This window comes from Taudactylus pleione, unplaced genomic scaffold (assembly GCF_031769625.1).
Source record: "Taudactylus pleione unplaced genomic scaffold, aTauple2 ptg000296l, whole genome shotgun sequence".
In the NCBI taxonomy this organism is placed as follows: domain Eukaryota; kingdom Metazoa; phylum Chordata; class Amphibia; order Anura; family Myobatrachidae; genus Taudactylus; species Taudactylus pleione.
In genome coordinates, this window is record NW_028284698.1 from 2,075,315 (window position 1) to 2,219,493 (window position 144,179).

The 144,179-nt window shown below is 43.4% G+C and overlaps 1 protein-coding gene and 1 pseudogene across 1 annotated transcript; one reads left to right on the forward strand and one right to left on the reverse strand.

Annotated features, from left to right (window-relative positions):
- The first annotated feature begins 6,376 nt into the window (after positions 1-6,376).
- Positions 6,377-23,864, forward strand: LOC148511652 (uncharacterized; annotated as a pseudogene).
- Positions 23,865-28,107: 4,243 nt separating this feature from the next.
- Positions 28,108-117,701, reverse strand: RNF128 (ring finger protein 128). The gene is made up of 7 exons (XM_088482799.1): positions 117,171-117,701; positions 84,583-84,830; positions 61,608-61,679; positions 52,494-52,576; positions 39,535-39,631; positions 37,685-37,850; positions 28,108-31,320 (listed from the first exon to the last, which is right to left on the reverse strand). The coding sequence occupies exons 1-7, from the start codon at positions 117,604-117,606 to the stop codon at positions 31,199-31,201; spliced, it is 1,224 nt and encodes a 407-aa protein (XP_088338925.1). The 5' UTR covers positions 117,607-117,701; the 3' UTR covers positions 28,108-31,198.
- Between the last annotated feature and the right edge of the window lie 26,478 nt (positions 117,702-144,179).

Below are 144,179 nucleotides of genomic sequence, written 5' to 3' on the forward strand. Positions count from 1 at the left end.
ATGCTCAGTGGAGCCGGTCGGGACTGAGACACATCGCATCAACACTAGGCTGATGCGCTGTGTACTCAGGCAAGGATCCCTGGAGTGGGGAGTTCATACATCTCATCGTTAGTGCTTCCTGTTTCGCCTCGGTAAAGAGGCGTAGCAGGAAGCCTTATAACCAATACAGGGAAATTATACTAATGATCCCATTTGAATGTATATATCTGTTTTTTTAATATACCAGCTTCAAAGTGGGGTGAGGTGCAATCAGGGAGATTGTTTGGGTACTGAATGATTAGCAATTAGCATTTTCTAAATACGGTAGCTCTTATATGTTTTCTAAATAGCTCTTATATGTTCTTGTAATTTGAGATGTTTTTTGTTTTCCCATTATATTTGAGTCCCCATGGACACTGTAACATATAAACTACCCACATTGTCATACAATTCATTAAATCCTTTATAAGAAATTCTTAACAAACATTGGAATTTGCTATAATTGGACCCTGCCTTAAATATGCCTTAAATATGATTTTAGAAAAAAAAAACTCAAATTGTGATTAATAAAGCTAAAAACTTAAAAGGCCATTTAGCACCAAGTATGCTTCCGAAGGTGCCAAAGGCCAATCATTAATGGGTGTATAAAGACATGAGTTTGTAATAAGCATATTTAAAGTACCTTACATTCATGTGGCATGAATAATACTTTTAGCATTTTTGCTGGCTTTAATTATACCCAGGTTATTTTATTATTGCCTTAATAAAAGTTAAGGTAATAATTTGTTACCACGCTATTTGATAATGTGTGTCAGCAGCTCAGTTGGACATAAAGGTAATAATATAAAGATAAAAATGAGCGCTAGTGGTGAATTTTAAAACGCTTCATAATATATTAAAATAATGTTTTCAATGTTTATATTAATTTTAAGACTACAGTAATGGACGGGTCTGGGATGTTTCAGGTGCAGATGTTATTCTAAAGGTTAGTGAAAGTACACGGGTCCATGGGTACCTTACCCTCTCACTGTCCTTCCTGGTCCACCGACGAGTTGGTGATCTCTAGCCTTTCAGCCCTGATCCACAGTCGGAGTTGGCGCGTCTGGCTGATGATTACCACTCCATTGCTGGGTCCCCTGCACGCTGTACACTATGTAGTCCTGGCTGTCACCTGCTAAATCACGCTTGTTACCTGATAACGCGATGTGTTTTGGATATTATTTATAAACCTTACTTTTTATAAGAAGAAATGAAATAATTCACACCAATCCAACTCTAAAATAAATGACAATGTTTTACTTAAAAGCAAATCAATTCTACATGTATTATTGTATTATTGACAAAGCAGACTTATAACATAAAAAAACATTAGTTCAGCAGCAGTGACAAAATTATTATTTGCAATGCCTAGCATAGACTAACAAAGTGACAATCAGCCCTGTTTATACTTACAGCCCAGCACCCGCGACTCTCTCGACCAACGATCTCTCCTGCTCAACCCGACTGACCGACCCCTCCCCTATTTGATCAATCTTTTATACTTTTTCCCTCTCTGCTACTGACATATTCTAAAATGACAAATATTAATTAATTAAATATTCATGCTCACTAAACATTTCACTGATAATATGTTTTAATCATAACAAAACCTATAATTTCCTTTCTATTTTCTCAAAATACTGGTGACCGCTTATAGGCCAAGGCTATCCCGATTATCTCCCTTCTTGTTTATACGGATCTGGGACCTACTGTCTCCTAGTCTGTTCATATTCAACTAACCCTTTATTCTGTCTTGCTAGAGAAGAAATGGTTTTCATCAGTACTAATTTATACCTATTTCTGTAATAACATTTATACCTTTAGATTATACAATATTAACCAATAATAACTGTTGCTTCAGACACACACCTGTCTACTTTAGAGAGAGGGTAAACCTCCACAACTTACAACTAATATATATTCTGAATCATTTCTATATACTCTTAATTGCAATGAAAATAATAATGAAAGACATAAGCATGCATATATTTGTGAATTGCTGAAGGAATATGTACAGCCACATATTCCAGCGTTATCACCTGATGCGTTTCGTACCACTAAGGTACTTTGACAAGGATGACAACATGGCCTCGCAGTACAAAAATGCATGGAGAGCAAGCAAACCATCCCGGGACCTGCCAATTAGTCTTATAAAAGACTATATACATTGAAAACATTATTTTAATGTATTATAAAGAGTTTTAAAATTCACCTAGTAGTGCCTTACACTAGCACTCATTTTTATCTTAATAAAAGTTAAGCTTTGCTTTCTACTTGTGCACTACATTAATATGGGTTGGGTACACAATCCCAGAGCACACAATGCAGGTAAGTAAACTAACCTTTCCCCTAACCTACATTTCCTGCAGCCTAACCCACAGCTCTTGCAGCCTAACAGTAAAACACGGCCGTCGGGATTGTCGTACCAGGGTTCGGTATTGGTATTGCGACTGCAGACATTGTGTGCGCCGGTATCCCAACTACATCCCCATACTTCTTATTTTGTTATGGTTTCTTTACAGACTGCAAAGAAGACAAAATGTATTGAATTTGAACTGGTGCTGAATGTAATGACTTCTCCACTTCCGGACCTACCCCTCCGTCTATTATTATCATGTATATACGGCTTCTTCCACAAAATGCCTTTTAATCACTCAAATAGTCCCAGGATGATTCATGTTTTAAGTGCTATCTGAAGTTACAGGGACAATGCTTGTTTACACTGTCTGCCTCAGCTGATAATAGGGCAAGGTAGAAAGGAGAGGGCCTCAGGCACAAAATTAAAAAAAAAAGAATGATGTAATAGTGGATTGAACTCAAAACCACAGGTACAGTATATCCCAGTACTCAGAGGCAATTGGATCTGCTGAAAGTTAAAAAGAGCTAATGCCTCTCAACAGTAGAACACCGCAAATAAAAATAGTTTTTCTCTGCGCAGGAGGTTTCTTTGTAAAAAATTAACCATTTTAATCTGATTTAATCTAAACACAATTACAGAAAATCTCCAGATCCAGATGGAGACATGGGCCCTGGGACAGAAGGTTCAACCACAGGGGAAGATGCAGTGGGGTGTCGACGGAGAAGCCCAGAAGATCTGCATACCACACCTATTGATGCCAATCTGGTGCCACCAGGATCAAAGTGCCTCCCTGCAGCTTGAACTTGCGAAGAACCTGAAGAATCATTGAAATCAGAGGTAAGACATAAATCAGAGGGAAGGTCCAAGGAACTGTTAGGGCATCCACCAGGACAGCTTCCGGATATTTGGTGCGGGAGCAGTATCTCATGATTGTGACGAGATCCAGTAGGCCCCAATGGTGGACTAGTAGCTTGAAGACGTCTGGATGCAGTGCCCACTCGTCTGCGTGAATGTCCTGATGACTTAGGAAGTCCGCTTCGCAATTTTGAACTCCCAGGATGAAGACTGCAGACAGTGCTAGAAAATTACGTTTCGCCCAGTGAAGTATGCGGCCGACTTCCTGCATGGGTCCCTGACTTCGAGTGCCACCCTGGTGGTTGATGTAAGCTACCGCTGTGGCATTGTCTGACTGTACCTTCACCAGATGTCACTGCAGGAGGTGCTGTGCCTGATGCAGAGCCCTGTATACTGCGTGAAGTTCCAGGATGTTGATGGAAAGCTGGATCTCCTGACATGTCCAATGGCCCTGAAAGATTATATGACAAGTTACGGCCCCCACCACCGATGGCTTGCAACGGTGGTAAGATGGACCCAGTCCTGGATCCAAAAGGGGCGGCCTTTTGTCCAGATGGGAGCATTGGAGCCACCACAATAGGGATAGATGCACCTCCTGGGGAAGAATGAAAGTTTGAGCCTTGAGATTCTGGCGAGACTTGATCCATCATTGTAGAATGATTCTTTGGAGAGGCCGGGAATGGAATTGACCGTACTCCACCATGTTGAACGTTGAGACCAAAGGACCTCAGAATCTGCATGCACGAGTGTTAGGACACCCGATGCTGAATGGTTTGTAAGATCAACATCTTTTCCGGAGGGAGGAAGACTCTCTGAGCTCTGGAGTCCCAACAAGCATCTCCTGGGACAGAGAAAGCATGAATTTCTTCCAAATGATTATCCATCCATGTGGCTGCAGAAGCTCTACTGTCAGATGGATGTGATCTCTGAGAATTGTTGGAGATTGTGCCAAGAGAAGCAAATAGTCTAGGTACAGTAAAATTCTGATGCCTTTACGGTGCAGATGTGCTGCCATTACCGCCATGACCTTCATCAACACATATGGGGCCGTGGACAGACCAAAAGGTAATGCCTGAAACTGAAAGTTGACGGCTTGAATAGCAAACCTGAGTGAATGTTGGTAATTGGCACATATAAGGATATGCAAGTAGGCATCCTTTATATCCATCAAAGCCATAAAGTCCCCCCGGCTCCAATGCTAGAATGATGGACTGAAGGCACTCCATGCGGAACATTGGAATCCAAAGAAATTTGTTCAGGTATTTCAAATTGAGAATTGGTCGAAAGGAGCCATCCGTATTTTGAACCAGAAATAGACTGGTGTAAAAGCTTCACCCTCTCTGAAATGGAAGAAGAGGAATGATGACCCCTAAGGCCATGAAAGAGCAAATAGACTCCTCGAGAGCATCTGCCTTTTCTGGCTGCTTAGGAAGGCCGGTTGAATAGAACCGGGAGGCGGATGCTGTCAAAAGGTGAGAGCGTAGCCCTGAGACACGACGTCTCTGACCCAAGCATCTGTTATGGTCTGTGCCCACACTGCCGAAAAGTGAAGAAGCTGGCCTCCCACTCCATGGTCCACTGGCTTGGCAGCTGGATGTCTAGTGGACCAGGGTTGCTTACCTCTGGGCTTAGAGCTTTTAGAGGCAGAACCCTGGCTCTAGGGAAATGGTTAACATCAAGCTTTGCCCCGTGGATGAAAGGAGCAAGAAGCTGAAGTCCCAAGCCGATGCAAGGGCTGGATGAGCCAGTGCCCCTGCATTCACATAAATTGTTTTCAAGACAATTTTTTAATTTCCTACCTGTAGCATCTTTCAGAGATGCTGTGTTAGGAATAGGAAGGAGAGATGACCTAATAAGGTGAGTAATGTAGATATCCACTGGGGGAGGAGACACCACTTAGCTCTATCCACTGCTGGGAGAGGGTAGAAGGTAGCAATCCTCTTGGAAACTTGAAAGAGTCTACTACGATGAGTCCATGCCTCCCCCCAAGAGGTCATCTAGCTGTGCTGAAGACTGAAATTCCACCACTTCTTTTTATGTCTTTTAAAAACAGGTGCCTTGGATCTAGGAGGTTTCTCTGAGTCCTCCACTGGAAGAATAGAGTTCACAGCTCTGATAAGAGCCTCTACGTCTACTGGGGACAAAGCCTTTGGGACAGAAGACATCTCCACCTCTGAGGTAATGGAAGCACTAACCTCGCCATCTGAAGACATCTCTGAATCTGAACCTCCTGATAATGATATGGAGCTTTTGGGTGGGCCAGGCCTACGTCTAGGAGCCCTATCCTTTTCTAGCATTTGCTGAAAGGATGTGGACACCTGAGCCAAACCCTGAACTGACTGCAAAAGTCTCAACCCTGGGTGGCTCTGCCATGGGAAGTTGTGGCACAGGGATAGGCGGCACTTTTAACTGACATATGGTCTACAAACTGAATTATCTGAGTCGACTGTGACGCCCAAGCCGGTTCTTGACTAGAATCCATTGGTGCAACTGTTGCAGGGCCCCAAAGCAACTGACACACAGGCCAGTGTGTTATGGATCCTGAGGAGAAATTACATACTGAGATTCCCGGGTTTTTGGCCTGCCTTAGCCAAAATTCCTGGGTCTCACGTATGTCTGAAAGGCACCTACCCAGGAGTACGTTCCCGGTTAGTCGCCCCTGCAATTGACCAGGATATTTCTCAGAATTTAAGTCCCGGGAAGACAAACCTGTTCTAGTCTGAAGGGTGCAACCAGGGATTTTACTCCCAGTCTGAACCTCGCAGCTTCTGATTGACCAGCTATGGCTGCCTGCTGCATGATGAGGTCATCATCAACAGCAAAGAGATGCTGCTGACAGACATGCAAATGTTACAGGCAGGCCAGTGCATTATAGAGGAGAGGGGACAGGAGAGGAGTGGAATGCCAGTGGTGGTTTCAGAATATGTCTCATTGAAAGGAGGAGGAGGTCCTGAGCTCTTACATGTGAGGGGAGAGGAGGAAATAAAAGCTCAAATTACAGGCACTGTTAAGGATGCTATGATCTATGGCAACAATTCAAAGATCCTGTCCAGCAGGGGTATTGTGAAGACACAGCATCAAGTTCTTACACAAAAGTCCCTGAAGAAACAATATACAAAGGTCCATGACCGCAACCGCAGTGGTATGGGAAGGATGGAGTGGCCCTTATATGATTTCTGCAGTTCTGTTTTTGGGCATACAGCATTATGCAACCCCATTGCCCTATCTCCATCGAGTGATGCTAGCACACTGCAACAATGACAGGCACAAGTTCATCAACTTCTGAGTGTAGCCAGCATCATTGCAGGTGCTGTTTGATGATGATCCTGTTGACAAGTCATCTACCACCATCATCATGGAACCGCAGAGCCAGGGTTCAGAGTCTCAGCCACAGAACCAGGGAGATAGACCCACTCTATGCAGTAACAGTAAGTTCATCTCAATTAACTCTATGTATTGCAGTGTTAACCTATGTGATTTGCAGTTTATAGTAGGTTTTGTCTATAAAATGGTTTGAAACAGTGGTAAATATTGTGGCTATTCTTCACATATAACCATGACTTTAATGAAACTTTGTTCAATATTAAGCAAGAGTTATCTTGTTAGATGCAGGGTGCTTGAATGAAAGTGTTGCAGCGCTCAACTTGTGCTAGAGGACGATCACTGCATGCACGAAGACCTTGATAGTTGGGGTGTGCGCCAACCCCCATGTTTTGGTTTTGGGTCTATATCTCCTTCGTGTTTTGGATCTGGATTTGGTTTTGGCAAAACCGCCGGTGTTTTGATTTTGGATCTGTATTTTTTCTATAAAAAATCATAAAAAAGCTAAAATCGCATAATTTGGGCCTGTTTTTGTTCTTACAGTATTATTAATCTGAATAACATTTATTTCCAGTCATTTTTGGTGACTTTTGACCACCTCACAGCTCACAATATTGATTTCATCCAGTTTAGGCCAAAAGGTTGCATCCAACTAGTTGGCTGACTAAGCTAAGCGACAGCAGTGGATGGCACTAACATGTAGCAGTTCAGCTTCCAACATGGCACAGAGTGGTACTGCAGTGGTAGACAGGATGGCAGTTTAATAAACTATACAACCCCATAGGAAGTTTAAAAACCAAGAATGTTTTCATTAAGCAAGAACTACAGTGGGTCAGAGCCCAGAGGGACTTGGAATATGTTTACAGACTGAAGTCAGAGAAAGGACAGAAGGATTGATTAGTTTTTAATTTATTTATTTGAATGTTTTGAGTCTTAAAAAAAATTATGAGGGAAGATCAATGTAGGAACAAGTTCTTGAAAGACATCTTTGATCTGGAGGAGGTTTTTTATACATCTAATAGAAATGCGTTGGCCTTACTTGTGGATGTGCTGCTAGTACACACTATAAATAGACATTTACTTTGTGCTCAGGGAGGTTGTTAGGGATAATGGGAGCAAGACTTGCTGTTTACATCAGAGGAAAGCAGTCTGTAGCTCTGCAGCTGAACCAGAACTCCCAGCATCGGTGATGTTTACCGGGCCTACTGGAAGTTATTTGTCAACAACAGGTGGCATGCCCCAGTTTACCTCAGCCTGCTTTACGCATTGTTCGTAATTTCTGGACATATTTGGCACTCAGCAACCACAGGTAGAAGATTTCAGGTGCTGTGGCAGTTCAACCTCCAACATGACAAGAAACAAATAATGTTATTATTCAAGAGGCCTGAGGGAGTTGTAGTATGTATGTAGTTGAAGGCAGGGAAAGGAAGGGTGGATTAGTAGTAAATTTAATTCCAAAGCAAATTTATGAGGGGGGAGGGGAGGAGGCATTTACAAAAAAATAAAATCATTCACATGAGACCTTGCACCAGAAGAATCCTTTAGCGCTACACCTGCTGCAGCTCCTGGGAGTGGATCTTCATCCCAGTAGTAGTTTAAAAAAGCAATTGACTGTTAAACTAACCTTTGCAAGGGGGAGCAAGTATGACAGCAGTCAACCAGTTGCACAGCAGATCACTGACGCCATAACATCTATGCTGGTATTAGAGGTGCGTCCAATATCTGCCAATAATGCAGTTGGTTTTAGTTTTAGACAGTTAATTGAGGTCCTGTGTCCCCGCTGTCAAATCCCATCTAGATTCAACTTCACTAGAAAAGAAATTCCCAGCCTGTAAAGGCACATTAAAAAATGAATTAGTTTCCTCCAAAATGCCGTTGTACCCACTGTCCACTTAACCACAGATATGTGGACAAGCAGAACAGAGCAAATGCAAGATTACATGACTGTAACCACCCACTGGGTGGGTGCATTGCCTTCAGCAGCAGCATCTAAGAAACAGTGAAACCGGTGATACACAGAGTAGCCTGCCTCTGAATTTCTGCTAAGAGGCATATTGCTGACAAACTTTTAGAAAAACATGTAAATCATTGCAAAATGACTTACCTCCCTTTGACTCTCCTCAGGATTTGTAATTTCTGACAATACCACCAATATTGTGAGAGCATTATAGCTGGGTGAATTCCAACATGTCCTATGTTTTTCTCAGACAATCAACGTAGTAGTGCAATTTTTTTTTTTTTTTAAATGACAGGTCCGTGCAGGAAATGCTCTCCCTGGCCCGAAACATTTCTGGACATTTTCGCCATTCAGCAGGTGCATGTAGAAGATTGCAACACCTGCAAGAAATGTTGAATTTGCCCTGCCACAAGCTGAACCAAGAGCTAATTACAAGGTGGAACTCCACCCTTTATATGCTTCAGCAGATGGAGGAACAGCAAAAAGTCAGCTAAAGCTACACAATGAACTATGACATAGGAAAAGCAGATGGAATGCACCTTACTTAAGCTCAGTGGAAAATACTTTCCGAGATGTGAAAAGTGCTGAAATCCTTTGAAGTAGTCATCTGTGAAGTGAGTTCAGATACTGCCAGCTTGAGTTTGGCAATTCCCCTAATTAGACTTTTGGAAAAGCAACTTCATACACTGAAAGAGGAGCTGAAACGAAGCGATTCTGCAAAATACATTGGACTTGTAGATCAAGTCCTTTATTCGCTTCACCAGGAGCCAAGGGTTATCAGGACTTTCCAATCAGATCAATACATTTTGGTGACCATGCTCGCACCTAGGTTTAAGTCATACATCATTTCTTTCTTCCCAATGGACAAAGATCTGAAGTAATGCAAAGACCTGTTGGTAAGCAAATTGTCATGGCACGTAATGCAGCGATGGCTCCTCCTTCAGTTTCTCCAGCAAGTACAGCTGCCAAGGAAAAACTAAACTTTCCCAAAAGACCCACTGGTGATGCAGATGAGTCAAAACAACCAAGTTTCGACATCTGGTCGGGTCTAAAAGAATTGCCTACAATTAAAATTAATAAGACCTCTACTGTGACTCCATCTGATATGGTCACCATTCAAAGAATGGTTGAGGAGTATTTTTAATTATAGCATCCGAATAGGCATGTCAGACAGTCCGTTTGATTACTGACAGGAAAAAAAGGTAAATTGGTGGCACTTGCACAAATTGGCTTTGCTTTACTTGAGCTTCCCACCCTCCAGTGTGTACTCCAAAAGAGTTTTTAGCACAGCCGGGAATCTCGTCAGCAATCAGTGTAGGAGGCTCAAAATGTGGAAAAGATTATGTTCATCAAACAAATTCCATGAGGAAGACTTTTACCACCAATTACGTGCAAAAATTACAGAGGCACCAGTAATGGTGGATTCCAGTGGGGACAAATTAATATTGTGTGAAGAAAGATGATGTAGACACTGATGAGGGTGAGGAATCGGATGATGATGATGGTGACAACATCTTGCCTCTAAAGCCAGTTTGTGCACATAGAGATCATTGCCAGCAATGTCAACTGTCCATTGGTAGCTTGTCTTCTGGGGGCCCAAACAAACCAATAGCTTCATGATTGAGGATATTGTTGGTGGTGAAGATGGCAGGTGCTTGGATCTAGCAGAGAGAAGGGAGCTAGCTGACACTGGACTGGTTGTTGTTACTTTTTTAGCCAAAGCTTCTGAATTTTACAAAAACTTTTTGGATGGATGCTCTGCAGATGACTTAACAGGGAGGAGGTTCCAAGGTGTTTAAGATTCCTACCTCTACTTACTCTGGCTTTACAAAGGGTACAGATGGCTTGACAATTGTTGTCCGGATTTGGGTACATATAATTCCACACATAAGTGGCTTTTTTCGTCTTCTGCTCAGACATGACAATGGGCTTTTCCTTATCATGGGCAACTGTTTCTTCCACTGGTGCCTGATTTACACAACATCCTCATCAACATCATCATCCTTATTGGCGTCAGCTACACAAATATCCTCATCCTGGTGCACTTCCAAAGAAGCATCCTCAATTTCTATTTCAACATTGTCGAAGCTGAATAATTGGCTGAGACAAGTTCAGTTTAAGATTTAATCGCGACGACACCATCTTGCGACTGGCCGCAAGACGCCATTTTGCGAAATGGCCACCTAAGCGCCATTTTAGATAAACTCACACTTTAGTACATGTGGCGATAATACTATTAGCATCATGCGAATGCATCTGTGACCATCGCCATAAGTTACGGCGATTCACCAGAAGCCTATTTCATGACTTTACGTATTATAAAGGATATATTTCAGAAATGGCTTTACAGTATGTAAAAAAAATTGGATTGCATTAGATGAATAGAGCAAATGGCTACGTGACAACTAGCTTGTGTAGATAAGCTTCCTGGACAGTGTCTGCCCTCACTACAGGTGGTCTGGCTCGAATACACACCTTACATTAGCAAGCTTCCTGCAATGACATGACTTCAAAAAGACTAGAGTGTCATCTTAGGTCTGTCTCTTGTAGCTGGGCTATTTGCATTTCACACAAGAGACTGGGAGAATAAAGAGTTTTTTCTTTTGAAGCCTGGGATAGGTGGGGGGGGACTGCTGACAGAGTGGGCATGTGGAACTATCTGGCTCAGCATGTCACATTGCTAAGATGTTCACTTTGTGAGAGTTAAGTGCACCCTTCCTCATACACCCACTAATAAGTCTTTATATCAAACCCCGAATACTCACACATTACATATTCACACATAAGGTTTAATAAGCTTTAAAGTATATGATTTAAGTTGGTTCAGTTAGTTTAAATGCTGAGAAATAAAGATATTTGATAACTAAGGTTCTATACATGTTAAGACAGCCGTGTTTGGTTTCAAACTGATGCATACTCTTTCAACAGAATTCCGGTACTATCGGTGTGGAGATCGCATCATGCATTCCCAACTTATGGACCGCAGAGACTACAAGCAACAAAATGTATATTTTTAGGAACAACTGTTAGGATGCAGCATGGGGAGGCGGGAGGGAAAAGACCCTCAGTTGTTAGAGGCTGGGCAAGTCTATTTGAACCAGCCATGTTAAATGCACTGTAACATATGCTTCTCCCCTGGGAACCAATGGCATAAGCAAGAAACTTCTCTATTGTCCAGTCTATTCTGGTGGGGTATAAACATGTGTGCTCAAACACTGGGTCTTTAGTCTTCTTGCTGAATGCTGATTGACGGAGGTTTTCTTTCTGAAGGCCGGGATCTGCTCCAGAGGCGCTGCGTATGTATTCTGTACTTGGGTCTGTATAATTCCTTTGCGCTAAATTGTACACAGATCATAGCATGTAACTGACTGTACTTTTACTTGAATAATACTTTGTGCTTCGGAACCACATGTTCTGAGTCTGGAGTCTCTATTTATTGTATGACTGCGTACGCAAATTAGCGTCATCCTTAGAGGTTTACAGGAAGGATTTTAGAAGGTACAGGTAGGGGTATATAGAGGTTCATTTTAATATCGTTAAATTGGGGGCTCGTAGTGAAGTCACTTACCTGCTCACACGGTACATACAGCTATCGATATTTCAGCAAAGGGTGGAGTGGCCACATGCAGGGTTTGCCTGCAACCGCTTTGTGCTGGAAGATCGCTATCCATCTCCGTGTGAATCAAGGAAGCTGACTAGAATCCAGGGACAAGAGAGGAAAAAGTTTGTTTTCCTCTGTTGATAGAACCTTACGTTTAAAGGGGCGCCGCAGTACTGATTACGCGGCTAAGTCGCAGGTTTGCGCATAGCAAAGACGCACTTTTGTGTACGCAGCTAAAAAGTCATTATACGGTTATGTGGTAGTCGCATTATTGTGTATGCGGCTGGTCGCACAATAGCGTATACGCACTTCCGGTTCTGCTGCCACGTGTTTTAACAAAGCCGTTGAGGTTTACCTTTTTCAATTGTTACCAATATCTGGGTTAACGTTTATTTTTCTGCGCAGGAAAAAAAGTGTGTAACAGTGAATATTTGTTGGACAAAGTTAAGGGTATCGTATGATCCTTAAGGGCTAGGTGCAAGGGTTAGTCTAGCCGCTCGGTAAGTAGCTTTACCGTTCTATACACAGTAGCAGGTGTACATGTTGTCTTTGTTGTAGAGAGGTGCGTGGGAGTAGCCGACATATAAACTCTCATAGGTGTGGAAGTTGCCTTACGAAATCTTATCCGGGTGTGGAAGTTGACTTTTCAAATCTTATCCAGGTGTGTGGGCGCCGCCGACTTAAATCGTCCACAGGTAAGTAAAAGTATCTTGATTGTCTTTCACCAGTTTAAATCTTTATTGAAAAGCGTAGGAGTTGTCTCAGAATGGGAGCCGCGCAAACAGTAGAGATGTTAGACAATGATGTGCTGCTAATGGAGGCGCTGATCGGATCGGCCCGTCGTATCATGCATACTAAGTACGGTACTTATGCAATAAGGTATTGTGATTTATGGTTTTATATACGACGAGGAAGAGTGTTAGACCGTTTCCCAGAATTGGTAGTTTTGATAAAAATGTGATAGACAATGTCCGGGATCACATCAGTTTGATGCGCTCCCGAGAAAAAAAGGTTAAATATTTTGAATGTTTAAAACTGTGGCAGCATGAAGGGGATGCGTGGCTTAAAAATGTGCAAACGACGCAAACTAGCGTCGTGAGCACATTGCCAGAAAATACTTCCGCGGCGCTAAATTGCAATACGGGCGAACCGCAAAATGGCGCGCCCATGCGGCAAGGTAGCGTCGTGGAGAGTATTGCCAGCAGTTCACGCTCAACTCCCCCACCTTATGTGGATGGAGGTGCAAGTACAGTTACCAAAAATACCCATAAAAATGTTACAAGCAACTTGTACCCTCTCTTAAGCAACTATAAAGAAAATGTTCATGATGTGGATGATGAGCCTATTGTAATGTCTGCCATTTCTGAAGCTGTACAAATGATAGATGCTGCATCACCACAATCACGAGTGGTGCCGCCATCTCCATCGGTAACATCAAGGGAAGTGTTAATGCCCTCTGCACCCGTAGAGGAAGTTGTTCATACCATACGTAGCAGCAGCAGACTAAACCCCCAGCCAGGTAATCAGGTCAAAAGGTAGCAGCGCTACCGGTCTGCATCCCATTCGGACAATAACTGTTCCAAATGAAAATGCAGATGCAAACTGTATAGTGCCCACGAGGGAAGTAGTAATGCATTGTCCTTGGACAAGAGCAAAACTAAATTCCATCATAAATGATTTCCCCGATCCCAAAAAGGAATTAGCCAAATGTCAAAGATTTTTGAGAAATTTGGGTAGTTCACATGAACCCACTAATAAAGATTGGCATGTGGTGTTAAGGGCCTGTCTACCACGCAATACCGACGTGACAAAATTTATCACGGATTGTGTATTGGATGGTGACGTTCCCTTAACAGACCAAGTAAACCAAGGTAACATTTCCCGCATTGTAACTCAGTTGGGTATATATTTTCGGGTAGTAGTTAACTGGAACAAAATTTTCACCATTAAGCAGAAGGAGAGTGAACTGCATAAGATTATTGCGATTGGGCTCTGCAGGCTATCACCCAGTACACTGGGATAGAGGATATTAAAGATAGCACTCACCACAGGGGAATGATAGTCATGGTACTTGTGGACAGTCTGAAAGAGAGTTTAAAAACTCGGGTTCAGACCTCACAGCCTGGCTGGCGGGGACTCACAATAGATACCTCATAGAAACTGCCATTGAACATGATAAAAACTCCAAGAAGAGAGAAGCCCAGAGCGAAAAACTAATGGCTGTCAGTATACAAGCTCTGGAGGGAATGACTGTAACATCACAGCCAACAGACACACTTGCACACACACTCACATCTGAACAAGTATGTGCTCTCACTAACCCCACGCAACAACAAACACAACTCTATCCCACTAACCCGATGCAACCACAGGTCCCAGGCTACCCACCAACTTCTTATCCCCCACAATACCCTTACCCTCCCTATCCTTAGCCATATCCACCACCTTTACCCTCTGCGCAAACCTCACAACACCACATGTCTTCACCCGGTACACAAACATGTTTTAACTGTAAACAACCAGGACACTTAAGTAGAAACTGTACAGTAAAACGAGTAGGAACCCCACCTCAGGGAATACCTGGATATCCCCATAAGGGATATGCACAAAGGCCAGCAAATGTTCAGCAGGTACCAGCTCCAATTGTAGCCGTAAATGCTTTATTGGAGAATGGTAGCCAACGCTAGGGGTCAGGTCATACCTGTAGTCTACAGATAGTCAGGTTAACGGGAAGTACTAGGGAAGAACCAGTCATGATGGTTGATGTAGCTGGTACTGAATATGCTTTTCTTGTAGACACAGGGGCGACCAGGTCAGTGATAAAATCTCCCGTTAATTTGCAGGTGACCAACGTGACAGTACCAACAATGGGTGTAACAGGTAAAGTGGAACATTATCCTTAAACAAAGTCCACAGAGGTTACTATTGGGCCGTTGCATACCAGGCATCCTTTTCTCCTGGCTGCTGCGGCTCCGACTAACTAAGATGGGATGTGTTATATATTGCACCCCTGATGGTGTATTTTTAGATATCCCAGAGAGAATGGTATACGAGGTGCGGGATATGTTAGACACTCCTCAAAGGATAATGTATCACTCTACAGTTTTAAATGAAACTCCATCACAGGTAGATGAAATGTTGTCCCTAATTCCAGATTCCCTTTGGACGAAAGATGGACAGGACACTGGATTAATGGCAAACGTAAGCCCCGTAATGGCAAATTTAAAAAGCAGTAGGCAAGCTCCAAAAATTCCCCAATACCCGCTAAAACAGGAGGTAGAATTAGGGGGTTTTCCAATAATTGAGCGATTATTGCAACAGGGAATTTTAGTTTGTACAGCTAGTGTAGCCAACAGTCCCATCTTCCCGGTGAAGAAGAGTGGTGGGAGGGGTTATAGGCTGGTACAAGACCTTACTTGTGTTAATAAGGTAGTAGAGAGCCAATTCCCTGTAGTGCCAAATCCAGCTGTCATTTTGATGCAGATCCCACCAAATGCAACCCACTTCACTGTCATTGACCTCTGTTCTGCTTTCTTCTCTGTGCTTCTCCATCCTGACTGTCAGTATCTATTTGCATTTACATACAGAGGTTTACAATACACATGGACATGATTACCCCAAGGTTTCATTGAGACAGCCCCAGTATCTTCTCCCAGGCATTGCACGACTGTTTACAATCTTTTCAACCTGCCAATGGATCTGTTCTAATTCAATATGTGGATGACTTATTGCTATGTTCTGACTCGTTTATGACATGTTTGAATGATACTAAACTTTTGTTACTTCATCTCTCACAAACAAGGTGGCTAAGGACAAACTACAGCCGTGCCAATCCAGAGTAAAATATTTGGGACAATGCCTAACCCAGGGGTTACGACATCTTACAACAGATAGAATCCAGGCCATACAGAACATGACACTGCCGCAGAATCAACAGCAAATTCGTACCTTCTTGGGAATGTGTTAATACTGTAGAATGTGGATCCCAGGTTTTTCTATTTTGGCCTTACCTTTACAGGAATTAGTCTCTTCCTCAAAGCCCGATTGTGTCATACACACAGAGGAATCAGAGCAGGCTTTCCTTAATCTTAAGGATAGTCTGACGAAAGCTCCTGCATTGGGAATACCCGAATATGTAATGATCAGAAATTTCTTGCGTTCAGGTTGTTTGAATGATCGGTGGGAGGGTCCATACCAGGTGCTGCTGACGAGTACTACATCTTTGAAGGTGGCCGAGAGAGATACCTGGGTCCATTCCACTCACTGCAAAAAGGTCAATCAACCGGTGGAGAAACAAGTCGGAGACAAAGCTGATAGCGTGGACCTGTCGATCGCGAGCTTGTTTCGGGAGGATTGAACAGGTTGTAGTGAGATACCTGAACTGAGAGAAATTTGCAGATCTTGTTGTGACAATGGACAGGCTTGCTGTGTTCATTTTCATATTCTCTTTTAGAGTGTTCACCATCCTGGTCAGTCCGGGGATATCCAGTGTCTGTGATGGGGGACCGATTGAGGAAACGGGAGCTGATGGCAGTGCTGATGGAGTGGAGTCAGGAGGAGTGCAATGCCAATCAGGGGAGTGTCTGACCAATCTTCATACTGTTATTGTTAAGAGAGCTGTCATTCCGGATACTCGGGGAAGGTGTGGAGGTTTATCGTCTGAAGATTCCTGTATTTGTGAGCTTTGTGGGTCCCTAGTTGATGAGAACTGTATCCGACGGTGCCAACCTAAATATAATCCATACTGGGGTGGGTATCCTCTAGAGGATTATCATGGCATGGTAGGCAAAGTGTTCAATCAAACTGATTGCTGGGTGTGTTCACATGTGCCACAGGGACAGCATAACGTAGGGTTGGTGCCATTTCTGCTAAATACCACGGAAATTTTAGAATTGCAAAAAGGGAAAACCTTGGATGGAAAATTTCTCTCATCCAAACCACCTCATTTCAAACTCCATCAATTCCAAGTAGATAGATCACTTTTGTGCTTAAACATAACCAACCCCAATAGACCCGGGAGTTGGGAAGTGACGGGGAATAATCAGACGATGACCTTCTCACAAAGAGCTGATAATGAGTCCATAAACCATGATCTGTTACGCTCCATTAAGTCTGGTGGGAAACATTTTAGGTATCGGTATACATTGAGTTCCACCAAAGAAATTATTGGTAAGGTGCCAAATGGTTATTGTGCTAAAATAATACAGCCAGAAACTTGCATGTACCAGATGGAAGACCCAGAAATACGATTGTTTGCAAGGGAAATGTGCTTAATGATAATGATGCATACCATTCCTTATGTTCTCCCTGATAATGTATATTTCATCTGTGGAAGAAAAGCGTATAAATGGCTCTCCCCAAGTTCCGAAGGTTTGTGTTACCTGGGAAGAGTAGTCCCAGAAGTTATGACCCTCACACATGTTGAAATGCTGGGTATACATAAAAACACACCGTCACCATATCTTCACACACAATATGAACACAGAGGCAAAAGAAATATGATACCTGGTGATGTACATAAAGCCACTCAGTTAATCAGTGAGACAACTGGCTTTCAAGTTTTAGTCGCATTGGATCCCACCAGGATCGCTCGGGGTACATTAAATTTTATATATATTCAGGAACTTGCTAAATTGATAGATAATATCACCGAGATGTACGATGACACATTCAGGTACACAGGGAGAGAATTGCAAGCGTACAAGAAAGAACTGGTGCAACACAGGCTAGTGTTGAACTACTTAACTGCTGTTACTGGAGGGTATTGCGTAATGTTAGCCACCCAATTTGGAGTAAAATGTTGCACCTATGTCACCAATGATACCAGCGACCCTAAGGAGGTGATAGACTGGAAGATGGATGAAATTCTGCAGCTAAAGTGGGAATTTCGTAAGAACCATAACGCTTCAGTGGCTGAAGTAGGGGAGAAGATAGAAGGATGGGTTTCATGGCTGAACCCAGTGAATTGGTTCTCAGGCCTAGGGGAATGGGTCCAGGAAGTGATCGCCAGCATAGGCAAATTCTTAATCCTTATACTGATTGTCATCATAATAATTGGCATATGTGTCCGGTGTGTTCCTATTGTATTTATGTGTGGAAAATGTAAAAACAGAGTAAAACGTAAGAATGAAACTATGATGGTGGTCAGTAATGACAATATGTATACCGAGGTAAATAGAGAACTGCATTACAACCCTGAACTAGGAAATACTATCGTTTGATGTATTAAATTTAGACATGCATAGAATGTATTATTGAAATGTTATCTATAGAACACCTCAGATAATGTAAAGTCTCAATTCCCCTTCAAAAGACTGCTGTTATAAGACTGATGCATTCCCACACCTTTCACATCATCTTCCAAGATCCGCGGTGTGCGTATAATAGTTTTATGTCCCCACCCAGAGACACATTATTGATGGATTAAGAACCACCTTGCGCCATCCCATAATAACACTAAATAAAATGTAAATGAAAGCCTAAATTAAATTCTAATAGCAGATTGTGATAGCATGTTGTTTCCTATCAAAGGGTGGACTGTCGAAGCTGAATAATTGGCTGAGACAAGTTCAGTTTAAGATTTAATCGCGACGACACCATCTTGCGACTGGCCGCAAGACGCCATTTTAGATAAATTCACACTTTAGTACATGTGGCGATAATACTCTTAGCATCATGCGAATGCATCTGTGACCATCGCCATAAGTTACGGCGATTCACCAGAAGCCTATTTCATGACTTTACGTATTATAAAGGATATATTTCAGAAATGGCTTTACAGTATGTAAAAAAAATTGGATTGCATTAGATGAATAGAGCAAATGGCTACGTGACAACTAGCTTGTGTAGATAAGCTTCCTGGACAGTGTCTGCCCTCACTACATGTGGTCTGGCTCGAATACACACCTTACATTAGCAAGCTTCCTGCAATGACATGACTTCAAAAAGACTAGTGTCATCTTAGGTCTGTCTCTTGTAGCTGGGCTATTTGCATTTCACACAAGAGACTGGGAGAATAAAGAGTTTTTCTTTTGAAGCCTGGGACAGGTGGGGGGGGGGCTGCTGACAGAGTGGGCATGTGGAACTATCTGGCTCAGCATGTCACACTGCTATGATGTTCACTAATACCCCTTTTCCACCTATTTTCCGGGTCTGACCCGGAGTTGGAACAAAGTTCCTATCCGGATCAGACCCGGATTTTTGCCGCCGCCGACTTGGGATATTCCCGAGCCAGCGCCTCTCACACCGCAGTCGGGTCTGCATAGACCCGGCTTTTGCGGAGTGAAAGTGGTCGCTTGGAGATGACGTCATCTCCAAGCACCACTGAAGCCGTACCAATCGGCCGGCTAGCAGCACACTCCAGGTCATCGTGACCCAGAGTGCGCTGTTCTCACAGCAGGGTTTCACGGGCTACGCCAGTGTTAAACCCTGCTAGTTACCTGGGTTGGATTGCCAGGTCACTCGACCCGGCGATCCAACTCTCTCCCCTTTTACATCAGGGAGCTGCCCGGGTTAACCCTTCAAAAACCCGGGTTTTAGCTCCGGTGTAAAATGGGTATTAGTGAGAGTTAAGTGCACCCTTCCTCATACACACATTAATATGTCTTTATATCAAACGCCGAATACTCACACAATACATATTCACACGTAAGGTTTAATAAGCTTTAAAGTATATGATTTAAGTTGGTTCAGTTAGTTTTAATGCTGAGAAATAAAGATATTTGATAACTAAGGTTCTATACATGTTAAGACAGCCGTGTTTGGTTTCCAACTGATGCGTACTCTTTCAACAGAATTCCGGTACTATCGGTGTGGAGATCGCATCATGCATTCCCAACTTATGGACCGCAGAGACTACAAGCAACAAAATGTATATTTTTAGGAACAACTGTTAGGATGCAGCATGGGGAGGAGGGAGGGAAAAGACCCTCAGTTGTTAGAGGCTGGGCGAGTCTATTTGAACCAGCCTGTTAAATGCACTGTAACATATACTTCTCCCCTGGGAACCAATGGCATAAGCAAGAAACTTCTCTATTGTCCTGTCTATTTTGGGGGAGTATAAACATGTGTGCTCAAACACTGGGTCTTTAGTCTTCTTGCTGAATGCTGATTGACTGAGGTTTTCTTTCTGAAGGCCGGGATTTGCTCCAGAGGCGCTGCGTATGTATACTGTACTTGGGTCTGTATAATTCCTTTGCGCTAAATTGTACACAGATCATAGCGTGTAACTGACTGTACTTTTACTTGAATAATACTTTGTGCTTCGGAACCACTGAGTCTGGAGTCTCTATTTATTGTATGACTGCGTACGCAAATTAGCGTCATCCTTAGAGGTTTATAGGAAGGATTTTAGAAGGTACAGGCAGTGGTATATAGAGGTTCATTTTAATACTGTTAACATGTTCACTTGTGCTTGCATCATCATAAGAGAGAGAACCACCAGTCATAAATAAAGGCCAAGGCCTTAGCCTTTCCTTGCCACTTCGTGTGGTGAAAGGCATATTGCCAATTTTATGACTTTCTCCAGCTAACTTTCGCTTTGATGTTTTTTTTCTTTACCAATGTAAAACATTGCTTGTTTGATTTTAGTTGCCCTGACTTAAGCCTTGCATGCCCTTGGGCATTGGCTTTAGTAGATGATGTAGACCGACTAGTATCGTCAGGACTGGTCTCACTGGCAGCAGCTCCAGCACTAGTATGTGGTTCCTGCTCTACTATCAACTGATCGTTCTCCATATCAACAAAACACGAACAAAGTGGGGTACAGCACACACGTCAATTTGTACCAATATTAAATATTACACTGCGGTATCAATGACCTAGAGTGTCACAATTTTTATGAATTAAACACTGCGCTACCACTTAGGGGCATATTCAATTGCCGGCGAACAGTCCATTGCCGTAATTTTTGCCTACATTGCAGGTTTTCAGCACAGAAAAATATTGTGCTTGTTCCCACGTATCCCTGTATTCATTTCCAAATCGGCGAAAATGGGACCCGGCGAAAAGGAAATCAGCGAAAAGTGCTGTCATTTTTGGGGAAATCAGCTTGACATCCCCCAAAAGATGCTCTGACATGGGGGTTCACTATGGGTACCCCCGAATAGCCCAGCTAACGGTATTTGGGGTATTTAAACGGTCTCAATAGCTTTAATTTGTCTTTTAAAAAGTGGTGAAAATAGCATTTAGGAAGTTATAAAAAAAATAAAAATAAGTAGTCCCATCAAATTTGGGGTACCTGAAAATGAGTGCAATCATATTTTTAAGTGGCTAAACTGAACTTTTAAAAATCATGAAAAATCCACCTGCCGCAATCACCCGCAATAAAAAAAAACACCTGGGGCATACTAGGGGACCTCCCTGAGTCTAGTTCACTTGTTTTAAAGTTTGTCCCCTAACTTTTTTTTTTTGCCCCCAAAACAAAAAGTACTTTTTTTGGGTGTCCAGTGGTTATTTCTAGATTTTTTTTGACAGTTAAACTTTGGGGGACTGTCTAAGGGGTGCTGGGGGGATTCCCACAACATTGCACCCCAAAACCCTAATTCTGCACTTTTTTTTACTTAGTGTCACAATATTTTTTATGAATAAAACACTGCGCTACCACTTAACTGCTTTTCGCCGGCAACTGAAAATGGCCCTATCGGCGATACCTGTTCGCCGATGATGTCATTTTCGCCAAACCGGACTTATTCAATTCTTCCAACTTTTCGCCGTTGCGGAAAGTCAATGGATAGAACCCTGCGAAAAAGTATCACCTATGAATAGGTGGCAAGAAAAAGTGCAGAATTGGGGTTTTAGGGTACAAACTTCCAATAACCACCCTGCACCCCTTGGACAGTCCCCCAAAAGGTATTCTGTGTAAAATAAATTAAACAGTACAACAGGACACCCCAAAAAATTACTTTCATTTTGGGGGCAAAAAAAAAAGTTGGGGGACAAACTTCTAAAGTAGCAAAATACACTCAGGGGGGTCCCCAAGTATGCGCCAGGTGTTTTTTTTTTTTATCGCAGGTGGTGCGGCAGGCGGACTTTAAGTTTTTTTTTAAAGTGCACATTAGCCACTTTAAAATATGCTTGTACCCATTTCATGTACCCCAAATTTGGTGGGACTGGTCATTTTACTAAAAAAAAAACCTTGCTAAATGCTATTCTTCACCCCTTATGCAAAGATACTAAACTGCACCTATTGAGACACCTATTAAACACCCCAAATATCTTCAGCAAGGCTATTCGGGGCTACCCATAGTGAACACCATGTCAGAGCATCTTTTGGAGGGTGTCAGGCTGATTCTCCCAAAACTGACAGCATAATTCGGCTGTTTCCTCTTTGCCGGGTCCCGTTTTCACCGATTTGGAATTGAATACGAGGATACGCGAGGACGAGCGCGAAACTTTCTCGCACCCAAAAGCGGCGATGACTGCAAAAAGTCCGGCAACGGACTTCTCGCTCCTAATTGAGTGGACCTTAGTGTCACAATATTTTTTATTAATACACTGCGCTACCACTTACAATGTCACAATACCTGTTGAATATTACAATGCGTTTCCACTTACAGTGTCACAATACATGTATATTACACTGCGGTTACATTTACAGTTTCACAATACATGTATGAATATTACACTGCAGTCTGACCGGCAGCAACACAGTAAAAAAAAAATCAAAAAAACAGTGCACTGAGGTACAGCACAACCTGGATGGACACAGCAGTCCCTGCCCCTGTATGGACACAGCAGAGCCTGCCTTGGATGGACACAGCAGCCACTGCCCCTGGATGGACATCGCAACCTCTGGATGGACACAGCAGCCAGACACAGCACCCCCGGACAAACAGAGCACGTCTGTTCACTTCACTCTCCACAGCTGGAGTGAAATGGCGCAGATAACCTGGTACCTTTTATAGTATCCAAAACCAGCGAGAATCCGACAGCGGTATGATCAGAGTCTGTCGGGAAAAACCAGAGCCGGACTCAGATCCCGACCCACATTGCGAAGTTCAAGTGGGTCCGGTCCTCAGGGAACTGGACCCACTCATCTCTAGTTGATAGTTCTGCTTTTTGCCAGTCATGTGTTGCAATCATTATTTTAAACTTTGTGATGCTTAGGGTTCTCTCTCTTTTGTTTTCAGTTTTCACAGTTACCAACACGAAAGAAAGACCAAATTAGAGGTCGCTACAAAAGCCATGACTAATATCCTGTCTGAACAACTATGAGAGCTGGATTCAGAATGGCAGGCTCAAGAGCCTGCAGCGATTAATGGACAATAAGCGAGAATTGCAGTGCAATTTACTATCGCAAATGGTAGCTATGCAGCAACGGGTCAGTCGCGATAACCGTGACTTTTTCGATCAACTGTTGAGCAAAATCCACTCCACACCAACACAAGTGCCACTGCCCACCCATTTTGCCCAACAAGCATACCATCCAAACTCAGTTGTGCCTACATCCCAGTATGCGCAGCAAGCTCAGTCTCCCACCTCATTTGTGCCCACATCCCAGTATGCGCAACAAGCTCAGTCTCCCACCTCATTTGGGCCTACATCCCAGTATGCGCATCAATCAACGTTTCCCACCTCATTCGGGACTACATCCCAGCATATGCAAAAAACGGTCTCCATCAACATTTTCAAAGAGTACATTTAATAATGTAAACAAAGGGCAACTATTTGTAGATTCATTGTCTACTAGTACTACTTCCCAAGAACTTTCTCTAACCAATAGTCCAGAGTTTACAGTATATAGAAATATTTAAGTGTAGTATGCACAGAAATCTTGTGTGGATATATAGTAAACATCACAACATAAGTTGTTACACATGGTTATTTTTCTACATTAGTAATAGGTTTTAAATATAATATACACAGGTTTTGGTGTGTTATATTAGGAGAAGTCACTTCACCAAATAAGCAAGGTATATAAAAGTCTATACATAAATATGGAGAGTATTGCGCACAGAGGAATCATTATGATTTACCGCCGGACCCCTGGCTGGCGGTTCAAATCCCAACAGTGGCAGCCCGACAAGGAGGAAAATCCTGATCGTCCCCAGGTAAGTATTCACTAACCTATTCTATCCCCTAACCCTCCCTTAGGGGTGCCTAACCCCAGCCTTTCCCCCCAGTGCCAAACCCTAATTCCCCCTGTGCCTAACCCTAAGTACCCCCTTCCCCGCCGCCTAAACCCAAGTCCCCCAGGGGGGTGCCTAACCCTCCCTCCCCCTAGCCTAACCCTAAGTCCCCCCCCTGGAACCCTAAACCTAACCCTTCCCCCCCCCTCCCGCGGCTGTCCGCGCTCGGCATCACTTCTATCGGGATGCCGGGCGCCAGTCTCCCGGCGTCGGTAAAATGACCAGTGTCTAGATTTAGACGCCTGTCATTTAACTCTCGCCGGGATTAAGCAGTCAGGAAGCCGGCTGTCGAGATTAGGTCCGCCGGCCTCCCGACTGCATACCCGCACAAAAGTATATTCACACTTAACGTTTGTAGTTTTATGGAGTGTCTAATGCCTCAATTGTTAAATAAAAAGTATTTTGTGTTAAATGTATACGCTCATAATAAATTATGAGCTACAGTACTTGATCAGACGGCCATCCCAAAATATGGTGACAGTTTTGCACAGAAATATAAGTGCATTATTTGTAACTATTGCTTGTTTTGTATGTCACTATTTCCTATGGAACAAATATGGAAGTAAGGCTTTCACACTTTTTTTTTACTTAAAAAAAAGGAGTTTATTAAAATAAAACTTAAAATTTTGAATCATCAAGTGTCTTGCCATTCATTTTTGTGACTTGCAGCATTGAATTGATATGTAGTACAGAAAATCCACCAGACAAAACAAGCTCTCCATGCTAAACAGGTGTGTCAGCCATGAATACAGCAATGCATTATGGGAGCCCTACCCAGGCCCTTTATAGCAAGCCCCCACCTTTGCATGACCTCATTATTGTGTGCCAGCAAAGTGTCCACTTTAAAATGGCAAAACTGAAAAACTGTAAAATAATGACAAACCCTGCTTATGTCTGAAAGGGTTCGACCCGGGAATTTCCCGGGTCTCAGTTGTAGTGTGAAAGCGGGTCTCACCCAAAAACCCGGGAGTTTGCAGAGGAGAAAAATTTGGGTCTGAGCAGGGTAATTCCCAGGTCGTTTGTCAGAAAGTGGTATTAACCAGATCAAACAGACCACTCAATGCAGAATGTGGGCTAAAGCAGTTCAACAATCCAGCTAATTAGCAGGAAGGAGCAAATATCTAGCACAGCTGCTGGGAACAGGCTATGAGAGGAGACCGAAGCCCAGCTTCTCTCACCAGCTGAGGCTGTAAAATGGCCACTCAGCGTGTAGGCTTAGGAGGAGAGAAGGGAGGATCTGCCTGGGGCTTTCTGGCCGCTGAGAGAAAGTTCCCCAGGATCAGGGGAGAGGCCAACAGGGAAAGACCCACCTCCCCCATCTGGCATAACCCCAAGGAAAATGGCCACTGCTGCTATTAAGCAGCTTCTGCTGCATATAGTAATCCCTGGTGGATTAGTGGGAAGCACAGTATACCAGGAGCCCCCCACACACACTGCCAGAGGTCTCCTGCTCCGACAGTGAATGGCAGGAGCAGTCTTACCTTGTCCCTGATGCGCGCTGACTGACCCAGTCAGTTATGCAGCCACCAGCAGTGGAGTGACAGTGGGGGCATCCTATGACACCTTACACTGCCCACTCAGTAAAAATTAATAAAAATAAACAAACTGCAGGGGACCACCTAAAGCAGCCCCCCTAGAACTGGTGCCCATCTCCTGCCAACACCAAACTCAAACTGATGGCCTCTGGATGGGGTATAAAGGAGAGGAGCCTGGGCTTGAGGGTAATTTCATTAACTATTTGGAGCCCAGACTCTACTCTCCAGGCTATACCAGTGTGTCATCCCTGTGCCCCCTATTTGAGGAAAAAAAAAAAACAACAACAAAAATCTCGTACATATGCAAAGTGTGTCTTTGCTTATAAGGCTTACTGACATTTGGAAATAATAATGCACAAATATACAGTATTTATTCCCTGCTCTTAAACACAATACAGCAGTCCATGGGGCAGATTCAATTAGCAGCAGGTTGATCCACACAGACTGTTCCCCCAGGGTAAATTGCCCGGACACTAGGTACGAGCAGAAATGAGCCGTTAACGCAGCCTCAGGGCTGATTATGGGTCTATAATTGAATAGCTGCAGGTAATTTCCCTGGGGAAACAACGTGGATCTGAGATACCCCTAGCAGATGAGTTACCATTCTGTCCTATGAACCGTGCATTACTGGGGACTACCGGCGGTGGCTCAGTGGAGTGCAGGAGGGACATACAGAAAGGAGGACAATGAGTTGTTGGTGCAGACATGACTGGCAGAAAAGACCAGGAGAGAGAGCAAACAGAGGTGGAGCCGCTAAGTAAAAGGGCCGCCAAGTATGGGACCATGTGGGAGAGAGAGAATCGTGTGTGCAGATTCCTGGTATTTGGAGAGGCATACAGCATCCAGTTCAGCAGGGCATACAGCATAATGTGCTGCGACTGCTAACGGGACTGTGAGAGGTGACAGGCTACTGAGATCAAAGGGAGACATCTCATAGTAAGTCTGTACATCTTATAGAGACAGTGTACAGAGCTATACTATCACAAAAGACAGACTCTCAATCAGTATACCCAACTTTGCACTCTCAGGACATATTAAGAGTGCTGAAGACTCCATTTTGTGTGTGCAGGACATCAGCATTAGATGCAAATCGTTACCTTTTGTGGATTTACAAATACATGCATGTAATAGGACAGTGACCACCAGAGTACTCTTCTGAAAGAACTCTGATCAGTCATTTTCTTAGCATAAGTGATCCGTCTGTGGTACTGTATATACATGTTTGCATGCTATATTGAAGGGATTTTAACTTGCTGTTCAATAAAATATGTGTGGGAGATGGATACTGTGTGCTCTTAGAATATAATAGAAAGTGTTACAGAAATTGCACTTTTACATGATATACACTAGAGAGGTGCTGCAGCAACTGAGACTAAGCAGTGTATTTTGATTGACAATTCTGACAGCTTGCTGGTTATTCTCCACAGAGAGTAATACCCCTTTTACACCAGAGCTAAAAGCCGGGTTATTGCAGGATTAACTCGGGGTAGCTCCTTGGTGTAAAAGGGGAAAGGGTTGGAGTGCCAGGTCGAGTGACCCAGCAATCCAACCCAGGTAATTTGTAGGGTTCAACACTGGAATAACCCATGAAACCCTGCAGTGTGAACGGCGCACTCCGGGTCACGATGACCTGGAGTGCTCCACATGCCGGCCGATTGTTTCGGCTTCAGTGGCGCTTGGAGATTACGTAATCTCCATGCGTCCACTTCAACGCCGTGTCACTGCAGACCCAGCTCCGGTGTGAATGACACCAACTCAGGAATATCCTGGGTCGGTACCGGGGAAATTCCAGGTTGGAACTTTGTTCCAACTCCAGGTCAGACCCAGAATTTCAGTGTAAAAGCTGTATTATTGATCAGGACTCAATGCATCTCCATGTAATTATTATTATGTGGAATTGCATGTCATTTGTATGGTGGTAATTATTTATGTTCCTTGTTCAGTAAACTTCATTGGATGGAGTCGCATGTCATATTTCTATATTAATCATCATTTCTTGTCCTATTATTCAATTATGCCATTGTCTTTTACTTTATTATTCCACATGGATTTATTGGCAGCAATGTAGTGACTAAAGAAGTCTATCAGCAAATTCTGCATATTAAGGTTGTCACTTTAAAACATTTTACAGTGTAGCGGCCTGGCCTCTCTGCTACAGTGTGGGAAGGTAAAGCCAGTGAAGTAGTTGCTTGAAAAAAAAGGAAGATCCACTGGAGCTGCCATGTCTGCTGTAAGGTACCATCTATCTATACATTTTATGTACCACAGACCATCTTGCAGCTAATTATATTTAACACTACAAATCAAGGCTCATACAACAGTACAATTGGAATTCATTTATTTACATAATGTATCAATACAAATCATGATATTTACAATATTTGAACATTTTACAGATACACATTTGCTGGATTACACAAAGAAAAAAAATTAAAATACAAACTAACATTTCTGTTTACATTTAATTAAATGAGGTTACTGCATTAAAATGACATTAAAAATAAAGTGCTTATTTTTTTCTTTACATTATATGAGGTGTGTAGTCAGCACAAAAAGATGGTAGTGAATATAAAATATATAAACGGTTAGTGTCGGTAACCTTTTCTGCATAATCGTTTTGTCATAGTTTACCAGACACATAATTTAGCTATTTTATACTATTCCAAAGCATGTCACCACTAACCTTGCCCTTCTATATAGCTACTCAGAAGCAATGGAGACACACTCACATTTTACAACGTTTTATCCATGTTATTGCTAAACCAGCACATCTAAATACAGGTAGCTTCTACCAATAGTGCAGAGATCCATGGTATGAACAGGAGTAATAATTTTACAGTATTTGCTTTGAAGCAATTTCAGAGCTAGCAGACTTTACTATACTATAGTAAAACATATAAAGTCCTTAACATCTGACAAAGGCAAGCTGAACACAACACAGCATTGTGTAAGTGTCACACATTGGGAAGTATTTTAATCATCCCATCAAATATGTTTCGGTGAGGTCATAGCACTACTTTAAGCAGATAGCTCAAATAGAAGGGCCATTCTGTGCCACACATAGGGAATAATAAGAAATGTGGTTAAAGGATGCCAAAAATTGAACAAGGGTGCAAAAAAAAAAATAAATACAAATTTTTAAATCGCTGTGAATTATAAAGTGATTAAGAGGGGATTTATGGACCACAATTTGCCTTTGAGCAAATATTCTATATGGTTCTGAAGAACATTTAAAAGGACTTTAGTTGTAGGGTTTATTTTCTAACTGAGCATTGGGGCCATTACCAAAACTAGGGTATAAGATGCCCAGGTGCTAAAATATATTTACCGCCAAGCTCACCCACTTCCTTCCCTTGGAGAATGTAAAAGGGAAAAAAGCCTTTAACTTTGCTTGGCCTAAGGAGAAGTATCCTTTAAAATGGTATGCTTAGCGTTGTTGTGCACCAGCTGCTGCAGAAGTCTACAGGACCATTCCGATGGGAGGCTAAACCATGGACATCAGAATAGGGTCAGTATCTAACTAGCAACAAGTAGAACAGGTGCTGGGATGAAGCAGAAATTAGCTACAGTTGGCCAATAGATAGATTGGCAGGAAAACGATTAGTGCTTAGTAGTTATTTGGATAAAAACCTGGTATTTATATTTTATATATTTTAAGCAGTTGTGTTATTTTATCTGAACAACTTATAAAATCTAAAACCTGTAAAACTTCCAGGAACTGGACAGAACATTTGGTCTTTAGAAACACGCAGACTTCCTGCTAATATTAGATTAATAATTTTGATTTTCTGATCCTTTAAGGTGCATACGTTTACAATAGTCATTTTATTATACTAGAACATTTAGATGGAAGTCAAAACCTGCTTTTTATTTAACAATTATGTATATTTTTATTTTTTATACTATAATTTTGTTTACAACAGACTGGAGCATTGTGGATAATTCTTAGTAAAAGGGTGTATAGAGGGAATAAAATAGAACGTTCAGTATATTCAAATACTATATGTATGGAAGATACGAAAGCATGTCTTGGCTTTAATAGGTGATCTCATTAGGTGTGATCTCATTTTGCCATCAACAGCATACACCTTACAAACTTTGTCAATTTGTCTTCTGAAGTTAAGAAATTAACATGGTTTTCAACCTTTTATTAATGTAGCTACATGGAGACCAACATCACTGAGAAGGTTATGCAAGGAAACAAGAGGATTACACTATATAAAATATCATCCTGAATTTGTAAAAATAGTATTAAATATTTTAAATACTATAAAATGTGGGCAGGAGTCATGTACATCTCCAGCTGTAATGGAACACCATGGGGTAGCTATACAGAAGCATCTAAAAAAAACATAAGTGATGTTACCCATAGCAACCAATGAGATTTTAGCTATAATTTCTCTATTGCATTCTAGAAAATGATACACAACCTGATAGGTTGCTATAGGCAACACCACCACTTGTCTGTTTTAGAAGCTTTAGTAAATCTACCCCAGAAGTCTGAAATGTCCTTCCACCCTCTGGTTAAAAGAACATGTTCGGACCTGAAGTGCTTATTGTATAACATTCACAGTCTGGAAAAAAGGAGGAAGGTGCAATTTTCCAATAGTTGTCAAACACTGCAAACTACATCCTATGGCAAGGACAAATATCACTGATGCCTAACATGATCAATACAGCACTTCTCATTGAATGGATTTAGTGAGGTATCAAGGGCATGAAAAAATGTATACACACACTATTCTGTTATTTGTTAGTAACCTATATATTCGGTGAGTAAAATACAATATAAATATATACCTTGCCAACTTTTCTTTAGGTCTTAGTTTGTCAATGCAAACCTGAGCTTAAAAAAAAAAAAAAAAAAAAAAAAGGAAGGATTTACTGAATAAAAGAATATGCTCAATAAGGAGTCAAGAAAAGGTCACCCTGGATTGCTTATCATGAGGCTCGTACTTGATACTCTATAGCTTTTCATTAGGAGCCATGTTCACCAACAGTCCCCCATCCTCTTTGCCTTCTTTTCCCTTGCTAACACTACCCAACTTCTCTGCCTCCCCTTCCCCTCTTTACCCTAAGTCTTACTAGCTTGCCATATTGTTTTTTATTGTCATAATTCTATGTTGATTCCATCATCAGTATGACACGGTTTGTATGACACAAATTCTCAATAAAAATTATTTCAAACAAGGAGTCAGGAAAAGCCCAGTTAGATGACATAGACCCCGGTAGAATCACTTATATTTCCACTGTATCTTACACATGTGTTTGGGATACTTAATGACAATAGAATTAAAACATTGCTCACATACAATCTCTGCTGATTAAAAAGAAAAACACAAATGAATGCGTAAAGGAAACTAAAACTATGCAGGCGGCAGGCCTGGAAGGTCCCAGATCTGGACTGTCCTATACACAAGGAGCTCATGATTTCACATTATGAATGTGGGAGGAGTCCTCACTTTCAAAGGTTGGATTGTCCAGGTGAGGAAGAACTTCAGTGTCTGTGGCTGAGGGGTCATTGTTTACAAGTTCAATGGTCTCATCTATAAAAGATACAGAGTTTAAGTAAAAGCAATTAAATAGATTTGTTTAAAAAGATACAAATATATTCTGTGATTTTATTGTAACAATTTGGATCAATAGGTTGCCAATACTATGCAGATTAGCAGATAAATAATAAAATTTATACTCTGTATATGGATTTTGTATAATCAACAGTTACATGTACAGGTATTTCTGTCACAACTATGGGTATCAGCATTGAAGCTGGAGGGAGAGGGACAATCACAATCTATAGTGAAATATGTATTCTTTGTTTTCCTGATCAACTATTTTTAGATCTAATATCTTAAGTGATATAACATGTAAATCCTAATAAACCAATGTATCCTTTTTTATGGTCTTCTATGTACTGTAGCTTTTTATATTCTTAAAGGGGTATATTTACTAAAGTGAGTTTTTAAAAATGGAGATGTTGCCCATAGCAACCAATCAGATTCTACTTAACATTTAACTAGCCCCTTCTAGACGATAGATAGAATCTGATTGGTTGCTAGGGGCAACATCTCCATTTCTAAAAACTCTCACTTTAGTAAATATAGCCCTTAAGCTGCATACACGTGAAGATTTTCTGTCCAACCATCCAACTAGTTGATTGGTTGGAATGAAAATCTGGTAATATATTGGAATAAATGATAATCAGCAATTTGCTCCTAAATGCCAGAAAACAAATGAAAATGGTCGTTCAGAGAAGTTTGAACAAATTGTTTAGATCAAACATTTAACAAACAGTTTTTGTCCATTTTCCGGCGTTTGGGAGCAAATAGCTGATTGTCATTTGCTTCCATACCTTACCAGATTTTCATTCCAACCATCCAACTAGTTGGATGGTTGTACAGAAAATCTTTAGGTGTGTACACAGCTTAAGAGTTATAATGCCATCTACTGGTGACGAGGTTATTATGGACTTCCCAGAGATCTCAAACGGACACTGCTCTAAAACAATGCACAGTATCACTTTTAATGGTCTATAAATCCCTGATACTAGGTAACTGAGGTACAGTATCTGAATTCACAGACTTCCATTCACTTTGACCATTTCAGGTCTTGTGTCTCCATGTAAATCATACAATCCGTAGTCACTCATTTATACTAGATGGGTCACTCCATGAAATATAAGACATAATGCATGAAAATTAAATTGTATCACAGCAGATGCCAAGACATTTTCATCTTTTTCTACTGATGAACTTAATACAACTGTCACAGTGACGTCAGTTGATGTAGTTAACGTTGGTGACTAGTTCTAGGTTGAATATGATGGAAAGAGCTACCAAGGTGAGATCAAGGACATCAGAGATGGTGAATACTTAGTGAGCACAATGGAGCAAGCTGACAGCAACTGGAAATGGCCATCACAATATGAAATATTTTATACATCTTCACAGTTAATCAGGAAGATAAACAGGCCTACATTGATTAATCTATGTGGATTCTATAGGTTTCAGTAATTTGTATCAAAGCCCTTTGACTGGGGACAGAAATGTAACGTAAGTCACATTCATATGTAACATGAGTCACATATCAAAACTGATTTTAAGTATAGTTTGTTTAACATTTAGTTTTTCTGTCGTGTATAGTATAACAATCTCATTGTAAACATGTAGGGGAGCAGGTGTAAATATATAAATCCCCTCAGTTCCTATGTCCATTCTGTTGTAACATGAGTCACGCATATAAACAATAAAATTTAACTGCTGAGTGTGTACATTTTTTTCTGCTTCTAAGCATTAATTATGGCTACCTACCCCATATATTATGGTCATATTTTTAAAATGTTGAATTTCAGCTTCATTTAGGTGTGTGGTGCTTTTAAGCTTCTAAAAATTAACATGAAATTTAACGTGAGTCAAATGGGATGATTCAAATGCATATAATCCCCCCCCCTCCCCCATTAGTCATTTGATTGTAATAGACTTGTAAAGGATGTTGACATAAAGTTCAAACACACACTTCTGTCACTTGGGACTCCCGCTGTTGCACACTGGGGACCCACTAACGTCTCCAGTTCTGACAATTTGTGGGTATCCGGTACATTCATACCTTTATATCTTCCTTCACTGCACTCATCAGCTAGCGAGGTTTACCTCACCAAGGAAATCTTACCCCATAGCCGAAAGTAGATGCAGCTGTAACTCCTGTTTATTATACATCTGGGGTCTCTCATTGATCATTCACTGTCTGACTGGCAAATAATCAAAAGCAGAACTTATTCAGGGAGGTTCTTATTATATGTCCATATACAAACACACAAAGATGATTATTAGGCTGTTATTAGGCTATTTAGGGAGACTGTGGGGTAACTAATAGCCTGTGGACTGGAGGCATCGACGAGTCCTGTGCAAGACTGCCCGATGTTTTAAAGTAGCAGTAATTTAAGATACAAAATCAACCTGTCTTTTAAATTACTGCTACTTTAAATAATCAGGCAGCCTCTCATGGAACTCGCTGATGCCTGCAGCCCACAGGCTATTGCATTTATATCAGTCATTGTGAGAGTCCTGTCTTTTTTTTTTATTATTTTCTTTACAGCAGGGGTACAGGTGCCAGCGAGCCCATACTGTCTGTGCATGCTGGCACTTGTGGCTCTCCAAGTGCCAGGGCAGGTTTGCTGGGACCTGTAGTTATACTTCTTAAGATCAACGTTAATTCTATTTTTTATACCATTTCACACACACACACAATGTCTCCAGGGGTGCAGGGAAGAACATTGGGCTTTCAGGCCAAGGCTGGTAGAGCCTCAGGAGAGGGGGGAACTCATTTTATTTTTGGGGGCCCTACATTCCAGGATTTCCAGCCCTGGGCTGACCAGTTTGGGGCTGGTTTACAATTATGGCAGGGGGGCCCAATGCTGTGCCTTACTCTGCTGTAGTGTAAGCCCGATGCTGGTTACTGAATGATAAGGACGACCCCCACCCCGGATTTCCCCCCAAATTTCCAGTACCAGACTGGGTTCAGAGGTCCAGGGCTGGTTATGCTTTAGGTGGAGTGAACCCCACGCGATTTGGTTTAGAAGTTAAACACTATTCTTAGTAATATGGAGTGAATTTGATTAATGAGTACCTACACTTGACCTGTTCGTGCGTGGTGATTAATAACTATATATACCCCTAATTCCTATGAGAATAAAGCTAGTAGCAGAGTAATTGTTCAAAAAAATTTATGTCTAATGTAAAAAATGTTATCAAGTTTTATTTTTGCAGCAGAAAGATTAGGTTCTCAGGATAGTCACATTTATTCCTTATCCCTAATGAAACTGCTAATTTACTATTCTTCGTAAATTTACTCATAATTTTTACAGAGCACAACCATCCATGGTACGTACCTGGAACTTGCTATTAACGTTGGAAACTATACAATTCAGAGCAACTCCTCATTCAAATCAATATCTACCCCTACCCGAGTTATAGTCTTTCTAGGATTACTTTGTCTGTTATTGTGTTTTATGTATTATCTGCCTACCAATTCTATCAAGTGTCTTAAGATGGGTACACACCTGACAGATAATATCTGCAGATGATGGTCGTTCATAAACTTCCCAGTGCAGCCCAGCACACAGCAGCGTGTGCTGGGCTGCTGTGGATGGGGAGCTGTGCCAGACCCAGGTAAGTAGTAGCTGCTCGCGTACACACTTGCCAATGGAGCAGCACAGCCAATGCGATATGCCTGAACTACGTTGTTCACAGACATATCGTCTGTACACACTGGCCGACGCGGGTGGCATATATTCACAAATCAATTGATTGGCCAATATATCGGCCAGTGTGTACCCAGCATTACTCCTTTATTCGTACATTTTCTGCCAGCTGACCCTGTTCATCAGCAACAATGTGGCAATCAATACAGTTCCATTTCCATGTAAATTTACACAGGTTGTGTGTTTGATTTTTCATCTTTACACTACTTATGTAATTTGTTCCAGTATACATTACGGATATCCCCTACCACCGCCCCATTTTATCATTCCATTTAATAACGTCCGTTTTGCCACAATTTTACCAGCACTTAAATTTTGTTCAAACAATTTGAAACTTTCATTTTGTGTCCTTATACATCCTTACGCTCAGATATTAACCACCAATCTGCGAGTGCTGTGTATTTCTCTAGAGCAGAGGTTTTCAACTGCTGTGCCGCGGCACAGTAATGTGCCGCGGGCGGTTGTGAAGTGTGCCGCAGCGCTAGAGCCGCCGGGCACATTAAAGAGCTGCAGCCCGGGCAGCTCACAGGTCACGCACGCCGCGTGGCCTGCCTGCCCACCCCAACAGAGTCTCAGCCAGTCCTTCCCTCCCGCGGCCAGCTACTCCCTTATCTCCCCCTCCTGTCTGCGGCCAGCCAGTACTCCCACCTTCGCCTGCGGTTAGCCACCCAGCCAGCCCTTCTCTTCCTCCCGCCTGCGGCCAGTGAGTGCTACCCTCCCGCCCGCGGCCAGCCAACCCTTCTCTCCCTCCTGTCTGCGGCCAACCAGTACTACCCGCCCTCGACCAACCTCCCCTTCTCTCCCACCCGCCCGTGGCCAGCCAGTACATCTTCCCCTCCAGCGGCCAGCCAGCCACTGCTGACAGCTCTGCATCGTGGGAACCTGCAGCCGATGACAGACAGTCAAGTCTGAAAAAGAATTAAATTTATTTTTGATGTGGTAGACAGTAAGATTTGATTTTGTGGGGAGCAATGTGTGTGGTTTTTTTTTGTTTGCTTCTGTGGGGGGTTTATGTTATTTTTTTCTGTGGGAGAATAGGTTATTTTTTTTTTCTATGGGGGCCTATGTTATTTTTTTCTGTGGGTGCCAATGTATGTGTGTGTTATTTATTTGGGGCCATTGTATGTGTGTTTTATTCCTGTGGAGGCCAATGGGTGTGTTTTTTATGTGAGAGCCAATGTGTATGTTTTTACATAGGTCACGCACGCCGCATCGCCGGATGGTGTGCCTTGGCAATTTTAAAATCTTGCCTAGTGTGCCTCGAGTTGGAAAAGGTTGAAAATCACTGCTCTAGAGTAATGCGTTCATCACATGGTGTTCTTTTAATCTTCGCTTCACACTATGGACCTGATTCAGAGCCGCTCGCTCAGAGCGATTGTCGCCCGTCTGCACATGCGTCTGAGTCACATTGCGCAAACTAGCATCTGCGATGTACAATCGTGCGCTCGTAGTACACAGGACACTACTTTCAGTGACAGATTGCGCCGTTTGTGGGTGGTAACAGGGGAAGGTGCTTGTGAATGGGGGAGTGGTTGTGCAAACGCAGGCGTGTCTGACCGTCAGAACGGTGTTTAATGGTTGTACATAAATAGCGTCATTGCACACGTGACGGTTGTTTTTTTAGCCTGAACTGCTTGCAGTGCATGGGGTAGGTTAGGTCAACCCCAAGCGCTGCGAGCAGCTCCGATGGCCCTCGATGTTCACGATTAATCAGACACTTCCCAGAGATGACGTGTGCTGCGAGTGACAGGTGGGAGGTTTTATAGTCCAGCGTACGCTAACTGCCGTCGCTCACTAAGACATAGAGGGCGTCCTTACAGCGCAAAGAGCAATCGCTTGATTTGCATACCCAGCCCCTTTTTGCAAGCCAGCGATTGCATCTTACGAGCGGCTCTGATCAGGTCCTATATGGTTAATAAGTAGTCATCACCATTATCTTGTGAAAGTGAAGGAATGATCTGTAGGAGAATTCATAGCTTTTATAGATGTGAGCAAAATATAATTACGGTAAATATAATTAAGTTAATCAAGCAAATTAAAATTTATATTGTGCAGAATTTAAGGATTTTATTACTATTAATATATCGGTGACTATTTTTGTGGCTTATGTGAAATTTCCTGAATCTGTTTCGCAGAAACGTCTGTAGTTTTCCTTTTCAAATCCTGGTTCAATTCAGTAAAAAAAATCTTAGTATGAGAGGTTATGGTTTGAATTCTTATTAATGGACTTTAAACAAGCTCAGACATTTATCATAACCTGATTGCCCAGTTATGTATTATGATTTATGAATATTTATTTTCATAATAAATAGTACCATGTTTGCTTAAAGTAAAATGCTTTAAAAAAAAATTGCTTCAAATGTTTTGAGTTTTCAATCTGGTCATTGCCAGTTAGCGAGATATGGCCAATAACTGGGCTTATTTATTTTGACCACGTACCCACTTTCAAAATATCTTAAAAGGTATTCAACACACAAGCTCTGACGTATATGTATGTGCCCGCATTATATATATAGCGTGAGGGATTAGGGCATAAGATTTAAACAGTGATGTCAATATTTAGATGGTCATTACATTAATGGCCAATCATTCAGTCAGAGGTGTAGAATGTGTATGCAGGGATGAATGGCAGGCTGGGACCTGGAACTCACATGTGTTTTCAGGTTCCTCTACTGGCTCATCAGCACCTCTGACGGAGGCATATCCAGAAGATGCAGTCTCACTACGGGTCTCATCCTCTACCTGCACGGTGTTATGCTGAAGCTCATTGGACACTGTGGCAATTGCCATGTTAGTATCTGGCTCTTCATCATCAGCCTTGAAATCATTCAAAAACAAAGTTTAATAGTTAAACAAACCAAATAGAATATTGACAACTGCATACTTAAGATGGGCACAGTTGATGCAATGATAAAAGCAGCTTTCAAGTTTTTCCGTTTAATAAAAAGATCTTTGTAACAGCTGTACAAGCATGCATGGTGGATTCACTATGGAGCCACGAGTGATAACTAATGACAAAAGCTTATCCCAACTTGACTAAAGTAATACTGAACAGGTTACTGGACAGTATATGAACTAAAAAAGAAATAACAGGCGGTGACCGTCACTACCCCTTCTCCCCTACACTCATCAGAAATACCAGTAGGATAGTGCTCTATGTACCTAGACTTCAAAAAAAGAAACCTGTGGTCAGTGAAGAAACTCACAGAACAAGGCAACGTTCCTCACATTAACAAATAACAGCTTCATCATTACACAAGAGCCGTAAACATGCAGATGGAGTCTGGAGAATTCACTGATGAATTGTATCAGCTGTAGTTCAAGTAAGCTGTCAACACTGCCCAAAAGGTCCAACTATATACTGCATCATATGTGGTGCTGATGTCGGGGATATAGAAAGGTCAAAGTAATCATGAGGAAAAAAGTACTAGGAATAAAAATACAGGGGAAAAAAAAGGAACAAGGAAATCATCACCCTCATACAAAAGGAGAACCTGACCTACACTTCTGGTTTCAGCCCTTAAGCAATGCACACATTTAAAAAAATTAAAAAGTTTCATTATAATTGGAACTGCCTAGCCACACATGAGGTGGTTTCTAATTACACCAATTTTCAAGTAATACCTTGTATTTAGTGATGGACTAAGCTGTGCTCATCATGTACACACAGAGGTAGCAATTGTGAGGCTTAAATCAGTATTTAGAAGATTACATCTTATCCATTCACTGGGCACTAGTGACATCACTCGTTTGACTCATTAAGTTTTTAAAATGTAACAAAAATATAGAACATTTTTCCCATTTAGTTTTAATATATAATTTATGTATAATTACATTATGATATCGATAGATCTTACAATATGGTGTGGCTTATTTTGTGAGCATGGCCTGGAGATGTAGCTATGTGATTGATGTATCAAGTAGTGAAAAGAATGGAGAAGTGACCAGTGGAGAAGTGGCCCATAACAACCAATCAGCTTCAAGGTAGTGTTTATCAAGTACATCGTATAAAATGATAGGTAGAAGCTGATTGGTTGCTATAGGTAACTTCTCCACTGGTCCACTTCTCCATACATTGACCCCTATATTACTAACATAGGAAATGCAAAAAAAAAAAAAAAAAAAACACTCCTGTGACAGCAGGTTTTTAAGGCCAACAAAATGTACAGAATATCAGCAGCCTTATGTCGAGTACACACTAGACTATATGTCGTACGATCCGGCCGGGAACGGACGACATGTCGGCAACATCATCTAGTGTGTACCCACAATGCCACTGACTATGCGCACTCCCGCGCATCAGCATTGCCCGTCGGACCTGCATGTGACATGTCAGTGGGTGCCATAGTCAACGGGGCCAAACGCAGCATGGCCCACGCTTCCACTCCTTTGCTCCCAACATTGGCAAATTTGTATGCACTTGCCGAAGCCGGGACCCCCGCCGTGTCCTGTCGCACGATAGGTCGGCTGGGTACACATCGTTAAATGTATGGTAACTTACCGCAATGCCTAATGCTTTCAGAATGTCACACTTGCACATTGGACATGTTCGGTGTTCAAGCAACCAGGGATCGATGCAGTTCTTATGGAAGAAGTGACTAGGAAAACATAACATTATCTATGAATAGAGAACTTTCTAAATGAAACAATATATAGCATTAGCCATTACTTTCTCCAGGTCCCAGGAAATGGGTCCAGTGCCAAATAATATTTATGAACCATCCTTTTCTACAGCGAATATAATGTACATATTACACAGTGCTTTACAGAGACTATTTAGTCATTCACATGACTGAGGTTGTCAAATGTTTGTCATTAAGTTCCATGGCCAATTATTCAGTTTTTTTATTAGTTATATACTTCCTCTAACTATATTAATGCGGTCTTCAATTGATTATATTCAGAATAAATGGCATGACAACCAATAATTTAGGAACCTTACCCCAGGAGATTCAGGGGGAGATGTATCAAACCTTCACGACAAAGTGGAGAAGTTGCCCATAGCAACTAATCTTTTTTTTTATAAATTCTTTATTTTCAGAACAAAAACACATTTTTGTAAACGAAAAATCAATACATAACACGGACTGTATATATAAGAAACATTACACACATATACAGACATATCCTTACATACAGACATCTGTTTTTGTAAAGAGAAAAGAAAAAGAAAAATACATACAATAAAATAAAACAGAGAGAGAGTAAGACAATGGGGGAAAAGGGGGAAGGTATGCAGATAGACCCTGAATGCACCGAGATCCGAAATAAGACAATTTATTTCCTTTTTTCCCATAATTAAGAATGTGGAATGAGGGCTGCATATGAGGCAGATGATTTAAAGTCAATCCATTTGGACCAAATAGCAGTAAACTCAGAGTGTTTCTCAGGGGCTGAGTAAAGAACATCATCCATTGTCATATAGAAGTCAAGACGTTGACACCATTCCCAGACTGTAGGAGGGGTCCGGGAGCGCCAATGCACTGGGAGTACCGCCCTTGCCGCATTATTAATATGACTAAGGAGGGACTTTTTGTATAGAGAGATCGGGTCAGATGTATGTGAGAGCAACCAAAAATCCGAGCCAGATGGAACAGTGAAGCCTAAGATCTCCAAAGCCAGGGCTATTATTTTACCCCAGAAGGGGATAATTAGTGGACAATCCCACCAGATGTGCATCATCGTACCCGTTTCCCCAAGACATCTCCAACAGAGAGGAGACACCGTGGGATAGCATTTGTGGAGAATGACCGGGCAACGGTACCATCGTGTCATGACCTTATATTGTGTTTCCAAAACCTCTAAACTGTTGGAGCACGCATTAATAACTAGAAACACTCTGTCCCAATTGATATGTATATCTTTTTTAATAAAATCTCTATCCCAGGCCTTTACAAAAAGAGGGTCTCCAGAAAACATGTTATGTAATAAAATCTTATATATACCCGAGATTATATGTGTAGGAGGTTGCCGATGCGTACACATAGATTCAAAGGATGTCATATCTCTAGCAAATACTGAAGGACCCCCCAGAGAAGAGACAAAATGTCGGATCTGAGTGTAGGCCCAGAGAGATTGGGTTGTAAGAGGTATTGGCACATAGATCTGAAAAGGGTACGAGTTTACCTTTGGCCACAAGGTGACCAGCTCTAATAATCCCTGCAGCAGACCATATGGAAGAAAACCGCCCAGAATTCCCAGGAGGGAAAAGGGGATTGTATAAGATAGGGGTAAGAGGAGATATCACTGAAGATATTCCGGGTTTTACTCGCAATTTTCTCCACATTTCTAAAGTAGGGCCCACTGTTGGGTGTGCGGAACGAACAATTTTGGAACACCACGGCAAAGTACTCAGATGAAGATTAGACGATTCTGACTCCAGCTCCACCCACTGCTTACCCACTGTACCCCGAGTCCAATCTAGAACTCTACCGAGTATAATGGCCTGATAGTAAGTGGATATCATTGGTAATTGTTGGCCTCCCTGACTTTTCTGCCTAAAAAGCACTTCATGTTTAAATCTGGGCTTCCTACCTCCCCAGACAAATTTTTGGATGAGGGTATGTGCTTCTGACAAGAAGCTTGAGGGAAGAGCAATCGGTGTGGCCTGCAACAAATATAAGAGGCGCGGAAGAATATTCATCTTGATAATATTTAGGCGGCCTAGCCACGAAAACTTTTGCAAACTCCACTTATCCAATTCTTTACGAATAGAAGTGATCAAAGGCGTATGATTAAGGGCAAACAGGTCACATAAACATCTAGGAACAAATATGCCTAAGTATTTAAGAGAAGAAGTCTGCCATTTAAAGGGGAAGGAGGTACCAAGTGCAGACACTGTCTCGACCGAAGCGGTAACATTTAAGGCAACAGACTTACTATAATTAATCTTAAAATTAGAGAGGTCACCAAAACGCTGGAATTCTTTCATTAAATTAGGGAGAGAGGTAACCGGATTAGTTACTATTGCTAGCAGATCATCCGCAAAGAGGGCAAGGCGATAATCCCATGAACCCACCTTAAGACCCGTGATACTAGGATTCGCTCTAATTGCTCTTGCCAAGGCCTCCATGCAAAGTACAAAAACCAAGGGAGAGAGAGGGCAGCCCTGACGAGTACCATTTGATATGTTGACTGGGGCCGACAAGATCCCATTCACTCGTATCTGGGCCGAAGGGGCTCTATATAGGGCCAAAATTTTAGAAAGGAAGCTTGCACCCAACCCTAAGCGATTCAACACCCCTGTCATGAAACCCCAATCCACCCCGGTCAAAAGCCTTTTCAGCATCGGTGGAGAGGAGCACCATGGGAATATCAGAGGAGACTGCATGGTGTATTAAATCAAGGACTTTGGTGGTATTGTCCTTCGCCTCCCTACCCGGGACAAAGCCCACCTGGTCAGAATGGATGATAGATGGGAGATGAGGCTTAAGCCGATTAGCTATAAGCTTTGCATAAAGCTTGACATCTACATTTAAGAGAGATATCGGGCGATAACTCGCTGGTAGTGATGGATCCTTGCCCTCCTTAGGGATAACCGTAATGTGTGCTGCAAGCGATTGATCTGAGAAAGGGGTATACTCTGAAACTGCATTACAGGCCCGTAACAAAAGAGGCAAGAGAGTATCTTGGTACGCCTTATAGTATGACAGCGTGAAGCCGTCAGGACCAGGGCTCTTTCCGGATGGGGAAGATTTGATGGCAACAGATAATTCGTCTTCTGTGAAAGGGGAGTCAAGAGCCTGTGTCACCACTTCGGGGACAATAGGGAAGTCTATTTCTTCCAAATACTTCTGAATCTGCAATACTCGAGCTGCGTGATCTAAATTCGCATTATCCGGACCTAGATTATAGAGGGCAGAGTAAAAAGTCTGAAAGACTGCTGCAATGTCCTTGTCGGTATGACAGAGATTACCTGTATGATCCTTGATACGTTGAAGATAAGTCAGGGATCTCTGAGCTCTAAGAGCCCTTGCCAGCATTTTGCCTGGTTTGTTCCCCCAATGATAATATTTATGGCGGCATCTTCGAAACCCTCTCCTAGCCCCTTCATAAAGTAAATCATTAAGAGCGTCTCTAGCCTTTTGAAGTTCTACAAATACATCAGAGGACATAGTAGATTTATGGGTAAGTTCGAGCATCTGGATTTTAGATAACAAAGCATCCCTACACTCAGTTTTCTTTTTTTTGAGATAGGACCCCAACTGAATACATTTCCCCCGGACAACACATTTGTGAGCCTCCCAGATTGAGACTGATGAGACATCGTTGGTGACATTATGAGAGATGTACTCTCTTAGGGTTTCCCCAATTTGATCTTTACAGTAAGAGTCTCGAAGGAATTGCTCGTTAAACTTCCAGTTCCACTGGCGAGAAGGGGGATCACGCAGATACAAGGTTAAATAAACAGGGGCGTGGTCAGAACCAGTAATCTGCCCAATAGCGGCATCTGCCAGGAGATCTAGATGGGAATGATCTACACAAAAATAATCAATGCGTGAATAAGAATTATGAGGGGAAGAATAAAAAGTGTAATCCCTCTCTGATGGATGTAAAAGTCTCCAAGTATCTACCAACTGAAAATCGTGCAGGGTCAGCCTGAATTTCCTAACCTCTCTAAAAGAGGTGCGTGAAGAGCCAGAAGTGGTGTCAAGAGAGGGCTCCAGAGCCCAGTTAAAATCTCCACCAACCACTCGGATGCCCTCCAACTGATCTTCTATCTTTTCTAATGACTTGCGTAGAAAGCCAGACTGACCTTTATTGGGTACATATAAATTTACCAGAGAATATTTTTGATTAGCTATGGTAACCTTGACCAATAATCCCCTACCGTCCCCAATATGGACCACTGAGGTATCAGAAAGCACCAAATGTTTAGAAAACAATATGGCCACCCCTCTAGCCTTGGCTTCGGAGAAATCATTGAAGTACCCCACTGGGAAATAACGAGATCGTAAAGATGGCGCCACACCTTTCTTAAAATGCGTCTCCTGGAGAAAAACTATATCCACCTTATCTATATGTAACGTATGCAGAAGACGGGATCTTTTCTCCGGTATATTAAGACCCTTTACATTGTGAGAAAAAATAGTTAACTTAGCCATATTTAAAGTGTGTAGGAGAGTGTCTCATTTGTCGGATACAAGGAACAGTTACCTGCATGCAGAGAGCGTCTACCAGCAAAAAGATATTTGGAGAAGAGGGGACACATAAGAGCCAAAAGGAAAGGAAGACAGGAAGAAAACAAAGGAAATACAAGGAAAACATGGAACAAATCCTAAAAAACAAAGGACATTGTAACATCAGATTAAATCTCAATTCAAAACTGAATATATTAGTGTAGTAAGAACAGAACTCCGTAATAAAGGCCATGGAAGCCCTTAAGGGGTCCATGGACATTGTATACACAACGGAGTAGGGGGAAATAGGAGGGTAATAGTGAACATGACACCCAAATAGGTCCCTTTTTGTTTTAGGACCTATCTAAATTAGAGTAATATTAAAGCCAAGTATTCGCCTAGATCAGTAAAATATATAAAATCAATAGGAAAACATTAATCTAGAATATTAAAAATTAACATGAAATAATCAGGTTAAACAAGAACTGTTCATGGGCCATTGCGACCCACATAGACATCTAGCAGGATCGCATTTAAATGGAAGTGAAAAAGTGTTAAGTGACCTACAATGTATAGGAAAGACAGCAAAGATCAACAAGTAGACCACAAAAATCAACAAGCATAAAATAAAATGTTACGGAGCATAATAACTGTCCTGATCAGGTAGTTTCCTCACTTTCAGCTGTAGGATCTCTTCCCGGTCTACGTCTGGAGCCTCGGGCTTGCAGCCAGAACTCCCTACGAGGTGGCACGGGGGCACTGGTATCCAATAAATCCAGCCAATTGGGGACTGAAATAGTAGGCAGACCCAGAGAAGAGCAAAACTGGGGCAATTCAGCAGGTTCTCGAAGAATATGGAGCTTCCCCTCATACATTACTTGCACACTTAGCGGAAAGCCCCATCGGAATTTAATGTCCCGCTTATGTAGTTCCTCTGTGAGAGGACGGAGAAGGCGCCTCTGTTGGAGCGTTGACCACGAAAGGTCCTGGAAAATCTGTACTGGACATCCATTGAAGTCGATCTCCTTTGTTTGTCTGGCATGTCGTAGAATTTGCTCCTTAACCTTATAATAATGCAATCGGCATATAATGTCTCTGGGTCTTTCAGAGGGCATACCTTGAGGGCGCAATGCCCTATGGGCTCGATCAAAATGAATCCGTGCATCAGGATCAGCATGTAAAAGTTCATTAAATATTTTGGTGAGAGCATCTTCAATTCCCGACTGAGGAATATCTTCAGGAACCCCCCGAATCCGCAGATTATTTCGTCTACCCCTATTATCAATATCGTCCAATCTACGCTGCATCGCCAACAATATACTGGAGTGGCGGGAGAGCAAGGTGTTACATTCGCCAAGCTGGGTATCCACAGATTCCACATGTTCTTCCAAGGCAACCACTCTCTCTGCCACGTGGGTGAGGTCTGAGCGGATGGAGGAGATATGAGTCTGGACTGTTTCCTGAATCCGTTTTTCTAGGGATTGCAGATCTTGTTGAATGTCCTGCCGAGTCGGTAAGGACCGTAAATGTTGCAGAATCTCCCCTATATCGGACGATTGAGAAGAGGCGGGTGGGGTTAAATGAGGTGAATGAGACTCCTGGTTAGAGCCTCCATCTGAGCCCCCCGATGCCATGTGTGGAGAGGCTGAACCTGTTGAAGTACCAGTCGGAGGGGCAGAAACAGCAAATAGAGTATGGAATGCAGAGTTAGATGATTTCCTAACTGGAGTGGCGGCTGGGCGTTTAGCTGTATTCTTCTTCCCCATGAGGATACATATCAGAGCGGATTGGCACAATAAGGAAAAGGCGGAATACCAGGCTTAGCAGAGAGTGGGTGTCATATTTCAGGTTCCCCTCAGTGACATGTTGTTATATCATGGTTGAAACTGTCAGGGCATGCATTGTAGGGCTTAATATCCACAGAGTGCAAGGAGGCCACCAATCCAGCACACAAGCTCCTTTCATGCAGGTTATCAGTTTAAGGCTGATTTGGGCAAGACAGAGTCTCCAAGGGCCAGTACAGGGCTAAGCTACAGGGCTAAGCAGATTGGGCAACCTGGTCAGGGCTCATATACACCTGCCTGTGCCACAGGCCTTATTCCGAGGAGCTTCTGATTAGCAGTGTAATGTCATATATAGGAGGCCTCAAAATGGCCGCCACCCGCGATTCGCGGCAATCGCGGCAGCTTCCTAGAGGTCTCAGAGGCTCAGGAGGGGTAAGTATAGTCTACCCTGGGGTCCCGGCAAGGCTGTAGAGGGTAGACAAGCGGCGGGCAGAGCGGCAATTCTCCGCGACGGCACTGGTCCAGGACGCGCCGGCGGGGGGGGGGCGAAATTTAGCCTGCGGCTTCTGGAGGCGACCTAGGCCGCAGGTGAATCGGCGCCGCGAGTCCGCCCACGGAGCCCAAACAAGAGGGGAGCGGCTCCTCTAGTGAGGAGGAAGAGGCCCAGGCCCCTCAGGGCAACAAGGTGAGACAGGGGGACCTGTATTTAGAGGGACTCTCCAGGGAGCTTAGAGGAGACACATCCACACTGCCCGACAGCTAGGCCACGCCCCCCGCAACTAATCTTTTAACTGTTATCTAGACGGTGCTAGATAATCTATAGCTAGAAGTGGATTTGTTGCTATGGGAAACCTCCACTCTCTCAACAGTTTGAAACATCTTCCCTACATTGAGGATGTCAAGGCTCTTGAGCCCACCAATATAAAACAGACATGAGTGGGTGCTGCAATACTATTAGTACAGGCCTGGCCGACCGGTGGCTCTCCAGCTGTTGAGAAACTACAAGTCCCAGAATGCCTTAGCAGCTAATTGGTGGAAGGTATGCTGAGCTTTGTAGTTTCACAACAGCGAGAGAGCCACAGGTTGGGCAGGCCTGTACAAGAGGGTTTTTGTTTTGAATATGGTCATAAATAGCTATTACTTGTTCCACAATAGCATTTTTAGCAGACACAGAACTGATTCACTGCTTTGTGACTTTTGTTTAAATGCCTATACATTTTCCACTTGCCTAGCATGAAAGATTACAGCTGGACACTGGATTGTATGAAAAGAAAAATATAGTTTTAAAGAGTTACTCCCACCTTTGGTCTGAGAGAAGAATGGGCAGCTATAGTGATCTGACTGTTTATGACTGGTAAATCAGGAACTGGTCAAATGACAGAACCCTATAACCTACACAGTAAAGTAAGAGTTTACTTGACATATAACATCCCTTTATCTAAGTTTCTAATAGTCCTACAACGATACCAGGAGCTTGTGTAATCTCCTGCAAGATGCTCGCTCTCAAATGCCGATGAGTCAGTCCATATTTTTTAAAATGGCAATAATTTAAAAAGGAAAAATCAGGTTGGTTTTGCCTTTTAAATGATGGCTAGTTTCACCTGAAACTCACAGTGGCCTGTCTGCCTACAAAATGAAAATATATACTGTTACATGGCTGTACAACGGATCTTACATAGATCTTTAACATGAGAAGGCATGTCACACTGCATTCTAAAAAAAAAAAAAAAAAAAACACACATAAAAGAATAGACTACCCTATATGGACACATCCAATTATGAGGTCAATCCAATTAGGTGCAAGTTGCTAGTTTGTTTCATGAAACTCGCAGACTTCGCACAAATGCACGCACCCGAGAATTCTACAATCCAATTGAAAATGCCTATTCGCAGTACTTGCAGCGGGGGTTTGATAATTGTCAGCCAAATGCGATCTGAGAGAAGTGCATAAAAAATTGGGGTGACCTTTCTGGGCCCCAAAAAACTGTCAATTTTGTTTGCAAAATCATACAGTGGCAGTTAGTGGGCATAGGAAAAGTACTGAAAATATTTAAACCGTTAAATGGCGAATTTGTGCTTTTAAAACAAAAGAAAAAGTAAAATAAAAATAGGGTACTTTGAGGTGACTTTAAAAAACAAACAAAATATTAAAAGGCAATTATTTAAAAAAGAAAAAAAAAAACTCTAAATTTAGGGTGCATAAAGCAACAAATTAGTTGATTTGGGGGTAATTTGAGGCCATTTGTTTTTTTTAAAACCCCAAAAATTACATTAAATTTTTGGACTAATTGAGCTAATGGGAAACTACCAATTGCTTAATTAGTCATTGGGGGGAGGGGGAGTGTCCAAGGGGTTCTCCATGGTGTCCCAACATTTTAACCTTAAAATAAAGCTTTTCCCTATAATCTCACAACCTCAGGGAGGTGTAAACGGAAATACGGGAGTTTATTCTGACTCGTTCAATTCGAGTTGCTAAATGGATGGCAAAATGTATTCGCAATGTAAATTCGCAGGGAAAATAGCAACTCGTAAATTGGATTGACACCTATATTTTCACAGTGGTGATAATGAGAAAACTGTATAGACAAAAAAGTGATTGGACACTCACAACAAATAGATCAACAAGATTTTATTGACGTCAGTACTTTGAGTGTCCACCTCGTGCAGTGATTACTGCAGACACCCTACTTGGCAAACTGTCCACAAGTTCTTGGAAAACAGCAGGTGGTATGTTCTGCCATTCCACCTTAAGTACAGTGACCAACTGTGACACCGAAGGTGGTCTAGTTGGCCTAAAATGCACCAGTCGCTCCAGTTTGTCCCAGAGGTTCTGAATGGGGTTGAGATCTGGACTCTGAGCTGGCCAGTTCATCCGGGATACCGAAATCTCTGTATACCAGTCCATCGTTGCCCTGGAAACACGACAGGTGGCATTGTCATCATGATAAAAAAAATGTTGTTTCCGCAGAACTGCAAGTGCATGGGCCTCCCTTCAAAGTGCTCTTGTTGAAACCGCCACATTAGTGGCTATTTGGACCTAGTGTGCGATGGTATGCATTTCGCTAGTGCAGGGGTGTCCAATCACTTTTGTCTACATAGTGTATTTGTGTGCAAATAATGGTTTAAATTATTTAAAAAAATAAAAAATAAAAAAGGATTTCCTCTCTTTTCAATAATACCTCACTAGAACCTGCAGGTGGCACTGTTCCCACTGTTTGGAAGTAAAAAGGTATAATCTCTGGGAGATACTATAGCTGCTAATCTATCATCCAATATATATATTCTTTCAGTGGTTTCTCTTTTTTTCCTTTTTATTTTTTCACCCCAACCAGAAAGGTAGGCATGAACAAATGTAAGTTTATGTACCTTTCTGTATAGGTGTTACATTTGGATCATAATTTACAAATATTACAGACTAAAGTGGAAAAATGCCAGACAGCCTTCTCTATAGTCATTTGCCAAGTCTCCTGTTGTATAAATCAAAGGTACAGTGGAGGTTCTTTAACAGCCTACAGAGCAAACAAATAAGTAATTTAGGTGGTACATATTTAATGCAGAATTATCCTAATCCTCTAACCCAGGTAAACAAGTGATAGTATTGACCAAGATGAGTATGTCACTTAATCCTCACTAATACCTGTGAAGTAATCATGTGTGCTGACCTAGGAAGACTGCACACACAGATTAAATGGTTTGGTTTTCTTCTAGAAAAAAGGTTATGTCTATAATAATATAAATGATTTAGGCAGACTCTAATCAAAAAAGTGTGTAATTCAGAATCATGCTCAGATATAGCTCTAAAAGTAGTTATCGCAAATGTCTATACATGCATTTGATCATTAAGCATCCTGTATGCATTTTTCAAAACTGTATCTTGATATATATATATATATATATATAAAACCTAAAACACACTTTAAAGTAGTTCACAAGAGAATCTTTTTCTTTGCCATTACACATAGATTGTAGATCTATTTTTGTTGTTTAGAGTTAACAAGAAAGCAATGGATTTGTTGGTGTGAGGGAACCGTACAGCTTTCTTTTACCCTACAGGGCCGCCATCAGGGGGGGGGGGGGGGGGATAGGGACTGCCGGGACTGGAGTCCCGGGCCTGGACACTCAGCAGGAGGGGGCACGCTCCTACTACTGCCCACACTACCCGCTTGAGTGCTGCGCTGACTGCCAGTTTGATATACAGGGGCGCCGCAGACGGACCCATCCTCGCCTAGTAACACTAATGATGCAGCGCAGTGCTGCTGTGTATTTCAAGCATTCACCAATCATCTCCCTGCAGCAATCTCCTTGCCAATCGGCTGCTGTCTGTGTACTTGCCGGGGCGGTAACATGGAGGCTGCAGGGAACCGGCTCCTTCTTTGACAGGTGCTGGCCGGGGCGGGGACTAGGTCTGTGGACAAGCTTGGATTCAGGCCAAGATGAAGGGAATGTTCCGATGGTGAGTGCCCTAATACCCATGCTAGCATTAGCTTTCTGCATGTACCCCCAGCCCTCCTCTCATTGTGTCCATCCTGCTGTCAGCCCAACGCTGGGCATCCTTTTTACCCCTCTGTCAGCAACCCTCCTTCCTCACTACACGCTTTACCTCCTTGCCCCCCCGGCACCCTTTTTACTCCTCTGTCAGCCCAGTTTACAGCATTGTGCTGTCCAGCACTAGCTCTCCTCACCTGACTCCACTGCTAGCTCATAGTAAAAGCGTATTTCATCTCTCTGCTCCCTGCTGGATGGGGATTTGCCAGCTCTGCTGATTAGAGAGGGTGAGCAGTGGCAAACGCAGGATTTCTAGAGGGGGTTTCCAAATGCCTGATTTTAGAGTGAGTGTGGGCAGTCCATGAAGAGGGGAGAATTAGCACTTAACCAGCTTTAATATGCGTCATACAAAGTGTACTGTGTGTCATAATTCCAGCATATACAGGACCAGTGATCACAGTAAGCCATTATATGTGTCATACATAGTGTATTGTGTATCATAATTACAGCATATAGAGGACCAGCAATAACAGTAAATCATTAAATGTGGCAGGAGGGCCATCCTGCCTGAGCTGAATGTTTTTATTTTAGATGTGGGCGCCATTCCAGAGTATTAAGCTGGCCACACATCTAAAGATTATCTGTCCAACCAGCCAACTTGTTGATTGGTTGGATGGAAAATGTGGTAAGTATGAAAGCAAATGACAATCAGCAATTTGCTCCCAAACGCCAGAAAATGGACAAAAACTGGTGTTTGTTAAATGTTTGATCTAAACAATTTGTTCAAACTTGTCTGACGACCATTTTCATCTGTTTTATGGCATTTAGGAGCAATTTGCTGATCAACAGTTACTCCCATCCATTACCAGATTTTCATTCCAACCAATTAACAAGTTGTCAGGTTGGATGTAAGTTGGTCTAGTGTGTGGCCAGCTTTAGAGCAAGTCTGGGGGCTAGATGCACTAACATCTCGCAGCACTTACTGCCGGTCACCGCCTCCCTGCTGATCGCATATGCACTAACATATGCGATCAGCAGCACAAAGGACAGCTCTTCCGATAAGATCTGCCCTGCGCCGTGGACTTCCGGGTTTATGACCTGGGAGTCCATCTGCGCATGCGCAGAGTGACGCAACGGCCGCGGGGCATGCTGGGAGGGATCCGAACGGATCCCTCATAGCAGCGCGATGCAGTAGAAGCCCATAGGCTTCTATAGGGTAATGCCAGCAAAAGGTGGCGTTACCCTCCGCATCGGAGACCCGGCGGCCAGGTGATTGATACATATGGAAAATGCGGTAAACTGGGGTTTTACCGCATTTTCCGTTAGTGCATCCCGCCCCGGGAGTCTTAGGGAGCAGCAGAATAAGCTAGCACTGCCCAGGACATATACCGTATGTACATATTGGGCTCTATAGCAGCACATCCCTAACCACGAATGTTTTCCAGATCTCCTAGTTGGTGCACAGGTTATTTATTACTGACTAATACATGTTAAAAGATACGCAGGTGGTGCTAATTATTTCATTTGTGATACTGTAAAGAACATGCAGCACTAGTAAAACTCTATTACATTACTATTTCTATTGTGGTCATGGTGTGGGGTTTCCAGGCAATTAGAAACCCCCCTGCGTTTGCCTATGGTGAGGGGAATCTCCCCAATGTTTCATGGTGAATGTAATACTAGTACTGCCGGTCCCATTCCCCATCCTACCTTTGTGGTATCTCCCTCTCCAATGACAGAGGCTTGATCTAAGGTTTGATTCCAGCAGAGGCGTCTCCATGTGCCCTGGATGCTGCAGCAGAGGGAGGCATTGCTGGCCAGTGCAGTCATCCCTTCCCCACCTGGCCAATTCACAGGCCCCCATCTGGCCACACATGCTAAGACTACCCATTATTATATAACATACTCAGAGTATACAGACGTACTCTGACAGTTGGTAAGTATGCCCTTGATTGACACAGGGGGTCCCTGCCTATTTTGTCAGTCCCGGGCCCCACAATTTCTGATGGCAGCCCTGGTACATATGAGGCCAGGACCTAGCAAAAGTGCTTACTGTTAGCAGAAACACATACTTGCAGGTTAAAATGCGTACAACATCATTAGCTTTGTAGCTTTCAATACACACAGCACAGCTATCGCCATCCGGACCAAGCACCTGGGGAATAAACAGAGAAAACCATGAGTCAATTAGAGGACGATAGTATAACACAGATTAACAATGTTTTTTTACTGTATCATAAAATGTGTTGCTATGGAGATCAGTGTTCACCAAGTCCTTGTAGACTTGCATTATTTTCAAGCATTTAACATGTATTGTCAAAGTACTGTATAAAATAAAAATATTTAGAGCAATTTGACCAGCATAAACCAAATCAAATAATGTAAGATTTACACACGAACATTAGCTTACAGTACATTTCAGTCCGCAGTGTTCATAAGTGTTGTATTTTCCCAACCATTAACATAGTGTGAATGCTGATTAAGGGAATTGTAGCACATATCACAGAGTACCAATTTTTAGGATAGTCCCAATATTCAAAAAACAAAATCAAACACGCTGTGGACCATAGTTGGAAATGGGTATGACAAGTGAGGATCAGTAATTCATTTATGCAGATAAAGAAATGGCCACATATAGTGCAGATTTTCCAATCAGATGAGTTCTGTAAAAGATCTCTAGGCCAGAAATACTGTACTAAATATTTATTTATTTAAAAAAAAAACCCCTATGAATAAACACTGTTGTAATAGTATTAACAATAATTGAAAGGCAAGGATGGGCACGTGTCTCTAGGGCCAGACAACTACTGAACATTTTGGGCCATCATGCCTGTTGCGGCTTTGGGCCACCTTTATGAAACCACATGTGGCCCCTAGAGCAGAGGTTCCCAACCACGGTCCTCAAGGCACACTAACAGTCCTGGTTTTAAGGATAGCCATACTTGAGCACAGGTGTCTTAATTAGCACCTCAGTTATTTTGATTTAACAATCTGTGCTCAAGCATGGCTATCACTAAAAACTGGACTGTTAGGTGCCTTGAGAACCATTGCTTGGAAACACTGTCCTAAAGAGACCAAAATAAAAATGGATAATGATGGCCACCGTGAGATTCATTAACATAGTATTGGTCCTACAGGGTTCCAGTATTCTATGGGTGTACAGGGTGATCATTATTGCAGATACACACTACTTATCCAACTGAATTGTGCCCAGTGGTAATTCAATAAAAAGGGAGCCTTGTTGAGAGCAGGAGGCTCCGGCACAAGTTACACTGTATCCAATCAGATGTCTTCCCAGACAATGGTAGCCTCGTTGTCAGTAGGATGCTCCTGTCTAGGCATAGCCTAGTTAACCTTAGGTTGTGGAGGGTTTTTTTGTACTTAAAAACATATTTAAAAGAATAAAGTTATTTTTGCTATTGGTACTTGTTATTTACACAGACCGATCATCTCTGTTGGTGGAGCCTATTTATCAGGCATCGAGATGATACTCCCTGTTCTGCCATTGCCATTATCAGATATTACAAGAAGCCTTGGGGGGACACAACTATTTATTCTTGGAATAAAGCAATTTTTCCTAATGCTGTATGGTTTAACATTATTTTACATTACAAAAGGAAGGTGACTTGTCAATTATACACCACTACGACTCATCAGAACACTTGAACCACTGTTTTCCAGTTTCCTACATAAGTATCTTGAATGAGCAAGGCAGCGGGAGCGTGCATCATTGGTCGTTCACTGCATACACACTGAACGATAGATCATTGAATGATATAGTTAATAAAAATAGACTAGAGTGTGTATGCAGCTTTACTGACACAAACACTTACTGACACAAACACCACTTACTGACTTACAACAGTAATTATCACAGGCAACGGCACTCACTTTCTATTATTGTACCCTCCCTGGATGTCAGCAGGGAGGGCACCTCAGCTTCTCAGCAGGGGGAGGAGTGCTGTGAGACAGAGTGGTACCGGGCAGCTGTCCAATCAATGTGCTGAAAGTCAAGCTATATAGCAAGCCTCCATTATACAGCCCTGTCGGTGGGACCTGCTGGGCCCTATGTGGCCGCTTGTGTTGCCTAGCGGTAAATCTGCTGCTGAGCAGTCATGTTATGTTCAGTTCTACTAAGGAGTCAGCTGATGTATATTATACCCCTTTTACAACGACTGAAATATCCTGGGTTAATGCACGTTAACGCACATAATCCCGGGAATTTCGTCGGTGTGAACGGATCAACCCGGGTCCAGTGCAGGGTTGAGCGTGGGTTATTCCAGTGTCACCCTGCAATGTAAACGGCGCGGCAAGAATCTGATGAAAGACTCTCCTGGAGAAAAGTTCTGCAGGCTGGAGAAAACAGGTCTAGCTAGTCTTGAACAACAAGCAGCCCCTATGTGAATAGAGAGCTGTAAATCACTAGAGGGATCTGTTGCTGATGTTATACAGGAGGAAAGCAGTTTTCCTGCAGTGACTCACAGCTCTGCTCCCTCTAGAAAAGCCTTGTTGTTGTTGTTGTTTACAAGATACGGTCACAGATTCTTTCAGCAACAAAATATCATTGAAAAAAGGAACAAAAAAAAGTCTTAAATGAATTCAAATTATAAGAGGGCAAGCATTAGAGAGCTATAAATTATAGAACAAAAATAGAATGATATGATAGCAATAGATTGAAAACCATACAAATCTGAACATTAGCAAGTGCTCAATTACCCCAATACATCTGGATAACATGAAGAACTGTGTGAGTGATCAGCATGCTACACATGAGCAACATGCCTGCTTGCCAAGAGCCACTAGGGGGTGCGGGCCGCACTGGGCGACACCATCTGAGGTAGTGACACCAAAATAGCACAGAACAAACGCTGTACCGACTAATTGCTAGGATGGCCAATCTTCGTTAGATTATCCATTAGAAAACCTTGCCTCCTGACTAGGGCCTGTGTGCTTGGGGCCTATTAGTTATCGGGGGCCGTATGGTTCCCGATGATTAGGTTATCATCTCGCTGCAAGGGATACTTAAAGTATCCAACTTGCAGCGGGGGAAACTTGACATGGGAGCAATTCATCATTGCTTCAGTGCAGGGGGACAGCTGCTGATCCGAAAAGCAGTTGTCCCCTTGGTTAGTATCACAGCTACAGAAGTAGCTGTGTTACTTACCTCTTCCCTGTCGGCGCAGCTACATATGCGTGACCCGAGGTCACGCATGCGCACAACCGCGGGGGAAGTAGTGAGGAGACGTTTCCAATCACATCGCTGGATCCGCCAATCTGTTGGCAGATGTATGGGGTCCTTAACACATTTTAGAGATGGAGACAATTATTTCTATTGTGATACTGATCAGGTCTGTAAAACATGCATTCTAAAGCTGGCCACACATATGAAGATTATTTTTCCAACCAGATTACTAGCTGGCTGGTTGTTCCCATACATTATCAGATTCTCATTCCAAACAACAATTGACCATTTGCTCCCAAGCACTGGAAAACAGCCAAAAAATGGTCAGACAAGTTGGTCATGTCCATTTTTCAACCAACTTGTCTGAACTGTTTTTCTCCATTTTCCAGGGTTTTGGAGTAAACAGCCGATTGTCATTTTCTCCCACACATTACCATATTTCTAGTTGGCTGGTTAGAAGATAATCTTTAGGTGTGTGGCTGGTTTTAGGGGTCCCTGAGGACTGGAGTTGGGAAACACTGATCTAGGTAATGAACACCCTAATCACCAGCATAGTGCTCATAGCAGCAATGGTTTACAGCAATCTAACTAACATGGGAAAAACGGCTATAGGGTCCAAAAATGTGTAAAAGTGATGGAGATCAAAAGTCAGGCTGATTATAATAAGCATACCCTTAACACTTCAGCAATATTAATAAAACTTTTGTTGTGTGTTTTAGATGTAAAAAGGTTTGCATCATTTTCCCAGTGTTGTCACAGTTTCCCTTTTAAGATTTTTGAATTATAATGTTATACCAAGAAATATTTTGTATGTGTTTGTTTTCAAAACTGAGCAATTGGATCTTTAGGTCCATATTTATTTCTGCAGCAGGCAAATTAGGCCCATGTTCTGGCACTGCACACCTGCAATTTTAGACTGAATTGTTTTCAATCACCAATATACTGGTCATCAAGCGGTTAATCTAGGTGCACACACTTATCCAATTCTCATCTAATCTCCAATAAACCAGTTGATCTGACATTGGTAGAGTGTGTACACTCACGCAACCTCTGGTTTCATGTAATCCTGGTGGTCTGGTCTTGTCAAAAGATTTTTAAACCTGCTGTAAAATCAGGAGACCAGATCCCCAATCACTTGACTAATATAGATAAAGTCCGTCACGTGGACGAAACGCGTTGGAGCTTTTTTTTACCAAACACCAACACAGCATTTGACATTACCCCATTCTGGCCAGCTAACCAGCAAGGGGACTGAAGGAAAAAGCGGACGGTAGCGAACCGGAGCAAGCGGCAAGCAACCAACACCGCATCCAGTACGGGACAGAGCACAAGTGTTTTCTCCAACACTGAGCGCCGGAGTCACCAACGGATTTGAAGGCGCGTGCAGCGAGCTGAACCCCGTGTCTCAGGGAAAGGTAGGGACAGAAACCCGCAGCACTGCAATATAGCAGCGGGCACCCATCCGACCCTTAAAGAGCATAAACATCATTGCGATCATTTATACATTATTATTATTTCTATTTTTATTATTATTTGTATTTATTTTTAAATTTATTATTTTTATTTCATTTTCAGTTTGATTTTGTCTTTAATACATCATATTACTTTTACCTTATTTATTATTATTTCCTTTTATTTGAATGGTCTTGCAGATAAATAATACAAAATATATTAAGAATTTATTGTTTCATAAGCAATCACAGTTATATATCTATTTAATTTTGGACCAGCGCTTCTTATATTTTAAAAAAATTTAAATAGAAGTGTGTGTGTGTGTGTGTACTCTCCTGCGACTGCTTTGTCCAATTCTTTTCCCAATTTATCCGTCAAGCAGTGAGCTAGCCTGCCAAAGATTGGAAGTGTGTGTACGGTTACACAATCCTTTCATATGCAGATTGGAGATCAGCAGCAAAATTAGACTGTTGTGTATGCATAGATTGGGTTTTGTATCTGCGATCTGGATCTCCAGTAAGATTGTCTCAACAGCCTGGTCAGGTATTGGATCCCTAGAGGATTGGACATGTATGTACCCAGCTTTAGGGTTGTAGTCCTGAAATCTGTTCATATGGAGTTATTACCCAGTGTGAATATCAAAGCTGGGCCAATATCTGGAGAAATCCTGACATATCAGGAAGTTCAATGTGAAATTTAAATAGAAACGCACCATCATGAACAACTTAATTGTTAGGTGTAAAACATTTCTAGCCCTCCTACTATTAGGTCAGTATGGCAGTTTTCTACACTCGCTACACCAGGATTGCCAATCAGCAGTACATTTCCTGACAGTTAGTAAAAATAGGGAAAAGTGTACCTTGTTTTTTTTTACTAACTCCTACAGATTTGTTTTTTTCCTTTTTAAACTAAACAATTGATTTATTAATATGCAGTGACAATGCTATTTGTTTTATTGCCCATCACAGAGATAAAGTCACCTATCATAGCAATTTACCATTAAATATTTCCCTTGGCAATACTGGCCCAGACTGGTTAGGGTTAACATACGGATTCACTGGGCAGTATCGTGATATGCGCATGTGTGACCTGCCTACCCGGCTCATGCACGTGCAGTAGAGAGACCTGACTACTTATTTTTCATTTAAAAAAAAAATGCTTTAAAAAAAATATATATTTTGCATGGATATTCTGCCATTACCATCAGCCGGACCAGAATTTTATATGTTGGGCGTATGGATTGTACCATTCATTAAAGCCATGGTGGTAAAAATCAAAGGGGTGGGGGGTTTTACCTGGTAAGGTAGCAAATTGAGAAGCTATACTGGTCATCTAATGGGTTGGAAGACTGTACTAGCCACCTAGAAGTTTATGAAGCCATTTCTTTCCTTGTAATGGAGCGTACACACGGTCAGATTTGTCAGACTTGTCAGATTTGTCAGATGAACGACTTGAACAATTTGAACGATTTTACCAAAGTTTTGAACGATTTGAACGATTGAACGATTTTTGACTGCATTAAAATGAATGGAATCGTCCAAGTCTGACTGCAAACCCATCAGATGTCAGATATCGTTATCTGACAAACGGGAACGCGCATTGTTGATCGTCCATCGTTCAGGCATGTCAGATATGAACGATTTTCCTTCACATATGAACGACTGAACGATTTTTAAATCGTTATCGTTCATATCTGAAGGAAAAATCTGATCGTGTGTATGCACCATTAGGCTAGTTGGTGGCATGAGACAATTCAACCCACTGTAAAACATTCTATTTCGTGCCATGTACTATTTCAGCATTACCTCTACCACAATACCTGTTCTATTAAATGTCTCATAATGGGAGACCATTGAAAAAAAATATAACATTTTGCTTTAATTAAAAATAAAAAAAATGTCCAAATGTAATTTTAAAGTAGCTGAAGTACCCTGCGTTGCCTGGGTTTAAATTAAGTTATTAAGTTTTATTATGCAATGCTGTCCAAATCCATCCAGTGGAAGGCCCAGAACCGGCTCCCTGGGTCAAAGTTCTGCCCGGTGCACTCTGCCGTGAGGTCCGACCAGGACCCCAACCACTCCATTAGGCATTCTAGACCAATTGCCGCACCTCTGTCAAGTATTCATCTAAATCCATCCAGTGGAAGGCCCAGAACAGGCTCCCCGGGTCAAAGTTCTACTCAGCATACACCAACAGGTGGTCCGACCGGGACCCCAACCTCCCTAAAACCTGGCCAGGATCCAACTAGACCACCTCACATTGCATCCTAATTGGTGCAGGGGTGTCCGAATGCATAACCAGACATACAAATTACAAACCAATGAATTGTATATACAAGATTTGTCACTATGTGGTCTAATAGCTTAGATATTTGATACTAAATAACTATGTAAGATTTGGCAGCTTTACCTTGAGAGCTGTGGAAGATATTCGCCAACAAAACAAACTTCTTTTATAAATATATAAGTAGATGAAATATTTTTCCCCCTTTAATTCTCGGAGTACTGTGATAGAGAGGATCTTGAATTACAGGACCCGGAGTCTCCCTGCCCTGCCGGATGCTTTCCAACTCAGTGACATTCTTAGTTACAGCACAGCCAAAGCTAAAATCACCAATGACGTGGGTGTCTGTCGCTGTAAGCAGCAACACTCAGGGCAATTCTGAAGGATTATTTCCATAACAGGGAAGAGCAGGGGACACTAGCCATTTTGCTGCCTGAGGGTAAGTGATGAGGGCCAACAAAGTCCTTTTTTAAATTAAAAAAATTAGCCCTATATGTGGGAGATTTAAAGAAAAACACCCACATATACTAGAATTAACCCCAGCACACTGCACCAACTGAAATACATGGCATTAAAGCATGTCTTCTTCCTTCACTTAAGGTGCCCACACACATAGCGACATTTTAAACGATTTGGCCGATTTCGACGAATCGTGACGACGAATCGGGTAAAAAAAGTACAAATCGTGAGTTTATACTCACGAGCACGATGCCGATGCGCATCCCCGCTCGTCGTACATCGCATCTTCTGATCTGCCGTGCTGTAGGGCAGATTAGCCAATCTGGGATACAATGCATTGGCTGCAAGATAGATCTTTAGTCAGATTGGACATTTTTAAACTCCAAATCGTGATCACGACGGCAAGGGAGCTCCCGTGAAAGTTCATGAGGAAATTGGCCATAAAATCGTATCGTGAGGACATCGGTATGTGTGTGGGCACCTTTAGTGTCTGCCCTCAAATTGCAGGAGGAAGCAGACAATATTGTATCATATCAGTTGTTGTACACTTCCTCCTGCAATTAGTGTAGAGGTATTACATGTGCAGGGGTGCTGTGAGATGTATTATGATAGGAGGAAGCCAGCAGTGAAAGTCCAGGCCTCAGACACTGCCTGGTTTACGGCATAAAGGACCCACTTGCACTACATTCATCACAACACCTTGAACAGTATTCCTCTATATACAATGAGAACAAACATTATTACCACACTAGGGGGTACATTTACTAAAGTGAGAGTTTTTAGAAGTGGAGATGTTGCCCATAGCAACCAATCAGATTCTACTTAACATTTAAATAACACCTTCTAGAACATAGTAGCTAGAATCGGATTGGTTGCTATAGGCAACATTTCCACTTCCAAAAACATCATTAGTCCTAGTAAAGTCATGCCAATAGCTGTTTATGGAACAGATCGGTGCAGGGCTAGTTCTAGGGGTATTCGACCTGAGCGGTCACACAGGGGCGCCACCCATAGAGGGCGTCCCCTCCTCAACATCCTGATTTCAGCAGGACATTACTGTCCCGCTGTTCCACCCGTGAGCCGAAGTGGCCACTGGTGGTTAAATCGGGAGGTTGGGGACCACCCACTGCCGCAACGGTGCCAGACCCCAGAGACTCTGAATGGATGCTGCACGCATGCGCGTCGCATCCATTCAGTGATGGGAGAGGGCTGGGGGAAGCCCAGCTAGTGAGGATCTCCCCAGCCTGATGTCATTTGGAGGCGGACACTCCTCCTAATAACGTCACGCAGGGAGCATGGCCTATGGTAATTAGGCCACACCCCCATTTTCAGGCGCGCTGGAGGGGCCCGGCACAGGGTGCTCCGACCCTTGGAGCCAGCCCTGGATCAGTGTCATAGCCTGTATCCCATTCCACTGCACTAAAGCAGTTAAGTCACTTTAATTCACTGAATGGATGTAGTTTCTGGAGTGCACTGCGCAGGCTGCGAGTGCAGGGTTTGTGTGTTCCAGGAAGAACTTTTATGCAGAACAGGTGGTTAGAAATGGGATTATTGTGACCTACATTATAGCTGAAGGTCATATAATGCAGCGTCTACAAAATAAATATTTAAAATTTTAGTTTTCACATAAGATTCATGTTCTTGTAACATTTTAAAGGAGATCCTGACTGTTAGTACAAAACTTAATTGTAGAGAAACATGAGCATTAACCAAAGCATGATAACTTTTTTTTGTAAGATTCTAAATTAAAAAGGGAAAAAATAAAAAAGTTATGACTATTTCACAACTTTTACTTTGCCATCAATATTACCATATCTCCTTGTTTGATGGTGCGGAGCTGAAGCTGACCAATGACCTTCTTTGCTTCATCTTTTAACCGTTTCTGCAACAAAGATGTGAAGCAATTCATTAAATGTCTGAACACCGGGCACAGCCAGGACATGTCAGGCATGTTATTACAATTTGTTGAAGTATATTAGGCACAATCTAATTATAGACCTAGTACAAGTCTTTAGTCAAGGAAAGTCACATTGGAGATTCCGGTTACTATCTATACCAAGTTGTGTGGACCACTATAATCGTCTTGGTTAAACAGTTGTAGTCAGGCTTTCCATTACAGAACAAGAGGGTGCTACCACGGACCACCAAATTAATCAGACAATTAGTAATAAAGAAAATAGTCTTAATGAGGTGCACATATAAAATGCTTATTTAATTAGAATTATAAAACAACATTGTTGTGAACAATAAAATGTAATTCAATAAAAAATTGTTTTAGAAATGCCCCACATTACGGCACTCTCTTTTCTAGTACTTATTTTCTTTGTAGGAATCTTTCTAGTGTGCTTGAGTTATTGAAATAAGAAAAAAAGTTAATTTGGTTATTAGAGGCAAAAGACATGAAGGTGAAATAACAGCTTTGTTATGGTTTTAAAAACACAAGGGCTCTCTACTGAACAATGTACAGTTGTGTATATTCAGTAATCGACCCCAAATAACTACAGTGTTTAAATTTACAGTAATTTGTCCCCCCAGCATGCGGTCCTTTTGGTGACAGCAGCCACCTCTAACAAGTCTGGTTATTTGGGCAGTTGCATAGCGCTCCCATAATGTTGGAGACCTCTGCTAACCAACAAGCAACATTCCTCAATTACATATACAGTCCCCAAGTGAGACATTTACATAAGCATATAAGTAGCCCAAATGGGCACATCCAGATATGGCACATGTATACCCATTTACAGCAAGCATTCATAAGGACTATCCCACTATTACTACGACCAACATCCTGCCTACAGTGCATAGTGAGCTTTATCCCTAATTAAAGAGGTCTAGGTTGGTTTAGGATAGGAAACAATTCATGTGAGGGGAGTTTGCTGAGGAAGTGGCTGTACAGTAGTTCCATCTCCCTGATTTACTACCATATGCTAATTGCAAGTATCTATTCAACTAATGCGGGCTATTGTATAAGTGGAAACCTGTGCTGCCCATTCATGTTACAGCGGTAACAGTCATTATTATCATTTATTTATGTGGCGCAACAAATGTTCCGCAGCGCCTTACAAAGTACATAAACAAGTTGTAGACAAGCGACTTACAGAACAATACACTACAGGACCAGGACATGGATAATATATATTGCTGCATTAGTGACCATAACACCCAGATAAGCAACAGAGCATAAGCAACCAAGTGTTAGGTGCCCTAGTGGTGAGTAAGAAGTAGATGAAACTAAAGTAGGGAGAAGTACAAGAGGGTAGAGGGCCCTGCTCATAAGAGCTTACATTCCCATGCTAGGTGCAAGAGATACGTCAGTACCAGGCTTCCCTATCCCGCATGCACCACTCAATCACATGAAGCTTTTGCGTGCCCACGGTCAGGGTGGTTACATGCAATCTCATGGTCATCGCCCTGGTCACGCCAGGAAAGGACCTGTTTAGATGGAAAAACAGATTTGTCAGACTTCGGAAAGGACGGACAAACGCAAGGATGTGTAAACTCGCCATTTGCCTCCATAAACAGAGATCAGTGCGACTCAGTGGTGTGTAATGCTGGGCATACACTCTATAAATATCTGTCAGATATCTGTCCAATCTGTCTGGCGGGAAGGAAATTCTTGTCCGTTTTCTAGTGTTTGGGAGGAAATTTCTAATGTCATTGGCTCCCATACATTACCAGGTTTTCATTCCAACCAGCCAGATTGGACAGATAATTGTATAGTGTATGCCCAGCATAAGGAAAGGACTCAAGTTGGTCCGGGTGTTGCTTTGTTCGGGGACAATTTCTAATCTGATCAAAAGAAACATTTCAAGAACAACAATCTCCCTTGAGGACCTCTCTCACATTTGTAGAAACACCATAAACCTTTATTACATGAAGTAGCTATATTACTTTCTTCCATCATTAAACGTACAGTTTTTTTAAATGACTTGTATGACAGTAGTAGTATTGTGTATAGGTTATAGGGGGATGGAAGAGTGAAGCAGTAGTGTTATGATACCTCTTCACATTTGAGAGAGTATGGAATCAGGACCGTGGTGTGGCAATGTATTAGTGGGTGTGGCCATGGCTCAGTGGATGTGGCCACATCCACTTTGTGTACCATCCCCCTTATGCAACTGGACTTTTTTTTTTTTTTTTAAAAACACACAATTTTATGGTGTCACACACACACACACACACACACACACATACACACACACACACACACACACGGGGGAGACAACTGCCTCCAATTCCTGCAGTAAGGAAATACCTTTTAACGTGCCCCTGCAAATAGTTGAGAATATGATAACTAAACAATCCCCTCAACTGAGATAATTAGTGGGGCATTGATAATAGATTTTACAGTTGAAAGTCTAAAAGGGAATTGCAATAGTCAAAATTGATTAGCAGTGCATGAATTACGTTCACAGTTTGTAGCATTGATGCCTTGCAGTGCTGGGTCTATGGGGTTATGTTCCAACCAGAATACTACCTGTGTGGAGTTTCCATGTTCGCTGTGTGTTTTCTATGGGCGGTGATGTCCATGATTAAGCATTCTCTGCAAAATGCTGCATAATTGACTATGCCATATAGTATTATTATTAATGTTACGTCTGCGAAATTAATAATCTCAAACAGATACATTCATTAAAATGGGATTGGTTACATCTACTGTCAGAATTATGTGCTGACTGTCCTGCTCCAAGTATGGTGGTTCTTTTACAGTAGGTGCTACCAGTGGCAAACCCCTTAATACAGGCCCTTTCATAACTAGATCCCTAAGTCATAAAGAACATGAGAGAGTGGGGCAAACCATAAAATTACATATATATCCCTGTGTTTGCTGCAAGGGGAATCAGTATGATATACCGCCGGCCACATGGAGTGAAAATCCCGATCGTCTAAAGGCAAGTATTGCCTAACCATATTCTACCCCCTAACCCTCCCATAGGGGTGCCTAACCCTAACCTCTCCCCCAAGTGTCTAAGCCCAATTCCCCCCTCTGAGTGCCAAAATCTAACCCCCCCTTCCCCGCACCCTAAATCTAAGTCTAGGGGGGGGTGCCTAACCCTAACCTCCCCCCGGGGGGCCTATCCATACCTTCCCCTAGCCTAACCCTAACCTCCCGAGGGGGGGTGCCCAACCCCAAATCCCCCCTGGGAGCCCTTAACCTAACCCCCCCGCAGCTGTCTGCTCCTGGCGCCCGACTTATCTTCGATCGATAAGCCGGGTATCGGGCTCCCGGTGTAGGTCTAATGACAGGCGTCGGGATTTCGATGCCTTTCATTAGACACTTGCCGGGATTAGACAGTCGGGAAGCCGGCGGTTGGGATTACGTCCGTCAGATTCCCGACTGCTACCCCTGCAAGGTGCCTACACACTTTGAGATGTGCTCATGATCCAACGATGTGTCAGATTTCCCCTTGAACTCTCCCCAGCAGCTACCCAGCAGTCGTGGGTACGATTTGGTGTTAAAAACTGTCCAATGTGACAAACGATCTATCGTGCCGCCTAACTATTCCAGTGCATCGTGACTGAGATTGTCAGATCTGCCTTACAGCATGGCAGATCTGAAGATGCTATTACGACCAGCGGGTATGTGCATTGTGAGTGGAAACTCACAAGTTGGGGATATTTTACACCAATTGTCGTCACGATTCGTTGAAATCGGGCAAATCGTGTAAAAAAAAAAAAAATCGGCAAGTGTGTAGGCACCTTCAGAAAGACTGGGGGAGATGCATTTTCTAGAGCGTGGACAAGTGCCAATAGCAACCGATCAGCTTCTACCAGTCATTTTATAGAATGTCCAGATGTCCCCATACACCCAGCGTCTATACGCCATATGGCGTAATTGAGCTTTGAGAGATTTATCATACCATCTTTTTCATTACATTTTGCATGTTATTCGCAACAAAAAGCCGCTCAGTATACTAGAGACGCTGGGCTCAGACTTTCACCATACATAATACAAATTTTAGATGAAGCACAACGGAACTTGGCTTGAGAAAAAGCAGAAGCATCTTAGCACTTAGTACACAGATTCAGACTCATTCATACTCGCCTTCCAGTTTTATAGTTGTGAATAAGATGCACATTTTAAGCTAAAAAGACGCTTGGTGCGGCAGTCTCGCACAGGACCTAGCGCAATAAGAGGGGTCGTTTGGAGAGATTGAAGACGGTGTATGAGGACACATCTGTACTTGATAAATTCTAGCTAAAAGCTGACTGTTGCTATGGGAATTTTCTCCACTTTTTAGCAGGCTTGATACATCTCTCGCCAAGGTTGCCAGATCAGGTATGCTCATAGTTAAACAGAGTAGATCTGTGGCAACAACAAAATAATTTCATAAGATAATAGGCAAATATGACATTCACCAGATAAATCAGATATCGCTACAACGAATATAATCAATGTGTCTGTTTGCACAATGGCGTGTCTTATCAGTACAGTTGTTCCTGCAAGAGACCAATACTGCACGCACATTGCAAAATAAGTCAATCGGATCACATTGATGCTCCATTAAGTCACTTGGAGTGATAATATCTGTCTTCTGGATACACAACCCTGATTGAAACATGTTGAATGTTATAATAATTCATAATGCTGGTCTGTTGGAAATTCTTTGCAAAAACCATCTAGTCTTTTTTTCCCTAAGATGGTTATTTTTTAAGAATGTTTTTGCACGTCATAAATCAAACTCTCTACTCAGGACAGGGTCTACATACAGAGACAATAAAAAGCTATACCTACTGGCATTGTTTTATTTCTGGTTTGCTCATTCACCCCCCCAAAAAAAAAAAAAAAAAAATACAAAGATCACACACACACACACACACACACGTCCATATACATCTTACTTCCTTGTTGTTTAACGCGCCTTTCTAGTCCCGCCATGCCGAGGTGTGACTTATAGCACCAAGCGTCTTTTCATTCAACTTTTTACCTTCAGATGAGTCTTATTCGCAAAGCAATGCAAATATGCGGCATGCCTATATTCTGTGTGCGACTGCTAGTGAATCTGCATGTAAAATGCTACATCAGTGTTACAGCCGCTGACACTGTGACAGTAGTACATCACATGCAGATACACACAGAATATAAGCATGCTGCATATCATTTTAAACCAAACATTATCCTGTATATTAGTAGAATATTTGGTTTAGTATGTAAATTACCCAATACTCCGGGGGAGCACCACCAACCAAGGAACAAGAAGGGTTGTTTTCCCTTAGAATCTAAAATGTATGTTGGTTGATTTTTATTGTGATTATTCTCTCTCCTGTGCGGAGTCTTCTGTTTGTTTGTTTGCATATCATTTTAATCAGCAGAAGCTGCGTGTGCGTCCTATCATTTTGCGAATAAGACAAATTTGAAGGTATAAAGTCGCATGAAAAGACGCTGCTACAGAGTTGCACTGCACTCACGTGTTTAACGCAACTTGTAGCATACGCAGGTAAGATGTATGTGAACGTGTGTGCACTCTCCTGGAAGTTTCTCCAGGAGTGAGAACATAATGGAGAAATACAGAATGTGCAGTGAGGGAAACAGGAGCCCGGCAACCCCTAGGGAAGACCGACTGGACCGCAATGGCAGGAGTAGCTGGGGTATGAAGAGGGGATGCAGGGACAGCCAGACAAAGGCGCCAGCTTTCCTTGACAAAGTACCACCGCGTACAAAACGTGTTGGAGGAGCCGACGGGGACCAGAAGTTCGGGAGTAGGAAGTTACGTCAGTTGCCACCGGCAACGGCAGAGCAATCAGTCACAAGTGCCACACCAGGGAGAAGCTACAGTCAGGAGCCAGGAAAACAAGGTAGGACAGTTAAGGACAGCTAGCTTTAGCCCTCTGAACACACGTGTCTTCCGTGTATAGGCACCGGCAAACTCATGCCCGCACCGCAAAGGAAACCGCAACCCGGAACCCACATGGTCTTAAAAGACTATAAACATTGACATTTCTCAGCATATTTTGCAACTTGTCGTTTACATTGTTAGATTTATTTTATAGATAAACTCTTAATATGCAATATTTTATTAAACAATTAACATACACACCACAATCACAAGCGCTCCTATGTGCCTATTTTAGATCCTTGGTTGACCTGAAATTTGGAACCCTTATCTCACCCCAGGCTTGGGGGATCATTATACCAGACACGTAAAGCGATATACATGGTCCTCAAGCCTCATTACTTTAAAAAGGTATTAAAATGTTACATGTGTAAACTGTTATATATGCTGCAACCCCCCACTGTATGGACCATTTGCTGGCCCCCTTATGGTATATGCAACTTGCCAACCTGTATATGTTCCAAGTGTTATTTGTGTATGTGCAACACTGCTGCCCAAGTGTAATTTGCTGGCCCCCTTATGGTATATGCAGCTATACTGCAGTATTTTTAAACCGTCATTCTATGTATTTACCTTTTTTCTTTCAATTTCACTTTCTAGTTTACATCATCTATCGAAGATTGGCATAATATAGCAAACATGTCAGGATAACCCCACCTAGCAATACCGGATCTTTTTATTTCAATTATAAAGGTTTTTTTAGTATTGTTTTGATGACCATTGTTAATGCAAACAATGAATTCATTTTTGTGGGTGGGAAAAAAATGGCCATGCGTCTCATGGTGGATCATTCAAGAACACTATTTTATGAAAGACTCATATCCAAAACCCTCAATCTTCCTCCTGCTTCTCAATGCAAATAAGGTTTACATTTTGTATTTGTTGTGGATGAGGCATTTGCATTACACGTACATTTAATAAAGCAGTTTGCACAACGGAGATCAACTAAAGAGGTGGATATTTAAATACAGACTATCCAGGGCACTGCGTACTGTAGAAAAAGCCTTTGGAATCTTGAGTAGTCGCTTCCGGATCTTTCAAACTGCAATAAACCTACATTTCGATAAGATTGATTGGGTGGTTTTGGCCTGCTGTGCTCTGCACAAATTATTTTGCCGCAAGAATACACAACAAAGGCCACGAACAGTACCAGATTCTACAGGCCGGAATCGGTATGTATTAACGCCGAGCCTAAGCCCGGCGGATGAAATTCCGACGCCGGAAAGCCTGCAGATGAAGATCCCAACTGAAGTACACTAGACCATCCCCCGCTAACCATAACCCTCACTTAGGGGTGCCTAACCCTAACCTCCCCCAAGGGGTGCCTTAACCTAACCCCCTCTCCCCGCACCCTAAACCTAACCCTCCCGGGGGGGTGCCTAACCCTAAGCCCCCCTGGGAGTCCCTAAATCTAACCCCCCCGCAGCTATGACCTCCCGATGCCTGGATTACCTCTGTTTGGTATACCGGGCATTGGGTTTTGGCATGGGGCTAATGATAGGCGTCATATTTAGACGCCTATCATTAGTCCCATGCCGGGCTTTCACTTTTGGGAAGCCGGGGGTCGGCATTTCGATCACCAGCTTCCTGACTACATCACCTTCAGATCACATAGTTGACACCGAAATGTTGACTTGTGTGTAGACTAGAGCACCAATTCCCGATGTTGCCTCTGTAGGCGCAAAACCGGTCAGGGAGCAGTACCTGGCCTATTTCAATGGAGAGGGGGCCGTGTATTGGTAGGATGGCCTTTTAGCATAATGCATTTCATTTAGAAATTTTTACTAGAGAAGGAATAAAAAATTGAAAAGCATTATTTCTTCTAAATAGTTTGGTGAAATACATTTGTTGAAAATAAAGAAATAACTCAATACATTTGTTGAAAGTACAATAGTTTTTATTAGGCATATGAATGTACTGTACATAAAATTAAAGCGATAATATGCTTGGCAAACTACAAATGCAGATATCCCGAAAGAGATCAGGCTAGCGTCATAGGTATATTGAAACAGACATTGAAAAGTATGTTTTTTGGAACTGAAGAATAGGCAGGGGGGTTTATATACTACGAACCCCACTAGTTTATGGTTAGGCACCCTTTCATGGAGGATTAGTGAGGGGGGAGAAAATACTGGTTAGGGCACTTACCTCCCCTGTGGTTAACCTGACCCTTTAATTTTCAAGCGTTATGATATGAACTAGTGGATATTATTTCACAACCAGGCGACATAAGATAATAAAAATTCTAAACACATTTCTATACATCTCCTATAACTTGACACCGTAACCCTGTTTTTGTTTCCCAATAACATGGTAGTATATATGACGCAAATTAAAACAACTATTTTTTTTGGACAATTTATCAAAACCATAAAATGGCTTCAGAAATAGAATTCTGGAAAGGATACAAGGTTTACAACCAAGCCAATGAGTGCCTCTAGAGTAAAGAGTACTCCAACTAAATAAATAAGGCACTTGAATATTTGGTCATGTATAGTAGAGACAAAAACATTGATGCTGACAAGGATAAGAGCCAGAATTAACCGTACAGTCTTCAAAGATGACACAAAGAAATTTAAAAAGACACATAACGTTCAGTAACAGGGACACAAAGTTTTTAAAACAGCTTTATGGTAGGATGACTAACTCACGGTCATCCTAGAAAAAGAGCTGGAGAAAAAGGTCTGATCAATTTTTAAAACATGCTTACAAAACAGAAATGGAAAAAAAAAAAAAAACTGTTCCTCGCCCTGGAGAATGGACTCTGCATGCCACTCGTGGATGTGCTGAGGAGGTTGGATGGTGGCGGAGGCAGGGCCGGATTAAGGTCTGTGGGGCCCCTAGGCAACAAACATGTGGGGGCCCCTATTAAATGTGATGAACTGGGGGTGTGCGCAATGGGGACCTCAGTAGTGTCAGTGCCCACAGTAGTGGGGCCCTTTATGCAGTGCACCCAGTAGTAGTGCCCTCTATGCAATTCTCCCATTAGTAATGCCCCCAATAGTAATGCCCCCTGTATAAATACCTCAAGTAATATCACTGTAGTTGTGCCCCCAATAGTAATGCCCCCCAGTAGTCATGCCCACTGTGTGCCCTCAGCAGTAATATCCCTGTAGTGTGCCCCCCAGTAGTCATGCCCCCTGTGGTAATGGCCCCAGTAGTCATGCCCCCTGTAGTAGTACCCTCTGTATAAATGCCCCCAGTAGTAATGCCCCTGTATTAGTGCCCCTAATAGTAATGCTCCCTCAGTAGTAGTGCCCCAGTAGTAATGCCCTGCCTTCAAGTAGTAGAGCCCCCAATAGTAATGTCCCCGGAAGTGGTGCCACCAATAGTAATGCCCCCCCACCCCCCATAGTACAAAAGCGGCTTGCACTAAAAAAAACCTAATACTTAGCTTAAGCCCCGCTCCCACTGCCGTCCACGTCCAGTCCACTTGGCTGCTCCTCTGCACCATGGGAGAGACGTCATGACGTTACGTCACTCCCATTGTACATAGCTTGAGCCTGAGCTCTGGCTGCGGGGAGGGAGCCGGGCACCCGCTCGTTACAATCTCAGCGGGCGCCAGGCAAATGGTGCCTCCCTGCGGCGCTGGGGTTAAGTTGGCCGGAGGAGGTGGAACTGGTTCAGTCTCCTCCGGTTCACTTTAACCCCGATGGGTGTGGGGCCTCTTCAATTGTGAGGGCCCAGGGACGATCACTCCTGTCGCCCCCCCTGTTAATCCAGCCCTGGGCTTCTCGGCACATAATGGGGATAGGATGGTTGAGAAGGAATTGTGGGATACGACGGAGGCTGAGGATAAATACTGTTTGCCGATGGAGTGAGCTGCTGTGGGGTATATGGAGTTACGGACGTGGTTTCATCCAAATTTCCGAGTACACCACGTTCCATATATCACATGCTTGAAATGTATCTGCTGGGTAGGCTGCATGTCCTGCATTTCATTTGTGAGGTTCAGTCCAAAAATTACAAATTTATCTGTGGGAGTTTGAAGTACCTCCTCCCCACGTTTTAAAAATTGATTGGACCTACACAGTGCAGAACTGGAAGCCTGTGTGACCTTTGGCACCCTTCTTGGCAGCTGGCTGAGGTGGTGGCGGTGTCTCAAGGTCCATCTCTTCCAGTTGTGTTTGCTCACTGTCTGGAGCATCAATATCTACATTCGATATAACGAGCTAGGAGAGATTAAAAAATGTATATGAACCTAACATTTATAAGAACAATATTCATTCCTATAGTAAAGAGTGGGCATGAACAGAACAACATTTTGTGCCACATTACAAGAAGAGACAGTGCTTAAAAGATATTCATGTTAAGCATTAAGCAAAAAAGGTAATATATATAATTTGCATTACATAAAAACTAATATATATATATATATATATATATATTACATACACACACTCCGTTCCCAATCGGATTTGAATAGTTGCAGTGGTGCGCACTCGGTGGGGGTAAACAGCAGGCAGATTGGTGTCACTCTCCAGGCTTGATAAATCAGGGTCACAGCCTTGTCAGATTGCCAACGTTTCAAGTTTGTAATAAACATCAGACAAGATTGCCATCAGTCGAGTTTGTAATAGACTCAAAATGTTGCCAGTTTGACAAGGCTGTGACCCCGATTTATCAAGCCCAGAGAGTGACACCTATCTAAACACACACACAAAAGATCTTGACTCTCCGAATCATCCTCTGCCAAGACGTCTGGCTCATCTGGATCCAGTGAGCTCCTTGACAGCTTCTCCGGCTCTCTCGAGGACAAAGGTGAGCAGGTCATAGAACCATAAAGATGGTTTCTCAACTTTGTCCGCTCCTGCCCCTGAACGTTCAGCATCTGTATATTTCTTGTTCTCCTTTAGAAAAACTGTACGGAAATTCATGATCTTTTGCTTAACCTAGCGTACGTCAGCATCTTTTTTTATGGCATCTACTATACAGGAGTAATTTCTCAAATGCCTTATTTTTGAGATCACGATCAGAGTACTCTTTACTCTCCATAGGCATTAATTGGCTTGGTATTAATCAATGAATCCTGTCCAGAATTCATGCACCTTTGTGCCAGACATATCTAATAAAATTTAGGAGATGACAATAATATTATGCAGGACACAATATATTTTACAAGTAACTCTTATTAAAGAACACATTATGGATTCATATATACTATTAGGTGAACATTATCAACTTTCTTACAGATGTGTCCAAATACATCTATCTTCCGTGCACTACACAATGTGGGAGCTCTGTGAGATTTGGTAGCGCAGAACATCTTTTGTGCGACTTTTAGCTTCAAATGAGTCTTATTCTCACAGCAATGCGAATATTTAGCACAAGCAGCTTCTGCTGATTAATATGATATGCAGCGTGCCTATGTTCTGTGTGTGACTGCGGGTGTATCTGCATACGAAATGCTACATTACAGTGTTGCAGCTGCTAACACTGTAATGTAGTATTTTGCATGCAGATACACCCGCAGTCGCTCACATGATATAGGCACGCTGCATATCATTTTAATCAGCAGAAGCTGCTTGTGCCAACTTTTTGCATCGCTGTGCGAATAAGACACATTTGAAGGTACAAAGTCACACCAAGACGCTCGGAGCTGAGTCACGCCAAGGCAAGGAGCGACTAAAGGGGCTGTTTAGAGCGAAAGGAGGCTAGATGTATGAGGACACATCTGTAGCTTGTGGTAGTATTATTGGGCAATGTCAATAAGCATAAAAAACATACAGATAACATTGGTGGCCAGTGTCAATAGGCACCATACACCCAGCCGGCGCTAAGTGTATTGGCACCTAGCGCACCCTGGCTCTTCCCCAGTGCCTACCCGAACACAGAGCATACAATTATAAACACAATCAAGTGGGTGCAGGGCTGGAATCTTCTGGATTCCGGACCCCGGCATCCCTGTGCGGCCACACATGAAGTGTGCCAGGAGCTGGCCCTGATCAAACAAAGATTGGTGGCCAAAGACATTATTAGTGGGAGGTGGCTTCTTAATGCAATGCATCATTTCTATTTGTGTAATGGTTTGTGACAACATCCTCATGATATCACATTGTACCCGTGTAGGAGCTGCTCTGTATGATCATATAGTTTACCATATTGTGCTGTGTGTTTTACCCTTAAAAAAAAAACTACTTCTATTTCTAGAGGTTTCTGTTTTTAGTTTTTTTTTTTACATTAATTGTAGCATTTTCAATAAGAATCGCTGTTCTCATAGAATTGCTGACATTTTATGGACAACCGCGGCTTCAGGACAGCAGTGTTTCAGGCTGAGAGTGGCCAGCTTGAACAATGGTGGCCAGCAGTGTAGGTACTTACCATTTTTATTTGATGTAAATTTGCTCCTGAAATCCAAATTGCTGTTTGCATCTCACCGTCTGACAAAATGGAGTATAGGGAGTGTCAAAACACTTAAATCTCGTTGACTGTTCAACATGGTACACTGATCGATGTGTACAATATCGTTTAACGATCTTGTCCAAATTGGCCTGCATGCACGGACAGCCAAAGATATAGTTATCGCCCAGCGGGAGCGCACATCGTTGGTCGTTCCATGCATACACACTGGTTGATATCAACGATATATCGAATAATATTATCGTCCATAAAAATTATCCTGTGTGTATGCAGCTTTAGTCACAATGCGGACGCACCAGCAGACAGTGACGATTAATTTGTTATGTGACACATATCTTTGTGCACCTCAGTCTGTATATGAAGCACAATGAAACTTAGAATAAAAAAGCTGCGGCTGCTACATTGTAGTACTCCATATTATCATCATCCTACTAAAGTGAGAGTTTTTAGAAGTAGAGATGTTGTACATAGCAACCAATCACATTCTAGCCATTATCTTCTAGAAGGTGCTAGCTAAATGTTAAGTACAATCGGGAGAGGGAGATAGAGACTGAATATTAGGACATTTAGAGATAGGTCAGTGCCAGTCTCTCATTTTACAAAATCAATCATCTGTGCTTGTATATTAACCTACCAGATGCAGGCAAACCACATAAACCCTAGCTTGATAAAAGATTTGTTCAGAGACGGAGTTAAGCAATAATTGTAGGCAGGGCTGTCTCCAGCCAGCACCATGATCAAAAAAGATTGTATGTCTTATGTTTACCTGTGGAGATATCAATATGATTTTGTTCTCACTGTGAAGAGTAAATATGCTCATAGTGAAGGGTAGATCAAAAGGGGAAAAAAAAAAAAATAGAAAGATAAACATTTGGGCCACTCCAATTAAGGGTGCGATGCGGGTGTGTTTTGCCGTTGCCAAGGCATTCAAACGCCAGCAACGGCATTGCATCTCGCACTCCTCTTTCAGGCTGAACTCGTTAAATTTTGTGTACACAATTTTGAGCAAGTTCAGGCTGCTGACAAGTACGTCCGTTGTCGCGATGACTCACACCCGCAAGTGCATCGCGTATAATTAGACTGACCCCACTTGAATTAAACCTAAAGTTGTTGCCATTTCTGCGCTTGTGGGGGGTCGGTAGAATAGAATCCAATAAGTGCCAGATGGGACATCCAGATAGCAAGCACAAGGGGGGTGGGCGTGACAACAGGATTGTGGTATTGCGGCATAATACCATGAAAATGCAAATATCTGTGGATGTCCTGGCTTATGTCTTAATTCCCTACCGCAGACACACACTAGAATCTAAACACTCAAACTTTTTAGGGTTTTCACCCTCTACATTTTTCATGTTTATCTTTGCAAATGCTTTTGCAAGGGTGCATCCAAAGACTGATGTGGGTTATGAATTGAAATACACTTTGCGGAAAGTATGCAGTTTTTGATTCTCAGAAATGACCCACAGTGATTTTTGTGTGAATAGTTATTTCTGGCAAACTCATAAATGCATGTTAGTACCACAATGCCATGCTATAGGGAAGAAAAGGTACTATAGTACATAGCACCAGGGCCGCCATCAGGGGGGGACTGCCGGGACTGGAGGCCCGGGCTGAATGGAGGGGGGCCTGCTTGGGCCCACCTGCTCCTACCATCTGCCACCGTAAAGCCTGCAGCCTGCACTGCCCCTTTGACCAGTACAAAGGGAGACGGCCGCTGCTACCACCCGTCATCGCCGCTGATCCAGTCCCCAATGGAGGAGGCAGCCAGGGCCCGCTCGGTCCAGCCTACAGGACACCTGCCGGCCACATGTTCAATAAAGTTTGTTTCCGGATTAGCGCGCGTGACGTCATGCCGCGCCGCTGGAGGGAGAGTTCGGAGGAGCCCCGGCGCAGGAGGAGCAGCATCTGCTGAGGAAGCCGAGAAGATGCCAGTGGGAACAACTGAGCCTTCTTCAAGGAAACAAGGTAAGTGGTAAAGCGGTGCACAACGGGCAGGGAGGAAATAAAGCTGGGCAGACTCGCAGAGCACTGCATCTAATAAAGAGGGCAGAGTGAAGTGGGGGAAAAAAGAGTTGGGCAGAGCACTGAATTTAATCAGGGGTGGCATGGTTGGGGAAGTAAAGTTCTGAAAAAAAGCTGGGCAGACAGGGCAGAGCACTGGTTTACAGGGGGGGGGGGGGGGGGAGTGAAGTGGGGAGATTGAGCTGGGCAGAGCAATGGATTTAATAACCAGGATGAGAGTGAAGTGGGGAATAAAAGGGCTGGGCAGAGCACTAGATTTAACAGGGGGGGCCTGGCTATTTTGTCAGTCCCGGGCCCCACAGTTTCTGATGGCAGCCCTGCATAGCACTCTTCTCCCATCCCCACGCTCCACATAAACACTCCTCCAAAGTAAGCACCTACAATGCTTATGGACTAGAGACCCAGTTTCTATTGTGTGCAACATTTCACTATTATTTTCTCTCTTAAAATGGCTTACTCAATCCTAGATTAGAGTTATCTTATCTAAAGTGCTGCTAACACTGTCATATGTCTCTGTACTTTCACCTTTGTACAGTGTTGCAAAGTTAAATATATAACAGGATAGGAGACCGTCTTATTCCATTTGTTTTTGCAGTCACAAGTTCTGTAGTTATTATAACATAAAAATAGCCAACGCTTCTGCCTTTCAAAATATACACGGTCAGACTATATATCGTAATCTGCAGTATTGCCAGATGTCATACAGGAGCTGCGGCAGGTGGTATAAAAACACAGAATTCATTAGACTGGTAACCAAGAAGAGCTGCAAAGCTCAGGACTGACAGGTTCCTCACGTGCTAGGTTCCCTGGTGGATACTACTTTCAGTTCTAACTGGCTATAAGGCCAGATAAACCAGAATAGTGTAAGTGGTTCAAGATAAAACAGCTTTAGCTTGAACTACTAAGGGGCTAACTAAGGAACAGAATACATTTTAGTTGTCACCGCTTATTTGGTTAATATTTTTGGACTGCAAATCGGTGTTATTCAGTATCCCATATATTCAGCTTCATTCATTCAGCCATCTGCCTATATGTAATTTGCGTTACAATTACAGGAGTGTTGACATTCTTTAGACACTATGGGGTATATGCATGGGTGCAACTACAATAGGTGCAAGGGGAGCAGCTGCTATGTAGCCTAGATCTTAGGGGGGCCCAACTTCCTTGTCAGAGTTACATGTGTTATATACATTTTCACCATTGGGTGGTACATAGGAGGCCCTAACAAACTTACTATAGGGCCTTCAAATGCCTAGTTGTGCCACTGGGTATATATCCTTTGCGAGACGGGATGCAATCGGGAAACCGGCTGCCTTAATCCCGACAGCCGGATTCCCGATTGCTTTATCCTGGCGAGGGTTAAATAACAGGAATCTATATCTAGACGCCTGGCATTTTCCCGATGCCGGGAGTCAGGCGCCCGGCATCCTGATCGGAGGGATGCCGGGCGCCGCGAGCGGACTGCTGCAGGGAGTGGTTAGGTTTAGGGCACCCGGGCGGGATTTAGGGTTAGGCAGCGGGGAAGGGGGGGGGGGGGGTTAGGGTTAGGCACCCCTAAGGAGGGTTAGGGTAGTTTTTACTTACCTACGGACGATCAGGATTTCCAGCGCTGTCGGGCTGCCACTGCCGGGATCTCAGCTTCTGTTGGCCTGCCACGGACGGGATACAAACTGCCGGCCAGAGGGACGGCGGTATTTCAAACAGATTCCTGCGAGACTGCCTGATGTTTTAAAGAAGCAGTCATTTAAAAAGCAAAATCAACCTGGTTTTGCCTTTTAAATGACTGCTACTTTAAATCATCAGGCAGTCTCGCACAGGACTCGTCAATGCTTAAAGTCCGCAGCCTAATACATATATCCCTATATGTGATGTGACACTTGCTTGATGCACCTGTACCCATCTGCAGGGGGCATAGCTAGTGGGGCACATACCCCAGGTGAAGTGGGGTGCAACAGCAGGTCAACTGACTCCTCAAGCCAGCTCCAGGGTGGGATAGATGAAGACAGTCTACTCTGTAAGCCGAGGAGTGAGGGCATATGGTTATCAACTACTAGCAGTGGGTTGTGTGCTACAGCAATAGGCTGCATGGCCCATCTCCTCTCAGATTGCCCTTCCTCCTCTCGGTGTCTCGGTGAACCTGCCAGACAGCGGTTTTTTGAACGCTGGCTGCAACAAGTAGAACAGATAAGGTTATAAAGTGGTCGATGGGTATTTGGCATAGCTTAGGTTAGGAATAGTAAAATTAAGGGATTAATGAAGCATGTCGTTTTTTGTTTTTTTTATGAGACTGAGGGCAGATTTACTACGCTCTGGAAAGTGATAAATTGAAGAGTGATAAACTATATGTGAATACACACTGTACGATATCCATGTATGATGACGTAAAATTTTCCATTCTCTTATGCAGCGATCGACCAACGATGCACGTTCCCGAATGGACGATAATGATTCTATGGTCGTCTGTACATGCAGGCCAACCTAGACGATATTGTCAAGAATTGCCTGTTCAGAGATGAGGCAGGAGGACTTCACTGAAATATATAGATATCTTTCAGTGTGTACACCCAATATCATTTGTCCTGCACTACAGAAAGCTGAAGGAATATCGTTCATTGAACAGACGCATGCGCAGATGGACTCCCAGGTCATAAACCCAGAAGTCCAGGACGCAGGGCTGATTGCAAAGGACAGCTCTTATCGGAAGAACTGTCCTTTGCATGTATACTAACATGCGATCAGTACCGCAATCGGTAACAATGCGATGTCTGGCGGGATGTACCCCGCAAGGTTAGTACATCCTGCCCTATGTCTGATAAATCTGCGGAATGTAGCTTATACTATTTTTTTCCCAGTTTTTGTTGAATACAAACAAAAAAAATAAAAATAAACAAAAACAATAAAAAAAAAAAAAAAAACAGTATTTGCTGCTGCCATGCGCGTTACACATGGGGCAAAAACAAGAGGGGGGGGGGGGAAATCTCACCTGCACATCCAGGGAGAGACTGGTGTGGTTTGCTGATCAGTGGCAGCAGCTTCCCTGGACACACCGCAGCTCAGTGCAGTGTGCGCTGGGCTGGGGAGGACACAGGCTGCTGCCAATGACAGTAAAGAGGTTGGTGGCGGACCCGGCTCCCGCATTATGCCCTGGCACTTAGTACCCGCTCCAAGTGGCGGATTGGCTGTAAAAGTCACCAGGATGTTTCCCGGTGGGCTGACGTGACTGTTGAGCCGCCTGTCACCCCTCCCCCAGTAGTGCGTCTCACACCCTGGGCCCTCTTGTATGATTGACAGCCCTGACCTGTCAGCGGCCCCGCCCCCTGCAGCATGTCCTCACGCTGGTCCTTCTTGCATGATTGACAGCCCGACAGCACTTCCATCACTCTGGGCCACCTTTGATGATTCACAGGCACTGTCAGCCCGTGGTGTAATAGTAATGATGCATACACCAGATGTTTCTGTCCCTTTCTCCAGTATAATCCTTAATGACTGGCCCTGCAAAAGAGATTTCATACTCATCCTGACGCTGGTCTCCGCAGCATCTCCGTGGACTTGGCAAAACCAAAAAACAACTTACCCGACCAGACGGACCCGCTATCTGTATGTGTGTTGCCACACATACAGATAGCTCGCGAATGCCAGCTGACGGGACTCCACGGGATTTGCACGTCTCGCCAGCCAAACAGTGGTCGCTGACTGAGCAGCCGCTGTTTGGCTCCGGCTACTGAGTTCCCACGGAGACCAGCACCAGGATATAGGAGTGTATGAAAAATTTTTTGCAGGGCCAGTCATTAGGGATTCTACTGGAGACAGAAACATCTGGTATAGGTAAGTATGTGTGAATGGGTAGGTGTATGTAATAAAGCACTACTAGTCACGGTGTGTGCGTTTTGTCTTTATTTAACTATTTATTTTACAGTGGGGGTACAGGTGCCGCCCGTCTGCTGGCACTTGTAGCTCGACAAGTGCCAAAGGGCAGGCATGTCGGCACCTGTAGTCCCACTGTAAAATACAATAGTTTCCTTCTATTCTCTACATTATTACCCCCATTCCCAATGCTCCAGGGGTGCGTGTAAAAGCCCCAGGCTTCAGTCCAAGCCTGGGGTTTCAGGGGGGGGGGCCTTCTTGGGGGCATCCCCACCTCCTCTGGTAACCCCGGCTTGGCTTGACCGGCTTGGGCTGATAATGCTTTGGCCCTGGAGCCCCAGCGAAAGGTCTCCGGGCCATGGCATTACAGCCCGGCCGTTTTGGATCCGGTGCTGGTTTTAAGTACCTATGCAATTCCCCCCCCCCCCCCCTATATTTAAAACCAGGACTGGCCCTGCAGCCTGGTGTTGGTTTCTAAATTACAGTGCGACCCTACACATTTCGCTCCCCGTAATTTTAGAAACCAGGACTGGCTGGCAATTCTGGGGCTGGTTAGCTTTTTTTTTTTGGGGGGGGGGGGGGCTGTGTCATTTTTTTCTGATATTTAACTTTTTATATATTCACAGGCAGAAACATACAGGATCAGTGATCTGTGTATGTTTCTGCCAAACGCACAGATCACAGGCAGGTGTATTTATTTCACAAGTTTTTACAGGAGAGTTTTCCCATATCATAGAGGTTTAGAAACTCAGCTTGGAAAATTCCAGAATCCCATCTTCACCAGTGAAAAGGTTCTCGAGTTTTGCCGATGGTGAATTGAAGACAGTTTGCCAACTCTCCAGTATTTTCCCATAGTAAAGGAAATCTCTCTCTCTCTCTCGAGTGACATTAGTAAATCTGAGAGTGGGATAAAATGGCCAAACTCTCCAGAGTTTGCAAACTCTCAGCTTAGTAAATTTACCCCTAGGGTTCTTGCAACAGCTTTGCAGTACAAGAGGATGTTTAGTGCAGAATACATTCATTAGTATTACAGGGCAAATAGTGGCCTCTCTTTGTCTACCCCATATCCTACCTTGACCAGGAACTTTTTGTGCTCACCATCAACAAAAAAATAAACATAAAAAATACTTCCTTATTTGTTGTGAACAGAAAGTCCAAAAGGCAATAATATGATAAGCAGAATAATAGTTTGCATATCCCTTAAGCCTAAAACAACAAATTGCTTAGATCTTAATTTATTGCCATTTGAACTCATTCCAAACAAAACTACAACGTTGTGCCAGGTATCCGGGGAGAAACAAAAAGTTTTACAAGTGCAAATAAGGGTGAAATGTATGATGCAGGGAAACTTAAACAGGAGATTGGTGTTCTGCTTTAAGCAACCAACACATTATTTCATACCAATAGATGAAAATAAATAGAAACTACACACCCACTGAGTCATGAGTCAGGAATGATCTAGGAATGGAATCAGTATGAAATACAGACAGTCGGGATCTTGACAGTGTTAACACACCAACACTTGTTGGTCGGTAGGCTAACCCTCCACTCACCCTACCCTAACCCTCCCTCCCTCTTTGGTGCCTAACCCTAACCTCCCCCCTAGTGCCTGAACCTAACCTTCCCATCCCCGAACCCTAACCCTCCCCCCTTAGTGCCTTACCCTCACCCCTTAGTGCCTAAACCCTAAACCTAGCCGTCCCCCCCACCCCGCTACTTACCTTTGGCATCAATGGTCAGGATGTCGGCGCCGAGATTCTGACCGGTTTCGGTATTCTTGCTCTGGTAATGTAAGCGTTGGCAAACAGACCACCGGGATGCCGAATGCAAAATGTGATATTAGTGTCATTCATCCAGGAAACTGCACAGCATTGCTGTTCTGTTGTAATGGAGCCAGAATCACAGCAATATATAAAAACAATACTTTATATGCAAATCTTTGCTTCATTTTAATGTATGGTTCAAAGTTCTGATTACCAATCGTAAGACATGAAACCAATTGAGATTTGAGACAGTACTGTAGTGTTATTGCAGGTTAGTGCTGTAAAACCAGCAAAACACAACCACCAATATTAATAGCGACACACTAATCGGTCATTTAAGAAAAGAAAAAAAAGTTACATTTGGTTTATGAAATATATGCCATTTTTAATTGAATTAACCATATAATAAAAAATGCTACAACAAGATCTGGGATGCCTTGAAAAAGCCAGAGTAGGTAATGTTATCCCACACTAGCTAACCTTCCACTAGACCAGGGCTGGGCAACCTGTAGTTTAGCAGGTGTTGGGAAACTACAAACCCCAGTATATCCTGTCAGCTCTGGTAAAAAATAAATAAATAAAAAATGTATGTATGTATGTATGTATGTATGTATGTATGTATGTATATATATGGCAAAACGACTCGGCGCTCAAATTTGAGCGCCAGGTTTTAGGGAAATTTTGCTGTGAAAGTGGTATAAAAAAATATTTTATTCTTTTCACAAAAGCCTAATAGCATACAGATAAGAAATACATTCAGAGTATGTTATATAATGCACTGTAGGTAGACATGAAACAGAATTTGACGGCAGATGAGAACCACTTGGCCCATCTGTTCTGCCCCTTTGGAAGGAAACAAAAGAAAAGAGAACTTTGGTATAAAGAGAAAGTTTGGTTTAAAGAGAGGAATGTTTACTTGTGTACATAACATTCACAGAAATGGATAACTCATACCTAGTAAAATGCACAAAACACCATGTGATTTTTTAATATAGGTCAGTAACTTGTTTTCAAATAACTGGCTTAACAAGTACAGTATTTGTCATTAATTTGGCAAATTCCAAAAACAAATATTGTAAGAAGTAGTTCATCTGAATATAGAAAGCTCATTCATTCAGTAGCCCTATCACAGAATGTCCCAAACGCCTGTTCTGTGTGTGCATTTGTCGTCATACTATAATTAAAGCAATTAAAGGGGTGGTGTAGCCGATATAACTCTGAGTTCCCTAATGCGCAGGCAAGGTGTTTTATCAAAAGACTGCTATGACTTGTTTACAGCTGATACAATAAGAATGGATGGGTACAAAATTGCATTGTATTACTCAGATTTGCTAGGCCTCTGATCTAACATACACTTCTGCCTACAGATTCCAGAAAACTTAGATTAAAATATTGCATCAAGGTTAGGGTGCAAAACATGTGCTTTAACAAAACAGGGAATAGTGTCTTCTCTAAATATATATGCAGATATGTTTCACAGAAGATGGGCATCACAGCATACAGATTACCATCAATAGTAGGCTTGTTCTGGGCTTAATGTGGGTACACACCTGACAGATATATCTGCAGATGATGGACTTTCATACACATTGAATGACCATCATCTGCTGCTGCAGTGGGTGGAGCCGGACTAGGGAGATCAGCGAGATGATCCAATGCGCACACACGATTCGCCACATTACTTATCACACTTCACAACTTCATATTAATCTTCCTTATGGTCAATGGCAGCTATAGCATTCATTATTTTGCTACATTTTAATATTGATTTGTCCTAACTTAATTCGTTCACCATATTCCTACATACTGGAATCGCTCATTCAAAATATACATCATGTTCTCTGGAAGCAGAACATGTATTATTCAACATAAATCTTATACCAATTTTTATGAACAGGTTTAGCAGTTTAAGACATTAGCGTATTTAGGTATACAAGGCCAATTAAGCAATTAAATCTTTATGGGAACATTACTGCAGGTCATACCCACAAAATCACATTCCTAAGTTAAGAACAGACATATATTATTATTAACTCCTTATTACCTTGCCGAGTATAGTCACAGAAAAGAGGAGTGTATGGTGTGGTGTTTGGATGGTGTGGTTGCAAACATGTTCTGGTGACAGGCAAGAGAAAGGATGGCAAACTCATCATAGCCAATCCAATACTTACATATTGGTGATCTGCCACCTTTAGTCTACACAAGTTTTATATACTATTGTCACATGTGAATAAAGGGTTGAGTATGGGATACCGGCGCTCGGGATTCAAGCAGTCAGACGCTGCATCCTGACAGGTTTAAGATACAGACACCTGTCGTTAGGTATCCTAACTCTACCCCTAGTGCCTAAACCTAACCCTCCCCCCTTAGTGCCTAAACGTAACCCTCCCCCCTTAGTGCCTAACCATATTGCTAACTCTCCCCCTTACCCCGCTACTTACTTTTGGGATGCCAGCACCAGCATTTTAAGCGCCGGAATCCCCACGGTCGGGTATTATGACTGCATCCCAATAAAACATACTACAGTATAGTCGGTTTTGCAGTTAGTGTCATTAAGTTTGCGTCCAACGCTGAATGGTTACATAAAAAGGTAATTGTATTAACAGCTATCTTCATATAAAGTGGGTATAATACACCATAGCTAAAAAAAAAAAACACTCCCAAAAGTTAAAAAAAAAAAAAATGCATTCAAAATTACAAAGTCTTGAAAGATTGATAGCTATGGTGTATTGTACCTTAGGGATACAACAATTCCATATTGTAGATGTTATTTAAATTCCAATATTCTTTCTTAAATATTCTACCAAACACTAACACAAAGCAACGTATTGTCTGTCTTGCTGGAGGAAGATGGGTTTTTGTTGGGTTTTTTTTTAGGATTGATTGAAGGCTCAAGAAAAAAAAAAAAAAAAAAAAAAAGTTATTGCTAACATTATGTTACCTGTTTCTGGTTCTGAGCCCTCGTGTGCTTCCATCGGCGGGCTGAGTAGAAGATGAAGTAGCCTACGGTAGCTGCTGTGACAACGAAGAAAGACACAGAGACAAAGAAGATGGAATAGTGGTTCACCCAGGACCCGTGTTTCTTTCCCACATCAATCATCATGTTCACCTGGGAGTCACCCTGAATCAGCTTTATGATCTCAATCCCTTTTTGGTATCCAATCATGATGGCAACAGTGTCCTTTGTGCCTGTGAAACGGAGGGAGATTAGAATACTATAAATAAAAAAATACTCAATCTCAGGAGGTAAAATTACAGTCTCGATAACTGATTAATATTTATATATTACCAGCTATTTATATAGCGCACATATATTCTGCAGTGATTTACAGAGAATATTTGCCCATTTAGATCAGTGGACCTTATAATCTGTTCCCTACCACGTGCACGCAGACACACACTAGGTAGGGTTTATTATTTTTTGTAGGGAGCCAATTAACCTACCAGTATATTTTTGGAGTGTGGGAGGAAACCCATGCAAGCAGAGGGAGAATATACAGACTCCACACAGTTAGGAAATCAAACCCACGACCTTTGTGCTTTGAGGCAGTAATGCTAACCATTACACTGTCTGTTCTGCTCATTAATATATGAACAGCAACTAGAATTCACATATCAAAAAAGGTCAATAAACACTTTCTTCATTATTGTTGATATCTATGCTCTACACTAGAGAGGCGATCCTTCCTAATAGTCTTGCACTGCCACTGGAAATTCTATTTGGAAAACCATTTTACTTAAAAACCTCTCTAGGGTAGCATTATCCAAGTGGTATCCTCAGGGCCGGTGCAAGGTTTCCGGGCGCCTTAGGCAACATTTCACCAACCGCCCCTGCTCCCTCCAATTCATAGTATGCATCGCATCTGTCTCCCTAGTTAAACAACATGCCACACGTCCCAATTTCATAATATACTATGTAGAATATTACGTCAAAATCATAATGTACCTCATAACACTGCCGCCAATTCATAATATGCCACTCAGCCATGAATGCCATTAATTAATTTATTTATTTTTGACTCAGTGGCACCCTCCAGTGGCTGGCGCCCTTAGGCGGCTGCCTAAGGTTGCCCAACGGTAGCACCGGCCCTGGGATATCCTGTATTAGTGGATGGATCACATTTGAGTGGACATTGAGATCAAGAGATCGCAAAATCTTTTGAATCTTAGAATGTCTTAACAGACAGCCCACATCAGTGAATAACAGAAATTGATCTCACTATTAGCCTCTAATTTCACGTAAGGAACTGATCAAGGTGCTTATGCCCCCAATTATCAACAAAGTTTAACCCCTTTAGCGCTTGCTAAAGGGGTTATGACTTCCTATCTGCATTTAATAAACAGCGGTAATCTAAGTGAGCGCTTAGATGGCGAGAGCAATGCTGTCCCCATTGCAGGCAATGAGGACCTGGTGCTGCAGGGTCACGCACATGCACAGATGGACCGTCCCATATGCACATTACACATGACCCCAGTCGTTGCAGCGTTAGGCTGCCAGAAGCCCAGCGGAGGACCTCACAGAGGAGGACGACTTCGCTGGACCTCACCGGAGGGGGGGTAAGTATTGGTAAATACAAGTGGATTTTTCGTTTGTATCACAGCGATATTATCCGAAAAAAAATTGTTCTAGTGTTTACCTTCATTGATAAAATGGGAGCCTTAGCCACAGGGAGTAGCAGGGCTCCTTCACAGCATATGCGAAGCTCCATCCTCAGAACATGACATCACAAAGGGAAGGAGGTCTGGGTATTGAGCAGTCAAGTAACTGGACCCTGCCAAGCGCCTCTCCAGGCTGTCATTACAAGTACAGCACCAACTATAGAAGGGTGCCACTGGCACAGCGACTGTGCCACACATACCCTCGTTGCGGGCCATGTTCATTAATGCTACTCATAAGAGTCATGTTCAGATTGAGAAGTAGAAATTTATACCACAAAACAAATTTGCAGCAGCTTCAAATATAAGATCCCAAAAAGTGGAAAAAAAAGCAGCTTTAAAAAAGGAGCACAGTAATTGTTCGGACTATAAAACTGTCAGACGTATTAATATTCAGTTTGGCCATTAAACTTTGTTCTACAATTTGGCCATGCTGCAAATGAGAAATCAACATAACCAGCTAAATAATTATCAGTTTCTAGATTAAACCTTTTAAAATTTTATATTTAAAATGTATTTTAAATAAACGTAAAGATCGCCCTATTCTGAGGACAGTCACCTCAGCTGGCATCTTAGTGGCTAATAAGTTAACATAACCTTAGAGAGAGCTTCAGGTTTTTTTTTTTTTACACTGGCATAAAGCTCAAATGTTATGCTACTAATGCCCAGCTACCATAGATGCTACAGAAACTGATTCACTGAGCCTCATTTGGATGTGGTAAAACTTTATTGCATACATACATCCACCCAGAGTTGAGGTGCGTACACTCTTAACTATATTTTACACAATTCGCCCGATTGACTCATCGGAATGACAAATCGTGTACTGTATGTCCAAAATATGAGTGTCCACTCACGATCATGATGCCGATGTGCAGGGGTGTATCCGGCGATCCGAGAGCCCATGGCAAAGTAAGGGACTGGCGCCCACCCCCCCGTATTGTAACTAGGGAAGAACGCTCTGAAAAAGGAGCGTGGTCTCATGGGGAAGGGACGTGGCCTCAAATTAATACCCCCAATTCAAATTACGCCACACAGTACTGCCATTTACTCACATTACACTGCATAGTAGTATCCCTTCTTCACATTAGGCCACACAGTAGTACCCCATATACACATAACACCACACAGTAGTACTCCTAATACATGTTACACCACATGCTAGAGCCCCTAGAGCCACACAGTAGTACCCCTTATATACATTATGCAACACAAAGAGAAGAATAAAAGGCCCCCAGGGGTTGGGTAAGGAATGCCAGCACTCAGAATCCTGACACTGTCATCCCGACGGGGTTAGGAAACGACACCTGTCGGTAAGTATCCTAACCCTACCAGGGCTGGCTCCAGGGTTCGGAGCACCCTGTGCTGGCCCTTGAGAAGGCACCCCAACATCGTGCACGGCTTCGCCGCGCATGCCTGAATTTTTGGGCGTGGCCCAATTACCATAGGTCACGCCCCTGTGTGACGTTATTTTGAGTCGTGCCCGCATGGCACGCCTCCAAATAACGTCAGGCTGGGGGTAAAGCCCAGCACTCAGTCACTGGCTGGGCTGCCCCCAGTCCTCTCCAGTCAGTGAATGGTTGCCGCGCGTATGCGCGCAGCATCCATTCACACTCCGTAGGTCCGGCGGTGGGGGTCCCCAACCTCCCGATTTGACCACCCGCGGGCCACTTCAGCCCGCGGGTGGAACAGCGGGACAGTACTGTCCCGCTGAAGTCGGTATGCTGAGGAGGGGTGGCGCCCCTGTGCGACTGCACTGGTCTAACACCCCTAGAGCCGTCCCCGAACCCTATCCCTCCTGCAAGCCTAATCCTAAACCTTACCCCCCGCAGCCTAACCCGCCCTCTAGTGCCCATCCCACTAACCCAAATACTTACCATTGGGATGCTGGTGCTGGGAATCTGAAAGGTGTCGGGATTCCGGCATCGGAAACCCAGTGGTATTTAAACTACATATACCTCAACAGGAGGGAGCAGAAGTCAGTGAGGAGGAGGAGTATAATACATAGATGGGGAGGAATAAAGCTGCCAGGAGGAAACAGCAGTCAGTGGGGACGGGAGGGGGAGAGGGGTTATAGTACCTAAATGGGGAGGAAAAAAGCCCTCCAGGAAGGAGTATCAATCAGTGAGGAGGTGGGGGGTATAGTACATACATGGGAATTAATAAAGCTCACCAGGAGGGAGCAGCAGTCAGTGAGGAGGGGAGGTGTAATACATACACAGAGAATACAGTCCAGCGATGAGATTAACACCCCTCATACACTAACCCCCAAATCCCATCACTAACCATCATCCCTCATATAATTCCCCAGGGTCGTTACCTGGAAGCTTTGTTCCCTTCCTTTTCAGCGGCCCCAGAGTTCCCTCCCCCTCCTGCAGTCTCCAGTCTCCCCCGATTCCCGAATGATGAGCGGAGCCGCAGAGACCCCTTCAGACAGCCCCCTGCGAGCCAGCCCGGCATCAGGGTCCGACAACAGCGAGCTGCGCCACCCAGAGGCCTCCTGTAGTTCTGAGGCCTCCTGAGCTCCCATGGTGCCCCTCTGTGCACGGTAATAGGAGGACCTACTTCTGAGTTCAGAAAAGTAGTTAAGACTCTGAACTACCTATGCGATTCTGCCCATGGCCGTGGGTGGCGCCCCTCCCTCAGTCAGTGCCCCTGGCGAATGCCATCCTGGCCAATGGGTAGATTCGCCCCTGCCGATGTGCGTACATCGCATCTTCAGATTTTGCCATCCACCTCTCAGCCAATGGGCGGTCCTCACCACTTACTTTAATGAGAATAGCAAGGTTACCTTTGCAGTTCTCACCATTGACTTTAATGGTGGGAATCGCTCATTGGCTGAGAAGCAGAAGGCTCGCTTCTCTCAGCACCGGGATTTCCATAGTAAAATACCGCAGATGAGCAGTCATTCGGATAGTACTGTCCTTAGAGAATGGTACTTAGTTCGCGGGTCCGGGTATTTCCGTTTTTTTATTTTGCCAAGACCAGGGACTGCCTACATGGAACAAAGAGGACATGACCCACACGTAGGAGCAGGAGAGTATGGATATAGTCAGAAATATTATAATATATATATATATATTTTTATTTATTTTATTATCGCAGGGATTCTACTGGAGAAAAAGACGTGATTGGCTACAGGGATACATAAGTGAGTATGTGCGAGTGTGTGTACAGGTGTGTGCATGTAGGTTTTAATAAAGTATTATTTTCTACGGTGTGTGTTGTTTTTTGATATTGCTTTCGCTGTGAAACTACAGGTACCAGCAGGCCCATAATTCCTCGTATGCTGGTACTTGTGGTTCTCCAAGTACCAGCTTGCGTGGGATGCTTGTTGGGACCTGGAGTTACACAGCAAAAGACAAATATTTGTAACTGTTTCAAATGCACCACACTACATAATCAACCCGGCACCCGCCGCCCAGGCACTAGCGCACGCAGGGGGTTTTCTGAGTACCTAGAACCCCCCCCCTGACAGGCCAATTTTTTTTTTCAGAGACGGAGACAGCCTTGGCAGGCCACCCTCCTCGATCGGAGCTGCTCGGGCACTACCTTACAGTCCTCCCAGAGCAGGGAGCATGGGAGAAGGATGATCACTGATACCCAGCAGCCTGGCAGTAACAGTAACGGCAGCCTGCATTCCTCACCCTTTACTTCTCCAGAGTTCCCTTCAGCCCGGCAAGCTGACTCGGGAATGATTAACTCCTTGGATGAAGGAAGTACAGAGAGGTGCGTGCTGTGTGTGTTGCTGCATGTGACAGGGGAAGGAATGAATGGGGATATAATTGTTTATGTGCTGTCCTGGTCGGAGTCACAGAGAGCCACTATCTCGGTTTATGTGCTGCTGGGGTTAAAATATGTCCTGGGTACCAGCATGGAGCCTCCACTGTGTGAAGTGACAACAGTGGCAGAATTCCTATCCACACAACATTATCTCCTCCACCCTCTCCAAAAAAAACAATCTGCTTTGCGGATAGATAGAGATAGATAGAGATAGATAGAGATAGATAGATAGATAGAGAGAGATAGAGAGAGATAGAGAGAGATAGAGAGAGATAGAGAGAGATAGAGAGAGATAGAGAGAGATAGAGAGAGATAGAGAGAGATAGAGAGAGATAGAGAGAGATAGAGAGAGATAGAGAGAGATAGAGAGAGAGAGAGATAGAGAGAGATAGAGAGAGATAGAGAGAGATAGAGAGAGATAGAGAGAGATAGATAGATAGATAGAGATAGATAGAGATATATATATATATATATATTCCGGCACTCTGAATCATAGAAAATGTACTTAGCTGGTTGCCCCCACTGTGGTAGAGAATATGTAGATCGTAGCGTGCGGCACTCCATGCCTAAAAAAGGACCAAACAGGCAGCTTTCAGGTGTTAACGTTTCAATGCGTTATGGCATTTTCGTCAGAATGAAAATGCCATAACTCATTGAAACGTTAACACCTGAAAGCTGCCTGTTTGGTCCTTTTTTAGGCATGGAGTGCCGCACGCTACGATCTAAATAAATATATATCTCTCAGAAATCCACTGCACTCGCCACTCCCAGATTTGGGGTGCAAACCTGCACTCACCATTCCTAGGACTGGGGTGCAAGTGGCTTGTGACCACATTGCTTACATACATACATAAAAATGGTTTTATTTATGTATGTATGTATATATATATATATATATATATATATATATATAATTTTTTTTGTTTTTTTTAAATCAACCTTTTGGAAACCCCCCTTTAAAATTCCTGCATTTGCCCCTGCCAGGGGTGCTGGGGAAAGCGCCAGGCTATCAGCCTAGGCCTGGGGTGCCCTGGAGAGGGGTCCCCAACTCCTCAGGGATCTCTGGCCTGGGCTGATTAGCGGTCAGGGATAATGCTTTGGCTGTGGGACCTGGTGAAAGGGTTTCCCTGGTTGTTGCATTACCCCACTGCTAGAAAAAGTTTGGTGCCGGTTAATACAGCGGAACACTACTAATTTTTCTTCCTCTGTATATCCAGAACCAGGTCAGAGCCCAGTGCTGGCTGTGCTAAAAACAGGGGACCCCTACGTCATTTGTCCCCTGTATTTTGGCAACCAGAGCGGGTTCTGAATAGCCTGGTGCTGGTTGTGGTTAATACACAGGACCCCTACTTCATTTGTCCCCTGTAATTCGCACAACCAGTACTGGTTCTCTAAAGCCTGAGGCTGGTTGTGCTTGGGGGGCACACAGTTTTTTTTTTTGTTTTTTTTTTAACACAGGTGTGTGTACACACCTTTAGAGTCCAGTGTAACTTTCAGACTATTACAACTTGAGTTGCCTTAGGGAGTTCTGTTTGAGCCAACAGCACTATTCTTTTCTCACTGATCTGTCCATGCATCTGTGCTTCATTTTTTTATTTTTTTTTTAGTTACATAGATGCTTGCATTACAGATCTCCCTGATCCACGCAGGCATCTGTGTCTCTGCTATCACGCACGATCTAAGACTGGGAAACAGTCAAATCGTATCCTGGAGTGCCGGGGAGAGTTTAAGGGAAATCGCTCACGATTATATCATCGTGAGCACATTGTCTAGTGTGTACGCACTTTTAGAGTCCATTACAATTTGATTTGCCTTAGGGAGTTCTGTTTAAGCCAACAGCACTAAAACAGAATTCAGTTAATTACTTTAAATGTAATCACTTCCAGCCAACACTGTTTAGAATGAACAGTGATTCATATCAGAGCAATTACTCACTTTGGCTTTTCTCCAAATGTGCAATAGATATTTCAAGTTTGCATAAGCAAACATTGACTTATGTAAATGTGCATGGGAGGAGTAAATGTATCAGGAGCTTAAAAGGACTCAGATAGGTGACCTTGTAGAAACAGAGGCGCAGGTAATCCGTAACAAAAGTCAGTTTACGTACAAAATATGTTCTTCATACACAGAATTGCTGCCTGAGAAGATTTTTATCCTTATATATTTACTCAATCCAAATCCTGCATCATGTACCACTAGTGCTGCAAAATTACCAGAATATGGTAGGGCATGCAGAGACTTCTAGTACCACAACAGAAGGAGGCTACTTACACCCATTCCACTTCCTCCGCAGCACCGACACATTGGGCTATATTTATACATATTACTAAATCTATATCAAGTTAAAGGATTAAGGGGCCTATTCAAGATGTTAATTATCGAGGTCCGAATGGACCCCGATTTTTAAACACACTGACACGCCGGTGCAAATCATCATTGCTCCTGCGCTGAGGCAGCCGATTTGAAAATCAGCTGCCCCGATGAGCGGCCCCACTGCTCCTTTCGGAGAAGTGACTTCAATGCTCGCGAGAGCAGTGCGCATGCGTGATCTACAGGACACTCATGCACACAAGAGCCCCGAAATCCGGCGGAAGGAGCCGGCAGGGGCGGAGGGATCCCATAGGGACAGAGCGGGTAGCGGTAGCAAACGCCATCTGAAGATGGCGAATGCTACGGCAATCAAGCTCCAAAAAAATTATATTTTCAGAGCTTGATGAATTCTGTCCCTATACTAATGTATGGGGACAGTGGGCCATTCCGCAAGAGGAAGGTAAGCAGGAGATATATCTGCGATATCTCCTGCTTTACCTTCGTGATGAATGGCCCGGTAAATTAATTTTTACAATTGCAGGTGAAAATGTGTCTTTTCACCTGCTTTTGTAAAAATTAAGTGATGATGAATAGGCTCCTTAATTTACATTTTCATTTGTTGTAATATTACTGGAATACCATACGGTGTATATGATTTTGATTATAACTGGTTTTAAAATGTATATTCCTTAAGGAAATTAATATTCAGGTAGGTCACTTAGCAAAGCTTAACATTCTGAATTCAGCACCCATTATTTTATACATTTCCGTCTGTGCACATGTAATACAGATGCTCAAATCGGATTGAGATCTGGGGAATTTTGAGAACAAGTCCAACACTTTTTAACCCTTTGTCATGTTCCTCAAACCATTCCGGAACAATTTTTGCAATGTGGCAGGGAGCATCATTCTGCTGATAGAGGTCACTGCCATCAGGGAATGCCGTAGCAATGAAGGGGTGTACTTGGTCTGCTGCATTATTTAGGAAGGTGCGGTGTGTCAAAATACATCCACATGAATGTCAGCACCCAAGGTTTTCCAGCAGATCATTACCCAGAGCATCACACCACCTCCACCGGCTTGCCTTCTTTACATCCTGGTGCCATCTCTTCCTCAGGCAGACAGACAGACACACACACACACACACACCTGGCCATACAAGATGTATAAAGAAACGAGAGTCAGAAGACCAGGTCATCTTCCATTGCTGCATGGTTCACTTCTGGCGCTCTCGTCCCCAAGTGTCAGAACACACAGTGCATCGCAGATAGCTGTGTAACCGCAGACCAGTCGCTCTCATCTTTATTATTAGCTTCTCTCATCTTTATTATCATCCTTTATTTATATGGCGCCACAAAGGTTCCGCAGCGCCTTTATCAGCAATTTGTGCTAAACAATAAGGATCGGACCAGATGGGCTAGGCTTCATCCCCCATGCGCATCAATGAGCCTTGGGTGCCCATGGAACAGCCACAGATTGTCCTTACTTGGACCAGGGCCATAGAGAGCAGGGCTGGACTCAAGTACTGTAGGGGGCATGACCTAATTGTGGAGGTGGGCACATCCCTACCAAAAAAAAACAAAAACAAAAAAAAACACACTATATTAAATGGGGTTAACCCATTCTATTCTTTTAAATAGAAAGTTTTTGTTTTAAATGGTGTAAAAAAAAAAAAAAAAAAACACACACACCTTCATAAACTACTGAACATATCTTTTATAGAAGGAAAAGTAGACAAAGCCGTCAAATCATTGACGCAGTTTGGAAGAGAAAACATGCAGAGTGGCGGTAAAGAAAAATGACAACACATTAGTAGTAGGCAGAACAAAGAGCAAAAGCAATAAATAACTGCAATTGCAAGTTACATATACTGGAATTTTGTTAGCAACCAACCAGAACACAAATACTGAGAGACAAACACACTTGAGTGATAAGATATACATTCAGCCAAAGTACGGGGACAGTTTATTAATGGCTCGCATGATGACTGGTAGCGAGGATTTTCCATACCAAACCCAATAATTAAGTTTGGGAATAGAATCCATATGTTTAACTGCTGCATCTCCTTTCAAAACTACATAATCATAATTCAGGGGTTGTGAGAAACATTTTTCCTATTCAACACCCTAGAAAACACTGCATTGCTGGTATGGTCAAAGTGAGAGGAGGAGACAAAGACATTAGAAGGGAGAAGGTAATAAAGCTATAGTGCCCTCTCGCATGACCACAATACATCAATAAATAATAGAACATTGAGGAAACCATTGAATAGTATGGTATTCCATAACACTATCCCAAGTTACTAATAAAAGTAGAAGAATATCAGTTTAGCAATAAAGCAGAATGTCGGCTGCATTTCTGAACTGCCAACATTTACTTTGTAACTACTGTACATTTACTGTGTTATTGCTGTATAACTTCTTCTGCATTAGGGCTATAGTCAATTGTCCCCAATGTTCAGCCACAGACATCGCTGTAGAATATCGTACTCCAAAATCACCAATTTTCCTCTGCACATTTATGTGGGGTGAAAAAAAATTGGCAATGTTAGTGGGTACAAAGTGTTCAAATTGAATTGCCACCTTAATGTTTTCACAAATCTGCATGAATTTAGCCATTGATGACCATTAGCAAGAGGGAGACCATCTAATCTACTTCTGGAGATTGCCCACTGATTCTGAGAGACATTACACGGTTAGCAGTCTACTAGTGCTCAGCCCATTAGTTGTGAAAGATCGTGATATAAGTGTCACATTGGTCACCCAAGGGAGAGTGCACCAACACCAAATTAAATAATGCCCAAGTCATGTTAGTAAAAATCACAAAATACAAGACTTTAGACGAATTTTAGCTCTAGAAATATGCATATTTATAACAGTGCTGCCACTCCGGTTATACTATTAGTTTACAATTATCCACCAACTCTAATACTCTTTGCAAATTCACATTTCAAAAGTCACTCTTAAAAATAGGATGATACATTTCGTGTGTGTTAATATCTGCTACCGATACAAAAGTCTATTGATAAAAGGTATTGGCTTAGCTTTAGTGGGTGCAGGAGGAGTTGTTACTATGGGGCCCAGAGGCTTAGGGGGCCCTGGACCCAGATCATATATTTGTATACCAGGTTCACAGAATCAGCTGCTAAGTAATAGAGTCTGGCTTGTTGCCCAGTCTGAAAACAGGGACTTGTCAGTGTACTGTAAATAGGAGGACGTCTGGTGGAAGTCTGTCTCTGCCTCTAGTAATGAACCTACAATGATATGATCCATATCCCATTTCATCAGCACAGGTAGGGCTGTGCCAATCAGTGAGCCTGACAGTATCAGTAGGGATGGCCACCGATGGTCAATTTTTTTTGCCATTGATGGCAGTAATCCAATGGTTCACCACCACCATCAATGGCACAGAGCCACACAGTGGTTTTTGTTCCCCCTCCATGTGCCAAGAACATGGATCTTAGCCCCGCCCTTCAACCTGTGAAGCCCCACCCCCACTCAATTGGCCAGTATTAAAACAAACAGATATGACCATTGGTGGACGAAACCATCAATGGTGCACAGGTGATGTTTCATTCCATAGATGTCATCCACCAATGATTCCAATGATGGCAACCATCATTGGGTAACCTACAGATGGCCATACCTAACCAGAGAGCTGGCTCCTCCTTGATTACAGCCTTTGTAAAGTGAGCTGGGGGTGGAGATTGTGCTCTGATATTAGGACTGTCCCAAAATGGCACATGGAGCTGATAAAGAAGTGGAATTTCCTGCATTATGAAGGTAGGAGCTGTCTGGTCTCCCCATCCTCTTAAGCACGCCTTTACACTTACTGTAACTGCAATTTTCTGAGCACTGAAGGATATGGGGCTGTCAAGATTCAAAAGATGCCACTAGGAATGATGGACTTAAAGTGTTGCCATCACTAATAAGGTGAAAAATAAGGTAAAAAACTAACTAGGGCATTACTATGGGTCATAAAATCAGCAACAGAGCGGTGTCTCCTTGAAGCATTGGGGCTGGAACCCCTTCAAAATGTTACTATGGGGCCCATAATGTTCTGCCTATGCCCCTGGGTAAAGGCACAACATACTGAAAAGAAAAAATATGGATGCTTTTCTAAAATGAATCTAAAGCTCGCAAGTTAATTTTCACGCGTTTTACCCATTTTCCCAATGAATGTGTTTGAATAAACTGTTAGGGCCAGATTCAATTAGCTAGGTTGCATGACTTATGCTGGGCAGACACTATACAATTATCTGTCAGATATCGGTCCAATCTGGCTGGTTGAAATTAAAATCTGGTAATGTATGGCAGCAAATGACAATTGACCATTTGCTCACAAACACTGGAAAACAGACAAAAATGGTCGTCCAGACAACTTTTTAAATTTGTTAAATTCGTGTGTTTTTAACAAATAGGTTTTTTTTGTCAGTTTTCCAGTGTTTAAAACCATACGATTGACTCCCATACATTACCAGATTTTCATTCCAACCAGCCAGATTGGACAGATAATTGTGTAGTGTTTGCCCAGCTTTAGCTATACAATTAGAAATACACATCAAGATAGTATGGGTTTCATACTATGGCTTTTAGGTACTAGAATACAAAAATGTCAGTACATAGTGCAGTGCCCTCTGAATACCCCTTCCAATGAATAATAATGTATTTAGGGGTGTTTAAATAGAAACTTCTGGTTAAAAAAAAAGGAAGGAAATTTTTCAGGTGTTTTATCTAAAAATGATTTGAGATATGCACGTTGGGTGTATTATTGATGGGCATTGGCCTTTTTTTAAACTTGTAGATGTGGCAAGCATTTTTTCCCAATTTTTTACTTCCTTGTATACATACACATGTAACACAATAGACACATTCTAATGAATCACAAAATCTATGCACTTTTATTAGCCAAAATTATTATTATTATTTTTTTTTTAATGAAAAAAAAGTCAACACTTGACACAATGTAACTGCCTCCAATACTTTGCTTATGGCCACCAACAGCCTTCACCACTGTCCTGCTATCTTATTAGCCACTTCTTTAGGATTCAAGCGACATCACCATGATGCATTTTTCTGTGTCTACTTGAATTGCGCAAAAATATACAGCAATATGTGCTGAAAGTTATGCGGGACTTCACAGTATGGAACTTGCAGCTAAATGAATCTGCCCCTTACATGTTAAAACTTTTCAAAACGGCCTGACCTCTTCATTTTAACGCTTTTGAACCAAGCATATTTCAATCATGAATAATCCATTACTTTGCTCCACATATAACACATCTCATTACAGAACTCCTTTTCAGGATGGAGACATTTTTCCCAGATAAGGATAATGACCATATATATATATATATATATATATAAAATATATATATATATATAAAATATATATATATATATATATATATAAAATATATATATATATATATTATATTATATATATATATTATATTATATTATATATATATATTATATTATATATATATATATATATATATATATATATATTTAGTATAAAAAAAAAAAAAAAAAAATTGTATAAAAGACCTGTGTCAGTAACATTACTTCTGCAGGCAAATAATCTTCAAGAAAAAACAAAATGATATAGATAATTACAACATAAACCTAAATAAGTCAAATGGTTACATTACTGTGCATCACCTTCAGTACAGCTGTCCCACCAAGTATTTTAAAAATGCAAAGGTTCCCAACCACAGTCCTCAAGGCATACTAACAGTCCAGGTTTTAAGGATAGCCATACTTGAGCACAGATGTCTTAGTACCTCAGTTATTTTGATTTAACCATCTGTGCTCAAACATACAGTAGAGATCACCAAAACCTGGACTGTTAGTGTGCCTTGAGGACAGAGGTTGGGAAACACTGTAGTATATTGTATATTTGTATAGCACAGCCATATTATGCTGTGCTTTACAGAAATATTTCATAATTTACATCAGTCCCAGGTCTATTCGAGCTTACAGTCTAAATTCACTAACACATCAATTTAGTCAAAATCTAACATACTATGGTAGTAAATTTTTGGTCTGAGGAAACTCACAAAAAGAGCAAACATGGATAGTGTCCTGGTCAGATTTGAAACCATGGCCCCAGTATGGAGAGGCCGCAGTGCTAACCAATAGGCATTTTGTGTAGAAATAATCTTGTGCAATTAGTTTAGTTGGCCAATGACTACAGGTTGTCTTTTGCTTTTTAAACAAACCTAAAATCTGTATTTATTGAATTTAAAAACAAAACAAAACACAACAACGGTCCCTATTGAGTTCACCGTTACTCTCTATAGCCTATTATCAGCACTAGGGATGTGTGCAGGACCATTTTTGCTGGATTTGGTTCCGATTCATCGTCCGGATTTGCTAAACCTGCCGTGACTGGCTTTGGTTTTAAAAAAAAAACAACACACAACATTTATTTTTTGTTCCTGGAGTATTATTAACCCAAATGACATTTCCAGTCAATTTAGACCACCTTGCAGCTCACAATATTGTTTTCACCATTATTGGCTGAGCTGGCTGGTTACTAAGCGGCAGACACCGCAGTTTAAAGCACATCTCAGAAACATTGCCATTCACTACTGAGTCACAGTACTTGTGTGTTATGGACACACAGAGGGCTACTGCCCAATGGAGTCACGGTGCATGTATACACAGTGGGCTAAAGCCCAAGGAGTTACGGTACTTTTATACACAGAGGGCTAAGGCCCAAGGTGTTACAATACGGTGCTTGTATACACAGAGGGATACAGCACTAGGAGTCAAGGTGCTTGTATACACAGTGGGCTAAACCCCAAGGAGTTACGGTGCTTATACACACAGAGGGCTATTACCCTAGGAGTCACGGTGCTTTTATGCACACCGAAGAACAGCACCAAATCTGTCTCGCAGTGGGATCAGAGTCAGACGGGAACACCCGAGCCACTCGGAACCAGGATGTTCGGATTCCACAGAATCTGAACCACTCAACCCTAATTAGCACACCAGTCCACTGCTTGGCAGAGAGGAGGGTGCCCATGTGCAGTCTCCATCTGGGGCCCCATCTTCTCATCCTGACATGGAAATGAGCCTAGTAGACTTTAGTGCTGTGCCAGAGTCTACTGCGCATGCACCAGTCTCTGGGGAAAATAGTGAAGCAGCCATTTTCCCAGTGATTTTCCTACTGCACAAAACACTGGGAAAATGGCCACCGCGCCATTATCCCGGTGATTTGTGCAGCGTTGCTGCCATCTATGTAGGACTCTGGAAAGGAAATAGCCGCACCCATTATAGATACGTTACTGCTGCTTTGGTATAAGTCACTGCAGCTAGTTTTATTAAAGCATCACAAAACAAATGTAACCTCCCTTTTACCTCTGTAAAGGGTCACCAGGATACTGAACCCCTTACTGTCTAATATTTTCCTACCTTTAACCTATCATTAAGTGGTGTACCTTTTTTCGATCAGTGCCTCCACCGAAGTATCAGTACTTCATATGGGCCTACTTGTGAAAACCAAAATGCTAATAGAGATCAAGTAATGTGGTGTAGATACCACAATAAATACCTATATTCCTGATCACACCCTGTCCTTCTTGGATTTGTGTGTTCTCCAATGACTCATTACTCCTCCCAGTAAGTAGACACCGTTCTGTATAGTTTAATTACTTTTAACGCAATTTATACAGACAAAATAATCATGCATATAAGAGCATGAACACACACACACATATAATATTACATACACACTTTTTTTTTGCATTACACATCACATACAGTTTGATACCTAGCAATGCATAGAATATAACTGAATACTATAATACTACATCAGAGTAATATATATGTATATATGGATCCATATAATAAAATTATGTAGATTCTACAGCATATCCTTTAATATGAGGGTGCTCGTTTGTAATTATGAGTCCAGATCCCTTTTAACTCTTAGTTATTAGCACTCTGAGCCAAAAGCACAAGGTTCCCGTTATAACTAGGGCATTATGCTAGTATCCTCCTTGGTATAAGAAAAGTTGGAATCTGTATCTGCAGCAGCCAGCTAGATTATGACTCCAGCTGTCATTAAATTTACCAAGAAGAGAGTCTGGTCGATTTTATTTCTTTTCTTCAACCTGATTAGCATCACTAAAACTCGGGTGATTTGAGGCTCCTGAAGCTCACAAATTTACAAAGAAGTGAGTTTAGCTGCGAGTGAGATGGCCGATGGTGAAGCAGATGGAGATATCTCCCCCGAGTACCAAGTTTTGAAGGAGATTGCACACCCGAGATTGAAGTGTTTTCGCTCTGCAGAACTCTCCCGAGCAAGCAGCCTGCACATATCAGTGAGATATGTGAGGGCTTCTTGTGTGTTGTACCTGTAAAAAACAAGGGGGGGGCTGGTGGACATAGGGTCCCCATCCAAAAGCATGATCAGCCCCGGACTTCTCGGCCAGTCCTGGTTCCTAAGATTACAAAAAAAAAAAAAATGTGCGTAGGGGTCCCCCTATATTTAAAGCCAGCACCGGACCCAAACCAGACAGGGTGTAATCATCACCGGGTCTCCAGGGCCAAAGCATTAACACCACAAGCCGGGGATCTCAGGGGAGGTGGGGACCCCCCAGAAGGTGTCCCCCATCTCCCAAAACCCCCAGGCTTAGTCTGAAGCCCGGAGCTCTTCCCCACACCCCTGGGCTGTGGGTCCTGGGGCAATAATGTGGAAAATAGTTCAAAACTATTGTATTTTACAGTGGTACTACTGGTGCCAGCATGCCTGCCCTTTGGGACTTGTGCAACTACAACTGCCAGCAGGTGGTCAGCACCCGTACCTCCACTGTAAACTAAATAGTAAAAAAACAAAAACAAAACAAAAAAAAAAAAACAGTACACACACTGTCTAAAGTAAAACTTTATTACACACCTACCTACCTCACTCACACTTACCTGTGCCAGCTGGTTGGTCCACTTCTCCCATGTAGAATCCATTTGGAGTACCTGGAATAAAGATACTATACTCCCCTCCATCCTCGCGCTTCTCTCCGTAGCATCCAGGGTACTTGGCAACATAAAAACAGAGCAACCGAACCCATACGGACAAGTAATGGTATGTGTTGGAACACATACCAATACTTTGCGAATGCCAGCTGACACTCCTCCTTGGGAAATCCCCACGGCTCGCCAGCCAATCAGAGGCCGCAATGCACTGGGGCCCCTACCCACCCATTCACGGGAAAAACATGTAAATGGTCAATAAAATTAAACCCTCCTGCATGTCCATCAGACCTCCCACACATGCAGAGAGACTCTGTCTGACTGGTCTGAAGCCAGCGGATGAGGTGAAACTGGGACTGAGGTGAGTACTCATCACGGGGGGGAGGTTAGATCGGAATACAGTGCACCGGTGGCCATCTTATAAAAATATCACAAATTTACCTACTGGCCGCGGCTGCAGAGGGGCAGGTTGGGGGGCCCCTACAAGCCTCGGGCCCTTGGGCAACTGCCCAACAAGCCCAATGGAAGAGATGGTCCTGCCTGGCCACTACTGTGATGTTGTTAGGTGCTGGTGCGATACAGCTTACCCAACACTTCTGTCCACTGGACAGGGAGATTAGCCTCCAGCTATCACACCGCCTCATTTAGCCTGTAAGGCCCTTCAGCTGGCTGCTTCGCCTACCACCTGCTGTCAGTCACTGCCACTGTGTAATCTGCCACCGACAGCCTCCAGGCCACCAGACTTTCCATCGCTACCGGGCACCACCGCTGGCTGCCGGCTCCCATCATCTTCACAGCTCCTTCACCGGCTCCACCCACCTTTGCCTGGCAGGGCATATCTGTCCATCGGCAGGTGTGTACGGGCGGTCAGCAGACTGTCCGTACATACACACAGTGGCAGCCGCGAAGAGGGTGATGGGACACACCCCCAGGTCGCCGGGACCTGCGGATAGGCACAGATGATGGTTGTTCAGTGTGTATGATCAACCATAATCTGTAGATATATCTGAAGATCACTCGATCTGCAGTTATATCTGTATAGTGTGTACCCAGCTTTAGGCTGGGGCAATACAGTGTATTGTGTACTTTTTCATAGCTTGGGGTTAGCCTTCGGGCGCATAGTGTTTGTTCATAGAATCACTTTACAAAAACAAATATAGGATACACACCTTTACTTTAGCAAATGTCATATGCTGGCCATACACTAGTACGATTTTGGGCAAATTGCCCGATTTTAGAGTTAGACGCGTCGTACTATGAATTTTGAATGTTCCCTTTCCACAACTACATTTAAAAAATAAAGTCACTAGAAAAATTGGGAAAATAAGTGCAGTTAAGAAGGAAGTTAGGCAGGGCATGAAGAAAACAAAAATCCTCAAGCTTCTATAAATGGGGAGGAGGGGAACAAAATCACTTTTACCTAATAAATAGGGGCAAGGACAAACTCTATAAAAAAGATATATAAAAGGAGAGCTGTAAAATAGGTTTTAATTTATCATGATGTTTTGATTTTGCCAATGATCTGGATAAAAAAAAATAAAAAAAATTAGGGCCTGTTTTCGTTCCTACAGTATTATTAACCTCAATAACATTAAATTTCCAGTCAGTTTTGACCACCTCATAATATTATTCACCAATATTGGCCGAAGGCTGGCTAAACTAAACAGAGCAGCGGCACAAACACACAGCAGTTCAAAAAAATGTAGCACATCTATGAAAGATTGCAACACAGCAGTGGCAGACAGAATTGTAATTTAATAAACTATACGACCCCATAGAAAGAATGTTTTCATTAATAAAGAACTAGATCAGACAGAGGCCCGAGGGCAGTACAGAGAAATGGAGGTGGAGTACCTGAACACACACAGTCTTCACAGCGCTCCTAGTAATGGCACCCAAATTATATTTAATTTTAAAAAAAAAATTTTAAAACACAGTGCCTGAACACACATCAGTTTCATTTCAATATGTTTTAACGAAATGGGATTGAAATACCGGCGACTGTTTAGCCGCCGGTTCAAATCCCGACAGCGGATGCCCGACAGGATGAAGATCCCGACTGGGGCAGGTAAGTACCCTAACCCTCCCCTGTCCCCCTAACCTCCCACCAAGGGTGCCTAACCCCCACTTACCGCTCCCTAAACCTTCCGGAGGGGTGCCTAACCCTAATCTCTCCCTGGGGGTGCCTAACCCTCCACCCTGGGGGTGCCTAACACTAATCTCCCCTCCCCCCCCCAAAAAAGAAAACCCCGACCCTAACCCCGCTAGACTCCCTAATCCTAACTCTCTCCCCTGCGGCTAAAGCCAAGGGCTGGCGTCCTTAAGATTAAGATAGGCGTTGGTATTTCGACGCCTATCTTAAATCACTTGCCGGGATTGGTGCCCAAATGGGTTTTTTTTTTTTTTCAAAACAGTGCCTGAAGAACAGTGTGGTCCGAATGGCATTTTAATATAAAAAAAAAAAAAAAAAAAAAAAAATGTAATATATAGTATAATATGGCACTGCATAGAGGGGGACCACTACTGGGGGGCACCGCATAAGGGGGTGCGCTACATAAGGAACACGGTTACTGGGTAACCGTGCATAAGGGGCACTACTACAGTGGGCATTGCAAGACGGGCACTACTACTGGAGGCATTAAAAGGTGCATATGGGAAACGGTGGTATCATGTTGACACACCCATTTTACATTGGCCACTTCCACTTTTGACAGGAAGGCGCTCCGTTTTTTTACCTTGCCCTGGGCTCCAAATACCCTAGTTATGCTGATGTGCCATGTACAGTAGTATCAGGTTAGTAAATAAAAAAAAAAAAAATACATATTGATTTTAAGGTGTCAAATTAAATTAGACCCGGGGCAAGTTGCCATTGTAATGGCGTGGAAACAGTCAAGGCACCACAATTCACCACCCTCGAAGCCAGATTTCACCCCGGACTCATGGATTTTTGTGCACAGTTCGTAGGTACCGAAGTGCGGCATATAGCTGCACTTTCTACCGGCTAATTGAATTGACCCCTAGAGGTTATTCTTTTCACCATCCCTTTAGTTATTGAAATTTGCTGTAAGTGGCATTCTTTCTGCATTAGTTATATGGTTAATGACTCAGGAGTCAATGTCATTGAATTCTACAGAATAATAAACGTCACGCTCTCCTGATAACCACATTGCAGCATTTGTTGTATAATCTCATCCTTAACAACAAAACAACTCTCCTTACATAAAATACAGCAATTCTAAAAGGTGCAATAAGTGCCTAGTTTATGGACAGGTAGTTTGTACTTCAACCATATAAATTTCCTCGGGCTATTGCCATCTTTGTGATAACACCAGAGGAGTAGCGTGAAGTCATGGCGCCCGGAGCATGCTATTGCTAAGCGCCCCCTCCCTCTACTGAATTTTGCCAAAGTTGACAAAACAGGAGCTCAAACCTACCTACTGTTCTCTGGCTGTCAGGACACGCCATTAATAAAATAAAAGGCAGGGAGGGGATGTATGTTTATGCAGTCCACTGCCAGCAGCAGCTGCAGAGGGCACTTGTCCTAAAGTAATGACTGTCACAGGAGGAGAGGCAGGCAAGGACTGGAGACAGATGGGGAGGCGGTGAGTAGGTGGGTGAGGACTAGAGGCAGGTGAAGAGGCAAGTGGATAGACAGGAGTGGACTTGAGGCGGGTGGGCAGGTAGGCAGGAGAGGACTGGATGGGGACAAGGAGGCGTACTGGTAGGCAGGAGAGGACTGGATGGGGACAAGGAGGCGTACTGGTAGGCAGGAGAGGACTGGATGGGGACAAGGAGGCGTACTGGTAGGCAGGAGAGGACTGGATGGGGACAAGGAGGCGTACTGGTAGGCAGGAGAGGACTTCAGGTAGGCAACTAGGTGGAGCGTTTGTGAATGTAAAGTGAAAAAATAGTAAGAGTTTCAATAATAATGATTGTAATTATAATAAACTATTGTTTTCCTCTGTTCCCCTTTTTTTTTCTAATTTTACTTTTTCCCCTTCTACCTCCCTCGAAGCTCACTGCCACTTAATTCCACCAATATCTCTCCCTCCAAATCGCGGCCACAATAATCCCCCCCGCTGTCGGCCTCAATAATTCCCCCCCCCCTGCCCACAGTAATTCCACGGCCACAACAACCCACCCCTGCCCGCGGCCACAGTAATACCCCCCTGCCCGCGGCCACAGTAATTCTCTCCACAAGCTTCACCCCCGCTCGCGGCCACAAGCATCCTTCCCGCTTGCGGCCACGGTTAGTCACACAACCCATCGCTGATGCAGCCTCCCCAGGCCAGAAACTGAGGACCAGGGTGCATTCCTACCTGCTCCTCAGCACAGTCCTCTTTGTCAGGATCCAGTGCAGGCAGGAGCAGAGTAGGCGGCGATCAGTGAGCCCTGGCTGAAGTGCACCTGGAGCCGGCACCCGGGACACTGTCTTCAATTAAACAACTGCTGGAGTCGTACTCCAGCAGCCTCTGATCTGTCCGGCGCCTGGAGCTCGCGCTCCCCTGGAACCACCCTCCCTACGCCCCTGGATAACACAACGGTTAGGTGTAGACTATACTGGGCTGATGGCCCTGTGACGTCACACCCACGTGACTCGGCCTGAAAGGGGGAGGGGCGGGGATGCTAACGGGGGAACAAAAGTGTCCCCTCGCGGGCTCGCTACGCTTCGGGCGCGGTGGCTCGCTGCGCTTGCCACAGATATTTATTCCCCCTCTATGTCCTAGCGGATGGTAACGTAGGAGCGGTCCAGCCTCCCGCAGCGGTCACGTGGTGTCTACGTCACAGAGGTCCTTTCTCCAACTTGGAAATAGCAGCAACCATAACAACAGTATTCCTCACTTCCACCCCTAATTCATACTACTGTAACATACTACTATTTTATGTGTTATCCTTCTTGCTCCAGAACACCTATTGCAGAAAGGTAACAGTATTACCGTACATACGCCATACATACGTGTTACTGTGCAGGCTGCTTGTGAAGCAGGGGAATATTTCATTGGTCGCACTCATGCATGATGTAGTGTCCAGGATAATACTAGTGCACACAGGATGTATTTTACACTGGCAGAATGGACAGTGTGCTCCACACAGTGATAAAAAAGATCATTATTTTTAGGATGGAAAAGCAATAAACTTCCTGGTAAACACAGGACAAGGGGCTATAGGAGATTAATACTGCCCACAAGTACTGACTCCCTAGGATAACGTTGTTTAAATGGAAGTTGTCAAATGTCTGGTAGTCAGGGAACCACAGCAGTAACAATACTACAGACCCTCAGAGAACGCTAAATATTTTTCATTGTACTTACATTTGTTCTGCAGCTGAATACAAGCTGCTGTTCTAGGATTTATTTAGTTATATAGCGCACACATATTCCGCAGCGCTTTACAGAGGATATTTGTCCATTCACATCAGTCCCTGCCCCAGGGAAACTGACACTCCCCAGTGTCAGGAGCCAATTAACCTACCAGTATATGTTTGGAGTGTGGGAGGAAACCGGAGCACCCGGAGGAGACCCACGCAAGCACAGGGAGGGGATGCAGTTAGGAAGCAGTCTGCAGACCGCCCGTACACACACAGCGGCAGCCGCGGGGAGGGGTGGGGCCCTGGTCGCCGGGACCTGCGGGCAGGCACAGATGATGGTGGTTCAGTATGTACGGACCACCATCATCTGCAGATATATCTGTATAGTGTGTACCCACCTTTAGGCTCAATCAGATGAGTGCCTTGATTTTATTGAGCATGTGTTTACTAGATTGCACTGTTTTATCTGCTTTGATCAGCTGACCATTAGAGGCCAACTGACGTTTGTCTGATTATGGCAAACTAGTTAGAATTAGAAGGGTCATCTGTGGCCCTTGGTCAGCTGCATGTGGAAAGATACAAAATGTGTCAAGTATTAAGTATGATATGCATAACCTTTCATCAAACTTTGAATAACAGTTGAGACCAGATTATATAAACTAAACTTGTCATTGTTTTGTGTGTTTGCTGAACATGGTTTGGACTACGAGATGCCCTAACAAAACTCCTACTGCTCTTACTCTGCTTTAGCAGCCTTGGACAGTCTCTCAGTGCAGCCCAGCACACAGCAGCATGTGCTGGGCCGCCGTGGATGGGGAGCTGTGCCGGACCCAGGTAAGTAGTACCCGCTCGCAGCTTCCCCCCTCCCCCCTCTCTCTATGCACCCGTGTACGGGCGATCGGCTGATCGCCTGTACATACTTGCCGATGGACAGATATGTCTGTAGACATATCTGTTCACTGCCTGTGCAGCACAGCCAATGAGATATGTTTGTTAACGACGTTCACAGACATATCGTCTGTACAAACTGGCCGACGGAGGCACGATATATTGGCCGATCAATTGAGCTGTGCTGATAACATTTTCAGAATTAAACTGCAATAGTAACAAGGAATGATCTGGATATTGTGGCTATTACGGAGTCATATCCTGGATACTCATCAGCTGGAACTTGATGACCTGGCCGTGTGTATGTCCTCCCCATCTACGTCACCAGTTTGTCTGCCTTAACCTTCTAGAATGTAACCTCTTATGAGCAGGGCCCTCTACACCCTTGTGCTTCTCCCTACATTACTTTCATCTACTTCTTACTCCCCACTAAGGCACCTAACACTTGGTTGCTTAAGCTCTGCTGCTTATTTATTTATTACCAGTTATTTATATAGCGCACACATATTCCGCAGCGCTTTTACAGAGAATATTCGGCCATTCACATCAGTCCCTGCCCCAGTGGAGCTTACAATCTATATTCCCTACCACATGCACACGCACATACACACAATAGGGGTAATTTTGTTAGGAGCCAATTAACCTACCAGTATATTTTTGGAGTGTGGGAGGAAACCGGAGAACCCGGAGGAAACCCACGCAAGCACAGGGAGAATATACAAACTCCACACAGTTAGGGCCGTAGTGGGTATCGAACCAACGACCTCAGTGCTGTGAGGCAGTAATGCTACCATTACACCATCTGTGCTGCCCAATTATGTGGGTGTTATGGTCGCTAATGTGGCAATGTAAATTATCCATGTCCTTGTCCTGTATTGTATTGTACTGTAAGTCTTTGGTCACCTGTTTTACATACATTGTAAGGCGCTGCAGAACACTTGTTGCGCCATATAAAAAATAAACATTTTAGAGAATTTCACATTCACCAGAGAAGCCCAGTGTAGGATTCAGGCACAGGGATCATTAAGCACTCTAATGATGTCCTAGCATTTTAGCCTGGCCCAAGGTCAGTACAGGAGCAGATAGATCCCTGTGCCCGGTTTGCAGTCCTTTCAGTGCTCATATGAGCAAACCATCATACAGATGCTGACATTTTAAAAGTAACAAAGTCATGAATGTACTCATAAGGCACCCATTGGTTTATGATCTGAATAGTAAAATCCAGGGCACAAAAAGTCACAGCTTTTAATCATTATGATATAATGGGTGGGCAATACCCATCAGCTCTAGCCTGCCAAATTTAAACAAATAAAATGTGACCAAGACATCCCTTAGACTCGCCAGTGACTTAAAGCACCAAACCACCACATCATAAAATGCAAAACATCTAGCGCATGAGATAGGAAATCCATTCATCCCAGCTCTTCAGACAGTGTATGAGGATTATTTAAAGTTTACATTTAAATAGTCTGCAGGCTTTCACATATCTATGCATTGGACACTTAACCATTTGAGAGGGTAGACAATGTACAAAAATAAGGTATATTGGACAAGGGCATGATCATGGTCCGTAGTTGTGGATAGGGGAAGGTGGGGGGAATTTTAGTAAGAGAACAACATGTGTTTATTCATTTTAGTGTGCTATTCATCCTGGGAGATCAGCAGCAGGTGGATGTTACAGTGAAAGGGAGGACGTGTAACCACATTTTAGTGTTTTTAAACACAGTAAATTTGACTGTAACAGGATGTTAATAATTGCAGTAACCTCTAGACAGCCCTAAACACTAGCACTTTCGACACGCAGATCTCCAGGAGAAAAACAAACACTTTGGGACATATTCAATTAGGTGCGAGAATAGCACAAATCCCACACCTGCTGACTTTCCTGCAGGTGCAGGATTTGTGTTATTTAATTAGGTGTGGTGTTTTTGATTAATTTTTTTTGAGCGCCACGAGGCTTTTTTTGCGTACCTCCAAAGCATGACCAGTTTTTCCTAAAATCCATATTTTTAGGAAAAATGGTTGGGAAATGTTCCGAAACCCCAACGGCACCCCTCCTAATGACTAATTAAGCAATTGGAAGTTTCCAATTGGCTTAGTCTGTAAATACTCAATTTCCGAAGTGGTGTCTTCTCCCTCCAGCGTTGGGACCCGGTCCAGCGGTGTGTGTTGTAATGTGCGAGTGTGTGCGCTCCGGTGTGTAAGAGCTCCCCTGTAGGCAGCTGCAGGGAGAATGATTTTTTTTTGGTGGAGAAAACCTTGCTGAAAAAATTCTTAGCCCGGGAGCTAAATTCCTGTGTAAGTGTTTGGGAGCCATTTAATTCCCACGATGGCCACTATATTGTACAGGGATGCACGGGAATAACTGCGTTAAGCAGCTTCTCCCAAGCTAAGTGCTGTGTGTGATGCAGTTGCACGTGCCCGACACTCGTGACCAGCCCCGAAGCCCTTAACGCAGATTTCTGCTCACTACTAAGGAGGGTGCGAGCAGAAATCTGCGATAAATGCAGCCTCGGGGCTAGTCAGGGGAATTAATTGAATAGCTCCCGGTAGGACCGGATTAAGGGCCTAGAGTTGAAAATGTTTTCCGGCAAAAAAGGAGTGTCCTCACATGACAGGGGGCGTGGTCTCATGGCCCAAACCGACGTTTAAGTCACTCTGGGGTTTCGGCACATGTGGATTGACCCCGGGGACAAGTCTGTTTCAAAGTGCCGGCTCCCTCACTGTGACAAGAGCTGTGTGCTGCACGTAATGCTACAGTGCAGCACCTGACTCCTGTCACCGAGGAGTCAGCAGTATGGCGTCACCCCTTGGCGGTTGACACCCTGGTGCGGCCCGCACCGCCCTTGTGATGCCACCAACTCCTGTATTGGACATTTGCTATTTTTAAGAGATTTAATAGTGTTACTATCATTATTCACATTGAAAAAGGTTCCCATACAGATAAGAGATCACACTTTCACATACAGTACAGTAGACAGGTCACACATTCACATTAAGAAGCAGATTCTTACAGTCACAATACCAACACTGGACAACAGTTCCCTACACCTAACCCTCCCCTCCAGTGCCTAAACTTAGCCTCACCCTCTCCACACCCTAAACGTACCCCTCCCCCCTTATTGCCTAACCCGAACGGTGGGTACACACTGCACAGATATATCTGCAGATCACTTGATCTGCAGATAATTGTCGTTCATATTCACTGAATTGACCATCATCCGTTTCTGGCCGCTGGTCCTGCTGGCCAGGGGGGGGTCCCGTCCCCCTCCCCGCAGTCTCTGCTGCACGGGTAGTCGGCAGACCTCCCGTACACATTGCCTGATGGACAGATATATCTGCCAATGGCTTTGCAGCAGAGCCGATGCGATAGGTCTGTGAATGACGTCGTTCACAGACAGATCGCTGGTACAAACTGGCCGACGGGCACCAGATATACAGCTGATCGGCCAATATATCCGTCAGTGTATACCCAGCTTAACCCTAACGATTGGCAAGTGTATACACACTTACCTATTCATCTGCCCGATGGGCTTGACAGCTCAAATTGGCAGGCATTTAAATCATCTGCCCAGTTCAACTGTCAATTGCCGCCGGGTGTGGCAGCATGTGTACGGGTGATCGGCGGGTCTCCCATACACACCAGCAGATGGCCGATATATCTTTCAGATATGTCGGGCATCTGCTGTTCTGCAGAGCAGATCATATGTCTGAACAACGTCTTTAACAGACATATTCGCTGTACACACCCGGTGATGCACGAATATATCTCCCGTTGAACAGGCGATATATCTACCAGTGTGTACCCAGCTTAAGTCTTTTTCTCTATGAATGAAAATAACAAAGATATTTATCTGGTTACTAGATCAGTTTACTGATGAAATTTACAGGTCACAAAATGATCCTTTCATAGTGTTGAACTCAAAAACATTTACCTTGACACTTTCTTTAAATCATGAAGGGTGTGTGCCATATCAGATTGCAGCTGCACTTCAATCTATTAATAGATTTTACTTTGGGTCAAGAGATTACAGTTTCCTATTGTCATCCTGCTCACACCACAGCTACTGTATTTTAAATGTAATACTAGATATACTAACACACACACACACACACGCGATCCCCAGAAAAATATCTGGGCATAGTAGCTGCTACAGCACGAGGGCAGAGGCACTTTAGTAAAATATTTTACCTAGATTAATAAAATTAAAATGTGTGATTTAGGAAGTAATGTACTGAACCTGAAGAGCTCCAGGACCGCATTTAACAAATAAAAAAAAAAAAAAGTGTAATCCTGCCCTGAAAATTAACATTTAAACACTGCATATCAGGTCGATAAGGATTATTTTTTTTTTATTTTTTTTTCAGGGCTATAAATCAAAGATCTTTTGCTGAGACATCAGTTCCAATCAGAGGCTGCCATGGCAAAGATCTTGGCAGTGAAAGGATGGCTATGGCTGGGTACACACTGGACGATGTGTACCGGGATGATATGTTGGCCCAACATATCGTACCGCGGGTACACATCAGACCCAAGTTATGAACGACGGAACGATCACTTGTTCAGTCCTTCATTAATATGGATGGGGCCGCTTGCGATATCATCAGGCTTGATGTGCAGCACAACAAACCCAACGACTATGCATTCGACCGCAGGAGCACACACATCATGCATACACACTGCACAATAGGTCGTTACAATTTGGCCAAATCATAATGACATCGCTTCAGTGTGTACCCAGCTTATCACTTCCCTGTCTTGTCTCACAATGGGCCCAAGTCAGAGTTGTACGCTAATGCCGCTACTGCGAATGTGTACACTGCTGTGACGCCAATGTCGCAGCCACCGTGAGACACCCACCTGCGACTTTGCAAATGATCTGCGTATATAGTCTCAGATCATTCGATGTTAGCAGCCCTGAGCAATTCTATGGACGCTCAGAATGGCCAGCAGAGTGGAGATGCCATAGCCATGTTTTCTGCGCACAGGATCACAGACGCCATGAAAATGGTCGCGACACGCCTGCATTTCTGGCAATAAACCCTGTAACCTCCCCCAAACGGCCCTTAACTGTCAATCACAGAGTAAAGATAAAGAGTCGTGGCTTGTGACTATGGTAATGGACGGTGGTGCACACGCCACAGACACATGCACAGATTGCCGATAAGCGTTCAACTGTGAAAAACATCAGTATAGCGTACAACACTGAATAAGCCCCATTGTGCGGCCATGCACAGTATAATAATTTGAAAAAACGGCCACAAAAGGAGGAAGGAGGCTGCTGGAGAGGGATCACAAGAGAGATCTTTGATAAGTCTTGCGTAAGGCTATTAACATACCCCGATACATAAATCATGCAGAAACTACCATTGCTGCATTATTTTTTAGGTTAAAAGGGCTTGATAAGTAGGCCTCCATGTTAGACTAAATAGAACTAGGCCATATGAACTGCAATCCTTACAGTATCCATAGGCATATGTAGGGGGGTTCTGGTTGCCTGGAAACACCCCTTCCCGGCTCACACCATGACCACAATAGAAATAGTAATATAACAGAATATTACTGCATGTTCTTCTCAGTATCACAAGTGAAATTAGCACAACCTGTGGATCTTTTAACATGTGTCAGCCACTAATAAATACACCTGTGCATCAACTAGGAGATATGGAAAACATGAACTGTTAGAGGTGCACTGCTATAGACCAGCAATAGGATTAATTTTTAATACTATATAAAGTCTACCCCATTTGTGTCACACCTGTTTGTCTGCCCTACCCTTTTAGAATGTAAGCTCTTGCGAGCAGGGCCCTCTAACCCTCTTGTGCTTCTCCTTACTTTACTTTCATCTACTTCTTAAGCTGGGCATCCACTAGACAATTATCTGTCAGATATCTGTCTGGTTGGAATGAAAACCTGGTAATGTATTGGAGCAAATGACAATTGTCCATTTGCTCATAAACACTAGAAAATAGCCAAAAAATGGTAGTTTAGAGAAATTGGTTAAAAAACACACACACATTTAACCAATTTGAACATTTTTTTTTGTCTTTTTTTCAGTGTTTAAAACCATATGATCGATTGTCATTTGCTCCCATACATTACGAGGTTTTCATTCAAACCAACCAGATTGGACAGATATCTGACAGAAAGTTGTATAGTGGATGGCCAGCTTGACTCCCCACTAGGGCACCTAACACTTGGTTGCTTAAGCTCTGCTGCTTATGTGGGGCTTATGGTCACTAATGTAGCAATGTAAATTATCCATGTCCTTGTCTTGTACTGTAAGTCTTTTGTCACCTATTTGTTCTCATACATTGTAAGGCATTGTGGAACACTTGTTGCGCCATATAAATAAGTAAGCCCGAAGACTGACATTCAGGCATGAGGGACATTAAACCACAAGTGTTTTGAGTGTTGCCAGTTTAATAACGTGATGGATATTGCCCCTTTAAGTTTAGCTGGTCTTATGCAGCCAATGAATGTCTCATGGGGTGTGGTCTAAGAGTATTTAAATCTGTATGTAAATCTGCCTCTTTGTTTAAGTTTTTCCCACCCTCCCTCTTTTTGTTTTTCGTATGTTGAATGTATGATGGTTGGTTTTGGTGGTTGCGGAAAATGACGACACTTGGAGTTACTTTATATTAATAATTAGGCTTAGTGGGTGCGCTCTCATTAAAGTGGAGTAAGGCGATAGCCAATTGTCTGGACGGGAAATGGCTATATCACCTGGACCGGTGGTTGAAGGTAAAAGAGAGTTGATCACCAATGCTTGGCTTGTGTGTGTGTTTGAGCTGTTTGGTTGTTATTGTCCTGTACGTTCTTTTTGTGCCGTCACCATTATTAGTATTAACTTATAGTCTAAAATTTAATAACTTTTCAAAAATAAATTTGACAAAATTTTTAAACACCAACACTGTTGTCTGTGTCTTTTTTTAGAAGTTAGGTTACATTGTATTTACATTAGTGAGAATATTTATTATTATTATACTATCCAGGATATTAGGAGACTAATATGTACATAGAGGTCCAGAGCAGTGCTAGGTTCTTCTGCTGCTCCCCCAATCTGGAATTGTGCCCACATCTGAAACAAAAACATTAATCTCAGGCAGGATGGCCCTACTGCTGTATTTAATGGCTTACTGTGATCGCTGGTCCTGTATATGCTGGAATTATAAAACAAAATACACTTTGTATGATGCATATTAAAGCTGGATAAGTGCCAATTATGTCCTCTTCATGGACTGGCCACACTCGTAAAATCAAGCATTTGGATACCCCCCTTTAGAAATCCTTCGTTTGCCACTGGTATCTCACAAAGTTTTATTTTAAAAAGGGGACAACTATAATTTACAGAAGCTAAAATTAAGGGGCATATGTATCAAAGCTTGATGTAAGATAAAATTGTGAAATATATATCAACCAACCAACCAGCTCTAAACTATCATTTCTTAAAAACAGCCTGCAAAATGTAAGTTAGAAGCTGATTGGTTGCTGATATATATCTCACATTAAGCTTTGATACATATGTCCCGATATGTATCACTTTGGCTCCTTAACTGCAATATGCACACTGCAATTCAAATTTGGCCACATTCTTGGAAAAAAAAAAAAAAAAGAATTACAATTCTAAAATATGAATTTGAGCAATTTCCATTTCATTTACACCAGGTCAGATATAGAACTGCAAAGTGGTAAGAGGCTGACACAGGAAGGGCAGAGTCCTTTGGTGGATGGTGGGCCACTCTATTCATATCACAGATGGTTTCAATAATGGCTAGTGTCACCTATTAGTAAGTCCATCCTGCTTAATAACAAGTGTTTTCTGAAAACAAAAAAACAAAAAAACACACACACCTCAATGGCATGACATACAGTACATGCTACAACTAGATAGACTGCGATTGCTTCACTTTCACACTAGTATTAGTAGGTAATGAAGGTGAATAGTTCATATTTGTGAGGCAGGAGAATTACAAGCATTTCGACTGTTGGCTTCCTGACTGCATACCTTTCAGACATAGCCTTTCGACCTGGAAAATTGCTAGGTGTTGCAGCTCGACCCAAGTCTCAGCTATGTGTGAACAGACCCAACCCAGGTCAGATGTCTCAAGTCTGCGACCCTGCTCGGTACCAGGGTTATTCGCCTGTAGTTTGAATGGTATGACCCAGGTTTTTAGACCAAATTTTGATAGATTGTGAGCAAAAATAAAAAAAAGGGTTAACTTTCAATGACACACTGAATGCAGGGCATACACGGTTTCAACCCAGGAATTTCCCGGGTCCAAGGTGAAGTGTGAAAGGGAGTTAAAGTTGTGGCGTCCCGGCTCATGTCTGAAAGGGGTATAATTTATAATTTTACCACAGTACCCATAGACTGCAAACAAAGTGGCCCAATTTGAAATGGCATTACCCTATACCCAGCACTGGGGAATGTGTGAAGCAAGAGATCCTTTGAAAGACACCCAAATTACTATAACTCTTCACTGTTAGCGTTAAATTGCCTATGACGATGATAAAACCACCACATAGCAGAACGGCGATATGCGGTAGTACTAAACAAAACAAGTGACCCACCAGTGAAAGATAGATCGTTTGGAGCGAGATGTGAAATCTTGATTTGAAACAAAGATTGTAATTGAAGATTGCTAATCAAAGCCAATTGCTTATGCTGGCCTTATGGGCCGCATACATCAGCGATAGACTGTCCAAATTCCCCTGATCCCAGATGCCATGGTATCGGTAAAATCCAACATGTTGGATTTCCCCGATTTGCAGATCCCTACCAAAATATGAAAAAAAAAAAAAAAAAAAAAAAAACACACGGGAAATCTGGGATTTTTAACATGAAGAATTTCTGATTCCCAATGGACTGTTAGCCAACCAACGGCTCCGGTCAGATTGGGGAAATGGCTGCCTGATGTGTGGTACCCTTTTACTGTCAGATCAAACCGCCAGACAGACCAATTATCTGACTTCGCCATACACCAACAGATAATTGGTCGGTCTCTCCAATGGCGAGTATATCCCAGCACATATCACTACATCTTTCGGCCATGCTGAAAGACAGCCCAATGATCGGTGCTCATTTGCGACCATGCACAGGGCAATTATCAGCCCGATCAGATCATAACAAATGAAAAGCACAAATATATATTAAACAGCCATGGATTGCACGGCCTTAGCCATCTACATATAAAGACAGTACATCCACAATTCCAAGTACTGTCAAATACATAGGACCATATATGACCATAGCTAGGCTGAAGGTAAAGTAACCTATTATTTTCAGCTTTGGATCTACATACAGGGTGGAGTTTAAAAAGAATCACCTTACAGGATGTAGGTCAGATTAAATATGATATACTGTAGTACACATTACCCAATACATACAACATGTTATATTAGGCCAAAACATGGCATATCTAATCAGTTAGAGATAAATCTAGTTTTTGAACTATTTAGCAACTTTTTACTTAATACTATACATACTTGGCAGAAAAAGTAAAACTGATTTGTGCTGTACGGAAAACATACAAAAAATGGGCTAATTAGAAGGTAACTGAATATCAGGAACAATAGGGGTTGTTTAAAGGTTTGGAACTCACCAGCATGAGACATTTCAACCACCTCATTATCATCTCCCTTGTTGTTGTATATGACCACGGCACTGGCTCCTGCTGCGGCAGCAGCATTAATCTTTTCACTAAAGGAACAGCCCCCTCGTGGGATAATAGCGATCCAAGGACCATTATAGTTCACTGGGACACTAAAATTCAAATTTGGTGGACAGGTATCATGTGGCATATTTCTCTTTGGGAGAACCACCAGTCCAGATGCCCTCTCCACTGGCGAGTCATGGCCATAGACCCCAATCTCGCCCTCTTCCCAGATGGTCCTATTCTCCAATATATAGGAGTAATTCACATTGGCTGTCCATAGAATATCAGCAGCAGAGTCCTGAACGGCCAGGAAATACAGCAGCAACAGAGTATAAGACAGCTGATGAGAGGAAACTTTGGCTTGCCCTGACTTCAGCCTCATTTTTCTCCTAACAAAGCAAACAGCCAAGATCCTGTACAGCTCCCAAGTCAGTACTGTAAAGTATGTCCTGGATACAAGGAGGCAGCTCTGTTTTCTTTTCACTGCTGAGTGATTCTACAGCCCCTCCCGGTATTACCTGCACTCCAGGTGCTGCACAGACCCTCCCACAGGCCAGGCTACAGTTTAACCCTTCTCTGCTGTTTGCCTGCAAAGTCCAAATCTGTGCTAGTTTTCTGATCAGTGATCACTGGGATCCACAATGAACAATTACATAGCATAATAGGAATGCTAATTACTTGTTTCTTATTGCAGATTTTGTACAAAAGTTATTTTAATCTTAAAGCAATTGACAGTTAATCTGATGGAAAGCACAAGTGCAGAGAGAGGGAGCAGAATACAGGGTGACATGAAAGGTCAAACATGGCTGTGTGAAGCAGTGATATGAATAGACAGAGGTCGGGATTTGCTTAGAAGTGTGAAAAGCAGAGGAACGTGAATAGATCTGGGTTGCCTGCAGGACTGGATTAAGGGCCACAAATCATGAAGGGTCTATTGTGAGAAGTGGAGATGCTATGTCCCAATGTCTTGCTGATCATGTAAAAGTACAGAAATTACTTAATTCTGTCAGGAAATTAAAATACAATTTTAATACTTAGGATTTATTCCCATTTGTGTGGCCAGCTGGGGCTGATCATCATCGTGCTGTCATAATAACGGGTCTATATTAATGTGAAGGCCTGGATCTGTAGTCTCCAAAGGCTACTTACCTGAGGCCCAGCAATCATCTGTCCTATGGGCTTAACACGGCATACTACCGCATGCAGCTTGTTACCTGTGAAGAACATACTTGGCCTGATTCAAAGGAGTGCGCAGACGCGGCTGAGTCTTTATGCTAATACCACGACTGATTATCTTCCTGCTGAGACGCCCATAGGCAGCGGTGCTGATACGCCTCGGTGCGGACGCTCCATCGGTTGGCAATATTAAAGCTTGCACCTGCCCTATGCTAGGTACAAATTCTCCATCTGAACATGTCATCCTGTGCCAGCGCTACTGCGTCTCTACAGGCAGTTGCTGTCAGTGAAATGCCCACAACGCGCCCACGTCTGGCCAGCCATCCCCCTATTACCTCCCAGGAACACCCATTGAAATCCACAGCTCTTGTGTCCAAATATATTCTGCGTCTCCATGCGTTAACCATTGGGACACATGCGAAGTGCGACTTGGACACATGCACAGTACTTCCAACATCAGCCAACTGTGTGCATATCGGCACTGCGTGCAGGTAGTGCCCATAGGCGTGCATAGACAGCACACAGGGTGCCGCTTCGGCACTTCCCCTTCTACCCCGTCCACACTTCCCAACGGGACATAGACTACTCACTTGGATGGCCAGGTCAGTCCAGGTGAGGGGTGTATGTCCCGGAGGGAGGGGGGATGGGGGAGTCCATGACCCGGCAGAGGGGAAAGTACCGAAACGGCACCCCCCTGTGCCGGCACCTACGCACGGCTAAGGTGGCACCCACCTCTGAGCAGGCCCACTGTCCGCATAACAACGGAATTAGCAGGAGTATGGGGAAGGTGGCAGACAGATGCGCTGTCCTTGCTCCCGCTTGCCCGATGTTCTTCTCAAACAGGCAGCAGGACAAGTGTAATAGGTTCTGATTTGGCAAAGGATGTGCTGGAATTTACAGCTGTGATTTTTTTTTGTTCATTTAATCGTGAGGAAAAAAAAATCACAAAAAAATCTGCTCTTTTGACAAATTGGAACCTATTACATTTGTCCCAACTTGTGAGTGGACAACATGCAGTCATAAGAAATTAACATTTGTATCGATACGTGATCACCATGTCTGTATTTAATTCAGAGTAATATTATGTTTGCTCATGCTCGGTTAGGTGGTCCGGTAATATGAACTAACTGCTGACCCATGCGCAGGAGAGTAGGAGACGCCAGGGACCACAACGTGATTTTTTTGTATCAATTCTAACAATACATCACATTTAACTGCACATGCGTCTAAATCGCGCCACACATGCATCCCGATTGTGTTTGTTCGCACAGAGGCCCTGATTCAGAGCCGGACGCTCTGACAGAGCGCTCGCTCTGAAGCAGGGCCGTCCTTCTCTTTTTTTAGAGCGGCTTCCTGGCCGCTCGCATAGCTGTGGGTGACCACCCACAGTTGTAGCGAGCGGCCAAAAAGATGGTCGCGATGGTCAAGACCATCGCGACCATCGGGCTTGCGACGAGACCCTTGTGGTAGGGTCTCATTGCCGTAAGCCCAAGAGTGCTTTTGGCTCTGACAGAGCCAAAAGCACTCCCACTGACATCACTTGTGATGTCAGTGGGGCCGGCCCTAGACGGTAGGCGTTCCCATGGGAACGCCTCCGTCTGGGCAGCCATGCCCCCAGCCCGCCCACCAAAGGGGGCGTGCTGTCACTCAACATCGACAGCACGCCCCCTTTGTATCGAGACCCAGAGCGACGGCTTGCCCGTCGCTATCCAGGTCTCGCGCATGCGCACGACAAAGCCGCTTCCGTCGTGCACATGCGCACTGGGCTAACATCGACCCGCTTGCGAGCGCTCGGCACTCGCGAGCAGGTCTGAATCAGGCCCAGAGTTGCAGTAGTGATTTCAGATGCAGGCATGGGTAGTGACTGAGAGGTGGCTATTCAGAAGCACGGAGATGTAGGGTCTTATGGGTGTGTTATGGGAGTGTTGCTGAAATGGTTGCACACTCACATTGGAGTCCATATTCGGATGGCAAATCCGCGCCTAGCATAGGACTGGTACATATTTTGATGGTGCAACCGATGGTGGCATCTAAAGCATTATTACTGCATCTATAGACGCTGAAAGTGGGTGTTTCAGTCCTTGCATATTCGGACACATGCCTGTACACCAGGGAAGGGCATTGTTGGAGCTTTAGTAGAAGTCACAGGTGTGCGACTGGCAAAAGATGCAGACACGAATGAAAACCACGATCTATCAGCCTTGAAAATACATCTTTTAAATAGATCGGAGATGGATGCCCATTCCTAGATAGGAGCTGTCGTGGGCGCACAGTAAGTTGTCAAGAGGAACGCCAGAGACCCTAATATGACAGTGCTGGGATGAACACAGATTATATTAGCCAAAGATCCCTATTTAGCAATAATGCCACCATAGCCACAAAGCAGCTAACATCATCTGTAGAGCATGTTAGCTTATGGGGGCCAAGCTTTGTGAATCAAGCCAGAGATCTTGATTCACTACTGTAAGCAACTGCGATTACGCATGCAAGTGGCCGATTGTTGCGTTCTGCACATGCTTATGCATCGCAGTGTGCGAACTAGTTATAGCGATCGGGAATGCGATTGCAGTGACTACGCAGACTCATCGCAGAGTGATTGACAGGACGAGCCGTTTGTGGGTGGTCACACATGTGAACGCAGGCGTGCCAGTGTGTTTCAACGCCATTGCAGGTCAATTGTACCGATGGTTTCGCAGTCTTGTTAAACATTATGGATGTGTGGTATGTAAAGTGGGCGTCCTTGTGTAGTGCTGCGAGGGAATAGTGATTGCAATGAATTAGCATACTACCGCAGTTGAGCTGCGTGCATAATCGCCAGGCCGTAAATAGGGTAGTGTGACCTGTGCCATGGCCCAGGGCACAGCAGGGCAGGGGGGTGCTGTTTGGGCCTGTCATTTTTCTTGTTTGTTATCATATTCACTTGTAGCTTCCTATTCTTTTATCCCCAGCATCTCCTGGCTGCCCCAGGAGTACCCCTATCTCTTCCCTGGTCCTTCCCCATGAAGCCATGGCCCTTTTTCAGGTGCACTATCTTATGTCCCTATTTAACAAATGTAGGGGGGGGGGGGGCGCCAATGCTCTCTCTGGCACAGGGCACCAAAAAGTCTAGTTACGGCTCTGGTATTCGCTATTGCATACGCAGTTGCATACAGTAGTTAATCAGACCCAGAGTGCAGTCCAGTTTGAGAGAACAGGGGTCTGCTGTCTGCAGCGTTATTTAGTGTGTTAATTGACCTTCACTTAATTCCTCTTTTCAGTGACAGTGTGTAGTTTTCTAATCAATGAAATCCATTCCAGTCCTTGAAGGCTGCAAAGCTGCCAGAATTGTAATGTAATATTTCTTCTCCTGTTGCTGCAACAAAGGAGGTGTGTGTTACTAAACATTGTTTGTGGATGATTTATTGAATTCTCTGTCTATGTACTCAGGGACAAGCCTTAATGTAATGGAATGATGAGCTATGTTTAATGTAATTTATCTTGACCAAGGGCCTAATTCAGACCCGCTCGCGAGCGCTGAGCGTTCGCAAGCGGGTCGATTTTGGGCCAGTCTGCATGCGCACGACGGAGGCGGCTCTGTCGTGCCCATGCGCGAGACCCGGATAGCGATGGGCAAGCCGTCGCTATGGGTCTCACTACAAAGGGGGCGTGCTGTCGATGGTGAGTGACAGCACGACCCCTTTGGTGGGCGTGGCTGGCCAGACGGAGGCGTTCCCATGGGAACGCCTACCGTCTGGGGCAGGCCCCACTGACATCACAAGTGATGTCAGTGGGAGTGCTTTCGGCTCTGATAGAGCCAAAAGCACTCCAGGGCTTGCGGCAACGAGACCCTACCACAAGGGTCTCGTCGCAAGCCCGATGGTCTTGACCATCGCGACCATCTTTTTGGCCACTCGCTATACCTGTGGGTGGTCACCCACAGCTATGCGAGCGGCCAGAAGGCCGCTCAAAAAAAACAGAGGGACGGCCCTGATTCAGAGCGAGCGCTCTGTCAGAGCGTCCGGCTCTGAATCAGGGCCCAAGTTCGTATAACTATACATTATTTTCAATTACATACCGGTAGTAACAATGCATAATTAATTAATTTAATTAAATGCAGAACAGCCAACTGTCCATAAGTTACAGTCTCAGGTTTTCACCACAGTTCTTGGAATTTGTGGTCACAGGAAATATCCATATTTTTCAATAATGGTACATTATTTCCCATGGTCTGTATACACACAATAGCCCATATTCAATTGCCGGCGAAAAGTCAGAATCCACGAAAAAGTATCGCGGATGACGTCATTTCGGCAGGCGGAAAAGTATCGCCATATTCAATTGCAAAGACTTTTCACGTACGCGGAAAGTCAGTGCAATGTAATAGGCAAAAAAGTTTCTCCTATGAATACCCGGCGGAAAAAAGTGCAGAATTGCGTTTTTTGGGGTGCGGAAACCACTCTGCACCCTTTCGACAGCCCCCCAAAGGATAACTGTGTCAAAAAAATGCAAAAAAAAAAGGATCACCCCAAAAAAGCACTTTGAAAATGGGGGCCAAAAAGTACAAAGTGGGGGTACAAACGCAAAAACTAGTGAAATAGACTTTTTGGGGTCTGCAAGTATGGGGGGAGGTGTTTTTTTTAATGCAGGTTTGCTGAAAGTGCGTTTTTTTGCGGCACTTGAAACTTGACTTTAACGATTTTTAACTATGCTTGCACCCATTTTCAAGTACCCCAAATTTGACAGGACTACTTATTTTTTCCCCAAAAAAATGGTTAATGCTATTCTTCACCACTTGTGCAAAGACGCTATATAGAGGCAATTGAAAGCAATTAAGTACCCCAATCTTCGGGGACATCTATGTTGAACACCAATGTTAGTGCATCTTTGGGGGGTGTCAGGCTGATTTCCCCAGTTTTGGTAGCATTTTTCGCCTGTTTGAGTATCGCCGTGACACGTTTTCGCATCCTTTGGAATTGAATACGGCGAATAGCGGGAACGCGCGTAAAAAATTTCTGCGGATAAAACACGCGAAGTCTGCGAAAGTGCGGCATGTGAAAAAGTATTGCGGGTGCGAACTAATTGAATACCGGCCTATGTAGACAAAGTGATTGAACAACCCGTTTCAACTGGTTTGGCATGGGTCCACTAGTTGTAATGCCCGGTTACATTAACTCACCCCCACTATCTGCCCTAACACCCCCCCTGTGGGTGCCACACCCCTAGCCACATCCCTTCCTGCCCACCTGGCAGATATACACTCCTAGTCCCTCCCCTTCAAGTATGTTAATTCTATTTGCATTTGCTGTTAATCTGCTCCTACGCAAGGGGATTGCTGCAACCTACACAATGGCCTGTTTTACTGTAGAACTTTATTTACATACAGTGAGAGGAGGGTGGTAGTAGGGTGATCACACACAGTGGGGAGGGGGGGGGGGCAGTGGGAGCAGGGTGAATACAGACAGTAGGCGGGCGGGTGGGACCGTAAAAGAAGGGTGATCACACACAGTGGGGAGGGGGGGCAGTGGGAGCACTGCTTAGTAAATAGGCCCCTGAGTCAATCCCCTTCCCGTTGAGGACCCTGACATCATCAGCCAGTGTTCAACGTCATTCCCTACCATCCAAGTGGGCATAGAGGGGGAATATAACCTTGTGGCGAGCGTAGCGAGCCACCGAGCCCGAAGCGTGGCGAGCACAGCGAACCCTGGATCGGACAACTTTCTTCTTTCAGTGGCCTTAATGGTCATGGAACTGCACTTCTGCCCTCACTCACGTCACTTCCAGTTCCCTAGCATGAAGGGGAAATAAGCTCTACCGTGCCACCTACTCCCAACTGACACTTCCCTTACCAGCTGACACCGCTCATGTGATGTCCTCTTGACCTCTATAGCAGCTGCAGAGACTACTGGGAATTGTAGTCCATGTTCTGCCTTTGTAACAGCATGCGCAAATGCTGTAGCGAGATGCTCAGTGTCAGACATAATCTCTCCCATTCTCATGACAGGTTTTTTTTAGTCACTTTGTCAGTGATTTATGTAATGAAAAGCAGCACGATTGCACAGTAGTCACCATTGTAGTTTCACAGTGCTAGGCTCTTGGGTTAGATTCCCACCAAGCCCTACCTTTGTGGAGCTTGTATATTCTTCCTATATTTGTGTTGGTTTTCTCCCACAAAGTCCACTGGTAGGTGAAATGACTTCTGACTGTGTGGGAGGCAATTTAGACTGTAAACTAGAATGGAGCAGGGACTAATGTGAATGATTACTTACAAAATCAACTGAGCGCGCCCAATAGGGCTGCCTCACCCTTTGTAATTATGCAAAGTGATTTGAGTCCTATTAGGAGAAAAACATTATATAAACTATTATTATTATTATTATACTGTATGTTCTTGTATGCTCCACTCCTTTTGCATAAGAACAAAGCATGCTGTACAAGCTGGAGAAGATTATAAATGACTTTAGATCTAAATACTTCACTTGGATTCTTTGCAACAAAAGGTCAAAGAAAATAATCAATATATTTGTTTTGCTCAGGAATTATTTATATTCTATAGACTCAGATTAAAATGATAGCTGGAAGATGGAAGCTTATCAATAGCCCGGCTGTCTTTTGCTCTCCTGGCCCAACTATATAATATATATATATTACTTGTGTCTGCTGTTTTCCTAGGTGCTTTGCAACAGGTGTGCTTGGTAACTGTCTCACATTTATATGCAAAGTTGCTGTGAGCTTTAAACCTTGATAGCATACTCTGAGTTTAACACTAATGTGATGGCTATGTCCATGTTATAATTCTGAGCAATAGAGTAGGGACTTGCAGTAAAGTGGGGTCCCGTGACGATGGGCTGCAAGCTTAAATGCATTGATCAATTCATGAACCAAAACCCCACTGTTTATTATTATTATTATTATTATTATTAGTTATTATGGTGAGTGCAGAGCCCCTGTGATTTCTATTTAAACAATGTGGTCACATACCATGTTGCACCCCAAAACTAGGAATGGTGAGTGCCGTGGATTAGTGCTTTTTGTTTATTATGATTAATTTTTATAATTAATCATTTTTGTGATCACATGTTCTCATGCACCCCTCTTAACTAGTTATCTAATACCTCTTTTCCACCAAAAACCCAGGTCTGACCTGGGTTTTTGGACATGGTTCCAACCCTGGTCAGACCCAGGACAGACCCATTTACACTGCACCTTTGATCTGGGTTACTCCCAGGTCAGCCCTGTTCACACTGAACTCAGGTCTGCCCTGCTAAACCTGTGAGGTCATAAAAAGTGGGAGGTGAATGCTCCACAACCACCAATCCGCTCATTTTAGGCATGATCCAGATCAGATAACCTGGGTTGCACCGTTTACACTGCACCATTACCTGGGTCCATCCTGGGTCCAACCCTGGTAGCTACCTGGGTTGGATTGCAGGGTCACTTGACCCAGGTTATTTTTCAGGGACCCTTTTACACTGAGCTGCGTCCCGGGTAGACCCAGCAAAAACCCAGGTTTTTGCTCTGGTGTAAAAGGGGTATAACTTGTGTCAGCGTTTTCCTAGTGCTTTGCAACAGGTGTGCTTGGTAACTGTCTCACATTTAAATGCAAAGTTGCTGTGAGCTTTAAACCTTGATAGCATACTCTGAGTTCAACACTAATGTGATGGCTATGTCCATGTTATAATTCTGAGCAATAGAGTAGCGACTTGCAGTAAAGTGGGGTCCCGTGACGATGGGTTGCAAGCTTAAATGCATTGATCAATTCATGAACCAAAACCCCACTGTTTATTATGTTTCTTCTTATTATTATTAGTTATTATGGTGAGTGCAGAGCCCCTGTGATTTATATATATATATATATATATATATATATATATATATATATATATACACACACACAATTTATTTATACTTTGGTGCACTTAGGCGGGTTACCCCCTGTAGCTGGCCAAAACTGTAAACTCCAAGGGGTATATTTATTAAAGTCTGATTTTACTTTCGATCTGATGTTCAATTTAGTTTACCTCAAATCGAATCAAATGAAATGTATAAATCCCTCATTAAATCCCTGTTACTAAAATTCGAGTTTTAGTTCGATTTTCAAATTGAATTCGATATTGGTCGATATTGAACAGTGATTTGCTGTTAATTTTTGCATGTTCATATACAAATTGAACAGCAAATCCCACTTCAAAACGAACTACAAAGCCCTGACTGAATAGAACTGCTTCATGCTTTAATTTTCCTTATGAGCAATTAGTTTTCTCACAGATACATGCATACATCAGTGAGATGCATGCACGTATCTTACTGTAAAAAGCTTAGAAAGCGCTCCCCCCCCCCCTGAAACAGAACTAGCCCCGGACTTTTCATAGCCAGTCCTGGTTGTGTAAGTACAGGGAAAACATTGCGTAGGCTTCCACTGTACTAAGCGCAACCAGCACTGGGCTCTGATCCGCTACTGGTTCTGGAATTACAGGGGAAAAAATTGCGTAGGGTTCCCCTGTAATTCCCACAACCAGCACCGGACCCTTTCTAGTGGGGGGCTAATGCCACTGCCAGGGGAGCCCTTTCACCGGGCCCCCCAGCCGAAGCATCAGCCCTAACCACTAGTCAGCCCAGGCCAGGGATCCCTGGAGAGTTGGGGACCCCCCCAATCAGGGCTGTAGCTAGGGTAGTGTGGCCGGTGCCATCGCACAGGGCACCACAGGTCAGGGGGCGCTGTTTGGGCCTGTCAAATTTCTGTTTATTATCATTCTTGCTTGTAGTTTCCTCTTATTTCATCCCCAGCATCTCCTGGCCTCTCCTATCTCTTCCCTGGCCCTTCCCCATGAGGCCATGGCCCTTTTTTGGGTGCATTATGTTCCTTTGAAAAATGAGGGGGGCACCAATGCTCTTTCTGGCACAGGGCACCAAAAAGTCTAGTTACGGCTCTGCCCCCAATAAAGGGGTCCCCTCTCCAGGGCACCCCTGGCCAAAGCTGTTAGCCTGGGGCTATCCCTGCCACCCTGGGCAGTGGGTGGTGGGTTGATAGTGTGAGTGTAAAAAAGAAGAGTATAAACATTGTCTTTACGAGCAGAACTGCAGGTCCCAGCAAGCCTCCCTCGCATGCTGGTACTTGGAGAACCACAAGTACCAGCATGCGGGACATTAAAGGCCCGCTGGTACCTGTAGTTCACCTGTAAAGAAATGTTTAAATAAACACAATACACACCATGAGAGTATAGCTTTAATACATACATACACACTGACACATACTCATCTACATTACCTGGACTGGTCCCCTTCTCTTTGTAGGCATCCACGGTCTTCGTAAAATAGAAAAATGGATAAACACGAACCACGAACTCTGCACTATGGGATGGGAGAGACATCATGACGTCACTCCCATCACCCGCTGCAGGGCGAGCCAGAAGGCAGAGCTCATGACTGAGCTCCAGCAGGCTCCCTCCCAGGGCAGCCACTGGCGGCTGTGTGTTTGTAAACTGTGTAGGGCAGACCGCTACTCACTGTGGTCTGCCCTACACATGTGGCCCGGGGGACACTAGCGGGGTTACAGCGGTGGCTATGGGACCCTGCGCACTGGTTGCACCACCAATAGTTCCCCCCTGAGCCGGTACCCGTCTCTGCCTCCTCCCCATGAAGGACTATCAGCGGTGGCAACTATGCGGTGGGGGATAGGGGTGCTATCGGCCACGGGCCCTTGGAATACTGGGGCCCTTGGGCAACTGCCCATTTAGCCTATAGGTAGAGACTGCCCTGAATGGACCTCAGCAGCCTAACATAGAGGTATTTTCATGCTGCTTTCAAATGCCTGTTTTCTCCACTATACAGTAGCTCAACCGAGCCAAAGTCCCTGGGACTGCTGACCACTGGATCCAAAGCAATCATCTAAAACTGCTTTTCAGGAAACAGCTATTCATTATAGGACACTAAATTGTATAATACTGTAGTAATAATAACCCTGTGTTCTTAACTCCCAGAGGCAATGGAACCATTTGCCTCAGGATGCCAGCTGTTGGGGGCACCGAGGAGCAGGCCTAATGACAGGAGGCATAAGAAGCACAATTGTACCGGACCCCAAGGTTCCAAGCTGACAGATAGATCCATCTATAACTGCTGCCTGTATACTGCTGATCACTGCAGCAACGCAGACAGGGAATCGGGTGGCAATACCGCCGGCCGCATGGCCGGCAGTTCGAATCCTGGCAGCGTTAAGCCAACAGAGGAAGAGATCCCGGCAGTGGCAGCTGACAGCGCTGGAAATCCCGATCGTCCCCAGGTAAGTACTAACTAACCTAACCTACCCCCTAACCCTCCCTTAGGGGTGCCTAACCCTAACCTCCCCCCCAAGTGCCTAACCCTAATCCCCCCTCTAAATACCTAAACCTAACCCCCCCCTTCCCCACTGCCTAAACCTAAGTCCCCCGGGGGAGTGCATAACCCTAACCTCCCCCCGGGGGTGCCTAACCCTAACCCCCCCTTTCCCTAGCCTAACCCTAACCCTCCCCCCCCGGGAGCCCTAAACCTAACCCCCCCCGCGGCTGTCCACTCGAAGGGATGCCAGTCTCCCGGCATAGGGGTAATGACAGTTGTCTAGATTTTAGACGCCTGTCATTTAACCCTAGCCGGGATTGAGGAGTCTGGAAGCCGGCGGTCGGTATTGCGGCCGCCGGCATCCTAAACGTATACCGCAGACAGTGGTTATAGATGGATTTATCTGTGTGGTCCAGGGAGCCGCTTTGGCACAGTCTTTCGGCACTGCTGCCAGCTGGTGCAATTAAAATGTATTGTTTATTGCAGCCGCGCGGCATCATGACGTCATTCTGCACCGAACTGCTGAAAGGCAGAGGGGAGTGGAATGAAGAGGAGCAACCAGAAGGCACAGAAGAAGGTAAGTGTCTGTGGGCTGGAGCCGAAGGGATGAGGGAGCTGAAAAGACGGCTGAGGTTGCTGCTAGGGCATCTAGTCTAGATCAATCCAGGGTCGTGGTGGCCGCCGAACTGTTCACCCTATAAAGTGGCGCCCTTGTACCAGCCTGGCTATTGCTGTCATACTGACAACAGTAAGAGACAGCTTCTTCAACTAGATGCAGCTTTAGTTTGGTGCAGCTAGCCAATAAGAATCAGGTTGAGTCTTATTGGCTGCTGCTTGTCACTATTTCAGGTGACTTAAAGGCAAGCAAACATTGTAACAAAGCAATGCGGAAGGCAAGTCAGATGCTTGGTTGCATAGGGAGAGGAATCAGTAGCAGAAGGAAAGAAGTGATAATACCACTGTATAGGTCATTGGTACATCCTCATCTCGAATACTGTGTTCAGTTCAGTTCTGGACGCCATTCTTCAAAGAAAGAGAAGTATTAGAACAAGAGGACATTTTCTGAAACTGGAGGGAGGTAGGTTCAGGGGAAATTTGAGGAAAAATTACTTCACAGAAAGGGTAGTGGACAAGTGGAATAGCCTCCCATCAGAGTTGGTAGAGGCTACGACAGTAGAGCAATTTAAACATGCATGGGATAGACATAAGGATATCCTTCAGAAGAAGTAAGTAATCAATAAGGGTTGAGGTAACAATATGTTTAAAAATGGAGCAGACTAGATGGGCCAAGTGGTTCTTATCTGCCGTCAAAGTCTATGTTTATGCTTCTATACTGCTGATCACTGCAGCAACGCAGGTCAGGTTGAGTCTTATTGGCTGCTGCTTGACGTCCACTGCAATCTACCAACCAAGTGTCCACAATCGATCAGTTGATCACAATCTACGCTTTGGCCACCCCTGCCTTACAGGGTTAGCACTGGCCTATCAGAAACACAGAGGGTCTCATTCAGACCCGCTCGCGAGTGCAGGACACTCGCAAGCGGTCGATGGTACCCAAATGCGCATGCGCACGACGGAGGGAGCTCCGTCGTGCGCATGCGTGAGACCCGAATAACGACAGCCAAGCCGTCGTTATGGGTCTCGCACTAAAGGGGGTGTGCTGTCGATGGTGACTGACAGCACGCCCCCTTTATAGGGCGTGCCGGGGGCGTGGTTGCCAGACGGAGGCGTTCCCATGGGAATGCCTACCATCTGGGTCCAGCCCCACTGACATCACTAGTGATGTCAGTGGGAGTGATTTTGGCTCTGATAGAGCCAAAATCACCCATGGGGTTGCGGCAGCGAGACCCTACCGCAGGGTCTCATCGCAAGCCCGATGGTCGCGATGCTCTTGACCATCGCGACCATCATCATGGATGCTCGCATAAGCTGTGGGTGGTCACCCACAGCTATGCGAGTGTCCAAGAGGCCGCTCCATTTTCAGGTAGGAGAGCCCTGATTCAGAGCGAGCGCTCTGGTCAGAGCGTCCGGCTCTGAATCAGGCCCAGAGTCTATTGGACCCTGCAAGGAGGTTTGGACTTCACTGCACCAGGTCTGCAGATCATAAACCTCTGACCGGCCGCTTGATGTGGTTAACTAGTAATAATCAGAAGGCTGGAAAGCTGCAGACTGAAGCCAAAGGAGGATTCAGGAGAAGCTGTGATCAGTAACCAAACGTTACGCACAAAATCAGGAGACAGAAGTAGTGACTGAAACTCTGAAATCCAACACAAGAAGGCTGCAGCATTAAAGCGCTAGAAGAAGTAGGTCTAATGCTGCTTATATTGGTTTGAATTTTGCACATTTGTGATGTCAGCGATCAACTGACTGCAGCTACCACAGATTCTAGAAGCCGCTCAGCCTTGCAACAGAGAACAGAACCGCAGGATAAGAATGCCTGTTGCTGGACCCAGTACATGCACATTGGATGCCATGATTGCCAAGTTAACACAACCTCCACTTAACATAATTTAGACTATAATTTAAAAAAGTAGGTGCATGAAAATCCATGAGCTTTCCCATAAAACCAGGTGCATAACACCACAAGTTAGCATTTAATAGATGAGCCTTAGTCAATAAAAGTAAGAATAGGTTTATGAGTCCTCCATTTTCACCCCTGGGCCTCATTGTCCTCTAAAACTAATTTCAGTATTTGATCATTTTTGATATTTTGATCATTTTAAAATTACATAATAGTAGTATTGTTTTTCAAATGTTTCTTAATGTGCATTTTGTAGTTTCTATAATTTTTCCTCTAATACAAACCTGCAGCAAAAGCACAACAAAAAGAACAAACGTAAAGGGAACAATATGTGAGAACTGGAGTAACTCGGGCAAGTCATACCTGTAACCCAATTATACATGATGAAAAATGTAAGCTCATTACTTGCTCCATAAAAATAATTAGACTCTGAACACCCAATGTTTATTTAGAATTTAATTACAATTAGATAAAAATAAATAAATAATATATATAGTCAGTTTCCGCTGTTGCCGGCTGGAGGCTTCATGAGAGAGATCGCAATATGTCTCTCCTGCATGTAAGTAAGCCTCCATAGGCTTATAGCAGTTTACACCATCTGAAGATGGTGTAAACTAACAGGGACAAACTCTGAAAAGCTTTGCTTTTGTGGAGTTTGATACATAGGGCTAAAGCTGTACACATCAGATGATGTGTACCCAGCCCATCGTTGCGGGCGATGGGAACCGGCATGCGACAAGTGCATACACACTTGCCGATGCCTGGTCCGGCGGAGGGAGGGACCTGGCATGCTGCATTCTGCAGCATGACATTGTTAGTTAAATCTCCTGTCGGCCCTGCAGTAGGACTGATGGGGGATGACGCTAACGACCCGCGGGAGTGCGCATATCATGGGTACACACTAGACAATGTACCTGATATGTTCCTCCGATCCGCGGGATCGAATGACATACTGTATCGTCTAGTGTGTACCCAGCTTAAGATCATAGTCCTCATTGATAATTGCTAATTAGCACTCTGCTGGAGATTTGCGAAATCTCCTGCATTGTACTATTAGTACATAGCAACAATTAATAACATTACGCAGAAAGTGCAGTTTCTGCATAATTTTATGAAAAAAAAATCTTGATAAATAGGCCCCTAAAAATGAATATTTGTGACTCTTTTATATGTGTAATGCTGGTACTTCTTAAGTCTGGTGATTTCTCCGTATCAGTGTTTTATGTACAGTTTGGTTGAAACATTTCCAGCTTATCTTTGTCTTATGTCAATGACTTTTGCTACATGCTGTACTTTTTTCATGGCTGTGCCAATAAAAGTACAGTTTTAAAAATGGAATATTTGTAACGGGAAACCATACTGCATAAATGGGAAGCGTGCACAGAGCGTGAATACACTTTTGGATATTCAGGGAGTTTCCAATTTCCATATAACTACACTAAGAGCAGGTTCTTCCAGTTCCACAGTATGCCAGATATTTAAACATTACAAAAAAGAAAATCCCTCTTTACTTTGCCCCTCCCCACATAATCATACACCCATCCCCAATATTAACTTGCTGAATTCTGTAATATTAACACAGACAAATAAACTTTTGAGTATAGTAGGAGATAGACACAACCATTAATTTGCATTTCATGATAAAAAAATGCTGACTTCAATAAAAACATTTTTGAAAAAAAAAATGTGCATATCTACTATACATATTGACTTCGTGCTTAGAGGTCCCACTTCCCCATGCAGACTTTACGGGCACCCCCACCTTAAAACAAAATGCAGTACTTTTGCTGACTTCACAAGAAAGACTACTTGTAACATTTGTCACTCGGCGCTCACCCTGCTCCTTCCCTTTGTGAAGGAGTCCATGGTTGCGAAGAGGGATCCTTTAGGAGCCCATGTCTGGCTCCTTCTGCCGGGGCTTATGCACACTAGAGAAGAAAGAAAGATATACAAATGGGCGCCAAACACTCTATATATTCATAACTTGATGCTGCTCCCTTGTGAGGGGTAGTCTGCCCCTCTAATGGGTATATGGAAAAACAAAAGGCAGGGGGCGCACTCAAGTTATGAACAATGATTCGCAATAGTCGTGTCTCCACTAATATATACACTGTGGCATGAAAAAACAATTCAATCAAGCCAATGGTAATTGTATAAACATTGTTTTTATTATAAATGCATAAAATAATTATGGGATAAAAACATAATCCCCTAATATCATAAAATCGGTCACACATATAAGCTTATATGGAAAGAGGGGGGCGATGATGTAAAAAAATTATATAAAATTGAAAAAGTAAAAGAAAAAAAATTGGATATTAATAAACAGTTAAATGTCTCTCAATGGAGTAATTCGGAAACAAAAGTAAAAAGAGTCTTATTTGGCATAGCACAAATTAGCTCTATAGCCTTTGTTGAAAATCCAACGAATTGTGTCCAATAAAACTTTTATAACTAACATATAGTTAGTAATTGTGCTAGGAGCACCAATATGTAATTTTTCCCTCCTCCTCAATCAGAATTGCCTGCTCCAGGGTTTTGCAACCATCCAGTATTTGGTCTTTAATTTATTTATTTCGGAAGCAGGTATATATGTAGTTTTAGACTGCTGCAGCAACCAAAAACTGACTTTAGTATGTTTGGAACCTACGGCTGTGTCTGCTCCTTAGCATGCTGTCTCCCCGTTTAACATACCTGTATAGTTCACACATGTGACGGAGACTGGTGAGGATAATTTCAGATGTAATCGGCGGCCGCCTCGATCTGTGTCCAGTAGATAAGTTTCTCACCATTGAATGGGTATGCTTCGCAGTGTATTAGGGGCAGCTTGTACTGAGCGGTATAGTAATTGCCGGCAACCGGGCTAATTTTTCTCCGCTTTGCTGCCGCAATAATGACCATGATCCAGGGGAATAAAACAAACAGCTCCTCTGCTCCTGGCGCGTTTCCACCAGCTGGTGGATGCCTTTTTCCTCTGAAGAAATGACCAGCTAGTGAGGTTGAGAAACGCGTCAGAAGCGGAGGAGCTGTTTGTTTTATTCCCCTGGATCACGGTCATTATTGCGGCAGCAGAGCGGAGAAAAATTAGCCCGGTCGCAGCGCGGATCACCATCACGACCATCGGTGGTCAATGGTTGCGATGGTGAATATATTTTCATATAGTAAATGCATTTTTTTTTATATAGTAAATTTTTTATGAATGTCAGTGGTAGTCCCCCCCATTGATTGTAGCAGGTTCCTGATCCCTTATATTTATTATTGCACCCATCAGTCAGTGACCTGTTAATTATACTGTATATCAGTGGGTCACTGATAATTATATATATATATATATATATATATATATATATATAATTATATACACAGTGCTCGAAGTGTGCCGGTATGAAACAGTATGTCATACCGGCACTTCACTTCGGCACACGGCGCTGAGACTTTCACTGTCCCGGACCCAGAGCTAGTTAACAAGTGGGCGGCTGCGCTGCCTGTTTACACTTGGCTCCGGCCACAAGCCAATCATGGCTCGCGGACCGGTGGCCAATCAGCAGCGACCTGCGGCATATTGAATTTGGCGCCGGCCGCAAGCCAATCAGGGACGGCCACATAGCCGCCCCTAATTGGCTGCCGGTCCGCGGCTGGAGCAAAATTCGATATGTCGCGCCGACGAGGAGAGTGCAGAGCGGCACTTGTTAGCAGGGTGCAGCTCCGGTCAGCCGAGTGCAGCTTGGCACTGATCAGTGGAGCGGTGTGTACTGGAAGATGACCTACGAGGGACTTGGAGGTGAACAGTTAGTTGTGGCGTGAGGGCAGGTGAGCGGGTAGCTGTAATGGGAGGTATGAGGGCAGGTGAGATGTGAGGGCTGGTAAGCTGGGAGCTGTGCTGGGAGGTGGGAGGGCAGGTGAGCTGCGAGGTAGGATGGCAGGTGAGCTGGGAGCTGTGCTGTGAGGTGGGAGGGCAGATGAGCTGGGAGCTGTGGTGGGAGGGCAGGTGAGTGGGTAGCTGTAATGGGAGGTATGAGGGCAGGTGAGATGTGAGGGCTGGTAAGCTGGGAGCTGTGCTGGGAGGTGGGAGGGCAGGTGAGCTGCGAGGTAGGATGGCAGGTGAGCTGGGAGCTGCGATGTGAGGTGGGAGGGCAGGTGAGCTGGGAGCTGTGGTGTGAGGGCAGGTGAGCTGTACTGGGAGGTGTGCTGTGAGGGCAGGTGAGCTGGGAGCTGTGCTATGAGGGCAGGTATATATATATATAGCATTTTCTATTTTTGTCTCAAACATGATTGGAGGAGAGTACTATAGTTTATTAACCAGACAAAACAGGTTTTGCAGAATGACACGGGGTTACTACACAATGCATATATAATGGATGTACCAGTTCCATCCAGGAACGTATTGTGCAACACAGGGAGTGTGCGGACAAACGGGAACTCACACCTGTTTATATACATTCTGTAGTGGCAATGGAGTATGTCAGTGTCATATACGTCATTTATGTGATGACTGTCTGCTACATTTAATGCTGACTAATTTTTTCTATGATGCTTGCATGATGAAATACCACTTGGCTCACTTGCTTTACATTCTAAGGCCCTATGTCCCATTTTGTGACACTTGAACCATTTCAATGGAATTATTAGCATTGGTCTCAACAGGTATGCGCTCTTGAAACTGCATTAGCTTGGCCTGTACAATCTCTGTTAATAGCTTGGCAGCACATGACGCCAAAGTTACTACCAGAAAACATATTTTGGCGTAAGGTTTTGGACGCCTACTGAAGTCAAATGCTGAGATATACTGCAAACAGAATTTTATCTTCATATTCATTCATATTTTTGCACGCACTTAGTTAAGTGCCATACAGAGTGCGCCTCAGGTTGATTAGTATCATTAAGCCTTTGTCTTCATAAAACATCTGCAAAGCTATCCACATTTTGTGTGCTCAGGGCCAGCGCTAACATTAGCCAGTTTTAGGCAGCCGCCTAGGGGTGCTGGCCACAAGAGGGCATCACTGAGTCCACAAAAAAAAAAATGAATGGCATAATTCACGGCTGAGTGGCATGTAATGAATTTGTGGCACAGTGCTTTGTGGCATTTTATGAATTTGCAGTGTTATGTGGTACATTATGATTTTGTCAAATTTTATATAGTATATTATGAATTTGGGGCACTGCTGTGTGGCATATTATAAACTGGGGAGACTGATTCATGGCATATTATGAATTGGAGAGAGCATGGGTGGTTGGTTAAATGTTGCCTAGGGCACCCAGAAACCTTGCACCAGCCCTGGGAGTGCTACAGGTTGAGTCTCCCATATCCAAAATGCTTGGGACCAGGGGTATTTTGGATAACGGAATATTCCGTATTTTGGAATAATTGCATATCATAATGAAATATCTTGGGAATGGGACCCCAATATACACACAGAATGCATTTATGTGTTATATACACCTTATACACACAGCCTGCAGGTCATTTTATACAATATTTTCAAAAATGTTGTGGCTCAAGCAAAGTTTGTGTTCATACATGGAATACATTTATGTTTCATTTACACCCTATACACACAGCTTGAAGGTAATTTTATACCATAATTGTAATAATTTGTGCCTTAGACAAAGATTGTGTACATTGAACCATCAAAAATCAAAGGTTTCATTATCTCAGTCATGCCAAACTTATTCCGTATTTCGGAATATTTGGATATGGGAGACTCAACCTGTATTACCTTCCCATGAATAATGGAATACAAGTGTTGTTCTACAGCTAGGCCTATGGTTCCCATGGCTCTATCAACATCATCTGGACTGGGATCACATGTGACTTTCCATAATGTTTCCCACTTTAGGTGCAACTGCTTAGCAAACTTCCTAATTTGACAAAAGTTCATGCTTGCTCCTACACTGTAAATTAAAGGAGTTTCTGTGCTCACCTTTTATTCTGGGTCTCTACAGCCAAGTTCTTATTATTGTTGATCTGTACATGCTGGTGGCCTGGGGCCTAAACCTAGTGGCAGACACTATAGATGGTATAAGTGGCAGCAGCAGTGTGTCATTCCACACGATAGCTAACTAGGTATTTGGTTTATTAACCAGGCAGAACAGGTTTGCAGGATGACACAGAATTAATGAGTGCACATACACAATGGATGTACCAGATCCAGCAAGGAACATATTGGGCAACACAGGTGGTGTGCGTACATACAATGGTGGCAGAGGAGCATGTATAGCGGTGGTGGTATAAATTAATTACAGGGTCATTGGCCTCTGTAAAGCCATATCTCTCCATTATGGAGACGCTCAGGGGAATGTCCTCTCTCTATGGAGAACAGAACTAAAAACATGACATGGCCGTATATAGGATGAAGCTTTGAGGTCGCGACTTCGGCAGTCCGGGGTCCTAGTGCTGCTGGATAGAGACAATGGAGAGCGCTCTCTCTCAACAAGTACAACTCTGTGAATTCAAAAAGAAAAAAAGAACCAAGCAAGAAGTCTGGATCTGAATATAAAGTAAACCATTATCATTGTTCTGGAAACTACATTTAGTCTATTAAGTCACTAATTTTAATATTTCATGTGTTATGGAGGCACATTTAATAATTATCGGGTTTTAGACCCAATCATTATAATTTCTTATTTCGGCAATAACAAATTTAAAATCGCCGTAATATATCATAAAAAAACATCCTTTAGGTGCCCATCTGCAATGTGTAAAAGTAAAGTAATCTCTGATGAGATCACTTTACTTTCTTGTTTGGATGCCAGTCGCACTACTGCACATGTGCATTCAGCAGACCATGCATGTGCGGGTGGCCATTACCAGGGGGATCCTATGGATCCCTCTCCCAGTAAGTAAGTAACCCATAAGCTACAATGGCTAACGCCATCAAAACACTTTGCATTCTGGAGCTTGGCAAATCTCAGAAATAGCAGTCCCCAGAGAAACCTATGGGGGCTGTTATTGTGATTGAAAACAGGTTTGCAGCAGATATTTCCGATATCTTCTGAGGTCCTCCTCCTCCAGATACATTTAGGGGATAATGTAAGTGAGTGTTTTCAGAGGGATATCCTGCAAATGGATGCGTAGATTCTCTGTATGAACATGGCCATATGTGCCAGTGCAACTGCATCTTTACTAGAGATGTGCGCCGACCTCCGTGTTTTGGTTTTGGATCTGGTTTTGGATCTTTTTCCTTGGTGTTTTGTTTTTAGGTTTTGGATCTGTATTTTGTCCAAAAAACTGCTAAAACCGCATAATGTGTGCCTGTTTTTGTTCCTACAGTATTATTAACCTTAATAATTATTTTTAGGCATTTTTAACCACCAAAAAAGCTCAGAATATTGATTTCACTATTTTTCACCAATACAGGCCAAAGGCTGCAGCGAGCTGGCTGGCTAAAGTAAGCGACAGAAGAGCGGCACAATAATATAGGACCATCTATGAAACATTGCCACACAGCAGTGGCAGACAGGATGGCAGTTTAATAAACTATAATAATGTCAGTCGGCAATGCCCCAAATGGTGCCAAATGTAAAGAAAAGAGGTGCAAGATGGAATTGTCCCTCCCACCCACTCTTATGTGGGATGTTAAAACGGACATTCACAGTTTAACAGAACTTTAGCCACTAGGACTGACATTTTCGTGACTGAACTCCTTGGTTTGTTTGGGCCCCTACAAAACATTTTTTGGAAGGACTACCTTCAATTATTAAGGAGAAGGTCGATGATGAGGGTGTTGGTGGTGGACATTGCATGTGTTGGTCCAAACTGCTGGTAGCTGATACTGGACTGCTTGTTATTAATTTACAAATTATTATAATTTAGTCAAACAAATAACATGAACTCGCTGCAAATGATGTAACAGGGAGGACGTGCCTAGATGGTTAAAATCCCTTCCTCTCCTAACTTTGGCTTTACAAATGGAACAGATGCCTTCACAACTGTTGTCAAAATTTAGATTAAAATAATTCCACACCCAAGACGTGGCTTTTCTGGCCTTCTTTTTATCATGAGCAAGAACTGCTGCTACTTGTGGCTGATTTACGCAAACATCCTCATCATCAACATCCTCGTTAGCGTCAGATAGGACACAAATTTGCCCCTCATCCTCCTTTTGCACTTCCTCCACATCCTCATTTTCTATTATTTCACCATCTAATACTAGCACAGCCCTCATGGCGTCAGTGATCCGCTGTGAAACTGGATGACAGCTGTTATACTTACTTCCTCTATCAAAGGACTGTTTAATAGTCAATTTTTTTTTTTTTAAATACTACTAGTAGTAGTCTTCTTGGTCCCTTTCTGGGATGAAGATCTATCCCCAGCAGCAGCAACAGGCTGGTTTATTTCACACTGGGGGTGAAGAGCACCTCTGAAGGACAGAGCACCCCCTGGACAGCACAGCCAGCCAGCCCCTATGGACAACAGCCAGCCCCTATATGGACAACAGCCAGTCAGCCACTATGGACAGGACAACTAGCAGCCTCTATATGGACAGCAGCCAGCTACTATGGACAACAGCCAGCCCCTATGGACAGGACAACAGCCAGCCCCTATATGGACAACAGCCAGCCCCTGTGGATAACAGCCAGCCCCTATATGGACAACAGCAAGCCCTGCCTCCTATGGACATTAAGCAGCCAGCCCCTGAGTGACAACAGTAGCCAGCCCCTATGCACAGCAACAGCACAGCGATCACATTCACAGCACCCTCCCTCTTCACAGCCGGAATGAATATGGCGGCGATATCGGGGAACTTTTATACAATCCAAAATCCGCGAGAATCCGACAGCGGGATGATGACGTTTTGCCTCGTTTTGAGATCCGAGTCAGGCGGGAAAACCCGAGCCAGCTCAGATCCGACTCGGATCTGCGAAATTCGGGTGGGTTCGGATCTCTGAGATCCGAATCCGCTCATCTCTAATCTTTACACACAGCCACTGATCACAACACACCTGCGTCTGGCTACCTACCCCCATTACTACCCAGAATCGCTCCAAAAAATTGCAGCTCTCTGCGTGCAATTTTGACTTACATCATTGAGCATTAACCATAAGGACGCATGCGCAGTGCAACTCCTACACATGTGCAGACTGAAAGCATCAACCGGTTGCGTCCGACACCGGCACTGCATTCACCTCTATATGAGACCCTGAGGGGTAAATTTACAAAAGTTTTGTTTTTAGAAGTGAAGATGTTGCCCACAGCAACCGATCAGATTCTACTTAACATTTAACTAGCACCTTCTATAAGATAATAGCTAGAATCTGATTGGTTGCTATGGGCAACAGCTCCACTTCTAAAAACTCTCACTTTAGTAAATTTACTCCTGAGAGTGAGTGAGTTGATCACAGTGTACTGGTTCCAGTCTTGGTGCTGCTACTGATACAGCCTGTGTCCTCGAGCTCAGACTGAACTGTAGGATCCAGCCCATCTGAATGCCTTCAGTGAGGTAACACGGACAGGTATTTATTTGTATTGGGATATTTGACTAATGTTATTTGTTGTTGCCTGTGTGTATATGTCACGTGTGGTCTATCATAGCTTCAACTGTACACATTGTCACTAGCTAATAAGAGAAAACAAGTATAGACTGCGCATCTGCTCCCAAGCAAATTATGGTCTCAAATAGTCTCTTACATAAAAAAAACATTTAATGTAGATAAATGTAAAAAAAACACACACACTTTCTTCAGACATTTTCTTACAGACCTCCCTGGATAATCAGAGATCCGGTGGCCGTGACCGAAATACGTGGAGAGACAGGCACCTTAGCAAAAGTTTGTAAGGGCCCCTATGTACTACCCACTAGTGAAAAATGTATATAACACATGTAACTTTGACAAGGAAGATGGGCCCCTATAAGCTCTGGGCCCCATAGCACTTGCACCTATGTTAGTTAAGCCCATGACTAGAGACCACCTCTCTGACGGAGCGCCATTGCCAGGCTCACATCCACGATAGCTGGCACATGCTCATCTCTAGTGTCAGACACCGAGTCTTGCCAGTTCTGGGACATGGATTCCAGGAGCTACTGTCCCAACAAGGTAACTGTTTTACCTACAAATCAGTATGTACACAGACTGTTTTATATCTTGTCAATATGGGCATACTGTATACTCCTTTGCCTTTACAAACTGGAACCATTCCCTTGGTCTGTTTGTTTGTGTGTCCGGTTATGCATTTGGACACCCCTACACCGATTGTGATTAAACCAATGTGAGGTGGTCCAGTTGGATCCTGGCCAGGTTTTAAGGGGGTTAGGGTCCAGGTCGTACCTCATGTTGGTGTAAGCGGGGTAGAACTTTGACCTGGGTAGCCTGTTCTAGGCTTTCCACTGGATGGATTTGGATAAAAACTTCACAGAGGGGTGGCAATTGGTCTGGGATGCCTAACTTAATAACTTAAATCCGGGCAACACTGGCTACTTCAGCTAGTCCCTTATAAATGTATCCTCTACTGTTCCCCCTTTTTTATGCTGTACTGTATGTGTTTATGCAACTGTGTTTTTTATCTTTATCTGATATTAAAAAAATGATTTAAGAGACTATTAGAGACCATCATTTGTTTGGTAACAGATGCGCAGTCTATACTTGTCTCCTTTTCTCTATTGGTGGGAAACTGCACATCCTCCGCTTCTAGATAGCAACACTGTTCCCAATTAGCTCTCTGATTAGCACCTATCCTAGTAAAAGTTTCTCTCCAATATTGGCCAATAAGAATAACAATGTGTCTTTTTCATTTTTTAAAGTTTTTGCTATTGTTTTAAAAATATAACATGCAATATATGGAGAATATTTGCAGCAAGGGATTCTATGGATATGTGAAAGTCACATCATGTTTGCATTTAGTGCAGTTAATAAGGTCTTTCTATCTTTTGTTTGTGTTTATTCTATGTTACTGCATATGATGCTTCCCTAATGTCTCACACCTGTCTCACATGTGACGGGACCAATCTGATTTTGGACGTCTGTGCTGTGCAGCCAGGACTATGCCCTGAGAGCAATGATACTTGGTTAGATGCATTCATCTTCATGCGGCAAATGGAGAGGAAAATGGGTGGAGTGCAGTGTAGTACTAGGCACACCTATCCTGTCACTTGGTCAACATTTACTGGGCTGCTAGGATGGACTTTCCCCCAGGGATAAAAGTTCCCAGCCAGCAGCTGATAGCAGAACAAGACAATATCAGACAGACTGAACGCTACAACAGGCAGTGAGGGAGTGCCACTGATCAACATATAAAGCACATGATTTCCAATCAAAGAATCACACACAGCCCTGTAACTAACGATGATGAACATCTACAGTGTCAGTAATTACTTCATGCAATTAAGTCTGGGAGTAGTGAAATTACTAATACCCCTTTTGCATTAAAATCCCGGGTCTAACCCTGGATTTGGAACACGGTTCCAACCAAGGACAGACCCCGTTCACATTGCAGCTCGGGACAGGCTGTTTACACTGCTCACGGGTGCCGTTAACATTCTGCCTTGGCATCATCTCCAAGTGCCGTTGAGCTGGCTGTTCCAATTCTGTAATTGGGACCCGGGTTATTTTTCGGGGGCCCATTTACACTGAGCCGCGACACGGGCTGACACTGCAATAAGTTATTTGGCCAGTGTAAAAGGGGTTTGCAGAGTAGAAACAGGTGCAATGTGAAAGGGGATGACCCTGGTCCAGTGTGCAGTGTGAAAGGGTTTTGAGATTATAATGTCTCTGAACTCTCATTTAAAAGGAGCTCGGATGAAAAAGGGAATCTAATTGAATAGCCTCAGGGGGTAAAGCCCGATGCTACCTTCCTTTTTCACCAATGCAAACTTAACTGGCTGAATTGAATTCCCCCGTTAAATGTTTCCATACAATATATTCAATATTATTAAAACTATTATATACTCTTGGGGATAGTATCTCACCAAATCATATTTAATAGGGAGCAGAGCATGTGTAAAAATAATCAACATCATTAGAGTTGCAGCTAATATATTCTATATTTATTTACATCCTTGTAAGATTATATTTCTGAGCCTTAAATCATTTGCTCCCATCAAGCAATGACATTCATAAATGTAAGTAAATTAAATCAAAACTGTTCTTCAGGAGACAGAGAGACACATAGGCTGGGAGAGGAATAAACATAGCGGGTGAATAGTGGAGGGTGTTCGTGAATTCAAGAAACAAGTGTCCATGCTGAGAAATGCTCATTTTGTTATGCTGATTTTTTTTTAAATTGCAGATGGGTCATAACTAAGGCAGAAAGTACTGCAGGTCCTCTACCATGGGTGCTTGGTATGAATGCCATGACCCTCATGGGGGGATCATATCAAAGCCAGGATTGTAGAGATTGGGTTCTCCAAGGTCTTGGTGCCAGCATCAGTGTCCAGTACTGCTCAGTAAATGTGTTTGTATACGGTAGGGCCTGCAATTTTGCTTATGCCACCATTTTCATGTTTTAATCCAAATTTAATAAAGCTGTAATTTTCATGTGCCATACTTAAATCAACCGTTAAACGGTTTATGAAATGTTTGATATAGATAAAGTCTATGGGGGTTTCAAAAAGAATGCACGAATACACCTGCACACATTATAATATTATGTCTGGGGAGGAAATGTATCAAATCTTCTAAAGAGTGGAGAAGTAGTCTAGTAGAAAAGTTGCCCATATACAGTAGCTAACATCTCTCAAGTACATTCTATAAAATGATTACTAGAAACTGTTGCTATGGGCAACTTCTCTCCATTCTTTAGAAGGTTTCTCCCCCTATGTTTCCAAACAGTTTTATTCAGAACTATTTAATATGGATACAATTAATGTTATTATGATTGTTAATATTCATATGTATCAGTTTATTTTCTCGGGGTGCAATCAGGAACCCGACAGTCGAAATGCTGACCGCCGGCTTCCCGACTGTGCAATTCCGACAGGGGACTAATGATAGGCATCAAAATCCTGACGCCTATCAATATCCCTATACCGGGA

Coding starts and splice junctions, on each gene's coding strand:
- RNF128 (XM_088482799.1), bottom strand. CDS start 117,606: ATGAGGCTGAAGTCAGGGCAAGCCAAAGTTTCCTCTCATCAGCTGTCT. Junction 37,851..39,534: donor TGAAAGCATTAGGCATTGCG/GTAAGTTACCAT, acceptor AATGATTTCAAG/GCTGATGATGAAGAGCCAGA. Junction 31,321..37,684: donor AGAGGAACCTGAAAACACAT/GTGAGTTCCAGG, acceptor TATCTTTTATAG/ATGAGACCATTGAACTTGTA.